The sequence below is a fragment of the Hemiscyllium ocellatum genome, chromosome 42 (genome assembly GCF_020745735.1).
Source record: "Hemiscyllium ocellatum isolate sHemOce1 chromosome 42, sHemOce1.pat.X.cur, whole genome shotgun sequence".
In the NCBI taxonomy this organism is placed as follows: domain Eukaryota; kingdom Metazoa; phylum Chordata; class Chondrichthyes; order Orectolobiformes; family Hemiscylliidae; genus Hemiscyllium; species Hemiscyllium ocellatum.
Genome location: NC_083442.1, coordinates 28,821,172 through 28,942,813, shown reverse-complemented (window position 1 = coordinate 28,942,813; position 121,642 = coordinate 28,821,172). Strand labels below are relative to the sequence as shown.

At 44.4% G+C, this 121,642-nt stretch overlaps 2 protein-coding genes across 6 annotated transcripts; both read right to left on the bottom strand.

Moving 5' to 3' along the window:
* Positions 1-27,289: 27,289 nt before the first annotated feature.
* LOC132834672 (sorbitol dehydrogenase-like) lies at positions 27,290-70,577 on the bottom strand. 5 transcript variants are annotated; one of them, XM_060853619.1, is made up of 12 exons: positions 70,431-70,577; positions 65,979-66,056; positions 64,375-64,428; positions 57,977-58,134; positions 51,977-52,010; positions 49,959-50,123; positions 46,680-46,839; positions 37,998-38,116; positions 35,386-35,451; positions 29,965-30,146; positions 28,773-28,894; positions 27,290-27,933 (listed from the first exon to the last, which is right to left on the bottom strand). In XM_060853619.1, exons 4-12 carry the CDS (start codon positions 58,031-58,033, stop codon positions 27,777-27,779), a joined length of 1,062 nt encoding a protein of 353 aa, XP_060709602.1. In that variant the 5' UTR covers positions 58,034-58,134; positions 64,375-64,428; positions 65,979-66,056; positions 70,431-70,577; the 3' UTR covers positions 27,290-27,776. The 5 variants fall into 5 exon arrangements, with proteins under 5 accessions (XP_060709602.1, XP_060709604.1, XP_060709603.1 ...); XM_060853621.1 differs by having other exon boundaries at positions 70,425-70,500; XM_060853620.1 differs by lacking the exon at positions 70,431-70,577 and adding an exon at positions 70,216-70,304.
* A 13,898-nt stretch (positions 70,578-84,475) lies between these two features.
* Positions 84,476-110,615, bottom strand: LOC132834696 (sorbitol dehydrogenase-like). The gene is made up of 9 exons (XM_060853657.1): positions 110,362-110,615; positions 107,558-107,591; positions 104,474-104,638; positions 103,378-103,537; positions 95,022-95,140; positions 93,228-93,293; positions 89,491-89,669; positions 87,919-88,040; positions 84,476-84,884 (listed from the first exon to the last, which is right to left on the bottom strand). Exons 1-9 carry the CDS (start codon positions 110,410-110,412, stop codon positions 84,593-84,595), a joined length of 1,188 nt encoding a protein of 395 aa, XP_060709640.1. The 5' UTR covers positions 110,413-110,615; the 3' UTR covers positions 84,476-84,592.
* Between the last annotated feature and the right edge of the window lie 11,027 nt (positions 110,616-121,642).

Below are 121,642 nucleotides of genomic sequence, written 5' to 3'. Positions count from 1 at the left end.
TTGCCAGAGCTGGTTGGACTTGACCTTGGGTCTCCTCGTCAAGCAGTAGGGACACTAGGACTGTGCCACAAGAGCTTTAACAAGACGCAAATAGAGCAAGACCTGACTGAGAACATGTCACGCTCAGTAGACTTTGTATTTACAAGCAGGGTTCTTACCGCTGTGTGTGGGTGCCTTGGGGAGGTTGCACACAGCGCCCACCAACACCTTTGAGGCAATTAGAGAGACATGGGCCACCACAGGGGTTGGAGTGCCTCATTTTCCACTCCAATTCCATTTCAATTAGTATCTTCATCTTTCTTCCTTCCTGTGGTGGGTAGTATTAATAATTCATTCATTAAGTCATCATATAGGAGATCTGGTGGTGTGTTTTTAAAAAAGTTGTTAATTTGATTTGTTTATTTAGATAAATGGGTGATTTGCTGGTGACGAGCCAAGTCATTGTGAAGCTACATCATCTGAGTCCAGGAGAAAGTAAGGACTGTCATTGTTGGAGATCAGAGTCAAAAAGTGTGGTGCTGGAAAAGCACAGGCATTCAGACAGCATGGGAGAACCAGGAGAATCGACGTTTCAAGCATAAGCTCTTCATCAGGAATGATCGTTCCTTCATCATTTTCCAGCACCACACTTTTTGACTCTACACCTGAGTCCAGCTGACCTTGGAGAGAGACAGCAAACCCGGTCCACCAGTACCCTTGAAGCTTTCAGGGCAGGTGGACACCACAGGGGCTGGGCTATTATTTTCCACTTGGATGATATTTTGATTTAGCTGTTAATTCTTCCTTTGTTATTTTGCTATGATTACGATGCCAGAGCTGATAGTTTTTCTTTTTGGATTATTTAGAAAGCAATTAGAGTTTTCCATTTGGAGTTTGCCTTTGGACAGGTTCAGTAGTAAAAAGTGGTGTCTATATTACAATATAGATTTACAATAAAACACTGTAAATCTCAAAGACTTTTGCTACCTACTTTGACCTTTATTGGTCAGAGTATTGAGTACAGGAGTTGGGATGTCATGTTGCAGCTGTACAGGACAGTGGTTAGACCACTGTTGCAATATTGCGTGCAATTCTGGTCTCCTTCCTATCGGAAGAATGTTGTGAAACTTGAAAAGGTTCAGAAAAGATTTACAAGGATGTTGCTAGGGTTGGAGGGTTTGAGCTATAGGGAGAGGCTGAACAGGCTGGAGCTGTTTTCGCTAGAGTGTCAGAGGCTGAGAGATGACCTTATAGAGGATAAGTAGACAAAGTCTTTTCCCTGGGGCTGGGGAGTCCAGAACTCGAATCTATAGGTTTAGGGTGAGAGGGGAAAGATATAAAAGTGATCTAAGGGGCAACCTTTTCACGCAAAGGGTGGTACGTGTATGGAATGAACTGCCAGAGGAAGTGGTGGAGGCTGGTACAATTGCAACATTTAAAAGGCATTTGGATGGGTATATGAATAGGAAGGGTTTGGAGGGATATGGGGCGGGTGCTGGCAGGTGGGACTAGATTGGGTTGGGATATCTGGTCGGCATGGACCGAAGGGTCTGTTTCTGTGCTGTACATCTCTATGACATATGACTCTGTGACATCAGTGCATTTGAAACAACCAATATTTCCAATGCATTTCTGTTCCTTCCAATTAGTTTTGTGGTATCAGTATTTTTAAAAATGTATTAATTTTCACGGTGTGTGAACGTTGCCGGCTGGACCAGCATTTATTGCTCGTCCCTAGTTGCCCCTTGAGAAGGCAGTGGTGAGCTGCCTCCTTGAACTGTGGCAGTCCACTTGCTATGGGTTGGCCCTCAATGCCAGTTAGGATGGAATTCTAAGAATTTGACCCGGTGACCATGAAAGAACAGTGGTATGTTTCCAAGTCAGAATGGTGAGTGACTTGGAATTGGAAAAAGCACAGCAGGTCAGGCAGAATCCATGGAGGAGGAGAGTCGATGTTTTGGGCATCAGCACTACCTGAAAAGTCAACTCTCCTCCTGCTCTGATGCTGCCTGCCCTGCTATGCTCTTTCTAATGCCACACTTTATCGAGTCTGGCTCTCTAGCATCAGTGGTCCTCACTACCTCCGAGTGGCTTGGAGTGGAAGCTAAAGGTGGTGGATGTTCCCATATATCTGCTGCTTTTGTCCTTCGAGATGGAAATGGGCATGGGTTTAGAAGGTGCTGCGTGAGGATCTTTGGTAAATTTCTGCAGTGCAAGTATGTGAAAAATTGCAAAGCTTCTCCAATTGTGTGTTCTTAAACACACTATGCCATATATTCTTACATCTTGTCAAAACTTTTCATTTTGTATTCATCAGGACATCTCACAAGAATACAAAATCAAAGAGGAACCCCAACATCTGTACTCCTGCAAAATGTTCTGATGACTACAAGGTGGAAGCTTCAAAAAATGTCCCTTTTTTTCAGCAAGACTCAAATTCTGTACTACCGAAGAACTATCAATAACTTTAATTTTCACCATTAAGAAACATAAGATCTGAGAGAATCAAGATCCAAAGAGTCACAAATTCAAGATGATTGCCAAAGAAGCAGTGACAACGTGAGAAAAATCTTTTTCATGTTGTGATTGGTTAGGATCTGGAATCTGCCGCCAGAGAGTGTAATGGAGGTAGATTTAATCTGGGCTATCTAAAGCAAATGAGATCATGATATGAAAATAAAATAAGAATCACGGAATACATAGAGAAGGTGGTGGGAATGAGCCTAGGTAAATTGTTCTTCTCAGACCACAGGTGCAGACATGATGGAGTGAATGGTCTTCATTTGTTCTGTGAACATTCTATGATGCAAAGTAGTCACTTCTCTTGCATTCTGACCATTTACCCCAGTTTACACCTATTTTACATTCAGGCGTGTTCCATTGAGATTGGCAGACATATTGGCATTGTAGAGGGAATGGGCACACTTTGGGGTGAACTTTGGATTGCACCCATTGAAAAAAAATTATAGGCTGCCCCTTTATCTGATGATTCCAACCAACCTGCTCTTGATCAAAATAACTGATCCTGGAAGGCAAACTTGCAGCAAGACCAAGATGAGAGCATTTTTCTGGAATTATTGATACCAATTGAACTTAGAAGGCACCAGTTTCTGTTACTGGATCCAAGATACTGTAAAAACATCAGTTTCTGTGAATGAATTTACACTGTAGTACAGGAGTTTCAACGTATGTGCATTACAATACAGTGCGATGGCTCAATTTGTCACTGAAATGAAAAGTTGCACTTTTTCAGTGCCTTTTTTGAGTCTCTAAGACATTCCGATGCACTTTATACTTCTAATCAGACTACATTTGGAGTATTGTATGCAGTTTTGGCCTTTGGACAGATTCAGTAGTAAAAGATGGTGTCCATATTACAATAAAACACTGTAAATCTCAAAGACTTTTGCTACCTATTTTGACCTTTATTGGTCAGAGTATTGAGTACAGGAGTTGGGAGGTCATGCTGCGACTGTACAGGACATTGGTTAGGCCACTGTTGCAATATTGCGTGCAATTCTGGTCTCCTTCCTATCGGAAGAATGTTGTGAAACTTGAAAAGGTTCAGAAAAGATTTACGAGGATGTTGCTAGGGTTGGAGGATTTGAGCTATAGGGAGAGGCTGAACAGGCTGGAACTGTTTTCGCTAGAGTGTCAGAGGCTGAGGGGTGACCTTATAGAGGTTTACAAAATTATGAGGGGTATGGACAAGATAAATAGACAAAGTCTTTTCCCTGGAGTTGGGGAGTCCAGACCTCGAGGCCATAGGTTTAGGGTGAGAGGGGAAAGATATAAAAGAGACCTAAGGGGCAACCTTTTCACGCAGAGGGTGGTACATGTATGGAATGACCTGCCAGAGGATGTGGTGGAGGCTGGTACAATTGCAACATTTAAAAGGCATTTGGATGGGTATGTGAATAGGAAGGGTTTGGAGGGATATGGGCCGGGTGCTGGCAGGTGGGACTAGATTGGGTTGGGATATCTGGTCGGCTTGGACGGGTTGGACCGAAGGGTCTGTTTCCATGCTGCACATCTCTATGACTATATGACTCTGTGACATCAGTGCATTTGAAATAACCAATATTTCCAATGCATTTCTGTTCCTACCAATTAATTTTTGTGGTATCAGTATTTTGAAAAATGTATTAATTTTCACGGTGTGTGAACGTTGCCGGCTGGACCAGCATTTATTGCTCGTCCCTAGTTGCCCCTTGAGAAGGCAGTGGTGAGCTGCCTCCTTGAACTGTGGCAGTCCACCTGCTATGGGTTGACCCACAATGCCATTAAGGATGGAATTTTGGGAATTTGACCCGGTGACCATGAAAGAACAGTGATACATTTCCAAGTCAGAATGGTGAGTGGCTTGGAATTGGAAAAAGCACAGCAGGTCAGGCAGAATCCGTGGAGGAGGAGAGTCGATGCTTTGGGCATCAGCACTACCTGAAAAGTCAACTCTCCTCCTGCTCTGATGCTGCCTGCCCTGCTATGCTCTTTCTAATGCCACACTTTATCGAGTCTGGCTCTCCAGCATCTGTGGTCCTCACTACCTCCGAGTGGCTTGGAGTGGAAGCTAAAAGTGGTGGATGGTCCCATATATCTGCTGCCTTTGTTCTTCGAGATGGAAATGGACATGGGTTTAGAAGGTGCTCCGTGAGGATCTTTGGTAAATTTCTGCAGTGCAAGTTTGTGAAAAATTGCAAAGCTTCTCCAATTGTGTGTTCTTAAACACACTATGCCATATATTCTTACATCTTGTCAAAACTTTTCCTTTTAAATTCATCAGGACATCTCACAAGAATACAAAATCAAAGAGGAACCCCAATATCTGTACTCCTGCAAAATGTTCTGATGACTACAAGGTGGAAGCTTCAAAAAAAGTCCCTTTCTTTCAGCAAGACTCAAATTCTGTACTACCGAAGAACTATCAATAACTTTAATTTTCACCATTAAGAAACATAAGATCGAGAGAATCAAGATCCAAAGGGTCACAAATTCAAGATGATTGCCAAAGAAGCAGTGACAACGTGAGAAAAATCTTTTTCATGTTGTGATTGGTTAGGATCTGGAATCTGCTGCCAGAGAGTGTAATGGAGGTAGATTTAACCAGGGCTTTCTAAAGCAAATGAAATTATTATATGAAAATAAAATAAGAATCACGGAATACATAGAGAAGGTGGTGGGAATGAGCCTAGGTAAATTGTTCTTCTCAGACCACAGGTGCAGACATGATGGAGTGAATGGTCTTCATTTGTTCTGTGAACATTCTATGATGCAAAGTAGTCACTTCTCTTGCGTTCTGACCATTTACCCCAGTTTACACCTATTTTACATTCAGGCGTGTTCCATTGAGATTGGCAGACATATTGGCATTGTAGAGGGAATGGGCACACTTTGGGGTGAACTTTGGATTGCACCCATTGAAAAAAAATTATAGGCTGCCCCTTTATCTGATGATTCCAACCAACCTGCTCTTGATCAAAATAACTGATCCTGGAAGGCAAACTTGCAGCAAGACCAAGATGAGAGCATTTTTCTGGAATTATTGATACCAATTGAACTTAGAAGGCACCAGTTTCTGTTACTGGATCCAAGATACTGTAAAAACATCAGTTTCTGTGAATGAATTTACACTGTAGTACAGGAGTTTCAACGTATGTGCATTACAATACAGTGTAATGGCTCAATTTGTCACTGAAATGAAAAGTTGCACTTTTTCAGTGCCTTTTTTGAGTCTCTAAGACATTCCAATGCACTTTATACTTCTAGTCAGACTACATTTGGAGTATTGTGTGCAGTTTTGGGCCCCATATCTCAGGAATATGTACTGGAGCGGGTCTAGAGGATGTTCATGAGAAATGATTCCAGGGATGAAAAGCTTAAAATATGAGGAACGTTTGAGGATTCTGGGTCTATACTGAATGGAATTTAGAAGGATGAGAGGATATCTAATTGAAACATCCGGAATATTGAATGGTCTGGACAGGTAGATGTTGGGAAGATGTGTCCATTGGTAGGAGAGATTAGGACCCGAGGGCACAGCCTTAGAGTAAAGGGAAGACCTTTTAAAATGGAGATAAGGAGACACATCGTCACCCAGAGAGTTGTGAATCTATGGAATTCATTGCTACAAAAGGCTGTGGAGGCCAGGTCATTGAGTATATTAAGACTGAGACAGATAGAGTCTTGAGTATCAAGGGGATCAAGGGTTTCAGGGAGAAAGCAAGAGAGTAGGGTGGAGAAACTTATCAGCCATGACTGAATGGCAGAGCAGACCAGATGGGCTGAATGGCCTAATTTCTGCTCCTATGTCCTATGATCCTCTGCTCTTACAGCTTTATAAAAGTTAGCTGTCAGTCATCATCTGACTGTTGCATTCTCCATGGCAACTTGGCAACAAATCAGAGTCCACTTCCCAACCAATCAGCACGTTCTTCCCATGCAGTCTAAAAATGTTGTTCCATTTGACCTTGTATTTTTATGCAAATTGTTCTGATGAGTGCAAGGCAAGAAGTTTTGACAAAAATGTACCATTTTTCAGTAATATCCAAATTCTGTCCTACCAAAACACTGTTTCAGTTGCTTTGGAACTGTAATGATTACTTTAATATAGAAAACACACTTGCTAAACTGCACACAGCAAGATCCCACAATATGCAACATGGTAATGACCAGAAAAATCTGTTTCAGCGATGTCGGGTGAGCGATAAATGTCGATCAGGCAGGAACAATCGAAAGAACTCCCTTCTTCTGCATTAAAATAGCACTCAAAATCTCATGAGGAATCTTACCTGAATATCACAACTGTGAGATAACACCTCTCTTAGTACTGCACTGAAATCTTGATGTATATTCCTTGCTTAACTCTCTGGAGTGTCACTTAAATCCATAAGCTTCTAACTCAATGGTAACAGCACTACCAACTGAACATCTTTGCAATAATGAAATCCCTACAGTGTAAAGCAGGCCATACAAATTTACATTGACCCTCCCAAGAACATTCCACCCAGACATCCCTGTAGTCAATCCCCAGAACCCTGCATTTCCCATGGCTAATTTTACCTAGCCTACACATCCTTGGACACTTAGCATGGCCTAGCCACCTAACCTGCATATCTTTGGACTGTTGGAGGAAACCAGAGAAAACACGCATAGACACAGGGAGAACATGCCACCTCTACACAGACAGTCACCTGAGTCTGGAATCAAACCTGACTCGCTGGCATTGTGAGGTACCAGTGCTAACCACTTGATCAATGGGAATCTGTGCAGTCCATTTACTTTACACAAACCTAGCAAATTTCAGAGCCATCAACCCAACAAAATACTGCAAATGCTGGAAAGCTGAAACAGTATGCTGGAGATCGGACTCTGGTATGACTCCTTTTCAGACCTGGACTCAAAATGTTAACTGTCTCTCCCTCTCCACAGTTGCTTCCAGAATAACTCCAGCATTCCTGATGTTGGTTTTATGTTCACTGTAGGTCGTTTGTCAGTGGAATATTCTGGTTGGATGTGGGAATCTCTCCTGCTGATTAATGTGCTGCTGCTTAAGACAATCTTTTCGTCATTTCATCAATCTCCCACTTGTCCTTTAAGACATGTTACGAGTTTAATGTCCCTTGATTGGTATTTGTGTTTTCTTTCACATTATTCCCCTTCATTTTATTCTGATAATACTGCCTGTCTGTCGTTTCATTTTCAAGCCCTTTTGACAGGCTGCCTAACCTGTTCTGTGTTTTTCACATTCTCCCTGTGTCAAATTTCCATCATTTGCTGCCCAGTGGTGGTGTCTTATACACTACAAATTGTGATGTTGGTTAAGCATTGTGATGTCAAATGATTTACAAGACCTCTTGTTTATTTTCATTCATGTTTCCTTCAGAAAAGTATGGGGAAATGTGCCTAATGAAGCATAGAGCAGAATGCTGATATTGAAACAATAATGATGGTCAAAGAACCAGGAAAGGAGAGATGAGGAGAACCATAGAGGTATAGAGTCATAGCTCCCGGAAACAGACCCTTCAGCCCAACTCGTCCATGCCAACCAGGTGTCCTGAACTCAAGTGGTCCCATTTGCCTGCATTTGGCCCATATCTTTCGAAACATCTCCTATCTACATGTCCAAATGGCTTTTAAATGTTGTAATTATACTCACCTCCACCACTTCATCTGGCAGCTCGTTTCATGTAACTCCACCCTTTGTGTGAAAAAATTGCCCCTCAGGTACCTTTCAAATCTTTCCCCTTTCACCTTAAGCCTGCACCCTCTATTTTTGGACTCCCCCACCCTGGGGAAACGACCTTGGCCATTCACCTTACCTGTGCCCTTCATGATTTTACAAATCTCTATGAGGTGACCCCTCAACCTTCTACGGTCCAGGGGAAATAATCCAAGCCTATCCAGCCTCTCCTCATAACTTGACCCTTCCAGTCTCAGTAACATCCTTGTAAATCTTTTTTGCCCCCTTTCTAATTTCCTGTAGCAGGGTGAACAGAATTGTCCGCCAGGTTTAATTAGGAGGTCCGAAAGCCAGTGCTTCTAATTAAACCTGTTGGACTATAACCTGGTGCTGTGTGATTTTTAATTTTGTATACCCCAGTCCAACACCGGTATCTCCAAATCAGAATTGTACGCAGTACTCCAAATGTGGCCTCACCAATGTCTTCTAAAGCTGTAACATGACGTCCCAACTCCTGTACTCAATACTGTAACAGATTAAGGCAAGTGAGCTTCTTTACCACCCTGGCTAACTGTGACTTCACTTTCAAGGAACTATGTCCTTGCATTCCTAGGTCTTTCCATTCTGACCTGAAACACCGATTCTCCTCTTCCTCTGATGCTGCTTGATCCGCTGTGCTTTTTCCAGCTCCACTCTTTACCCCCTCTAACACTCCCCAAGGCCCAAACATTAACTGCATAGGTCTTTTTTAAGGTGGTGAATTATTATCTAGATTACCATCCCGAGAGATCTGACGGAAGCATGTTCAATAACTTCCTAACGGGGATTATATACATTTAGTTGAAAAAGAACAAACAGGGCAGAGAGTTGGGTGAAGAATAGGAATTGGAATAATTGGATACCTCTTTCAAAGAGCTAACGCAGATGCAGTCAGCTGAAAGGCCTCTCTCTTTGTGTGCTGTGTCTTCCTACGGAGCCATGGTAAACCATTATGAGTTTCACTTTTCTGATACGATGAATGATTTATGCAAATTTGGCATCCTAATTAATTTTCTGGACAAGTCTTCAAGTGGAATGATACCACTTCCCCGCCACCTACGCCCCCACCCACCATGCCAAGTTATAGGAAGGATATTATTAAGCTGGAGGGGGTTCTGAAGAGATTTACCAGGATGTTGCCGGGTGTGGAAGGTTTGAGTTATAAAGAAAGGTTGGGACTTTTTTCACGGGAATGTAGAAGGTTGAGAGGTGACCTAATAGAAGGTTATAAAATCATGAGGGACATAGATAGGATTAATGGTAGTTGTCTTTTCCATAGGATAGAGGATTTCAAGACCGGAGGCATGTTTTTAAGGTGACAGTAGAGATATTTGAAAAAGACCTGAGAGGCAAATGTTTTTACACAGAGGGTGGTTCGCATGTGGAATGAAATTCCTGAGGAAGTGGTGGATGTAGGCACAGTTATAATGCTGAGAAGACACTTAGATAAGTAAGTGATTAGGAAAGGCTTGAAGAGATAAGGGCCAAGAGCAGGCGGCTGGGACTAGTGTAGTTTGGGATTATAGACCTGTGGGACCGATCGGTCTGTTTCCATGCTGTACGATTCTATGACTCTGTGGATTGTCAGCCTGGATTATACACTCAAATCACTAAGTGGAGAAGATCTATGATGTGTATTTTAAAGCTGACTTACCCAAAAGAAAACTTTCAATTATTATCCAAACACTTAAATGTGAGAAACACATAAAATACAGCAGCAAACGTAGGTCATTGACCCTTCAAGCCTACTCCACCATACAATAAGAACTTAACTCTAACCTTTTACCTGAAATTCAACTTCTTATACCAGTCCCATATCCTTTGACACCCTTCATATGAAAAAAAAATCTGTTGATTTCACTTGTGAATGGGTTCAATAACTGGCCATGCTAAATTGCCCGTAGTGTTAGGTAAGGGGTAAATGTAGGGGTATGGGTAGGATGCGCTTCGGCGGTTCGGTGTGGATTTGTTGGGCCGAAGGGCCTGTTTCCACACTGTAAGTAATCTAATCTAATGAACATCAACAGCTTTCTGGAGTACAGCAATCCAAAACTTCATTATCACTTGAGTGAAGTACTTTCTCCTTATCTCACATCTAAATAGCACACCCCTTATTTTGAGGCTATGCATCATAGAATTATGGAATCATAGAATCCCTACAGTGCAGATCAAGGACATTCAGCCCATCAAGTTCTAGTTCTAGTTCCGTCTCCCCACCCAGCCAAGTCCAATCTCCCATTCAGAACCTCTTAAGAATGTCACATGTCTTGACTAGGTCATTTCTCATAGGACAATCTTCTCATTTTAGGAATCAGTTCAAAGTTTGTGAGAAGATTTGTAGCTTGGGTGCTCGTTGTTGTGGTTCTGTTCGTCGAGCTGGGAATTTGTGTTGCAGACTTTTCGTCCCCTGTCTAGGTGACATCCTCAGTGTTTGGGAGCCTCCTGTGAAGCGCTTCTGTGATCTTTCCTCCGGCATTTGTAGTGGTTTGAAACTGCCGCTTCCGGTTGTCAGTTCCAGCTGTCCACTGCGGTGGCCGGTATATTGGGTCCAGATCGATGTGCTTATTGATTGAATCTGTGGATGAGTGCCATGCCTCTAGGAATTCCCAGGCTGTTCTCTGTTTGACTTGTCCTATAATAGTAGTGTTGTCCCAGTCGAATTCATGTTGCTTGTCATCTGCATGTGTGGCGACTAAGGATAGCTGGTCGTGTCGTTTCATGGCTAGTTGGTGTTCATGGATGCGGATCGTTAGCTGTCTTCCTGTTTGTCCTATGTAGTGTTTTGTGCAATCCTTAAATGGGATTTTGTACACTACATTGGTTTTGCTCATGCTGGGTATCGGGTCCTTCATTCTGGTGAGTTGTTGTCTGAGAGTGGCTGTTGGTTTGTCTGCTGTTATGAGTCCTAGTGGTCGCAGTAGTCTGGCTGTCAGTTCAGAAATGCTCTTGATGTATAGTAATGTGGCTAGTCCTTTGGGTTGTGGCATGTCCTCATTCCATTGACCATTCCTGCTCCCACTGTTCTTATTTCCTATATTTCATGACTAAGGAAACCAAAACTGTGCAACCTATTTCAGGAGTGATCTCCGGACGGCCCTACATCATAGTAAGAACTCCATTAAAAAACAAATAGGTTTGGACCCCATTTACCAACCTCTCAGAAACAGAACTGGAAATGCTATACCTACCACAACAAATGAGACATATATATAGCAAGCGGGACAGAGCACCAACGCCTCACCAGGGCCTCACCAATGATGTTACCTAGTACAGTGACAAAACATCTGAGAACAAACCTACCAGCTCAGTGAGCAAACTTACAACCTGAGCTACAAATATTCTCCCAGTAAGAATTCTATTAATATATTGCAATCCTTTAGTAGCATGTTAGTCAGGCAACACTTCAAGTGAAAGACTGTACCTATAGAAATGTTCCCACACCTATACTGAGGTGGAGACGTGTTTGCAGGATGTGTCAGAGGAACTCCACCTGGAAGTGTTTTGGATCACCTGGGAAACAGCGGGTTGTGACATCTACTGTCTTGGCCAAGGCATGCTGTCCAAATGGGTGACTCTTTAGGACTTAACCTCGAGCTGCATATTAAAACTTATCCTCATATCACATTTGGTTCTTCTGCTGATCTCCCAAAATCACGACCTCTGCTTCTTAACTCTTCCATCAATAGGAATAAACCCTCCCTCTCTATTCTCTCCGGACCCCTCATGACCACAGTGACCTCTTGCCAACCTTTTCTTTCAGAAAGAGTCCAGCTCCAGCCTCTTTAACTGATCCACCACTTAATGGAACTCCCTCAGCCCAAAGCCATTCTTTCCTGCATCCTCTCTAACTGTCTCCCAACTTCCCAAAGTGCCCAAGATCAGTCTCTATATTCCCACTGGTTTGTAAAAGTTCACCACACTGCACAAAGTGGAGGACCAGTATCTCATCTTCAAACTAGGCACCTTACAACCTTCTGGACTTAATACTGAGTTCCACACCTTTGGATTTCCCATTTCTTCCCTTTCTTTTACCTTTACTTTCAGAGTCACAGAGTTGTACAGATGGCATTGGCTTTTGCAACCTCAAGCCTACGTCATGGTACAAGTGCCAGGCAACCTTACCACTCATGCATAGATTTGGTTTCTTTCACCTTCAGGACATCTCTTAGCCTTCTACCCCTTCAGCCTTGGAAGAGACTGTTAGTTCACCATGGTGCTTTCTGAAATAAACTCCTTTTATCTTGCCCCCTCTTGAGGTGACCACACCCCTTTAAACTCCATCTTTGTACCATTTTAGCAGCCCCAAGATTGTTCATGTGCCATTCATTCAGCCGGATCAGAGCCCAGAGTTGCGAAGAATAATTAGTCAATGTTGCTTGACTTGACAAAGTTGAGATAGGATTTGCATATCACAATTCCAGTGAAACCTGCAGATGTTCTTTACCTGGCCTGCCTTACACCAGCACATGGACATTGGACCTGCGGTTGTAATAAGATAATCTAATTGAAAAGAATGTTAAAATTCAAATCAACTTAAGGGTATGATAGATTACTGATATGATTACTACGGATGAGCATCGAGTGGTCAGTTACGGTGCAACTGAAGACATTGCAATGTACACAGGAATTCTTTAGAATTTCACTTTAAAACTAAACAAAATTGTCTTACTATGCACTCTAGTGAAATGTATGACATTGTCACATTTTTTTTATACAAAAGCAAACATAATTTAAAGCAATTCCACCTCAATTACAATCACCATTCAGTGGAGTTAATATAGACTTCAATCTCATCAGATACTACTGAAGGTACAATTAATGGTAAGTGAAAATTATTGTGTATAATTTATGAAAAAAAGTGAGCTATTAAGTGACTGTGATTTAAGCCTGTAATGTAATGTTAATAATTAGAGCTTTAAGCCCACTGGTTCTGATGTCACCTGAACCCTCTGATTAAATTCTTGCCTGGTCACTCCATGCTATCTGTCACTATAATTCTCTAACCACTGTTACCAATTGATTCACAATCAGGACAATCCATCACAGATAAAACTGCAAAGGAATAGCTCATATTGTCAGAGCTTTCCCACAATTGAATGAACTGGAGTTTCCAAAGCGTAGTGGTCATCACACTTTGCCTCACACGTACAAGGTCCCCTTGGGTGGGAACATTATGGACTCTTATGGTGTGGTGGTAGTGTCCCTACCTCTGACCCAGGAGGTCCAGTTTTCAAGTCGCACCTGTTCCTGAGCTGTGTTATAACAGGTTGATTCAATAATATCCAAAGGATCCGAAGACAAATTAACTGCACAAACTGCAAGAAAATTGACTTGACGAAATATATCAAGTGAAAACCAGTACTCTTTACAACTTGGTAAAACTCCCACATTGCAATAAGGTGAGTTTCACTCAGACATGGTAGCATTTAGCTGGAACACTAGTGATTTTAGCAAATCGGTTACGTAATTGTTTGTCACTATGGTGACTTCGATAACAGACCAATTAGCTGTTGCAATTGTCTACTTGAGTAAAATGCAGACGTTTTTATTAAGGTAATTCCTGAAAGTAAAGTTACCACAGTCTTACCAAATCATGGGTATACTCGCTCATTAGACAGAGATTTAACCTGAGGGTCACAACATTCTGAGGGGAGAGGTTGAGAAGGAGAGTCCTTGATGGTAACCTCAGTTAGTGTGGGAATTGAACCTATGCTGTTGGTGTCACTAATAAGCTGTCTGGCCAACATGCTAACAGAAGCCCAAAGTACATAAATAGACTGCAGTTGTACAACCTACTGAGTATCATTTTCCCTGTCAACATATTAACAAACGTACAAGCATGGCATTATCAAAACTAAAGGAAAATGGTGTAGTCGGATACACACACATTATCCACCTAGGGAGATCTCCTTTCCACCAATCATTGTATAATGTCAAGCCTATTCCTATAACTTGTAAATAGATGCAGAGATGCAATAAACTATATCTTGTGTACTCTACAGGCCAAGGGTGGCTGACCATTCATATACTGTAAGCCCTTAAATAAATTACCTAAGGCTTTATGTCAATCCTCTTTGATGCTAACCTGGTAATTTCCACAGACCACCTAAGAAGAATGTTATGTGGTAATGATATATGTTTATTAATTAACGTAAAGTATAATTGTATCCACTCATCCAATTGCTTTTCCTCTCAAGTAGAAGGGGGTACTGCTGATGCTGGAGATTAGAGTCAAGATTAAAGTGGTTAAATTAAATTAAAATTCCTGAATGTCAATTCTCCTGCTCCTCAAATGCTGCACTTTTAGGTTAGATTACTTACAGTGTGGAAACAGGCCCTTCAGCCCAACAAGTCCACACTGACCCACTCCCCTACATTTACCCCTTCGCCTAACACAATGAGCAATTTAGCATGGCCAATTCACCTAACCTACACATTTTTGGACTGTGGGAGGAAACCAGAACAAACCCACACAGACACAGGGAGAATGTGCAAACTCCACACAGTCAGTCACCTGAGGCAGGAATTGAACCCAGGTCTCTGGCCCTGTGAGGCAGCAGTGCTAACCACTGTGCTACTGTGCTGCCCACTTTCAGCACCACTCTAATCTTGACTGCTTTTCCTCTCAGTTGAACTTGCTGTTACAAATGTGTGGTTACAATATTTTCATATTTTGTAAAAGTTCATCTGTATCCCAAAATGGGCACAGAGGAGTCTTACAAAATAGTTTCTGAAGATCATTTGACTTCTTTTGTGGACTCAATTGGAACCAAATGCAGACTGACTATGTTATGATTAGATTTTTTTTTTAGATTAGACTTACGGTGTGGAAACAGGCCCTTCGGCCCAACAAGTCCACACCGAACCGCCGAAGCGCAACCCACCCATACCCCTACATTTACCCCTTACCTAACACTACGGGCAATTTAGCTTGGCCAATTCACCTGACCCGCACATCTTTGGACTGTGGGAGGAAACCGGAGCACCCGGAGGAAACCCACGCAGACACGGGGAGAACGTGCAGACTCCACACAGTCAGTCGCCTGAGTCGGGAATTGAACCCGGGTCTACAGGCGCTGTGAGGCAGCAGTGCTAACCACTGTGCCACCGTGCCGCCCTTAAGAGTCAATCACAAAGGGTCATTAAAGAGTTTAGAGGGATAATGGCCAATGCTGGCAAATGAGACTAGATTAATTTAGAATATCTTGCCAGTGTAGACAAGGGAAACCAAAAAGTCCGTTTCCATGCTCAACAGCTTTATGACCCGAGAACTCTAAATAATGGATTCTAAGACCATTCTTTCAGTCCTCAAAAGGTGTAGAGACATGGGGCTGAACAGGAGTCAGGAAGATGGACATCAGGACGCATACTAGCGTAATCAAATTTCCTCTGTTGAAGAATGAATTAAAATTAGTTAGTTTGTTTCTTTGCGATAAAATCTGTCTATAGACAGCCATGTTTTGGACAAGAACCATCTGAAAACCATGGCAGAGAGATTGTGAAATGGCTTTTCAGCAGCGAGACAAAGGGAGGTGTCTAGGACAAGCCAGCTCTGGAGACTGCAGTACTGAACAAAGTTACGAGAGACAGTGCTGCAAGAGTAAAGCAAAGGCAACTTCATTTATTCCCAGGACATGGTTTGCAGTTACAACATACAAAGGTGCTCAAAACGTGGGCGTCGTCCAAGTACAACAAGTGTAGGGTAAGGTGGAATTTGTTATTTTGTTGCAATGCATGGATATTCCAATTGAAATATACAAGGACATTGCTATGGATTTTATATGCTGTGGAAGAGCAATATCCTGCAATAATGGACTCAAGACAAGATATTCTTGAGTTTATAAAAAAGCTACATCCGTGACACTACCAATGCTTTGTGTTTTGATAAAAGCTACACATCAAACAGTGCTTCATTGTCTTGCTGGTGAGCTACAAGGTTGGAAACTCAAGCCGTACTCCAGAGACTTCAAAACCAGCAATCCTTCCAGCCAAGTGCACTTTTCGACCACATCATACCAACGCCCCTGACTGACCTCCCCAGTGGATGTGTAAAAGATCCAGGGCATTCTTTCAACAAATAGCAGGGAAGCTTTCCTCAAGATCCCGATCAATAATGGGCCCTCAATTAAATTCATGAAAATGAAAGTCAGGTTGCGCTGTCATTACAGTAATGCTGCTAATGGGAGCTAACTATGTACAAATTGTCATGATTGAAATAGTGTCCACACTTCCAAAACATTTAATGACTTGCTAAACATGATGGGACATCCGGAGGCAAATCAAGTGAGCATGTGTTGTCAATTTCAAAAGCAATTTCTATGATACCATGCTGACTGTGCATTGAAGTTTCAGCTATGTTTCCATTTCTTGTCACCTTTCTTCCTCTCTACCATTGGCCATCATGTATGAGAGGCAGTTACATAACAGAATATGGTGGCAAGGCCAGTGTTAGACGGAAAGACTCCCCTTGTGAAGAAACCAGCGAACTGACGAGAGGGACAGATTTGTACGCTAGTTATCAACATGGACACTCTGACCATAGACTGGCTTATACATGAGAAACTGAGAAGGAAATAAAGACTTATGATTTATTCAGCATCTTCCGCCATCCAATTCACACAGCAAGAAACATTTGAATGCAGAAGTTTGTTTCGAATGCTTTTAATTAAGTGAGGAAAAAACAATTACTGCATACGATTGACAATATTTTATATTGTAAACCCCCTCCCACCCCCCCCACCCACTGAATATCAGAAGATTCACTGCAGCTGGACCAATGCCAGAGTTAAAACCCTTCTTCAACAAGTGGCCGAAGAAACAATACTTTGTAGGTTTGACATTTTCTTGGTGCACAAATTAAAATCAAGCATATTTTTTTCAAAATGGCATAATGGGAAAAAGCAATTAGTGTCATGTTACCTACAGAGTAGAACAGGAGCATCCTTGTTTCAATGTCTAATCTGCGTTGAATTAATTGCCCAGAGGCAAGGTGGCAGATCTCCTACCCCGTATCATGACACTTGCACTCAGCTTTCAGCCCTGTGCTGACTGATCTCAACGGGCTCCCAATTCAACAAAAGAATTCTCCTGTTTGCATTCAAATCTCTTCACGGAAATACCTCATTCCAGTCTGGTCACCTTCTGCGTTCTGTTTCCAATTTGCTTGCTTCCACGTCGGTCACTGCGATGAACTCTAAAGTTCAGGGACCAAAGGTTATTCAGGAAGACTTTGTAGGGTCAACAGGGCTGTGTTTGTTGTTGTCGTTTCTGGTGCCTTTGTTAATGGCAGATGGTCCAACTAGTTTCATCCTCTTTGTCGCCTTTCTAATGGTTAGTACAAGTAGCTTGCTGAGCTATTTCAGAGGGCAGATAAGAGTTAAACACATGTGCAATGAACCTAGAGTTATATGTTGGACAGACCAGGTCAGGATGGCAGTTCCCTTCTCTAAAGGCCAAGAGTAAACCTATGGGTGTTTGCAACAATTACAACGGTCATCATTAGACTTTAAGAACAGGTTTTTATTGGTTTCAAATTCCAACACGTGCAATGGTGAGATTTAAATCCAGGTCCTCAGAACATTAGCTTGGGGGCTGTCGGTTACCTTTGTTATTATATTTGGCCTCAACATTCCTGATCGAAGGATCAGGAAAAGCTCCTAATCTCTACCAAGTTGTTTGATATTGCCTCTGTCTATATACCATGTGAAGACATTAGATTTTCTCTGGCTGTAAAGCTTGCAAAATTAAACAATGGGTTGGAGTTAGGGTTAGTGTTGGAGTTAGAGTTATAGTTGGGGTTAGGGTTGTGGTTAGGGTTAGGCTTTGAGTTGGGATCGGGAAGGGTAACCCTATTGCAACAGCTAACATTGTGTTTACTTCCAGTTAATTCTAAACTTAGCTCCAGCATAAATGATAACCTTACCCATTTTGTCAGCGTATTCATTAATTGAATGAATTTCTGGGCCGGCATTTATTGCCTGTCTCTGATTATCCACAAGAAGATGACTGTGAGCTACTGCAATCCATGTCGTGGAGATATACCCACATTGCTTTATGGTTTTCTGAGACGATGGTGACTTTGTCTCATTGAGAGGCCTTGAGGTAAATAGATCGTATTTCCACCTTTAGATTCAAATCTCACTCCAGATCCTGATGTCCGATCATAACACAGTCAAAGAGTTTGATTTGTCAACTTCTAGTGCACACCAATGGCAGGTGATAAGATACCTGCTCAGCCACATGTTTAAAAGAACATTAGAACTGTTACCTTCACTATCCATGATTTGGAGATGCCAGTGTTGGACTGGGATGTACAAAGTTAAAAATCACACAACACCAGGTTATAGTCCAACAGGTTTAATTGGAAGCACACTAGCTTTCGGAGCATCGCTCCTTCCTCAGGTGATAGTGGGCCCACAACCTGGACTATAACCTGTTGTGTGATTTTTAGCTTCACTATCCATATGTGTGTTTGCGACATGAAAGTGAAGGCAAGTGAAATTTTATTGTGCATTTTATAAGCCACTAACACCATAAACATAGAGAGTTCTTTCGCTCAGTTTAGAAGGATTAACATGTTGGAAAGGTTTCCAACTTGCATTGCATTGCCCTCTTGTGGTGCAGTGCTGGTGTCCCTGCTCTTAGAGCAGCAGACTCAGGTTCAGGTCCCAAATTGTTTTAGAGGTGTGTGTGAGACAGCAACTCTGAACAGGGTGATTAGAAATACTTCTTTTGTTGTCAGGAAGCTGAAGAGAAAAGAATGTCAACTAGGAATAGTTAGAGACTGAAGGTGTACACAGCATAACTTACTACAAATCATGGCCCGAACTGCCCCCATTTGTCTTGGCAGCCTTCACGAATCCAATTATACCATAAAAGGGATAAATAGCATGTCAGATAGTAGCAGGATTGTGGCAAAGATACAAGATAGTTTGCACGTCATAGCGAAGATGTTGTGTTTGGTATTCGACCTGAAGGAAAGAGTATGCATTTCTGTAGTGCCTTTCAGACAATGGAAAGCACTGTAAGCCAATGAAGAACACTCAAAACATAGCCACTTGGAAACCTAGCTGTGGGTTTGCACGCATCAATCTCCCAGAGATAATGATAAGGTTAATGATCAGATAATTGTTTTTTACAGTGTTAGCTCAGGGTACATAACAGACAGGGAAAAAAGGAACTTTTCTTTGAAGTGGCGCATTGGAATAATGGCATTGGGATCTACTGAATTCTGTGAAAGGTCTAGTGTAAATACAAAGCATTCTTTACTTAACTAATGAACACCAATACATTTACCAAAACAAAACAGTGGCTCAGTGGTTAGCATTACTGCCTCATAACAACTTTCTGGGTTTGACTCCAGCCTCAAGTGCCTCTGTGTGTGGAGTTTGCGCATTCTCCTTGTGTCTGAGTGGGTTTCCTCCCACAGTCTGAAGTTGAGTAGGCTTGGAAGATTAGCCATAGGATATGCAGAGCTTCAGGGATAGTGTCTGAATGGGATGCTGTTTGGAGGGTCAGCGTGGGGCTTGATGGGCTGAATGGTCTGATTCCGCGGTTCCATGATTCTAAAAGTTTAATTTATGTTCTGCATTTTGCTTCATTCCTTCATTAATAAGATGAACAGTCACCTCACTCCTAGTCTTCATTACCAGGCTGTAGTGAGTTGGGTGGGTTCCATTGGGATCCTCCTTCAATTATAAGTCCCAGCACCATCAATACTTGTTGCAATGGCATGTTTGAGAACAGAAGTGAGCATGTAGACTTTCCAAGATCCTACACTCCTGTGACACCATATACCAAAGACCTGTCAGTCTTTACTGTGATTCAGACAGAATTCATTCCAGAGGTTGTAGATCTGAGGAAGGGTCACCGGACCCGAAATGTTAACGTTAATTTTTCTTCACAGATGATGCCAGACCTGCTGAGCTTTTCCAGCAACTTCTGTTTATGTTCCCAAATTAAACTAGTCCCATGTTGTCCCATATCCCTCCAAACTTTTCCTACTCATGAACGTATACAAATGTCACTCAAACATAAATGTTACTGCATTCACTTCCTCTAGCAGTTCGTTCCAGACATGACGCACTCTCTGTGTAAAGAAAATTGTCCCTCATGTCTTTTTTAAATCTTCCTCCCCTCATCTTAAAAATACAACCCCTAGTTTTGAACCTCCACAATCTACGGAAAAGACTCTTGTCATTCATCTCATCAGTGCTCCTCATGATTTTATAAACCCGTACAGACACAGGGAGAATGCGCAGACTCCATAGTCACCTTAGGTCGGATCAAACCTGGGACCTTGATTTTATAAACCTCAACCTCCTATGCTCCAGTGAAAAATATCCCTGTCTTTCCAGTTTATTTTTACATCTCAAATCTTCCATTCCCAGCAACATCCTGGTAATTTTGTTTGGTTAGTTTACATACAGCGTGGAAACAGGCCCTTCGGCCCAACGAGTCCACACCGACCCTCCGAAGAGTAGCCCACCCAGACCAATTTCCCTCTAACTAATGTACCTAACCTATGGGCAATTTAGCATGGCCAACTCAGCTGACCTGCACATCTTTGGACTGTGGGAGGAAAGCAGAGCACCCGCAGAAAACCCACACAGACACAGGGAGGACGTGGAAACTCCACACAGTCAGCCGAGGCTAAAATCAAACCTGGGACCTTGGTGTTGTGAGGCAGCAATGTTAACCATTGAGCCACTCAGTCTTATGGCCCAAAGCTTTTCTAAACCCTCTCCAGTTTAATAATATCCTCCCTATAACAGGATGACCAGAACTGGGCACAGTATTCCAGAAGAGGCCTCAGTACAGAGGAACCTCGACTATCCGAACGAGATGAGCAGGCTGTATTTTGTTTGGATAATTGATTATTCGGATAATCGATTTGGCATCTTTCCTGATGAAGGGCTCTGGCCCGAAACGTCAAATTTCCTGTTCCTTGGATGCTGCCTAACCTGCTGTGCTTTAACCAGCAACACATTTTCAGCTTAAACAAGGGAAGCCATACTGTGCTCTATCGGAGAGTTTGTTTAAATCTATAATTTTGATAAGTCTGCTATTTAAACAAACTAATCTTTGCATTCTGCAAATCGCAGGTTAAACCCCTACCATCGCATAAATATATGAAATCCCAGCATTAAACAAGGTCCCAAACAGCTTCTGCAATCACAAGAGCATTTGTCAGTTTCCGCTGAACTCAGTGTTGTGATAGAAAGACAGAAGCACCACCTCATGCATGTGTTTAATTTCTCAGACACTTTTGTCATGACAGGCCTGGTAAAGTGATGGGAACAAAGAACCTACTTTTACAAAGGACTGTGTAACAACCCTGACATAAAAAATATCCAGTTGCTATTGTTTGAAGTGCTTGTGTTTCTTTGTCTTTGCCAGGGTTTTCACATGTTTTTCAATGTAGGTGATCTGAATTCACTTAACTGTTTGATGTAACATTTTTATGGGGCCTTGAGATCTTGTTCAGATGATCCGAGCTTCGGATAATTGATATGCGGATAATTGAGGTGCAACAGTACCCTCCTGCTCCATGACCCTTGGATTCTATTTCTGGTCTTATGGCCACCCCAACTTCGCGACCCAGATGGGCAGAGTGTCCTGGAAATCAAGGATCGTCACATGTATGAATTGACGAATTTAATCACTAGGATGCTTAATGCCTGCCTGTGACGAGTATTTAAGATAAAAGAAACTCACACCATGTTTCATTAATGAAGAAGAAAACAAAGGCTATTGCTTATGGGAAATGCATCCTCTAGCAGAATCATGGTCATCTTAATTCCAGATTTATATTGAATTCAAATTCCACCATCTACTGTGACAGGATTTGAATCCAGGTCCCCAGAACATTACGTGGATCTCAGGATTAACAATCCAGCCATAATACCACTAGGAAAACGCTATTCCTTCCACGTTGAGTATTCCCCTGTGTCGTTGGGCGGGTTTGGTAAGATCAAATATTAATGAGGTGACTTGGACCAACAGCACTGAGCTTCCCACAGTGCTAATCACTGTCATGTGGCAATGTTCCACTGCCCAGCGAGAATCTCTCCACGCTGCGTAAACGATGGATTGAGATGACCTCAACATCGAGTCCAGCCTCACTGAACTTTTCATCTGATTCTGCACACCCCTCCAATCCCTCCATAGCCCTCAGCACTCAGACCCTTAGACGATTCTGACCTTTGTCTCTATTCTCCACAGCTGTGAATTTGAACCTTCCACAATTTTCCATTTTATTTCACGCAATGTAAGTGCCCATAAGCAGTGAAAACCTCTGACCTGCGCAAAGAAACTTTAACAATCAGCAATAATTTAGTCGTAATTTTAACTTGAGCTGACTTGTAGCAGGAGTTGACATTGTGGATGCAATATTGGTCCATTGCACCACCATCTGGCGAGAGCCCTGTACTGAAACTGCTGGGTGACAGGTTGTAAAGTTCAGTCCAAACATACTCACCATGTTCTCTGGGAACATCAGGTCAAACAGCAACTCTGTCAACCTGCAGCACAGGCCCTAGCTTCAATCAAATTCCATTAGCTTTGGCTTTGAAAAATGGTAGTGATGGCGCCTCACATTCCCAGAGTTTGAGATCATTGGTGCTATGAATTTTCTGAACTTAGCACAGAGTGGGAGCACTGTAATGTTATCGTTGTGCAGTGTCTGACCCCAAGCATGTGGACGCTTGAATTCTGTGGAAGACTAACACTGAACACTCAGACAAAACCCTTCTAACAAAGGGTCACTCAACCTGAAATGTTGACTGATTTTTCTCCACAGATGCTGCCAGTCCCGCTGAGCCTGTCAGCAATTTCTGTTTTTCTTCCTGATCATTCTGAAATTGATAGTCTTCACAAAATTGATACAACAAGTGGAGAGGCCATTCGGCCCACTGTGTCTGCACCTGGTCTCCGATTCATTTAATGCAACTTGGTTGCCTTCTCCTGCGTATTCTGCCTTCTCAAATAACAATCTTGAATGCCCTTTGTGTTTGTGTCACACTCTTGGGCGCAGCTTACCAACTTGCTGCATGACAAAATATTTCCTCAGGTCCCCATTACTTCCGTTTCCAGTTACTGTATATCTGTGTCATCCTGTTCCCAATTAACTGAGAACAGTTTCTCCCCACCCACTAGACCATTAGAATGTTGATTCCCTCCACCAAATCCCCTCTGAGCCTTCACTATTGCAAGGGAAAATGCCAGTCCCAACTTCTCCAATCTCTGCCAGAGAGTCATATAGACATACAGCACGGAAACAGACCTTTCAGTCCAACTTGTCCAGGCCAACCAGATATCCTGACCTAATCCAGTCCCATTTGCCAGCACTTGGCCCATATCCCTCTAAACCCTTCCTATTCATATACCCATCCAGATGCCATGTACATGTTATAATTCTATAGCCTCCACAACTTTTTTCTGTCAGCTCATTCCATGTACGTACCATCCTCTGCGTGAAAAAGTTGTCCCTTGGGTTCCTTTCAAATTTTTTCCCTCTCACCTTAAACGTATTCCCTCTAGTTCTGGAGCTCCCCTAGCTGGGAAAAAGACCTTGGCTTTTCACCCTATCTATATCTCTCATGATCTTATAAACCTCTATAAGGTCACCCATCAGCCTCCGATGCTCCAGGGAAAGTAGCCCTAATCTATTAGCCTATCCATGTAGCTCAAATCCTCCAACCCTGGCAACATTCTTGTAAATCTTTTCTGCACATTTTAACAAGATCTTTTCTATAGCAAGGAGACCAGAATTGCGAAAGTGGCCTAACCAATGTCATATATTGATTCAACATGATCTCCCACCTCCTGTACTCAATGCAATGGCCAAAAAAGCAATGGTGCCAAACACCTTGTTCACTATCTGGTCTCCACTTTCAAGGAACTATGAACCTTCACTCCAAGGTCTCTTTGTTCAGTAAATCTCCCCAGAACTTTACCTTTAAGTGTGTAAGTTCTGCCCTAATTTGCCTTAACAAAATGCAACATCTTATTTAACTGTTCCTGCTATTGCCATCGCCACAGGAACCCTGTTCCTGCTACTGCTGTCACTATGGTACCCTACTCATGCTATTGCCGTCACCATGGAAACCTTGTTCCTGCTATTGCCGTCATCATGGGGATGCTGTTCCTGCTATTGCCATCGCCACGGGGACCCTATTCCTGCTGTTGCTGTCACCGTGGGAACCCTGATCAGTTATCCGAACAATCAGTTGTCCAAAAAAAAAACACCCCACCAGTATCATTCAGATAATCGAGGTTGTTCTGTATACAGCAACCACATCTCAACTAGAGCAATCCCACAAACAGCAATGTCTGTCTAATCATAAGAGCTTTAAGACCATAAGAAATAAGTCAGCTGTTCAGCCCCTCAAGTCTGCTCAGGCATTCAATAGGATCATTAGCTGATCTGATATTCCTCAATGTTCCTGCCCCTTCCCGGTAACTGATCAAGAATCAATATCCCCTTCAATCTCATCCTTAAATATGCACAAAGACTCTGCCCTCACAGCTGTCTGTGGCAAGGTGTTCCAAAGACTCCGAGAGTAGATATTCCTCCTCATCTCAGTCTTAAATTGGTGTCCCTTTATTCTGAGACTGTGCCCTCTGCTCCTACACTCTCCCGTGAGGGGAAACATCCTCTCAGAATTCACCCTTTCAATTCCCTTCAGAACCCTATATGTTTCAATGAGATCATCTCCCATTCCTCTAAACCTCAGTACAGCCCCCAAGGCGTCTAGCCTTTGCTTATAAGACAACCCCTCCAGACCAGGGATCATCCTAGTGAACCTTCTCAGAATTGCCTCCAATGAAGTGATACATTTCCTTAAATGAGGGGACAAAACTGCTCACAATACTCCAGACTTGGTCTCACCAGTGCCTTCTACAGTTGCAGACAGACTTCTCAACTCTTATATTCCAACCCCCTTGAAATAAGGGCCAACATTCCCACTCACCTGCTGCATCACTGCGCGAACATGGTGAAGTTAAAGGAGGAAGTCCCCAAGAAGAATTGAAACATTTAACTGTTTCTTTCTGCACAGATGCTGCCAAGCCTGAGTTTCTCCAGCACATCCTTTTCTCGTTAAGATCCACAGTACTTTGCGTAGATTTAACCTTTTTAAAATCTCTCTCCTTTCACCTTAAAAATCTGCCCCCGGTCTTGAAATCCTCCATCCTAGGGAAAAGACACCTACAATTAACTCTATCTATACCCCCCCATGATTATATAAACTTCTATAAGGTCACCCCTCCTATGCTCCAGTGTGAAAAATCCCAGCCTATCCAGCCTCTCCTTATAACTCCCGGTAACATCCTTGTCAATCTTTCCTGCACCCTTTCCAATTTAATAATACCTTTCCTCAAGCAAGGCAACTAGAATTGTATGCACTTCTTCAGTTATTTATAATACATCTGTGTTGGAGAGTTTGCTCTGCATAATTGCCTGTCCTGTTACCCATATTACGTAAACATCAAACGTACCATATTGGCTTCAAAGCTCTTTTGGATATTCCAATGTCTTGAAAAGTGTTCAGGAAGCACTGCATTGATATAGCATCCCTCACAGCCACAAGATGTCCCAAATGCTTCACAGCCAATTAAATACTCTTGATGGGCAGTTGCTGAAACAGAACAGCAAACATGCGCACAGCAAAGTCCCATAAGTGGCAAATACAGTAGGGACAAGCTGATTTGCACACTGAGATGTTGATTGAGGGATAAATATTGGCCATGCCATAGCGCATTAAAGAACATGCAATTGGAGAAGCTTTACAATTTTTAATGTGATGTTGGTCTAGCCAGTAGCATTCACGGTTCAATGGTTTGCACTCCTGTCTCACAGTGCCGGGGACCTGGGTTCAACCCCACCTTTGGGTGATTATCTGTGTGGAGTTTGCACATTCTCCCCATGTCTGTGTGGGTTTTCTCCGGTTTCCTCCCACAGTCCAAAGATGTGCAGGTCAGGTGGATTGAACATGCTGAATTGCCCACAGCGTCCAGGGATATGCTGGCTAGGTGAACAAGCCATGGGAAATGTGAGATCACAGGGATACAGTAGGTCTGGGTGGGATGCCCTTTGGAGTGGACTTGATGGGCTGAATGGCTTGCTTCTATACTGTATTGATTCTGTGAATACAAAATAGCATTTGCTTGCTCCAAACTTCTTGACAACCAAGGCTCTACTGTTTTGAGAGTAGGAATGGAGCCCTCACCAATTCATTTTCTGTCTCTGGAGTCTCAGGTCCACAGTTGGCCATTGGAAGAAGTTCTTTCACATCAGCTTGAGCATATTGTCAGACTGAAGCTGGTGGGATAGAAAATCAATGAACTGGAGCCCAATTACTCAGCTAACTTGAAGGGCTGAATAGCCTCTTTTCGTGTGGTAACTTTTCTGTGATCTGGTTTGTGTGGGCGCCTTCTTTTCTTCTCCCCAGGAGAGTTCTCACTCACAGCTGCGTGATCTTCCCAAGGTCAAAACGTCACCAGTGAAAACATCCATGTGGCCAATTCAATAGTGACATGAAAAGCCAATTGAGGACAATGAAGACTATTAAAAGTGAAGAGGAGGTGAGAGAGGGAAGGGACTGAATCAAAATGGAGTTGGAGAGAGAGGCAAAAACCGGTACATCCCGTGCGATGCCCATCTCTCTCTCTCTCTTTAAAGGCATCAAGAACATTGATGGACACTGCGTGCTCCCTCTCCAAGGATATCCGTGCATTAACATAACTGCGGAAGAGGCATAGATTATGACTCCCTCCTCAGCTCACTGTCCTGGACCTGTTTATAGCCAGCCTGGCTCACATGTGCTTTAGTCCTGTGTTACAATAGGATTACAGGATGTTATTGGCCTTTAACCCTTACTGGACCATGACCAAACTAGGGAATGCCAGGTTCTGACATTTCAGCTCTGATGATTACAGTGTCGGTGTGATAGGTCAGACAGCTAGTCTGCACCAGGTGAATTCAGCAAAAATGTTGTCATTGGGGATTAAAGTGATCGGAACACATACACAGATCAATTGCATCATGTTTATTCTGTTATTTGACCCTTCAATTAACTACATTATATTGCTATTCTGTAACCGTAAATCAAATAAATAAGACTCAATATTTACTTCAATCTAACATTCCATAGTACAGTAATTCAAGTATTGCAAATTTCAGGAGATTGAAGAAATGGGTAAGTAATGCAATGATTCTGAAAAAAAAGACTTCAAGGTCATCTCGCGAGCCCTTCGACATTAATAATCATTGTGAAGCCCCCCCACCCCACCCCAACACTGTTCCTCATGTCACCTACATCCTCCATTTCAATGACTGCTCCTTACTTGATCTGGAGCTGTTGGATACTGCAGCTTCTTGGCATACCAGGGCAGCTAAAAATGAACAATAAAAAAAAAATTGACATGATACTGAGCAAAGTGAAGCCCAACGCCGAGGTACCCATCCACGCTAATGATATGTGCACAATTATCCATTGGTCAGTGGACTACCCCTGAATGATTACGACTGGAGGTGCACCCTGCACATCAGAAAAAGAAGCAACTATCTCGGGGCAATCTAGTTGTCTGGGTCACATTTCAACATGACTTTGATTCCCACTCCTTTCTTTGTGGTTTCAAACGCTTTGAGAGCCTCTTCCAGGGGAAAGCGATGAGTGATCAAAGGTTTCACATCAATACGCTTTGAAGCCAACATATCGATTGCCACTGGCCACCTGAAGTGACAGGAAGGAGAAGAGAAAAGAGGATAACTAATCATTCAAGTCATGGTTTTTACTCGTCGATAGTCTTCCACGTCCACCTTTGATATTTTTGACTGCCATTCAGTGTTATAGTGAAATAATCATTTCAAGTTGTCTGGCACCTTCAAAAGTAAAGATACATGTCCGGGAACATCTCATGTATTCACCAGGAAAGGAGAGACACTTGATAGAAACTCTGTGCCTTGCTGTCATCAGGACAAATGCAAGAATATCAAATTTCAAACATTCAGGAATAAAGGGAGCTCATTGGTTAGCAAGCTGACTCTGACTGGCTGGGGCAATGGGCAACCTGCAGAGTTCCCAAGCTCCTGTCTAATTCTTTAGAATCCCTACAGTGTGGATGCAGGCTATTTGGCCCATCGATTCCACACCAACCCCCCCAAAAGCATCTCAACCAGCTCCCAACTCTATCCCTGGAACCCTGCGTTTCCCATGGTTAACCCACCTAGCCTGCGCATCTCTGGACACTGTGGGCAAATGAGCATGGTCAACCCATCCAACCTGCACATCTTTCTGACTGTGGGAGGAAACCAGGGCACCTGGTGGAAACCCACACAGACGCAGAGAGAATGTACAAACTCCATTGAGACAGTTACCCAAAGCTAGGATTGAACCCAGCTCCTTGGCGTTGTGAGGCAGCAGTGCTAACCACTGAGCCACCGTGCAGGGATCTGATTGACTACTACAACTACTACTGTTGAAAAATCAGCCTGAATTCTGAGATTTCCACTGAACCCATAATAATCAGTCAAGTGAATTCAGGAGTTTTACAATTTTTTTTAAGTACTTACGTGTTGCAATATCTGAAAACTCCCCTGATATCCACTTCTCGGACTAACAGATCTAACAAGGGGATGTTTGCTGAAGGTTGACCTAACCCGACAAGAACCAACACACCTCCAGACTTGGTTGCCTAAGGAAACACATAAAATAGTTGGAATAAACAATAGCCATTCATTCACAATTTCAGGCAGTCACAGATACACCTGTCCTAAAATTCTGCAGTTTGTGATAGTAGCCAAGGATTTAATAAAACAAAAGCACTTTCTCAGTCAAGATGTCACCATCAATCCTCTTTGTGATCAAATCAATCACAAATTCTGATTTAGGATACTTACAGTAAAAGTTGCACTACCTTGGAGATCCCTTCTCCGGGGTTATACAAGGTAATCATTTTGGAATATGAAAGGTAAAGTTGCCATAGTCTTCGATGTCCTTAGGGTGGCCCCTTCATTAGAGAGAGACGATTTGGGGAGATGTTGAAAAGCAGAGTCCTTCACAGTCACCTCAGCCTCTCAACATCCACTCTGTCACATAGTCATAGAGACGTACAGCATGGAAACAGACCCTTTGGTCCAACCCGTCCATGCCGACCAAATATCTTTGGGTTGGACCAAAGGGTCTGTTTCCATGCTGTACATCTCCATGACTAATCTAGTCCCACCTGCCAGCACCCGGCCCATATCCCTCCAAACCCTTCCTATTCATATACCCATCAAATGCCTTTTAAATATTGCAATTGTACCAGCCTCCACCATTTCCTCTGGCAGCTCATTCCATACCTGTACCACCCTCTGCGTGAAAAAGTTGCCCCTTAGGTCTCTTTTATATCTTTCCCCTCTCACCCTAAACATATGCCCTCTAGTTCTGGACTCCCCCACCCCAGGAAAAATATTTTGTCTATTTATTCTATCCATGCCCCACATTACTTTGTAAACCTCTATAAGTTCACCCCATAGCCTCCGACGCTCCAGGGACCCGTCCTCAAGATCTTATACGTTTCAATAAGATCACCTCTCATTCTTCTGAACTCTGACGGGTACAGGCACAACCTTTCCTCTTAAGACAACCCCCTTCCCTCGCTTGGAATCAGGCAAGTGAAGTTTCTCTTGAACAGTTTCTCGTGCATTTATAATCTTTGTTTAAGATTATCCAACTATCTAACCTGTCAGTGTCAGCCATACCTGCCAGTTCCATACTTACATAGACACCACCCTGGACACATAGCTCTGCTCCAGTGCATTCAATGGATATATCAGGCATAGCTCCACCTAGGATTTGCTTCACCTTCTGACCCAGTTCCTGGGGTGTCGTGTTCTGCTCGACTGCGAATGTGAAACTGGCTCCCATCTGCTTTGCCTTTTCCAGTCTTTTCAGTGATAAATCTGAAATGTTAGAATTACATGTGTGGCACGATTAATCATAGTGCTCAATGGTTTAATAGATCTATGTTTGATTGTAAAAAGCTGCAAGAACTGCGGATGCTGGAAATCAGAAACAAAAACAGAATTTGCTGGAAAAGCTCAGCAGGTCTGGCAGTATCTATGGAGAGAAAGCAGAATTAACATTTTGGTTCCAGTGACATTTCCTTAGAATAGCATGTTCCTCAAACCCTATATTTGATTGCATTGGTCTAGTCACTGATCTGTGTTGTGATGTTGAGGTGCTGGTGTTGCACTGGGTTGGACAAAGTCAAAAGTTACATGACACCAGGTTATAGTCCAACAGGTTTATTTAAAGTCACAAGTTTTTGGAACACTGCTTCTTCATCAGGTGATTTTAAATATAGAGGAAACTCAATTATCCGAAGAACACAGGTGGAGAGTATTTCGTTCGGTTAATTGAATGCCAGATAATCGATGCCGGATAACGTAGTTAGCCACACATTAGAACTTTGTGATCTTGTTTGGATGATCCAAAGCTCGGTTAATCGAATGCCAGATAATTGAGGTTCCTCTGTAAACCTGTTGGATTATAACCTGGTGACTTCTGACCTGATCTACATTTATTGTACTTGATTTTTTAACCCTCTAGGTGGAGCTAGAGAGCTTAAGTAGCTGACACCACAGTAAAGGCTCTTCCTTTCCCGCCGAACCCTATCACGAAGGCCTCAAAGCCCTCCGCTTCTTCCTTTCCCGCCGAACCAACCAGTAGCGTTCCACTGACACCCTCCTTCGACTGACTGAATTGGTCCTCACTCTGAACAACTTCTCTTTCCAATCCTCCCACTTCCTCCAAACCAAAGGAGTAGCCATGGGCATCTGCATGGGCCTCAGCTATGCCTGCCTCTTTGTAGGATATGTGGAACAGTCCATCATCTGCAGCTACATTGGCACTACCCCCCACCTTTTCCTCCGCTGCATCAATGACTGTATCGGCACTACCTCATGCTCCCACGAGGAAGTTGAACAGTCCATCCACTTTACTAACACCTTCCACCCCGACTTCAAATTTACCTGGACCGTCTCAGACTCCTCCCTCCCCTTCCTAGACCTCTCCATTTCTATCTCGGGCAACCGACTCAACATGGACATTTACTACAAACCGACCGACTCCCACAGCTACCTAGATTACACCTCCTCCCACCCTGCCCCCTGTAAAAACACCATCCCATATTCCCAATTCCTTAACCTCCGCCGCATTTGCTCCCAGGAGGACCAATTCCACTACCGAACAACCCAGATGGCCTCCTTCTTCAAAGACCGCAATTTCCCCTCAGACGTGATCGACGATGCTCTCCACCGCATCTCCTCCACTTCCCGCTCCTCCGCTCTTGAACCCCGCCCCTCCAATCACCACCAGGACAGAACCCCACTGGTCCTCACCTACCACCCCACCAACCTCCAGATACATTGTATCATCCTTTGTCATTTCCGCCACCTGCAACTGCCCGCACCACTAGGGATACATTTCCCTCCCCTCCCCTATCAGCGTTCCGGAAAGACCACTCCCTCGTCAGGTCCACACCCCCCACCAACCCAACCTCCACTTCCGGCACCTTCCCCTGCAACCGCAAGAAATGCAAAACTTGCGCCCACACCTCCCCCCTCACTTCCCTCCAAGGCCCCAAGGGATCCTTCCATATCCATCACAAATTCACCTGCACCTCCACACACATCATTTACTGCATCCACTGCACCCGATGTGGTCTCCTCTATATTGGGGAGACAGGCCGCCTACTTGTAGAACATTTCAGAGAACACCTCTGGGACACCCGCACCAAACAACCCAACTGCCCTGTGGCTGAACACTAACTCACCCTCCCACTCCGCCAAGAACATGCAGGTCCTTGGCCTCCTCCATCACCAGACCATAACAACACGACGCCTGGAGGAAGAGCGCCTCATCTTCCGCCTAGGAACCCTCCAACCACAAGGGATGAATGCAGATTTCTCCAGCTTCCTCATTTCCCCTCCCTCCCACCTTATCTCAGTCCCAACCTTCGGACTCAGCACCGCCTTCTTGACCTGCAATCTTCTTCCCTCCCTCTCCGCCCCCCACCCCCTCTCCGGCCTATCACCCTCACCTTGACCTCCTTCCACCTATCACATCTCCATCGCCCCTCCCCCAAGTCCCTCCTCCCTACCTTTTATCTTAGCCTGCTTGGCACACCCTCCTCATTCCTGAAGGGCTTATGCTGCCTGACCTTCTGTGCTTTTCCAGCAACACATTTTTCAGCTCTAGAGGTTCTTGAACCTGGCTTGAGAGAGTGTGCGTAGAAATTTTATAATTACTAAGACATTTGAAGTCAAGAAAATTGTACATGTATTTGGAAAGGCAAGGACTGATTAGGGACAGTCAACATGGCTTTGTGCGTGGGAAATTATATCTCACAAACTTGACTGAGTTTTTTGACTTAGTAACAAAGAAGACTGATGAGGGCAGATGTGATCTATATGGACTTTGACAAGGTTACCCATGGGAGACTTGTTAGCAAGGTTAGATCTCATGGAATACATGGAGAACTAGCCATTTGGATACAGAACTGGCTCAAAGGTAGAAGATAGAGGGTGGTGGTGGAGGGTTGTTTTTCAGACTGGAGGCCTGTGACCAGTGGAGTGCCATAAAGATCGGTGCTGGGTCCTCTACTTTTGATCATTTATATAAATGACTCCAATGTGAGCTTAGAGGTATAATTAGTAAGTTTGCAGATGACACCAAAATTGGAGGTGTAGTGGACTGCGAAGAAGGTTACCTTGGATTACAATGGGATCTTTATCAGATGGGCCAATGGGCCGAGGAGTGGCAGATAGAGTTTAATTTAGATAAATGTGAGGTGCTGCTTTTTCTGAAAGCAAATCTTAACAGGACATATACACTTAATAGCAAGGTCACTTTTGGAATATTGTTTGCATTTCTGGTTTCCTTCCTATCGGAAGGATATTGTGAAACTTGACAGGGTTCAGAAAAGATTTACAAGGATGTTGCCAGGTTTGGAGGATTTGAGCTATAGGGAGAGGTTGAATAGGCTGGGGCAGTTTTCCCTGGAGTGTTAGAGGCTGAAGGGTGAACTTATAGAGGTTTATAAAATCATGAGGGTCATGGATAGGGTAAATAGACAAGGTCTTTTCCCTGAGATGCGGGAGTCCAGAACTAGAGGGTTTAGGGTGAGAGGGGAAAGATATAAAAGAGACCTAAGGGGCAACTTTTTCACACAGAGGGTGGTACATGTATGGAATGAGCTGCCCGAGGAAGTGGTGGAGGCTGGTACAATTGCAACATTTAAAAGGCATCTGGATGGGTATATGAATAGGAAGGGTTTGGAGGGATATGGGCCTGGTGCTGGCAGATGGGACTAGATTGGGTTGGGATATCTGTTTGGCATGGACAGGTTGGACCGAAGGGTCTGTTTCCATACTGTACACTCTATGACTCTATAAACACACCTAAACAGCGACTAATGAACCTAAAAGATCCATTAGATACTGTCAGCAAAACTAATGTCATTTATAAGATACCATGCAAGAACTGTAAAAACACTATGTCGGACAATCTAGCAGGAAACTTGCCAGTAGGATACATGAACACCAACTGGCCACCAAAAGACACAACCCACTATCACTAGTTTCCATCCAAAAAGGACACCATTTTGACTGGGACATCCTATGACAGGCAAAACAAAAACACGCACGAGAATTCCTCGAGGTATGGCATTCTAACCAGAACTCCATTAATAAACACATCAACTTTGATCCTATCTACCTTTTCTTGAAAAAAGAACAGGAAATCACATCACCAACCTTAAGAAACCAAGACCTATAAATAGAGAGGCGGGACATACTACCAACACTTCACCAGAGACTCTCACTGATGATGTTACCTAGTCATGGTGACGAAACGTCTGAAAACAAATGTTCCAGCTCAGCGAACTAACTTACATACTTATGTATATACATGTCATAGGCAGGATATTATTAAGCTGGAGAGGGTTCAGAAGATGTTTACCAGGATGTTGCCAGGAATGGAGGGTTTGAGATAAGGGATGGGCTGGGACTTTTCACTGGAGTGTAGGAGGTTGAGGGATGACCTTAGACAAGTTCATAAACTTCTATAGCGTTGGGAAAGTGGCTAGCACTGCTGCCTTACAGCGCCAGGGATCCAGGTTCAATTCCAGCCTTAGACAACTGTCTATGTGGAGTTTGCATATTCTCCCCATGTCTGTGTGGGTTTCCTCTGGGTGCTCTGGTTTCTTCCCACAGTCCAAAGATATGCAGGTTTGGTGGATTAACAGTGGGAAACACAGAGTTACAGTGGGGGAGGTGGGTCTGGACAGGATTCTCTTTGGAGGATTGCTGTGGATTTGATGGGCCAAATGGCTTGTTTCCCCTCTGTCGGGATTCTATGACTCTCATAAAATCGTGAGGTATATGAATGAGGGGACCAGCAGGTTGGGGGACTTCAAGACTAGAGGGCATCTTATTAAGGTGAGAAGTGAAAGTTTTAAAAAAGGTACAAGGAGCAATTCTTTTACACAGAGAATGGTTCATGTGTGGAATTAATTTCCTGCAGAAGTGATGGATGTGGATACAGTTGCAATGTTTAAAAGACATTTGGATAAGTAAATGAATAAGAAATGTTTGGAGGGATATGGGCCAAGCTCAGGCAGGCGGATTATGTTTAGCTTAGTTTGAGATTACATCCGGCATGGACTGGTTGGACTGAAGGATCTGTTTCTGTGCTGTATGACTCCAAGACGTGACATACTTTAAAAGAATAAATATGAAGCTGGCATGAGGGAAAAGGGCACATCTGTGATTGCTTTCTCCGACAGCCAGCACAGGTATGGCAGGCCGAAAAGCCTCCTTCCGGCCTACAAAATGTTAAAGCAGAGAAACCCAGAAGCAGTTTCAAAAGACAATTTCTCTGCCTGAAGTGAAAATAGCAAATAAGGAATTAGAAGGAGGCAGTGTAGAGACAAACTAAAATTACATACACTATTGGATTTTAACTTTAATTTTCTCCTGTGTGCAGGCACAGATTTGTGAGCCATTTAATCGATTATATCCGTTTCAGGTTTGATATCGCCAAAGGTAACGTTGGATTGATTAACAATGCGTTGATTCTGGATTGAGAATACATCCTTCAGTACTCAAAGTTAAGCAGCATGCGAAACAAACAACTTACCGCAGATCACAATCTGAGACGCTCCCATGGACTTGGAAACCAGCAGATTCACGAGTCCAATTGGCCCTTTCACAAAAAAAACAAGATGTTTGTGAGAAAAAACCCTGGGCAGGTACAAGGCAAAGGGACAGAGTAAAGTTCTCTTAGTGCTGGCCTGCACTCTGTAGGAGCGAGCTTCTGAGAACTGGGACACAATGCCCTCAACTCTCTGATGAATGGCTTTCTCTGGTACTAAGCTTGACAACCATTCGCAAAGAATTACTCAACAGACATGACTGAAATTCTGCAACTTTTGCAGAAACGAAACCAGAACATTTATGGAATTTAGGCATAATCTGATTTTTCTTTCTGTGAATTATCTTTGCCCCTCACTGACTCCTCAACAAAGTGCAATCAAAGATGTCCCTCCCAGACTACAGGAGGCATGTGAATTTGTCAAAAACTCCGAATGCTTCTTTTGCTGCTTTACTGCAATGCCAAGTTGTGTTGATTTGATATCTGTAATGTATTTAAAACGCTCCCAGATACTTCATGTCATGAGCCCTTCTTTCCTGAAGATGGGTTCATGCCCGAAACATCGGTTCTCCTGCTCCTTGGATGCTGCCTGACCTGCTGCGCTTTTCCAGCAACACATTTTCAGCTCTGATCTCCAGCATCTGCAGTCCTCACTTTCTCTTAGAAGATTTTAACCTACTGCGAATCCTCTTACAAGGATGCCTTCCTTGAAGAAGCTCTCTTCCTCCCAACCTATTGCATTTCCGACGCCCCTCCCCCTAGTCTCTCCTCCCTTTTATCTTAGCCTGCTTGGCACACTCTCCTCATTCCTGAATAAGGGCTCATGCCCGAAACGTCGATTCTCCTGCTCCTTGGATGCTGCCTGACCTGCTGCGCCTTTCCAGCAACATATTTTCAGCTCTGATCTCCAGCATCTGTAGTCCTCACCTACTTCATGTCATAAGAAATGTTGGAGGAATAACACCTCATCTTCCACCTGGACAGCTGACATACTGGAGGACTCAACACTGAGTTCTCCAATTCCAAATAACCTCCCTTCCCAGTTCTTTTCCCTCCCTTCCACTCCTCCTTGCCAACAACCAGATTCATTCCTCCCACTGACCAACCAGGTCATACCCTCTATCTGTCTTCACCTATCCCCATCTCCCCCACCACCCCTTTTATCTGCAGCTTCCCCCATGCCCATCCCGAAGAAGTCCTGAAGAAGGGTTATACTTGAAACATTGACATCTCCACCTTCTGATGCTGCCTGGCTTGCTGTGTTCCTCCAGCCTCTTGCTTGTCCACCTTGGATTCCAGCATCTGCAGATTTTTGGTCTCATTTTGTAAAAGCATTGTAAATTCAAAACACGACACCAAGGCACAGAAGGGAAAGTGTTCAGAAGATTATTCAAAAGCAATTCAGGATAGGCAGTATGCTGACTTTGACAACCCAAGAGAGAAAAATGAAAACAAAATGATTGTGACTCATCTTCTACCTCTCCTCCATATCGGTGATCTAATTATATCAATTATACACAACTCCCTGGGGTACAAAACACCAGAGGTTCACATCTCCGAGGAGAAAGTGAGGACTGCAGATGCTGGAGATCAGAGCTGAAGAAGGGCTTATGCCCGAAACGTCGAATCTCCTGTTCCTTGGATGCTGCCTGACCTGCTGCGCTTTTCCAGCAACACATTTTCAGACCAGAGGTTCACAGCCCTTTGAGCGGAGGAAGATTTCCTCACCTCAATTAGGGAGGTCATTCAGCCCCTCAAGCCAGTTCCACCATTCGATGAAATTGTGGCTGAGCTGTGGTCTAACTCCCTATACCAGCCTTGGCCCATATCCCTTCATACCTTTGCTCAACAAAAATGTATCCATTTCAGTTCTGAAGGTTCCTTATCTGGAGACTGACCCCCATGTCCTAGATTCCCCAGCAGGTGAAAATAACCTCTCCGCTTCTATTCTTCAGAATCCTGTACATTTCAGCGAGTGGCTCAGTGGTTAGCACTACTGCCTCACAGCGCCACGGACCTGGGTTTCATTCCACCCTCGGGTAACTGTCTGTGTGGAGTGAGCATATTCTCCCTGTGTCTGCTTGGGTTTCCTCCATGTGCTCCGGTTTCCTCCCACTGTCCAAAGATGTGCGAGTTAGGTGAATTGGCCATGCTAAACTGTCCACAGTGTGCAGGGATATGCAGGCTAGTTGGGTGAACCATGGGAAATGCAGGGTTACACAGATAGGTGAAATGGTCTTTGGAGAGTTGGTGTGGACTCAATGGGCCGAATGGCCTACTTCTATACTGTAGGGATTCCATGACATCACCTCTCATTTTTCTACACTGGTGACAATATGGACCCAGTTGACTCAGCCACTCATGAAAGGGATCAGTATACGGAGGATTCATTGCAGCACCTCCATTCCAAGTACATCCTTCCTTGAACATTAAGACTGAGACTGCCTGGGGTGGGGAAGAGTTAAAATAAATGGAAGAATGCAAAAATGTTCCATTTAAAATTTTCAGCAGTGCTAATAGTTACTCACACAATCAATGAGTTTACCTGCCCCCAAAATGCAATGGGCTTACCTGCCCCCAAAATGCAATGGGCTTACCTGCCCCCAAAATGAAGACCTTGCTGCCAATTGTAACCCCTCCTCTACGACAGGCGTGAATTGCAACAGACAGGGGTTCAATCAAAGCACCTTCCTCAAAGCTCACGGATTCAGGGAGCCTGAAATAATAATGAAACAGCACACAGACTGAGCTTTCCTGAAACATAAAGTGACTTGCCATTGAAGGTTTATTATCTTGCCCTCATCAGGACAAGATGCAAGAATGTCACATTTCAAAGGTAACAACTATTCACGCTGCATGGGGTTGGCAAGTCAAGTGATTGGTTAAAGCATTACTCCAGAGAACACATCAGGGAGCTATTCTGCCCCATCCTTCTGATTGATTCAAAAGTGCCTGGATTTGTTCCTTGTTATTGCAGAGCATCATAATTGCCAGATGCATTTTCCATTGCAATCACAAAGTTAGCTTGACAACTCAGTATGATTTATTGTTCCCTCTCAAACTTGTCATTTCTGCACATGCCATGGTGGATGTAAAGCGTTCAGTCTGGATAAATGCAAAGTACTTTTTTAGATTAGATTACAGTGTGGAAACAGGCCCTTCGGCCCAACAAGTCCACACCGACCCGCCGAAGCGCAACCCACCCATACCCCTACATTTACCCCTTACCTAACACTACGGGCAATTTAGCATGGCCAATTCACCTGACCCGTACATCTTTGGACTGTGGGAGGAAACTGAAGCACCCGGAGGAAACCCACGCAGAACGTGCAAACTCCACACAGTCAGTCGCCTGAGTCGGGAATTGAACCCCAGTCGCAGGCGCTGTGAGGCAGCAGTGCTAACCATTGTGCCACCATGGTATTGCATTTTGGTAAAACAAACAAGAGTAGAGCTTATACAGTTAATGGTAGGACTTTGAGTAGTGCTGTTGAACAGATGGACCTAGGGATTCAGGTACATAATTCTTTGAAGTTTGCATCACAGGATGGTTAAAAGGGCTTTTAGCACACTTGCCTTTATTGCACAGTCATTTGAGTACAGGAGTTGGGACGTCAGGTTGAGGTTGTACAAAACTTTGGTAGAGGCTGTTCTGGAATACTGAGTTCACTTCTGGTCACCCAGTTACAGGAAGAATATTATTAAGCTGGCAAGGGTTCAGAGGAGATTTACCAGGATGTTCCTGGGTATCGAAGGTTTGAATTATAAAGAAAAGCTGGAGAGACTGGGAGGTTTTTCACTCAGGTAAAGGAAGCTGAGAGGCAACTTTATAGAACTTTACAAAATATTGAGTGGTATACATAGAGTTAATGGTAGTCATCTTTTCCCAAGGATGGAGGGGGGGCAGATATTTAAGATATGAGGGGCATTTCTTTTACACAGTGGGTGGTTTGCGTGTGGAATGAACTTCCTGAGGAAGTGGTGGATGCGGATACACTTACAACACTTAAAGGACATTTGGATGAGTACATGAACAGGAAAGGTTTGGAGGGATATGGGCCAGGAGCAGGCAGGTGGGACTAGTTTCGTTTGGGAATATGTTTGATATGGAATGGTTGGACTGAAGAGTCTGTTTCTATGCTGTGTGGCTCTTTGACTCCACTAAATCCTCTTATTTCAGTAATATTCAACTTCTACACTACCAAGCCACTGTAAGTTAATGTCCATGTGATAGAAAGGGAGTAAAAATCTTTTAAGTAAAAAATAATACTGATTCAATGGCACATCAGTATTCTGGGCCCATTTGGATAAGAACAATATAAATAGGTACAATGTGAATAGATACAATGTGGTAGATACAATGTAGATAGATACCTCATGGATAGATACAATGTCAGTAGATACAATGAGGAAGAAAGAGTATGGATAGATAGTGTGGTAGATACAATGAGGCAGAAGCAATGTGGATAGTTACAGTGTGTGAGATATAACATGGTGGATACAATGTGGTAGATGTGATGTGGCCAACAATGACTTCAGTAGCAAAACCCTCTGAAGTTCTTTCACAACAGGAACACTATTTCAGCAACAATAGCCAGAGTTCTACCAACCAAGCCTTTTCCATTAAAATGACCTTTAAGACATGAGGCGACTGTACTCTCAAACAAAAGGTTTATTTACAGTTTCTAAAAAAGAAAAGGCAGATGATCCAGTCATAAATGGATTTTATTTGTGGGGAGTTTGCTGTGCGCCAGTTGGTTGCACATTGCAACGCTGTATTTTACTAGGTTATAGTCCAACAGGTTTATTCAGAAGCACTAGCTTTCGGAGTGCAGCTCTCTCATCAGGTGGCTGTCAATGCAACACTCTGGATCAGCACGCCAAAAGCTAGTGCTTCCAAATAAACCTGTGGGCTATAACCTGGTGCTGTGTGATTTTTAACTTTGTACGCCCCAGTCCAACACCGGCATCTCCAAATTGTGTACTCTACTGACAGTGAGACACTTTGGGACATGATGAAAGGTGCTTTATAAATGCAAATTTTTCCCTTTGAAAGTCAAAGGCAGCAGCTGAATATAACCTTGAGCCTTTTGCATTTGTAAAGATGTCTATCTGGTCCAACCAGTTTCCCTGAGAAGTAAGAAATTCGCTTCCTCATTAGTGAGCACCGTAGGAGGAAGGGGGAGGCATAAAGGTCATTTCATCTCAAGTCTGGCCTGTTGATATACGGACAGGTTGAATTTCAAGGACAAGATACAGGGAAATACCAGGCAGGCATGTAATTATGATTTATAACATCATGAGCAGCATTTCTGAAAGTTCCAACTTTAGATTCCCTACAGCGTGGAAACAGGACCTTCGGCCCAACAAGTCCACACTGACCCGCCGAAGCGTAACCCACCCAGACCCATTCCCCTACATTTACCCCTTCACCTAACACTACGGACAATTTAGCATGGCCAATTCACCTGACCTGCACATTTTTGGATTGTGGGAGGAAACTGGAGCACCCAGAGGAAACCCAGTGGAATGTGCAAACTCCACACAGAGAGTCGCCTGAGGTGGGAATTGAACCCAGTTCTCTGGCGCTGTGAGGCAGCAGTGCTAACCGCTGAACCACTGTGCCGCCTGATGAGAGTACAGAACGGATTTTCCTTTAAACTGAAGTGCTACATGTGCATCAGTAACTGACAAATACAGACTGACAATCAACCACTGGCAACAGCGTTATCCATGCCTTTTCCCACCCTCTTTCCCCTTTGACGCTTCCCAATCGTCATGGTCCCTAAGTGAGTGAATTGGTAGAGTGGGGATGTTAGGCGAGAAGATCTGGGATTGCAGGGGGATGATGCTTTGTGAGAGTGAGACAGGGTGCAGTGGAACACAGTGACATGGCAGCAGTGAGCTCAGGTCCCCAAAATTTCACAAGGGAAATCCTTACAACTAAAGAGAGTCCCGTCTTCTATTCATTCAAAGACATTGTGTAACTTCTCAGGATTTTAATTAAAAGTTCATATAAATCAATTGCGTTAAATGTCACAAGAGGGTTTTTCAGAGCCACTTCCTTTCAAATTGAGCATCAATGAATGAATAGAGGCATACAGCACGGTAACAGACCCTTCAGTCCAACTCGCCCATGCCAACCAGATATCCTAAACTGGACTCATGCCATTTGCCTGCATTTGGCCCGTATCTCTCTAAACCTTACCTCTTCATGTACCCGTCCAAATGTCTTTTAAATGTTGTAATTGTACTCAGCTCTATCAGTTCTTCTGGCAGCTCATTCCACACACACACCACCCTCTATGTGAAAAAGATGCCTCTTGGGCCTCTTTTAAATGGAAAATTGAATGGAATTTATTGTCACGTATACCAAGGCACAGTGAAAAGCTTTGTCTTGCGAGCAATACAGGCAGATCGCAGAGTTAGGGAGCATTGGTAAGTAAATAATAGAAAAACGGTGCAAAAACAAAGACATAGATACAGGCGAATGTTAAGAGTTTGTGAGCCATTCAGTATTCTATCAACAGTGGGGTAGAAACTGTTATGAAATCGGCTGGTGAGTGTGTTCAGGCTTCTGTACCTTTTTCCCTCTCACCTTAAACCTATGCCCTCTAGTTTTGGGCTCCCCTACACTGGGGGAAAGACCTGGGCTGTTCAGAGTATCCATGCCCATAATGATCTTATCAACCTCTATAGGGTCACACCTTCAACCTCCTACGCTCCAGGGGAAAAGGTCCCAGCCTGTCCAGCCTCTCCTTATAACTCAAACCTTCCAGTCCCAGAAACAAACTTGCAATTTTTTTGTGCCTATTCTGTTTAATAACATCCTTCCTATAGCAGGGTGACCAGAATTGTACACAGTACTCCAAATGTAGTCTTACCAGTGTCTTGCATGGCTGTAACATGATGTCTTAATTCCTGTACTCAATGCTCTGACTGATGAAGGCAAAAATGCCAAGTGGCTTCTTCATTATCCTGTTTACCTGTGACATCACTTTCAAGGAACTATGTATTTGCATCCCTCGATCTCTCTGTTCAACAATAGTCCCCAGGGCCATACCATTGACTGTGCAAGTCCTGCCCTGGTATGTCTTTCCAAAATACGACACCTTGCATTTTTCTAACACAAGTCAACTGCACTTCAGTTTAAATCACATTGTTAATGTAGCTACTCTTAGTAAAATCTATAGAAGGTCATATTATTTCAGGAGGAAGCATTCTGTACTTTGGACTCAGTGAATTCTTTCAATCTTCTTGACATTTGACTAATGAGTATCTCTGAGGAGAAAGTGAGGTCTGCAGATGCTGGAGTTTCAGAGCTGAAAATGTGTTGCTGGAAAAGCACAGCAGGTCAGGCAGCATCCAAGGAGCAGGAGATTCGACGTTTCGGGCATAAGCCTGAAGGGCTTATGCCCGAAACGTCGAATTTCCTGTTCCTTGGATGCTGCCTGACCTGCTGCGCTTTTCCAGCAACACATTTTCAGCTCTAATGAGTATCTCTGTCCCACATAATTCTCTATTTTATGAGAGGTTTTTAAAAGCCCATTGCCTAAGAAACAAGTGTGATTTGTTCAGAATTGTTGTCTAGTTCAGCAAGATATTGTTAGAACAGTTGGGCTTAGAGAACAACGCAAAGAATTGGCCGATGGGCAGGAAACCGCGAGTGGGGTTAAGGGGTTCATTTCTGGGACCAGTGGGGTTCCACGGGGACCTGTGCTGCGATTGCAACTGTTTCCGATTGATATTTGTGACTTGAAAGAAGGAAGTGAATGTACTACAGCCAAATGTGCAGACAACACATAAATAGGAGGAAAAGGTAGGTTGTGAGTGGGATACAGAGGGGAAAGTGAGGACTGCAGATGCTGGAGATCTGAATCAAAAAATGCGGTGCTGGAAAAGCACCTGATGAAGAGCTATGCCCGCAATGTCGACTCTTCTGCTCCTCGGATGCCACCTGACCAGCTGTGCTTTTCCAGCACCGCACTTTTTGACTGTGGGAGGGATACAAGCAATTAACGGAGAGATATTGATAGATTAAGTACATGGGAAAAATTTGGCAAATGCAGTGTAATGCAAAGTTGTTCATTTTGGAATGGAGAACAAAAGAACAGAATATTATTTAAATGGAGAGAAACTGTGCAGAGCTGCAACACAAAGGGACTTGGGGGGACACTTGTGCAAGGTACTCAGAAAGCTTGAACAGAGAGGCAGTAGATATTCAGGAAGGCTAATGGAATATTGGGCAAAAGTGAGGACTACAGAGTCAAGATTTGAATGGTGCTGGAAAAGCACAGCAGGTCAGGCAGCATCCGAGCAGCAGGAGAATTGAAGTTTCGAGCAAAAGCCCTTCATTAGGAACTTCATTCATTCCTGATGAAGAGCTTTTGCCCGAAACGTTGATTTCCCTGCACCTTGGATGCTGCCTGACCTGCTGTGCTTTTCCAGCAACACTCTAATGGAACATTGGCCCTTATTCTGAGGGGGTGGGAATCGAAGAATAGGGAGGTTGAACTGCAACGGTACAAGGGTCTGGAGTGCACTGTCTAGAATGCAGAGTTGAATTGAAGCATTCAAGAGGGCACTGCTGATTATTTATTTAGAACAACTTGCAGGAGGACAGAAAAATGGCACTAAGTCAAAATGCATATTCAGAGGGCCAGTGCAGATTCGATGGGCCAAATGGCTTCCTCCTGCACAGCAACAACTCTGTGATTCTCTCTGCAATTAAATCCATTTTGAAGAGAAATCTTAGGCAGTACAGTGAGAATTTGCCAAATCCAAGTTCCAGCAGAAAACGTATTCAATACATGAGTTCTAAGATAGGGTAACCCTTTTAGATTAAATCATGGCATGCTGCTAGGAGTGTAGACAATTTAGGAACAGAATTGGCAAAATGCTGTTAGTCTAATGAACCCATGTGAGAGTGAAAACTTGCACAGAGATTCTTTGTTCTTAATTTCCTTTCTGAAAGAACTGGTTGGAAAATTTGCAAAGTAACCTAAAAGATTTTATTGCGTAATGTTTTTGATAAGCTGGTTTCAAATACACACTGGAATATTCTGTTACTTCAAGTACCTACTTGCCAAAACTAATGATAGGTCACTGTTCTGGAGCTCTGTAACATGAGCACAATATTTGTCACTTGATCATGTGACAGGGGTGTGCAGTGGAAATCCAATCCAAAAAGTGTAATAAATAGACCCACTGTTTGCTTAAGGCACACCACTGTCTTATAAACAAGAACACTTCAGCTCACAGGAATTGCAACACTTTTACTTCTTTGAGGGCCACAGTAACTTTGAATCCCTACAGTGTGGAAGCAGGCCATTCGGCCCATCGAGTCCACGCTGACCCTATCCCCTACCCTATCCCTGCATTTCCCCTGACTAATACATCCAGCCTGGTATGTGCTTCGGTGGGTCGGTGTGGACTTGTTGGGCCGAAGGGCCTGTTTCCACACTGCAAGTAATCTAATCTAATCTAATCTAATCTTTGGACTGTGGGAGGAAACCAGAGCACCTGGAGGAAACCCACGCAGACACAGGGAGAAGGTGCAAACTCTGCACAGTCGCCTGAGGGTGGAAATTGAACCCAAGTTCCTGGCACGGTAAGGTGGCAGTGCTAACCACTGAACCTCCAACTGAGTTGCTATGCATGTGTGTTTAACTGGGTATTTAGGGCATAGGCCAGATTAATACCCAAGGAAAAAGGACTTTAGCATTCTCCATCCACTCAGATAAAATTTCCATTTTCATAAATTCCCAATGTTATCCCATTACCCCATAATATATTGCTTCAACCCACCATCGGGATCAGAACTGAGGTATAAAGTCGACAACGTATGACTGCACTGGAGTGAGTGCCAAGGAGATTCACCAGCATGTTGCAGCTATGAAGAGAGGCAAAGCAAGTTGGGAGAAGTACTGATAACCATGTGTAACATTACGAGGGGCATGGACAAGGTAAAAATAAAGCATCTGCTCCCCACAGTCGAAGGGTCAATAACAAGGAGGCATAATTTTAAAGTGAGGTTTAGAGGGGACTGGAAGAAAACCTTTTTCACCAAGAGGGTGGCAGGGGTCTGGAAGTCACTACCTGGAAGGGTAGTTGAGGTGGGAAACCGCACAACCTTTTACAAGGATGTGCATGAGCACATGCAATATTATAACATTCAGGTGCAGTGGGACTAATATAGGTAATTATTTATTTTTGGCAGCACAGACTTGATTCGATAGTCCCAGAGGATCACAGTGCTGATGTCTCAATAGAGAGAGCGACATCGGGTAGTAGAGTAACCTGAGGGTGACCATGCCTCAGAAGAAGGGGTGAGGTTGAGAAGGTGGGACCTTCAATGTAACCTCAGTTGATGCAATTAACTCAGTTGGCCAGATAGCTAGAGGGCAGTGCAGAATAAAGCACACAGTGCAACCCCTATACCATAAGAATATTAGACATAGGAGCAGAAATTAAGCCATTCGGCCCATCCATCTGCTCTGCCATTCAATCATGTTGATAAGTTTCTCAAGCCCATTCTTAGCCTTGGAAAACTGTCTGTGTGGAGTTTGCACATTCTCCCCGTGTCTGCGTGGGTTTCCTCCGGGTGCTCCGGTTTCCTCCCACAATCCAAAGATGTGCAGGTCAGGTGAACTGGCCTTGCTAAATTGCCCGTAGTGTTAGGTGCATTAGTCAGAGGGGGATGGGTCTGGGTGGGTTGCTCTTCAGAGTCGGTGTGGACTGGTTGGGCTGAAGGGCCGTTTCCACACTGTAGGGAATCTAATCTAATCTAATCCCTCTTTCACCCCATAGCCTTGACCCTCTTGTCAATCAAGAACTTAACTCTCTTTGTTTTAAATATACTCAATGACCTCCACAGCCTTCTGTGGCAATGACTTCAACTGATTCACCATTCTTTGGCTAAAGAGATTTCTCCTTATCTCGGTTCTAGAGGGTCTGCCCTTTTCTCTAAGTCTGCGCTCTGGGTCCTCGTCTCTCCTGCCAGTGGGAACATCCTCCCAACATCCACTCTGTCCAGGCTCTTCAGTAAACTGTAAGTTTCAACTTGATCCCTCCTCATTCTTCTAAACTCCACCAAGTATAGTTCCAGAAACGTCAAATGTTCAAATTGTCATAGTTTGCAGAAGACCTGCTTCCTCACCATCCCCCCTCCTCTTGTGGAGTGGTTAGCCCCTAAGCTGTATATAACCAATTCTCACTCTTTAACACAGAGCTGCCCAAGGATCTTTATAAATACATTATTACATGAAACAGATGCTCACTTGTAACAGTAGCTGGCATCGTGGGTATTGTACTGGCAAAGGTTCCCATCATCGGGAGGAGTAGCAGAGAAGAAGATTGTTGGCGAGAGGTTGTAACGCCCAGTTCGGCAATGTTCGTCAATTTCTCTGGGGATTCCCGGCTCAATGGCAACCCTATCACCTGCAGTGGAGCAAACACCTCGACACTCAGTACATCAATGCAAGAGTAAACCATTGGTTATTATCTTAGGGCAGGTCACCTTTATACTGGCCCCACGTTGGTGTGAAATATGTGTTTGCCTTCTGCTCATTAACTGGATGAGAGATACAGACCTTCTAGAGAAAGGAGACCCAACCACAGTTTGAAATGTGAATTTGGAAGCGAACAGGAAAGATTGGCCATGCAAGAAAAATAAAAAATGATGAAGTTCTGACCCAAAACACTGGATCTACTTCTCTCTCTGAGTTTCTTCAGCATTTACTGAATGGGTGATATATGATGGAATGTTGTGTAGAAAGAACCGTTGTACTAGGCATATGGTTCTGAGGGTCAGTGTTAATGTTACACTAGCTGCACCCCTTTTACTGTTCTATTCTAGGGGACTTCTACTCAAGTTTAGGGGAGGCAACGGCCTCGTGATATTATTGCTGGACTGTTAATCAAGGGACCCAGGTAATGCTCTGGGGAGCTGGGTTCAAATCCAGCCATGGGAGATGGTGGAATTTGGATTTAATAAACATCTGCAATGATAACAATCAATCGATTGTCAGAAAAATCCCATCTGGTTCACTAACATCCTTTCGGGAAGAAAACTGCCATCCTTACCTGGTCTGGCCTACATGTGACTCCACACCCATAGCAATGCAATTGCCTCTTGACTTAGGGATGAGTAATAAATGCTGGCCTATCCAGCAACACCCTCAACCCATGAATGAATTTTTAAAACTAGCTTTTGGAGTGTGTATATTGATCTGTACCAGCTCCCTATGGTTCTAGTAATTATGTTTAACCAACTGTAGGTGTACTTATTACTATCACGAAATAAATCTTCTTGTTAGCTAAAAATAGTGCCTCTTCGGTAGATGTTCTACTGTGGTGTATCATCGACTGGTTGGTTGTGTCACTGTAGTCTTACCAGGCCATAGGGGCTGCTCTCTTATGAAAGAGAAGCAACTGGTGGGGATTTAACCTGAGGGCCACCAGATCTCAAGCGAGGGAAGATGTTGAGAAGGAGAGTCCTTCACGGTAACCTCAAACCGGTGAGGGGGATTAAACCCACACGGTTGGCATTAAACTGCGCTGTAAACCAACAATCCAGCCAACTGAGCTAAATCGATTCCCATTATCTATTAATAACAACTGGGATGGGCCCTAACATAAAAAAGGTTTTGGATGTAGGTTTGCTCACTGAGCTGCAAGGTTCATTTCCAGATGTTTCATGACCCTACTAGGTAACATCTTCAGTGGGCCTCAAGCAAAGCAATGCTGAGAATTCCTGCTTTCTAGTTATATGTTTGAGTTTCTTTGGGTTGGTGATGTCATTTCCTGTGGTGAAGTCACTTCCTGTTCCTTTTCTCAGGGGGTGGTAGATGGGGTCTAACTCGAAGTGTTTGTTGATAGAGTGCCAGTGCATGTCTCTGTTTGGCTTGTCCTAGGATGGATGTGTTGTCCCAGTTGAAGTGGTGTCCTTCCTCATCCGTATGTGAGGATATTACTGAGAAACATCTGGAAATGAACCTTGCAACTCAGCGAGCAAACCTACATCCAAAACCTCAACCTGAGCTACAAATCTTCTCAAAACTCGATAAAAAAGGTTTGGACGCAGTGAACTATCTCAAACAATACTTACCCAGTCCCTCATTCTGGTAGAGTTGGCAAATATCACTAGGAGTGGTCACCTGGGGAAATGCCGCAGGAATGAACAAAACAATTGGCTGACCATTATTAGTCGCAGACGAAGAGGCTGGGTTGGGAACATTGGTGATGAAGTGGAAAGAAGAGGAAGAGAATTCCTGCGTTGGGTAACTTGAAAATTCTCAGAACTTGCTGGCAAATTAATAGACTGGCAGAACGAGAGAACCATGGAAAGGCTTCCATAAGTCAGGGACCTGGACAGGGTTCACACTATGGTGATGATCATTCATCACAGACCATCAAAAATACATTGTTGAACACAGGTCTCACTTTGCAACACTCTGTTAGATTCAGAAACCCAGCACAATGTTGCAGCTTCAAACCCTGGTTAGGATGGCTGGTCCTCAAAAGGGTAATGGTATGGGAACTAACACTGAGCATGGTACCCCTCAAGCTAAAGAGGGTAGGTCAGTCCATTTTAAATTACCAACTGGAGCAAATGCATTGCCACTGGATATGAAAGGCTGAAACACAGTTGGGAAGCAATGGGTTTTATACTTGACCAATCCACCTGCACTCCCCAATCAACAGCCACTTCAAAATGGCATTCAACGGTGAGTATTAACATCAGGACCACTTTTCAGTAAGGGGGTCAAATTCTAAAGAAAGGAGCATGGTTGGAAAGAAAGGATATTTAAAAAATGTGGATTGATTCCAGGACCTCCAAGTCAATTTTGCAAGAAGCCAGGTCAGCACAGTGGCTCAGTGGTTAGCACAGTGCCTGGGACAGGGGTTCGATTCCACACTGGGGTGGCTGTTTGTGTGGAGTTTGCACACACTCCCTGTGTCTATACTGGTTTCCTCTGGGTGTTCCAGTTTCCACCCACAGTCTAAAGATGTGGTCAGGTGGACTAGCCATGGGAAATTGTCCAGGGGTGTGCAGGCAAGGTGGGTTAGCCATGCGAAAGACAGGGTGATAGGGCAGGAAGGGTTTGGGTCTGGGTGGAATGCATTTTGGGAGGTCAGTGGAACTTGAAGGGCCGAATGGCCAGCTCTCACACTGTAGGGATTCTATGAAAAGGCCCCCAAGGGTAAATTTTGCCTTCAGAACTTCATTTCAGTGAGGTGGTCAAATTCTGAGGAAAGGGGGATGATTGTTTCGAATGGGATTTTTAAAAAATGTTGTTCAGTTCCGGGATCGCTGGGTAATGTTTGAGGAAATGGAACGAACTGCACCTTTTGCATCGTAAGCCAACCTAGTGGGCACTTTGCCTTCTCATAACCCTTAGGCCACTGGGTGAAGGTGAGCTCTGAGCAAATGATACGTACTTTCATTCTGTCCCATCCTCCCATTCAGTGAGTGGAGTTAGTTGTGCCCATGAATCAGAGGCACGTACATTCAACTGTTGAGGAAAAATAAACACTTCTCAGTTTTGTGCACTGACCTGGTTTAAGATGTTGCACGCCAGACCCCACTCTGAATATTGTCCCTGCAGCCTCATGCCCCAGAACCATTGGCTTCTTCACAACAAAATCTCCAATCCTTCCATTTTGCCAGTAATGGACGTCTGAGCCACAGATCCCGACGGAATCTATCTTCAGTAGCACCTCTGAAAGAAATTATAAACTTTAAAGATTTGGAGGAGCCAGTGCTGGACTGGGGTTACACAGTTAAAAATCATTCAAGACCACGTTACAGTCTAATAGGTTTAGTTGGAAGCACTAGCTTTCGGAGTGCTGCCCCTTCATCAGGTGGTTATAATCCACAACCACCTGATGAAGGAACAGCGTTCCGAAAGCTAGTGCTTCCAAATAAACCTGTTGGACTATAACCTGGTGTTGTGTGACTTTTAACCTTTAAAGAAATGCAGTTTAACATTAGTAAAGGCCACATTTTGGCTGTTTCACAGAAAGGATTTGACAAGATACATGGATTTTGAGAACCAAGCACAGTAAATTCATGTCAGTTTCTTAAAAGGCCTCTGATTGAGAGCTCTTTTGCATTTTAGTTACAAGTCATCTCACTCTTCTCCAGGAGTATCTCAGGATGTCTGCTCTTTTCTAATTCCAACCTAATTCCGTCATACCCCCACTGAATCACAGCAATCCTGTTGTGTGGAAGCTGGCTACTTGGTGCACCAAGTCCTCACCAACCCTCTGAACTGACCCTACATTGGTGGATATTCATTTGTGACTCTTAGCTCCAGAATTCAGTCTCTAAACCTTTCCCCCTCCTTTACAAGGTTCACTTGTACCTGCTTCTTTAGCAGACAAAGGGTCTTCTGCCCTGAAGACTCCTCTCAACATCAACATTTTGTTTTACAATGCTGTAATGAAATACCTTGGGTGTTTCAAAAGTTGCTATATAAATTCAAGTTAATGTTTGGTGCTCAATTCTTATTCAATTCATTGCTCAGACCCTGGAATGGTAGGTCTAACATATGAGGAACGGCTGAGGATCCTGGGATTGTATTCATTGGAGTTTAGAAGATTAAGGGGAGACTTAATAGAGACGTACAAGATAATACATGGCTTGGAAAGGGTGGACGCTAGGAAATTGTTTCCATTAGGTGAGGAGACTAGGACGAGTGGACACAGCCTTAGAATTAGAGGGGGGTCAATTCAGAACAGAAATGCAGAGACATTTCTTCAGCCAGAGGGTGGTGGGCCTGTGGAATTCATTGACACAGAGTGCACTGGAGGCCGGGACGCTAAATGTCTTCAAGGCAGAGATTGATAGATTCTTGTTGTCTTGAGGAATTAAGGGCTACGGGGAGAATGTGGGTAAGTGGAGTTGAAATGTCCATCAGCCATGATTGAATGGCGGAGTGGACTCGATGGGCCGAATGGCCTTACTTCCACTCCTATGTCTTATGGTCTTAAAAGTTGCAATAGGCAGCTTTTAAGCAAGCCCAGAATCAGTAACTTAAACACCCATTTCATCTCCAAAGAGGCTTCCTGACCTTGAATCCCCACAGTCTGGGACCAGGCTGTCCAGCCCACCAAGTGTACACTGACCGTTTGAAGAGCATCCCACCAAACTCACCCCTGTAACCCTGCATTTCCCATGGCTAGCCCACCTAGACACTACGGAGCAATTTAGCATGCCCAATCCATCCTAAACTGCACATCTTTGGACTGTGGGAGGCTAGCAGAGCCCCTGGAGGAAACCCCCTGCAGACACAAGGAGAATGTGCAAACTCCACACAGACAGTCACCTGAGGCTGGAATCAAACCCAGATCCCTGGCTCGGTGAGGCAGTAGTGCTAACCACTGAGACACTGTGCCGTTCTGCTGAATGCTTGTATCATTTCAGCTTCAGTTTGCTCTTCTTTTAGAATTTAAATTATTTCCCACAGCAAACCAGGGATCTATATTTCCAATATTTACTTATTTTATATTTCAGGACCCTGCCTGAAAATGAATGTATATTATTGAGGTACGGGTGAATAAAATAAATTACCTTTAGGGCCTGGTTCTGGAATGGGGCGATTCTCCTGTAAGGAATGATTGAGAAAATTACTTGAGGAAGTTTGAATCCTTGTGACAGAAATCATTCTGATATTATAATGGAAACAGAAGCATATTGTAAAAGATACAGAGAATTTTTCTTCAAATGAAAGCTGGAAGAGCTGGAGAAACTCGGCAGAGCTGGCAATATCTGTGGACAAAGAAACAGGATTAATGTTTCAAGTCTGTTATGACTCAGCAGAGTTCAATAAGGGTCACACTGTTTATCTCTGCGTAGATGTTGCATGACTTGCTGAGTTTCTCCAGCATCCTCTGCTTTTATTTCGGATTTCCAGCATCCGCAAAATTTTGCTTTTGTTTGAGGGAGTCAAACTTAAAGTTGTTTGAGAAATAGCTGAATGTTGCTATGGAGATGCTCCAGCTTGTCCTCAAAGCATCTAAGGCAAGATGAATGGAGTGTCCTCTATCATCTTCCTTTAGGGTGGCTCAGTGGGTAGCACTGCTGCCTTTCAGCAACAGGAACCCAGGTTCAAATCGGTAGCTGTTTGCATGGAGTCTGTACATACTCCCTGTGTTCATGTGGGTTTCCTCTGGTGCTCTGGTTTCCTCCCATAGTCCAAAGATGTGCAGGAATTGGTTTGGCCATGCTAAGTTGCCCTGCTAAATTGAATAGTGTTCAGGGACATGTAGCCTTGGTGGATTAGCCATGGGGAATGCAGGGGAAGGGTAAGGCTGGGTCTGGATGGGGGAGGTGGGAGAGTGGAGGAGACAAGAGTCAGTGAAGAGTAAATGGGCCTCTTTCTGCACTGTGACAATTCTATGATTTACTAACCTGGTGGCTTCGGCCTATGAAGCTGGCTGTTTACCTGGATGCATTTAAGATAAAGCTAGCTAAGCATGTGAGAGATCAAAGGCCTAAGTTGAATAAGGAGAGGCTAGAAAAACACGGCTAGTTTTCTCTGAAGTGGCGGAGGCTGAGGGGAGACTTGATAGAAATCTATAAAATTATGACATGTACAGATAGGATTGGTGGTCAGAATCTTTTGTGCAGAGTTGTAATGTCTAAAACTTGGGGGTCATGCATTTAAGAAAAATATGGAATGAGGGGCAGACTTTTTACACAGAGAGGGGGAGGAGTCTGGAACCTGCTGCTAGGGTTAGTGGTGGAGGCAGGTACAATAGGGGCTGTGAGATAACCACATGCATTTGGAAAGAATGGAGGGAAATGGACCAAGGGAATGCAGAAGGGATTGGTCTAATTTGGCGTCATGTTCAGCACAACATTGTTGGCAAAAGGGCCTGTTCCTTTGCTGTACTGTCCGAAGTTCTACGTTCTCAGGTGCAAGCACTGAATCATTGTAGGTCTAAGGTACACCCTTGTCTACAATCCATCCCTGTCACTGTGGTGTTTGTAGCCATCAAATAGTCAAGGGGCAAGCGAAGTGTATCATCCAGAATTAGAGAGGTGGTGTGATGTGGAAGGAGGCCGTTTGGCCCATCATGTCTGCACCGGCTATCCGATGATCCTAATGATTTAGTGTCAACCTCCTGTTTTTTCCCCATACTCCTGTTCCTTGTTTCGGTTTTAAAATATGCCTCAGCTGAACTCACCTCCGCAACACTTCCAGGCTCTTCCTTCTAGGCCCAAATGTGATTAGAACACGAGTTGGTGACTGCTTGCACTTTTGGCAAATGATCATAAAAGTGAACAGGAGCTGTTGGCATACAAGCCTAGCTTGACAGAAACAGGGACAACAACAGTGGAAAATTGGGCGGGGGCATGGTGGCTCAGCTTATAGCACTGCTGCCTCACAGGACCAGGGACCCGGGTTTGACTCCAGCCTTGGGTGACTGTCTGTGTGGAGTTTGCACATTCTCCCTGTGTCTCGGTGGGTTTCCTCCCACAGTCCAAAGATGTGCAGGTTAGGTCAACTGGTGATGCAAAATTGGCCATCGTGTTCAGGGCTGGGTAGGTGAGGTGCATTACTCAGGGGAATGTGTCTCAGTGGGTTACTCATCGGAGGGTCGGTGTGGACTTATTGGGCCGAAGGGCCTGTTCCCACACTGTAGGGATTCTATGATGATTAAAGCTACACACACAACCAACATTAACATTCTGAGAATCACCAATCAGTTGAGAAAAATCTTGTTCTTTTGTACCATGCTTGTCTGCAACCATAAGAATCTTGAGAACAATTTATGAAGTTAATGTGTAACTGTGCAGTGGTAACATGCTCTGCTGCACATCATTGTAATCATTGAACAAGCTTGTCGAACATAACAAACAGTTGTGCTGCCAAAAGTCTTGCGGTCAAAACTCTCAGGTTCCCCCCTGTTTATGCTCAGCACAGACTCCCTCCCAACCAGTTTTCAGTCAGACTTTATCTCCTGTCACAAACATCTCAACCCAAAAGAACACCTATTCCTGATTTTTTAAAACATTTATTCTTTCACTGGGCATGGGAATTGCTGGCTAGGTCAGCAGTTACGGCAGTAGGTGTTGAAGCATCACATTCTTGAGCAGTTGGGATTCATTGTCACATTTTCTGAGAAAATCGAGTGCTTTGCAGTTAAAATTGCAGTTAAAAATCAAACACAAAATGCAATGGGTCTGTAATCACATGTTAGCCGCTGCCATCGAACATAGAGCACAAGAATTGGCCCTTCCGCCCACAACGTTGTGCCGAGCATGACGCCAAATTAAACTAACTTCTTCTGCCTGCCCTTGGTCCATGTCACTCCATTCCTTGCATATTCATGTGGTTATCTCAAAGCCCCTTAAATGCCCCTATCGTACCTGCCTCCACCACCATCCCTAGCAGCGCATTCCAGACTCGTACCACTCCCTGTGCATAAAACCTGCCCCTCACATCTGCTTTGAACTTTCCCCCCTCGCTTTAAATGCATGTCCCCTAGATTCAGACATTTCAACTCTGGGAAAAAGATTCTGACCATCAACCCTTTCTATGCATCTCATAATTTTATAGACTTTTATCAAATTTCCACTCAGCCTCCACCGCTCCAGAGAAATGAAGCTGAGTTTTTCCAACCTCTCCTTATAGGTCATACCCTCTAATCCAGGCAGCATCCTGGGAAATCTCTTCTGCACCCTCTCCAAAGCTTTCTCATCCTTCCTGTAATGTGGTGGCCAGAATTGAACGCATTACTCTAAGTGTCACCGAACCAAAATCTTATAAAACTGCAACATGAACTCTGATTCTTGTACTCAATTCCCGGACCAATAAAGGCAAGCATGCCATATGCTTTCTTAACCACCCGATCTACTTGCAAGGCCACAGCTGTGGAATTCTGTGGAAAAAGGTATATTAAAAGAAACTTTCTGCCTGTACCTTAACAAGAAAAACCCTTACATTAAATTTTAAACATCCTTTCGAGTTAGAACTCACAGCTGACAACCATTGGACAAGTTCTTAATGAACTGATGAAGGGGCAGTGCACTGAAAGCTTGTGATTTCAAATAAGCCTCTTCGTGCAATCTAAGGGAATTCTCTGCCCATGAAGTAGTTGAGGCTTCCTCAGTAAATGTTTTTAAAGCTAAGGTAGAGAATTTTTTTGGACAGTCAAGGAATTAAGGGTTATGGTGAGCGGGTGGGGAAGTGGAGCTGAGGCCATGAAAAGATCAATCATGATCTTATAGAATGGTGGAGCAGGCTCCTGCTACTCGTTCCGATGTCCTTATGGCTTCCGATGATAAAGACAGGATGCAAACACCAATTTGGAGAGAGGCTTGGGAAGAAACAACACAAAAAACAAATTCCTGGAGAAACCCAACAGGTATGACAGCATCCAAGAGACAGAAAAACAGAGTTACCGTTTTGAAACTCTTCTGGAGAATTCGCAAAAGCTAACAGACCTGCCGAACTTTTCCAGCTCTTTGTTTTGTTTTATTTCAGGTTACCAGCATCTGCAGCATTTTTCTTTTAGGAAAAGTTGGGTTACTGGTCCATGGGAGCACAAGGACAAATGTTTTAGGAATCAACTGTTCTGCCGTAAGAGCAATGGCAATTTCCAAACTCCTCAACCAGAGAATTAGTGAAGAACAAGAAACCTTCTCGCTGTCTCCAAAATCCTGCTGAATCCACTCACAGAGGCAAACACCAACTATTTGACTACAGAGCATTGCAATTGTTGCATCATAGAGTCATATACAGCATGGAAACAGACCCTTCAGTTCAACTCATTCATGCCAACCAGATATCCTAAATTAATCTAGTCCTATTTTCCAGCATTTGACCCATATCCCTCTAAACACTTCCATCTAGATGCCTTTTAAACGTTGTATTTGTACCAGCCTCCACCACTTCCTCTAGCAGCTCATTCCATATATGCACCGCCCTTTATGTGAAAACGTTGCCCCTTAAGTCCCTTTTAAAACTTACCCTGCTCACATTAACCTTTGCCCTCTAGCTTTGGTGTCCCCTATCCTGGGGAAAAGACCATGACTATTCACCGTGTTCATGCCCCTCACGATTTTGCAAACCTCTAATAAGGTCACCCTTCGGCCTCAAACACTCCAGGAAAAGTAGCTCCAGCCTACTCAGCGTCTCCCTGTAGCTGACGTAAGTTTCAAAACCTTCCACTTTGGATAGAGTAACCTTAAGAATTAACAAACCTACAACTATCAATCAGTTTGGCATTCCAACTAGAACTCTTATCAACAAACACATCGACTTGGACCCAAAGAGAATAGGAAATAACACCACCAATCTAATTAGACCTAAACAGATAAATAGAAAGTAGGTCATAACACCAGCACTTCACCAGAGGCTCACTGATTATGTTACCTCATATGGTGACGAAATGTCTGAAAATGAATCTTCCAGCTCAGCGAACAAACTTACATCCAGAACCTCAACTTGAGCTACAAATCTTCTCAAAACTCGCTAGTTTGGTCTTACTTTCTTCTTTACAAGTATCTCTTATCCTGCCTACTTTTGATGTCTGTAGTTTTAACTAATAACATTGTCACTTTTAATTGACTGACTTTCATCAAGCATTGCATACACATTATCCTTCAGTCTTGTCTAAAGTAGAAAGCTGTGTCGTTGGTTATTTTTAAACTGAAACACTCAAAAACCAGAACAGGAAACAAACGGGGCTCATCCAAATTTCTAGTTCATGGGCAATTCTGATGACAGCTAGATGGGGACATTTCTATGAGTTGCCTTGCCTGAAGGGAATTAGCAAATCAGATGATGTTGACACTTTCATGGACATCATTACTGCTGTTGGTTTTTGTTTTATTCCAGGGTGATTAATTTGAATTTTAAAAATATCCCAAATGATGCAGCAGAATTTAAACTCATGCCTCTAGATTTCTCTTCTTGCACCATAGCTGCAATACTATTGCACTGCTCTATATAATCACCCCTGTCAATTCCCAAACCTTTAATATTCATCCAGACAAAACAAATTTTCTTTGTAGCCATTTTTGTTTTACATATTAGGATGGAAATCAGAGATAAATTTGTCAGCCTTCTAGGGACTGCAACAGAATAAAAGCAAGGCCAACATTTAAAAGGATTTCACAATTCCTCCAAGATGCACAAGTTAGCTGCTTCATATAAAGAAAATAAAGAACTGTGCATGTTGGAGGTCTGAAACAAACATAAGCAGAAGTTGCTGGAACAACTCAGCAGCGTCAGAGTTAACGTTTTGGGTCAGAGTTAACTTCGTTGCTAGCTGTTTTCAGTTCTCAAGAAGGCTTATTAGACTCAAAATATTAACTCCTGTTTACCCGTCAGAGATGCAGCCAGACTTGCTGAGTTTCTCCAGCAATTTCCACTTTTTCTTTGTTTATTCCCAGTTGCTTGATAGCTGTCTTTAATACAGCTAAATAAAATTAAAATGTTAAAAGAAAATCCTTCACTAAAATATAATTTATTTTGTTTTGAACTCCACAGCTAACCGGATCTTTTTACTTTCTGCACTGTCATTCCAAATGAATCAAGAAGAGATAAAGTTAGTTTACCAGTCTCAGGTCATTTTTTGCATAGAGCACTACTGATAGATTCCCGTGCTGTTCCATCTTCCAATCTCTCAGGTTAAAACTGCGTGGCTTTCACTTATGTTTGGAGTTGATAACCAGCTCTAAATAGGTCCAAAAGTCCTTGATTCACTGACCTTGAACTGAAATGTGAATTGCATGTATTTTTAACTTGCTTAACAAAACGGAACAATTCAAAGTTTTGATAAGATAACAATTCATATACATGTTAATAACATTATTTCATGAAATTCATCTCTAAGTTACAAACTACTGACCAAGGTCCTGAGCTGAAGCCCAAATTGTATACATTTCCAATGTCTAATGATCTCAGTTTCAAATTTGTTTTTTCCTCTCTCTCTTTTCCCCACAAACAAAAAAAAACTGGAACTTAAAACTTGCTTTAATTATTACTCTGTTGTAGACAAAATAATCCACTGGTGGTGGTTTAACCTGAGGATCACCGTGCCTCAGGCGAGGGGAGCGGTTGAAAAGGAGGGTCCTTCAGCTGGTGCAGGAATTGAACCTGTGCTATTGGTATCACTCTGCATTGCAAACTGGCTGTCAAAGGCTAATGGACTCCCTCAGGTGAATGGTGCATCTCAGCGGAGGTTTTACATTCTGAATAAGTGGTTCTGTCTTAGTCATGCATCACACCATCCCGAAGCAGTTCCATTATCTAGAATTCACTGCAGGCAACACTGTGGCTCCTCCTCATCTTGCTGTGCTTTCTTTTTGCTTCTTATCCCACTGACTTACAATATTATTCAATAGCTGTCAATGGGGAAATGCTGGGGTAGGGGCAATGTGATCCAGGAACCCTGAGACTCAGTCTAATCATCTGGGGATCTGGGTTCAAATTCCATCACGGCAGCTGGTGGAATTTAGATTTAATTCACAATAAACAAAACTAATCTTATAGTTTAAAAACCCCATCTGTTACGTGTATACTTGAGAGAAGGAAGTTTGGCCTACACATGACTCCAGACAGCGATGTGGTTGAGTGCCCTCTGAAATGGGCAATGATGCTGCTTAATTCAAGGGCACTGAGGGAATAGTAACATGTGTTAGAGTGGCCACCTGACACTCACCTTCAAATGAAGAATAGAAAGGACTGTTGAACTGTAACGCAAGTCAATATTCTTGTCAATGACATGAGGCCATGCAGGAAAGGAAGATGCTGGATTCTGTCAGATGGTTCCCTGAACAGACCCATAAGTTTGGTAGAATGAACGCTCGCTGCAAATGTGTTGCTGGTCAAAGCACAGCAGGTTAGGCAGCATCTCAGGAATAGAGAATTCGACGTTTCGAGCATAAGCCCTTCATCAGGAGGGCTTATGCTCGAAACGTCGAATTCTCTATTCCTGAGATGCTGCCTAACCTGCTGTGCTTTGACCAGCAACACATTTGCAGCTGTGATCTCCAGCATCTGCAGACCTCATTTTTTACTAGAATGAACGCTCACCAGAATTTCCAAACAAACACAGAGACATTCTTGGTTGAGGAGGCACAGGGCTCCCAGTCTCTCTGCACACTGCCCTCAGGTTGCTATGTGGTAAAGACCAAATCCAACTACACCCCCTCCTCACCTTCTTCTGCAATGTGCTGGAAAGATATACTGTGTGCTTTTGTTGAGGCTCATTTCAAGCTGTTCCATAATCCCGGGCCCTGTGCCTGCCCACCCACATCCCCCACCTACCCACCTCCCCCCCCCCCCCCCCCCCCCCCCCCACACCCCTCCCACCCGCACCCAACACCACTGCACGCACATCCCCCCACTCCCACCCAAATTTAACACAGATAAAGAAGCCCTTTGGGCAGCTCAAGCTCATTGGTCTTCCAGTGTCAAAGGCAATCATATGATATAGGTGCAGAATTAGGCCATTCAGCCCACTGAGTCTGCTCCGCCATGCAATCATGGCTGATATGCTCCTCACCCACATTTTCCTGCCTTCTCCCCATAACCCTTCAACCCATTAACAATTAAAAATCTGTCTAACTCCTCCTCAAATTTCCTTACTGTCCCAGTGCCCACCGTACTTTGCGGTAGTGGATTTCACTCGATGGTCAAGTGTTGCAGACTGACCACATCCAAGGTCCAGAGCTGTGTGCTGAGGAACACCCTAAGCCTTGGAGCAGATGCCACAAATCCTCAGTGGGGCAAAGCTACTCTGTAAAGCTCTACTTCCACAAGAAAAGGTGGAAATTCTGGAAACTACACAAAACCCCTGGGGCTGTATGGCTGACATGAAATAAACACTGAAAATAAAATGGTAAGACTGGGTGTAGTGAGGAATCTGTTGTATTGGAAAGTACCTCACGAGATGACAAATTTAAACTGAAACTTTACAAACTTTATGAATTAAGCATATTTTAGGTAAAATAAACTTTGGCAACTTCAATATTTTCTAAGGCCTCCCACCACTGGACAAGCTGGAATCTGTATAACGTCCCTTGGGAAATCTGAGACCATTTGACATGAAATGCCACAGTGGCTCAGTGGTCAGCACTGCTACCTCATAGCACCAGGAACCCGGGTTCGATTCCAGCCTCATGCAATTGTTTGAGTTTGCACATTCTCCCTGTATCTGTGTGGGTTTTCTCCAGGTGCTCCAGTTTCCTCCCACAGTCCAAAGATGTGCAGGTTAGGTGGATTGGCCATTGGAAATGCAGGGTGACTGGAATAGGATAAGGAGGTGGGTCTGGGTGGGATGCTCTCAGGGGGTCAGTATGGCCATAGGGATTCTACAGAAATACAAATACATATTGCAAACTTGAAATTATAAGAATATTGATGTGATAAAACCTCATCTGTGTTACTTGCGTGTGATATCAAATTTAAACTGTCAATGTACTTTTACAAATAAAGTATATTTTTGAAAAAACACTTTGCCACTTCAGCTAATATTTAAGTTTGAGTTGTACAGAAATAGTTTGGACCTGAGAGATCGAGACATGCTAAATGCAAAGAGAGCTATGATTTTCTCTCAGATATACTCCTTCACGCCCCAGTGTAGCTGCCTGTTAGCTATTTTCTACAAACATGTTGTGGTTCTGTTCGCCGAGCTGGAAGTTTTTGCTGCAAACGTTTCGTTCCCTGGCTAGGGAACATCAGTGCTATTGGAGCCTCCTGTGAAGCGCTGCTTTGATGTTTCTTCCGGTATTTATAGTGGTTTGTTCTTGCCGCTTCCGGGTGTCAGTTTCAGCTGTAGTGGTTGGTATATGGGGTCCAGGTCTATGTGTCTGTTAATGGAGTTTGTGGATGAATGCCATCCTCTAGGAATTCCCTGGCTGTTCTCTGTCTGGCTTGTCCTATGATGGTAGTGTTTTCCCAGTCAAATTCATGTTCCTGGTTGTCTGAGTGTATGGCTACTAGGGATAGCTGGTCGTGTCGTTTTGTGGCTAGCTGATGTTCATGGATGCGGATTGTTAGCTGTCTTCCTGTTTGTCCTATATAGTGTTTTGTGCAGTCCTTGCATGGTATTTTGTAAACTACGTTAGTTTGGCTCGTGCTGGCTATTGGGTCCTTTGTTCTAGTGAGTTGTTGTCTGAGTGTGGAAGTTGGCTTGTGTGCTGTTATGAGTCCTAAGGGTCGCAGTAGTCTGGCTGTCAGTTCTGAGACGCTCCTGACGTATGGTAGTGTGGCTAGTCCTTTTGGTTGTGGCATGTCCTCGTTCCGTGGTCTATCTCTTAGGCATCTGGTGATAAAGTTGCGTGGGTATCCGTTTTTGGCGAATACCTTGTATAGGTGTTCCTCTTCCTCTTTTCGCAGTTCTGGTGTACTGCAGTGTGTTGTGGCTCTCTTGAATAGTGTCCTGATGCAGCTTCGTTTGTGTGTGTCGGGGTGGTTACTTTCATAGTTTAGGACTTGGTCTGTGTGTGTTGGTTTCCTGTGTACCCTTGTGGTGAATTCTCCGTTGGGTGTTCTCTCTACTAACACGTCTAGGAATGGGAGTTGGCTATCCTTTTCCTCTTCTCTCGTGAATCATATTCCTGTGAGTGTGGCGTTGATGATTCGGTGTGTTTTTTCTATTTCTGTGTTTTTGATGATTACAAAGGTGTCATCGACGTATCTGATCCAGAGTTTGGGTTGGATTTGTGGTATGGCTGTATGTTCTAACCTTTGCATAACTGCCTCTGCTATGAGTCCCGAGATTGGTGATCCCATGGGTGTTCCGTTGATTTGTTCGTATATCTGATTGTTGATATATCTGTCAATAATCAGATATACGAACAAATCAACGGAACACCCATGGGATCACCAATCTCGGGACTCATAGCAGAGGCAGTTATGCAAAGGTTAGAACATACAGCCCTACCACAAATCCAACCCAAACTCTGGATCAGATACGTCGATGACACCTTTGTAATCATCAAAAACACAGAAATAGAAAAAACACACCGAATCATCAACGCCACACTCACAGGAATATGATTCACGAGAGAAGAGGAAAAGGATAGCCAACTCCCATTCCTAGACGTGTTAGTAGAGAGAACACCCAACGGAGAATTCACCACAAGGGTACACAGGAAACCAACACACACAGACCAAGTCCTAAACTATGAAAGTAACCACCCCGACACACACAAACGAAGCTGCATCAGGACACTATTCAAAAGAGCCACAACACACTGCAGTACACCAGAACTGCGAAAAGAGGAAGAGGAACACCTATACAAGGTATTCGCCAAAAACGGATACCCACGCAACTTTATCACCAGATGCCTAAGAGATAGACCACGGAACGAGGACATGCCACAACCAAAAGGACTAGCCACACTACCATACGTCAGGAGCGTCTCAGAACTGACAGCCAGACTACTGCGACCCTTAGGACTCATAACAGCACACAAGCCAACTTCCACACTCAGACAACAACTCACTAGAACAAAGGACCCAATAGCCAGCACGAGCCAAACTAACGTAGTTTACAAAATACCATGCAAGGACTGCACAAAACACTATATAGGACAAACAGGAAGACAGCTAACAATCCGCATCCATGAACATCAGCTAGCCACAAAACGACACGACCAGCTATCCCTAGTAGCCATACACTCAGACAACCAGGAACATGAATTTGACTGGGAAAACACTACCATCATTGGACAAGCCAGACAGAGAACAGCCAGGGAATTCCTAGAGGCATGGCATTCATCCACAAACTCCATTAACAGACACATAGACCTAGACCCCATATACAAACCACTACAGCTGAAACTGACACCCGGAAACGGCAAGAAGATCCATCAACAGACACATCAACCTGGACCCCACATACAAACTACTACAGCTGAAACTGACACCCGGAAGCGGCAAGAACAAACCACTATAAATACCGGAAGAAACATCAAAGCAGCGCTTCACAGGAGGCTCCAATAGCACTGATGATGTTCCCTAGCCAGGGAACGAAACGTTTGCAGCAAAAACTTCCAGCTCGGCGAACAGAACCACAGCAACGGACACCCGAGCTACAAATCTTCAACCAGACTTTCTACAAACATGTCTCATCCAGCACTAAGTAATAGTGAGGTCTCCAACAATATGTTGCTCATTGTGCTTACTTTTGGCTGCAGACACAAAGTTAAACATTTCCTTATTAACTGCAACATTCACTGGTATAAGTGAAAACTCTACTTCAGACTGAGTGAACTAACCATGCTAGGGGGTTAGATAGCTCAATGGGCTGGATGGATTGGTTTGTGATGTAGAGTGACACCAACAGTGTGGGTTCAATTCCAGCACCAGCTGAGGCTACCATATATCAGTCATGAGTGAATGGTGGGGTAGACTTGATGGGTTGAAGGGCCTAATTCTACATCTGTTTCTTAAGGTCTAATGTCTGTATCTACTTGTACATAAATTATCATCCCATTCCTGCTGGGACATTTGGACACCGTACCCAAATGTGTGGGACACATCAGCAAAAACGTGAAAATATTCTGATTAATGAGGCACAGGGCAGCAATAATGGTTTCATTAAGAAACACTGGATGCCACTCTGTAGTGGAGGTCGTTTGTGAGGTAAGTGCGGCTTCAAGCGAATAGTTACTCGGGGGTTAGGCTGTGATTTGATAGTTTAACTTTTCCTGAGTAACTATTTCCTCAATTGCATCAGAACCCTCTGAATTCTATGGCTTAAACAGAGATTCCTGAAGGGAATCAGGTGTAGAAGAATTGCTGAGCAGAAAATATAATTTCCCAGGCAATTCCTTCGGTGTCTTCTGTGAACCTTCATCTCCAATGCCATGGCCTGATCTGACCTGACCACATCATCCATAACCGAGACAGAGACCCTCCCAGATGTCTCTCAACGGTTCACCATTTATCTGCTTCCTTACCCTCCCATTACCATAACATCACACCCACTTTATGCACTTACCGTTTGTCAGTAGATGCCTGGGCCTTCGAAGTGTCAGAACGTGGCAACTGGCTGCTGTGAAGGAGGAAAGAAGAGCTAGTACACCTTGGCATTTCTGAGGAACCCTTGGGCAGAATCACCTCTTGAAAATGGGGACACCCTCAAGGAGGGGATCAGGTGGCAAACTGGGTGAGAGTGACACTCCTCAAAAAGTCTTATTTCACCAAAACCTGGTGCAGATGTGTCACTGGCAGAGACATGGACTTAGCCAGCTAGTGCAAGCTGTCATTGCCATCCGGGAGCAAGGCTGCCCTGGTTGGAGGTACAAATGCGACAATAAATCACTGTTCAGAGAGGTTCTGCTCATGTCTGTTTGAACATATATCCCTCGCTCAGCTCACCAAAATCACATTCACTGCACACTTACATCAATGCAACTTGCGTGATCTTCCTATGCACGAACTGACTGTGTCTCCCTTCGGTTCAACTACAAAATTCTTGGCTATATCCCGACAGGCATTATATAAATGCAAACTACTTCCTTTATTTGGGGAGAGCTGTGGGCTGTGATTGTCATTCCCTGTAAGTGTGTGCAGGTGGTTTAGTTAAGTAAGGACCGCCTCTAAATATATTTGCATTGTCTGGTTAGAGGAGCCACGTTGTGCAAGGCATTGATCAAAAGCTGTCACCTGGGAAAAGCCAACATAGAATAAGAAGTGTAAAAAAGGCCAGAACGGTTAACACAATCAGACTGCCCTACCATACATATTCACTCAAAGGTGAGGCCCCTCGCAAAAGTTCAAATAATTGAGCAATCTCTCAGCCCCAGTCCTCTCATGCTGTATCAGGCAGGAGGCTGGAGGAACACAGCAAGCCAGGTAACATGTGGAGATGGAAAAGTTGATGTTTTGGGTGTAAACCTTCTTCAGAACTAGCAGTGAGTGCAGAGGGAGCTGCAGATAAAGGGAGTGGCGGGGCAGGATTAGATTACAGTGTGGAAACAGGCCCTTCGGCCCAACAAGTCCATACCGACCCGCCGAAGCGCAACCCACCCATACCCCTACAGACTACGGCAATTTAGCATGGCCAATTCACCTGACCCGCACATCTTTGGACTGTGGGAGGAAACCGGAGCACCCGGAGGAAACCCACGCAGACATGGGGAGAATGTGCAAACTCCACACAGTCAGTCGCCTGAGGCGGGAATTGAACCCGGGTCTCTAGCGCTGTGAAGCAGCAGTGCTAACCACTGTGCCACCGTGCCGCCCACAATGACAGGTGAAGCCAGGTAGAGGGTATGGCCTGGTTAGTCAATGGGAAGAATGAATCTGGTGGGTGGCAGGGAGGAATGGAAGGGAGGAGGAGGGACTGGGAAGGGAGCTAGGGGAAGGGAAGGGAGGTTATTTGAAATTGGAGAACTCAGTGTTGAGTCCTCCAGGCTGTAGGTCGCCCAGGCGGAAGATGGGGTGTCGTTCCTACAACGTGTGGCTTGGTTCGTTGGAGGAGACCGAGGATGGTCATCTCAGAAAGGGAGTGAGAAGGGGTATTTTCCAGGGTTAAGGTGTCAGGCAGGTAGCTCTCATTCACACGGAGAGAGGAAATTGAGAAACAATATGTGTACTTACAACTCAGAATTATTTACCACAGCCTGAGGGAGCAGCCTCTTCTCTCCACGGCTCTAATTGTCCAAACAGCTGCTGCGGCTGCGGAGAGCAGAATTGGGAGCAGAGGTTAAGGCACAAGCTGAATGTAATGTCATAAAATTTGATTATCCTCTAATTCGAATTTGGCTATTTGGGTTTTTTTTAGCTTATCTTCCTAGGGACTTTGTTGAATGATGTTTCATGTCAGCTGCACCAAGGCTCCCATGTCTTCCATCTCCCTTCTTAACTTTTTCAACAATATGCATGATATTTATATGTCATCCAATTTCTATCTGTGATGTACTTTACACTGGTCTGCATGAAATACTCTTCCTCACTCTTCTGTTCACTCACATACCTCAACAATTCTGCCTTCTCTAATGTATCTCCTTTGACACATAACAAATATTTTCTACAGTCGAGAGTGTGGTGCTGGGAAAGCACAGCAAGTCAGGCAGCACCCAAAGAGCAGGGGAATTGACGTTTCAGGCAGGAGCCCTTCATCAGGAAGGGCAGTCATCATTCCTAATGAAGGGCCAATGCCCAAAACGTCGATTTTCCTGCTCCTCCGATGCTGCCTGACCTGCTGTGCTTTTCCAGCGCCACACTCTCAACTCTGGGATCTGCAGAGTTTATCCTAAATATTTTCTACACCTCATCCAATTTGTTATCCTTTCCATTCCCAAGGGTTTTACTTAACTGTATCACTGCAGATGTGAGCCTCATTAATTCCTTCTCTTTGCGACTTCAGAAATCATAACAGCAGGTTTATTGATGTCCCATGCTTGTTCCACCATTCAATGTATTGTTATCTCAATACCATTCAGCTACCTTCCATCCACATTATCATCACAAAGTTGCCAAACTCAGTTCTGAAATATTCAATCGGGAACAGCATTTGCCACCCTTTGTCCCACAAAATTTCACCTTTTCCACCATCCTTCATGCCTTTCCCAACTGATTGCCTCACGTTTTAGCCCTCTGTCAAAGATTCTGGAATTACAGGCACACTGAGGTTCCCTTGGGTTATCAGTAACTCAAAACAGCCGAAAGCAACATGTACACTGATTTGGATCAAAACCCCGGAATTCCCATCCAATCAACAACACAGGCCAAGGACCACTATGGTTCAAGAGGGTGGCTCACCCCCACCTTCTCCAGGGATTGGTTACAAATGCTGGCCCAGCCAGCGACACCCACATCCCACAAACAAATAAAAGACATACAAAGTCACAATCAGCATTTCACATGCCTTTCATATCTCAGTATATCATCTCTACCAGAACAGTATGTTCTGTGCAAACACAATCTATTTACTTGAACTAAGTAAATTACATAATGACTGGTTACTGAAAAAAAAATAGTTAAATGAATCCTGAGTAAAAGCAGGGAGGCAGACGTAAAACCAGGCAAATGATGCAAAGTAAAATCTGTCATTTCTATACTGGCGTCCCTCTCTACACCGTTGGAGATTTGGGGTGGAGACCAAGAGGCGTACAATTAGCTTTTAAGTGACTTCACTGACTTGACAGGCTGACATTAGAATAGGTTAAACATTTTGGCATATTTGGAGCTGTTCTCACTTGGAAAAGAAAAAAGAATGAGAGGGCATAGATTTAAAATGATATTAAAATGAAGCATAGATTTAAAATGAAGAAAGGATAACACTTTTCACTCAGCGAGTATTTAGGGTCTGGAGTGCACTACCAGGAAGGGTGGCAGGGGCAGGTTCAATCGAGACATTCAAGAGGGCTCTGGATGAATATTTAGGTCAAAATGGGGTGAAGGGATTTCCAGAAAAGGCAGGAAGTTGGCACTAGTTAACGGAACTGGTGCTGGATCAATGGGATAAATGACCTTCTTCTGAGCTGCAACAATTCTGTGGAGTGTGACTCCTGTTCTGGGATTTAAGGGAACCGCTCCTTAAATTTTCTGGTTAAGGTTTAAAGATGACCGTCAGCCACACAATGAGCAGATGGACTGATTGGAAATCTTCTTGACCTTCACAGGTGTAGCCCATGAAGTGGGCATTGTACTCTTTAGACTGGCACATGATGCCAGATTGAAATATTGGCGAAACAGGAATCAGAATGCTATCAACTGGAATTATAAATTTGATATATTTTCCATTACACTACATGTTTGGGCTCTGTCTCCTGACCAGGTTTGGCCCTTTAGATAGCGGTGACAAAATCATTCTTATCGCTGAATATCGAGAATGGTGGCATCGTGGCTATACCAATACTTTTGTAAACCAAAGATTCAGCCTTTGGAAACAAATTTCACCACAGCAAGCTGGAGAAGTCTGAATTTAATTCATTAATATGGAATAAACAGCTCATCTCAGTAATGGTGATCGTGTAAAACCCCCAGATGGTTCACTTTAGGGAAGGAAATGACCTCATCCTTACCTGGTCTGTGCATGACTCCATTCCCACAGCAATATGGCTGACCCATAACCACCCTCTGAGGAGGCCTAGAAAGCCACTCAGTGATGGGCATTGTATAATGGTCTTACCATTGGTGCTCACATCTCAAGCATGAATTAGATTTTTAAAAAATTAGGCAGGCCAGTTCCAACAGCCAAGAAGATAACAGAGTGGAGAAGCTGCTGCAGACTATGTAACATCCAACAAGACCATGCTAAGAATTGGGCTCGTCAGGTGAAATTCACAGTGTACATCGTACCCCAAAACTAAAGTTGAGAAGGTCCGGTAGAAATGCTGAAGTTTTGCCAGCACTGGGCACACTCCCTGACCCACACTGTGCCACAATAACCTGCAGACACAGTGACACGCAAGCAGTCAAGGACCTGATGACCACTCCGGGCACAGCCCAGTAGACACAATGACGGCACTGGTCACATCCGAGTGAGTGACTGACCTGCACCAGCACAGACAATGAGAGTCACTGACCCACACTGGGTGCCATCCGGGGGACTAACTGACCCACAAGGGGTACACCCAGAGTAGGACCCACACTGGGTATCGTAGGGTGGGGGGGGGTGTGTGGGATGGAACTCATTGGCCCCCACTGTTGAGCATATTGTCGGGGTTAACTGACCCACACTGGCAAAGCCATTGCTGAGGGGGGCAGTTCACTGACCCACAGTGGGCACAAACCAGGGTGTTGAGGGGGGCAGGGGTGAGGTTCATTGCCACATACAAAGCACATTCTAAATGAATTTCTGACTCAAAGCGGGCACAATCTGGGGGAGGGTGAAAGGTTCACTGACCTACTGTAGGCCCAATCTGGGGGGGGGGGGGGGGGGTGGGCAAAGTTCACTGATGCACCATAGGCACAATCTGGAAGGGTGGGCTAAGGTTCACTGACCCACCATGGGCACAATCCAGGAGAGTGGGGATCACTGACCCACCGTGGGCACAATCCAGGGTGAAGGGGCAAGGTTAACTGACCTACCCTGAGTACAATCCAGGAGTAGGGTGTGGGGTCACTGACCCACAGTGGGCACAATCCAGGGTGAGGGGGCAAGGTTCACTGACCCATCCTGAGTACAATCCGGAGGAGGGGAGGGGGTCACTGACCCACCGTGGGCACAATCCAGGAGGAGAGAAATCACTGACCCACCGTGGGCACAATCCAGAGGAGTGGGGATCACTGACCCACTGTGGGCACAATCCAGGGTGAGGGGGCAAGGTTCACTGACCCACCCTAAGTACAATCCGGAGGAGGGGAGGGGGTCACTGACCCACTGTGGGCACAATCCAGGGTGAGGGGGCAAGGTTCACTGACCCACCCTGAGTACAATCCAGGGGTAGGGTGTGGGGTCACTGACCCACCCTGAGTACAATCCAGGGGAAGGGGGGGGGTCACTGACCCACCGTGGGCACAATCCAGGGGAGTGGGGATCACTGACCCACCGTGGGCACAATCCAGGAGAGTGGGGATCACTGACCCACCGTGGGCACAATCCAAGGTAGTGGGGATCACTGACCCACCGTGGGCACAATCCAGGAGAGTGGGGATCACTGACCCATACTGGACGTAATCCGAGGCGTGGGGATGAGAGTTCAGTGACCCACACCGAGCACCATCGCGGTGAAAGGGTGACCCAGACACAAGGACGTGGGGGCAGGAGAGTTTCCGCCCTCTGTCCGGCCGCCCCGAACAACGGCAGCGGGCCCCACAAAGCTGGGGCAGGAGGCGCGGGTGAGAGTGGGGCCCGCGGGCAGTAGCTGCGCTACGGCAATTCCTTTACCGGGAGCTGTGTGTGTGTGTTCCCTCTTGTGTCTCAGGGTAAGAGCCGAAACTGCCCGGAGCCCCAGCGGTTGCCGGCCAGCCAGACCCCACCCACACCCTGATTGGTCACAACTCCCCAATCCCGCTTCCCCATAGGACAAGAGCTACAGCACCCCCGCTCCTCATTGGTCGGTTTCCCTGTCAATCATAAGTAATTGTTACAGTAACTGTTACTTGAAGAGGGGCTCAGTCTCAATCGCCTTCCAGCTGTATTATAGGAAACAAATCCTCGCCTTGATTCTCCTTCATCTACTGATCCATTTAGTTCTTTTGATCATGATTTGCAGTTCCATGCTTGCTCAGGTCAATCCGTGCAGTAACAGAAGATGGGGGAGGACATTTGCATTTCCTGGAGGAACCTGTTTGACACGTGTATCGAACTTTGGGGCGGGGATTTTGGTTAGTTCAGTTGGCCGGACGGCTGGTTTGCACTGCTGCGTAATGCCAACAGTGTGAGTCAGCACCCTACACCCACCCCCCTCCCCTGGAATATCACATAAATGCTGTCCCCTCCACACTTCAGCTCTGATGAAGAGCCATCGAAACGTTAGCTTGCTGTCTCCACAGTGATCACCAGCATTTATTGTTTTCAGTACAGATTCCAGCATCTGCAGTAATTTGCTCCTATAGTGTGAATTCAATGATGGTGGTTTAACCTGTGGGGGGGTCACCATGCCTTAGGCAAGGTGAGAAGTTGAGAAGGAAAGTCGTAGAGTGATGCTGCACAGAAGCAGACACTTTGGTCCAATAGTCCATGTTCTCAAACTAGTCACACCCGCCTGCTTTTACTCTCTGACCCACACTGTGCTACAATAACCTGCAGGCACAGTGACATGCAAGCGGGCAGTCAAGGACCTGATGACCACTCTGGGCACAGCCCAGTAGATTCAATGTTGGCACTGGTCACATCTGAGTCACTATCCCAAACCAGCACAGACAATGGGAGTCACTGACCTACATCCGGGGCACACCCAGGGTGGTCTGGTTGGGGGACAAACCATTCCTGTTCACACACCTGTCCAAATGTCTTTTAAATGTCGTAGCTGTACCTACATCCACCACTTCCTCTCACAGTTCATTCCACATCTGAGCCACTCACTGTATTTAAAAAAAGGCCCTCATTCTCCTTTCTCCTCTCACCTTAAAAATATGCCCCCAAGCTTAAAGGGAAAAGACACCTGTTGTTCACCTCATCCATGCCCCTCATGATTTTAAAAGCCTCAATAAGGTCACCCCTCAACCTCCTATCTTCCAGTGAAAATAATCCCAGCCTATCCAGACTATTTTTATAACTTAAATTCTCCATTTCCAGCAACATCCTGGTAAATATTTTATGAACCCTCTCCAGTTTTATAATATCCTTGCTGTAACAGCCTTCGCGGTAACCTCAGCCAATTTGGGAACTGAGCCATGGTTACCCTCAGGCTAAACCACCAGCAGTCACAAAGATCCACAGCGGCAAAGAGGCCATTCAGGACATTGTATCAGTCCCACTTAAAAACAACTACCTAATCTAACCTCAATTTCCTACCTGGATGTAAGTTTGCTTGCTGAGCTGGAAGGTTCACTTTCAGATGTTTCGTCACCATACTAGGTAACATCGTCAGTGAGCCTCCAGTGAAGCACTGGTGTTAGTGACCCACTTTCTCTTTATGTGATTAGGTTTCCTTGGGTTGGTGATGTAATTTCCCATAGTGATGTCATTTCCTGTTGTGATGTCATTTCCTGTTTTTTTTCTCTCAGAGAGTGGTAAATGGCGTTGAAATATCAGTAAACACACCAACTTGGGCCCATTTACCACTCTCTGAGAAAAAGGACATCACCACGGGAAATTACATCACCAACACAAGGAAACCTAAATACATAAATAAACTGGGTCAATAACACCAGTGCTCTACTGGAGGCTCACTAATGATGTTACCTAGTATGGTGATAAAACACCTGAAAACAAACCTTCCAGTTCAGTGAGCAAACTTATACGCAGAACCTCAACCTGAGCTACAAATCTCAAAATAATTTTCCAGTTGTTGGCCCATATTCTTTTGTGAGTTGTCTTTCTCTGAGAAAGCAGCCCAATGATCTCGTAGGAGTGTGGCGACTTTTACCATTACATTTATGGACATGGAAGCAATATTGGAAGCACACTGCGGAAACACGAAAGGGGAATTAAGCTCAGGTTTCTTTTGAAATAGAAGGGTTTAAAAATAACTCAACAGGTCAGACAACATTTGTGGAAAGAAACAGAGTTAAAACTTTGAGGTTGATGAACTTGTATCAGAACAATATTGAACCAATCTGTACTGTTCTTTCTATCAATTTTCCTCAGGCTCCCCAGCAGTTCCTTTATCCCCATTTTCAGAGGACAGCAGTAGGAGAATGGAGAAGTTAAAGTAAAATCAACAATTCAAGATAGTGTAAATTGATACTTTTTATCTAAAATTTAAACCTATGGGAATGCAGAAAATAGGAACAGCATTAGGCCATTAAGCCTTTCCTGATGAAGGGTTCCTGCCCGAAATGTTGATTTTCCGGCTCCTTGGATGCTGCCTGACCTGCTGTGCTTTTCCAGCAACACACTCTCAATATTAAGCCTTTCAAGTCTGTTCCTCCATTCAACGAGATCATGGCTGGTCTTGTATCTCAGTGTGGTTTTCCCACATTATGCAGACACTCCTTCATATCCTGAATAATCCAACCAGCCGTGGAATGGGATGGCAAAAGCAGGAGCTGTGAGAGCAGGGCCCTGTTAAAGCAGGGGTACAGCTGTTTTAATTCCCCCCCCCCCAGTCAAACTTCTACAATGGCCATTGCCCCTCAGAGATCGTGACACTAAAATTTCAGCTGGTAACCTTACTTGAGGTCCTGACCCCCACCCACTCTGGGAAGCCCAGCCTTAGAGAGTTGAGATGGTCAGTAGTATCTTTGAACTCTGGCGAATTAATGTGGGATTGTATGTGTGGGATCCTCAATGTGGGGAATACTGTATATCATTCTAATGTGAAGCAATAAATGGTGCATAGTGCATGTGTTTCAAAGTTTGCATCTGGGGCAGCACGGTGGCACAGTGGTTAGCACTGCTGCCTCACAGTGCCACGGACCCAGGTTTGATTCCAGCCTCAGACGTCTATGTGGAGTTTGCACATTCTCCCTGTGTCTGTGAGGGTTTCCACCCACAATCCAAAGATGTGCAGGTCAGGTAAATTGGCAATGCAGATAGTGTTAGGTGTGTTGTTGTGGTTCTGTTCGCCGAGCTGGGAGTTTTTGTTGCAAACGTTTCGTCCCCTTTCTAGGTCAGTGCATGGGAGCCTCCTGTGAAGCACTTCTGTGCTGATTCCTCCGGCATTTATAGTGGTTTGAATCTGCCGCTTCCAGTTGTCAGTTGCTGTCTGCTGCAGTGTTAGGTGTATTAGTCAGAGGGAAATGGGTCTGGGTGGGTTACTCTCTGGAGGGTCGGTTTGGACTGGTTGGGCTGAAGGACCTGTTTCCACATCTAATCTGGCACAATTGTGGGCTATAGAGACAGGGTACTATTGTCATTGTCTTGTTGTTTTTTTAAAAATTAACTCATGTTGGCCCAGCATTTACTGGCCATTTCTATTTGCCCTTGAAAAGGTGGTGGTGAGTTGCCTTTTTGATTGATAGTAACTAACAGCCCATGATGCTGTTAGGGAGGGAGATGATTCAGTGACACAAAAAAAGGGCGATATATTTCCCAGTCGGGATGGTGAGTGGCTTGGAGGGGAAATTTCAGGTGGCACTGCTGCCCTTGTCCATCTGTATGGTGGTGCTCATGGGTTTGGAAGCTTCTACCTAAGGAGCAAGGGTGCATTTCTGCAGTGCACCTTGTAGATGACACACATTGCAGCTACTGAGCATTGGTGGTGGAGGGAGTGAATGTTCCTGGAAGTGATGTCAATCAACTGGTCTGCTTTGTCCTGGATGGTGTCAAATTTCTTGAGTGTTGTTGGAGCTGCACTCATCCAGGCCAATTGGAAACATTCTGTAACTCTCCTGACTTGTGCCTTATGGATAGTGGATGGACCTTGGGCAGTCAAGAGGAGATGAGTTATTGACAGCAGACTCCTAGCCTCTGGCTTGCTGTTGTAGCTACAGTATTTTTATGATTGGTCCAGTTCAGTTTCTGGTAAATGGTAACCCCAGGATATTGAAAGTAGAGGATTTAGCGATGACAATGCCAATGAATATCATGGGGTGATTGAAAGATATATTGGCCTTAGAGAGAGTACAAGACGGTTTCCAAGAATGACCCTGGATTTCAGAGGTTATTAGATTAGATTAGATTAGATTAGACTTACAGTGTGGAAACAGGCCCTTCGGCCCAACAAGTCCACACCGACCCGCCGAAGCGAAACCCACCCATACCCCTACATTTACCCCTTACCTAACACTACGGGCAATTTAGCATGGCCAATTCCCCTGACCCGCACATCTTTGGACTGTGGGAGGAAACCGGAGCACCCGGAGGAAACCCACGCTGACACGGGGAGAACATGCAAACTCCACACAGTCAGTCGCCTGAGTCGGGAATTGAACCCGGGTCTCAGGCGCTGTGAGGCAGCAGTGCTAACCACTGTGCCACCGTGCCGCCCATGAGGAGAGATTATACAAATTACATCTGTTTTCTCTAGAATTGAGAAGGTTAAAGAGTGATCCAATCACAATCTTCAAGATATTAACAGGAAAAGACAGGGTAGATAAAAAATTTCGACTGGTTGGGGATTATAGAACTCGGGGCATGATCTAAACATTAGGGCCACACCCCGTTCAGGAAAGATGTTAGGAAGCACTTGGAGTCATAGAGTCATACAGTCATACAGCACAGAAACATGAAAATCGACAATTCAGGCAAAAGCCCTTCATCAGGAAACATCGATTTTCCTGCTCCTCGGATGTTATCTGACCTGCTGTGCTTTTCCAGCACCACTCTAATCTAAACTTTGATGTCCAGCATCTGCAGTCCTCACTTTCGCCCAGCACGGAAACATACCCTTTGGTCCAACAGTCCATGCAGACCATAATCTCAAAATAAACTGATCTCATCTGCCTGCTCCTGGTCCATATCCCTCCAAACATTTTCTCTTCATGTACTTATCCAAATGTCTTTCAGACACTATAACTGCATCCGCATCCACCACTTCCTCTGGATGTTCAATCCACACACGTGTGTTAAAAAAAATTGCCCTTAAATCTTTTTAAAATCTTTCTCCTCTCACCTTAACACCCCCCCCACACCACCCCCACCAGTCTTGAAATCCCCCACCTTAGGGAAAAGACACCCATCATTCACCTTATCAATGCTCCTCATGATTTTATAAACCTCTTTAAGGTCACTCCTCAATCTCTATCACTCCAGTGAAAAAGGCATTGGAGATTACGGGTGACCTTATAGAGGTTTATAAAATCTTCTACACATAAAGGGTTATAGATATTTGGAACACCTTTCCATACACCTGTTCCTATATGCTGAAAATGTGTTGCTGGAAAAGTGCAGCAGGTCAGGCAGCATCCAAGGAACAGGAAATTCGATGTTTTGGGCATAAGCCGAATTCCTGATGAAGGGCTTATGCCCGAAATGTCAAATTTCCTGTTCCTTGGATGCTGCCTGACCTGCTGCACTTTTCCAGCAACACATTTTCAGCTCTGATCTCCAGCATCTGCAGTCCTCACTTTCTCCACCTGTTCCTATAAACCGAGTTGGATGTTCGCTGGCTGGAGATGGTCATTGGCTGGCATTTGTGTGGTGCCAGTCTCTTTCTCTTTGTTACCATTCTAGCCGTCCAATGCGACTAACAAGTTGGTTTCGAATATGATCCAGCAGATGTGCAATCATTCATACATCGCTTGCCTCCTGGAACAAGACAGTGGATGAAATGTTTGACTCCCTAAAGTATTGTGCAATGTAAGGAGTAATAGCAGTGTCAAGGGCACGCAGTGGATCCGCGTCAACAGCAAAATCAACAGCTACAGAAACTGGTTAGTCCTGGTCTTGTTTGTGAACAGTCTATCACTCATAGGGTTTGGCATTTCCAACACAGGCTCAAGAATCTATTTGAAATACTCTGAATGTCTGCACTCGAAAGCATGGGAATATACAAAGTGGGATTAAGGAGAATTAAGATTTCAGTGGAATTGAAATGATGGGAAGGATTGGATTTTTTTGGGAGGTGGAAGGACTGCTTGGGTTTGGGCTGGTGTTGGGGTTCTGGATGGGGATGATAGAAACTCTGTACTAAACATATTGTGGAGCATGGAGACTAGAGGAAGAAACATAACACGGTCTATTTAAAGTTACCACTATCTCATGGCCTGTGTATCTATTTTAAGGTACATTCAGTTTATTTTGGTTTATGAGTAAGACAAAATCAATACTATCTTACAATAACTAAACTGATTGTTTGGAGTGCTTGAACCCTACTCTTTATCCATTAACTAAAGAGGTTTTCAAATTGGCTCAATTGTTTGAGTCAAACATTGTGAAAACTGTGTCTTTGACATCAACAGAACCTTCTTGTTACTTAGTCTTAAACACTGAGAAATCATGATATTCTTTCTTAGAATCCCTACAGTGTAGAGGCAGGTCATTCGGCCCACACCAATCCTCCATAGAGCATCCCACTTGTAATCCTGCATTTCCCATGGCTAACTCACCTAGCTTACACACTATGGGGCAATTTAGCATGGCCAATCCATCTAACCTGCACATCTTCGAAATGTGGGAGGAAACCGGATCACGTGGAGGAAGCCCCCACACAGATATGGGAAAGAGTGAGCAAACTCCGCACAGACTTTGGCCCAAGGGTGGGATTTAATCCAGGTCTGTGGGATTGTGAGGCAGCAGTTGCAAACCACAAATCTTCCTTTGGCTGGAGGATGAGTGCACAGTTTCTGTGGAAGGTCCCAGAGCTGGTGCCCCTCCTTTGCTTTGTGGGAAAGTAGTTCAAAACTGGTGCCAAGGAGATAACTACCTGGCTTCAGAAGAATTAATTCAAAATAAACAGTAAAATGCTTCACTGAGCATAACAGGACAACAGGGCAGGTCCCTTTTTATTGATGCAATGAAATGTCTTATGATTGTTCGAAATCTGTCAAAGGGAATCACACTGTACTAATGTAACCTTCTTTATATTCATACTCATTCATGTGGAGACTTGATCAGATTCCAAGTTGGTACACTCATGGAATTTGTGACACTTTTCTAGATGACCATTGCTGGCATCTTGTTGTATTTGCCCCCTCTGCCAGAATGTGTGGGTTCAGTGCCACCAATCCCCATGTCTTTGGTTTATCTTAAGTCAAGGATTAATGGTCAAGGATACATTACTATAGGGTGTCTACAGAAGAGGCAGTTTCAGGGATAGCGAGAATGTTTGTTGCATGATAGCAATAAGCACAACTATATTTGGACAGGTGGAATGGCTAGCACCTTAGGGAGCTGGTACAGATACACATGCTCCCTCAGAAAACTTGTCTCAACTAATGGCTGAATGTGATATCAGCAGAATGGGTGCAGCCCATAATAACATGAACATTAACTCCCTCAAAATAATTGCCTTATTCAATGAAATCGAGTCAAGACTCAGCGTGCCTGTGCTTCCTAATAGGCCTGCAGGTGTATTGGGGAGGTACAGTGAGGGGTTGGCAAACACCAGATTCCAGTCCATGCCTGTCAACAAGCAGTTGGTGCCTGTAGATCATGTAGAGATGTGTTGGGCTTAAGCAACACAGAGCTCTTTTGGAGTAAATAGCAAGCTGAAATTGCCAGGGCCCTCCGCACCGATTTCCATGCAGTGATTTTTGACATCTAGCTTGTTTGGCACATTTGGTAAGATAGTAAGTTGAACATTAATGAGGTCAGCTTTTTTTTTTGAAGAGTGGGTATCATTTTTTTAACACTGTACAGTCCTGTAAAGACGTCTAACTAATACAAGTTATTACACAGGCAGACTTACCGAATGATCTCAGATAGTTTGACATCCTTGAGCCTTTTGTTTCTGACGTGCCTGAGTTTGAAAGCTGAATCTGTCCTTTCTCAATAACTATAAGACATCTGGAGTAAAGGTTACGTCTTCCATGAACTGAGATCATAAACACTGCTGAAAATGTGTTGCTGGTTAAAGCGCAGCAGGCCAGGCAGCATCCAAGGAACAGGAAATTCGACGTTTCGGGCTGACACCCACAGCTACCTAGACTACGCCTCCTCCCACCCTGCCCCCTGTAAAAACGCCATCCCATATTCCCAATTCCTTCGTCTCCGCTGCATCTGCTCCCAGGAGGATCAGTTCCAATACCGTACAGCCCAGATGGCCTCCTTCTTCAAGGACCGCAGATTCCCCCCAGACGTGACCAACGATGCCCTCCACTTCCCGCTCCTCCGCCCCTGAGCTCCACCCCTCCAACCGTCACCAGGACAGAACCCCACTGGTTCTCACCTACCACCCTACCAACCTCCGTATACAGCATATCATCCGCTGTCATTTCCGCCACCTCCAAATGTACCCCACCACCAGGGATATATTTCCCTCCTCTCCCCTATCAGCGTTCTGAAAGGACCACTCCCTCCGTGACTCCCTCATCAGGTCCACACCCCCCACCAACCCAACCTCCACTCCCGGCACCTTCCCCTGCAACCGCAGGAAATGCAAAACTTGCGCCCACACCTCCTCCCTTACCTCTCTCCAAGGCCCCAAGGAATCCTTCCATATCCACCACAAATTCACCTGCACCTCCACACACATCATCTATTGCATCTGCTGCACCCGATGTGGCCTCCTCTATATTAGGGAGACGGGCCGCCTACTTGCGGAACGCTTCAGGGAACTTCTCTGGGACGCCCGGACCAACCAACCCAACCACCCCGTGGCTCAACACTTTAACTCCCCCTCCCACTCCACCGAGGACATGCAGGTCCTTGGACTCCTCCATCGCCAGAACATAACAACATGACGGTTGGAGGAAGAGCGCCTCATCTTCTGCCTGGGAACCCTCCAACCACAAGGGATGAACTCAGATTTCTCCAGTTTCCTCATTTCCCCTCCCCCCACCTTGTCTCAGTCGATTCCCTCGAACTCAGCACCGCCCTCCTAACCTGCAATCCTCTTCCTGACCTCTCCGCCCCCACCCCACTCCGGCCTATCACCCTCACCTTGACCTCCTTCCACCTATCACATCTCCATCGCCCCTCCCCCAAGTCCCTCCTCCCTACCTTTTATCTTAGCCTGCTGGACACACTTTCCTCATTCCTGATGAAGGGCTTATGCCCGAAACGTCGAATTTCCTGTTCCTTGGATGCTGCCTGACCTGCTGCAATTTAACCAGCAACACATTTTCAGCTCTGATCTCCAGCATCTGCAGACCTCACTTTTTACTCATAAACACTGCTCCCAATTTTCACACCAGTGCTGGCAATGTATCTGTTTCCGGCAGTCAGACCTCCACTCAACGTACCTTTTACTACTTTATTTGTCCCACCTCTCTCCCCAATCTATCCCCTCCAGTTGCCTTCCCCCATCATCCATGTTGTCATTTACATCAAAACCCAGCACAGGATTTTTTTAGCTTGGACCCTCCCCACGACCAACAGTTGCTTTGAATCTTTTGCATCTCTTAACCTTTCCCTTCTGACCATTTATGGGAGTCAGTTGGCTGGATGGTAATGCAGAGTAATACAACCAGCATTGGTTCATTCAATTCCTGAACTGGCTGAGGTCCCCGTGAATGGCATATGGAGACCCTCAGGATCAATCTCACCACCAGCTATATCTTTCTATCTCTGATGAGAGAGCAGCCCTTGAGGACAATAGTGACTTTCATATCTAACATTTCATACAATCCCACAGTGTGGAAGCAGGCCATTCAGCCCATTGACTTCATGCTGACCCTCTGAAGTGCATCCCATCCAGAGTCTTATCCTATCCCTACATTTCTCATGGTTAATCCATCCATCCCTGGTCACTATGGGCAATTGAATACAGCCACTCCACCTATCCAGTGCATCTTTGGACTGTAGGAGGAAACCTGCATAGACACGGGGAGGATGGACACACTCCGTCCAAAGCTGGAGTTGAACCCGGGTCCCTGGTGTTGTGAGGCAGCAGTGCTAACCACTGTGCCACCCTTCACTTCCTGCTCACAGTTCAGATTTCCAGTATCTGCTGCTGTCTCTAACATTCTTCCACCAACCAGGAATAGGCAACAGATTAAATCCATTCAGGACGTGGGTTGGCTTCAGATGATGTGATGGATGGAGATGAGTCCATGGGAGATAGCTTTCCTCCCTCTGTGCTCTATCTGAAGAGTGGTTTACAGGGCTTGCTATTTTTCCATGTTGGCATTGCCAAGCTGCTGGTTCAAACAGTGGCGCACATCAGTCCACAGGTGACCTTTCGTCAGTTGTCAGCTATTTTCTGCCCAAGTCTGTGACATGAGTGCGTTTGGTTTTAATGCAAGCATCTCTGAAGTGGAACTTTGAATGTCCACCTGGCCATTTGGCTCCAGCTGTCATTCAGCATTTGCAGTGTTTTATCGTTCGTTTCAAATTCCTGCCTTGTTGATCCTGTCCTTCTTCATTTTAGATTAGATTAGATTATTTACAGTGTGGAAACAGGCTCTTCGGCCCAACAAGACCACACCGACCCGCCGAAGCGCAACCCACCTATACCCCTACCTTTACCCCTTCACCTAACACTACGGGCAATTTAGCATGGCCAATTCACCTAACCTGCACATTTTTGGACTGTGGGAGGAAACCGGAGCACCTGGAGGAAACCCACGCAGACACGGGGAGAATGTGCAAACTCCACACAGTCAGTCGCCTGAGTCGGGAATTGAACCCGGGTCTCTGGCGCTGTGAGGCAGCAGTGCTAACCACTGTGCCACCGTGCTGCCCATTTCATTTAAAATGCTGAAGCACATGGCATAATGGCTCATTTTTCACTTAAATGGGAACTTTTTGTCAATTTTCCTTTTACAATAAAGACAGATAAAAACAAGTGGTGTAGCATCTGAGCGATTATCAAAGCCCATCCTGCACCTGCAAATGGACTGTCAGAGAGTCATTGAGAAGTACAGCACAGAAGCAGACCCTTCAGTCCAAATTGTCCACGCCATCCAAATGTCCTAAATTAATCTAGTCCCAGTTGCCAGCACTTGGCCCATATCCCTCTCAACCCTTCCCATTTATATACCCATCCAGATGCCTTTTAAATGTTGTCATTGAACCAGTCACCACCACTTCCTCTGGCAGCTCATTCCATACACGTACCACCCTCTGCCAGAGAAAGTTGCCCCTTAGGTCCCTTTTAAAACTTTCCCCTCTTACCTTAAACCTGTGTCCTCTAGTTTTGCAATCCTCCAACCTGGGTAAAAAGACCTTGGCTATTCTCCCCATCCATGCCCTCATGATTTTATAAACCTCTCACCCCTCCACCTCAATACTCCAGCAGAAATAGCCCCAGCCTATTCAATCTCACCCTATAACTCAAACTGTCCAACCCTGGTAACATCCTTGTAAATCTTTTTTGAACCCTTTTAAGTTTCACAACACCCTTCCTATAGCAGGAAGACCAGAATTGCATGCAGTATTCTAAAAGTGGCCTGACCAATGACCTGTATAGCCACAACTGCTTTACTTAATAGGAGTTTCCTCAGAAGGAAGCTTACTTAAGGTTGAGGAGGCAAGGATCAGATAGGGCTTTACAGGGTTAGGAGGTAGCCAGGAAGGAACTGAAGAATGTACTTGGGAGAACTAGAAGGGGGCATGAAAAAGCTTTAGCAGATAGGATTAAGGAAAACCCTAAGACATTCTACACTTACGTGAGGAACAAGAGGATAACCAGAGTGAGGGTAGGCCAGATAAGAGATAGTGGAGCGAAACTTGTGCCAGAAGTTGGAGGAGGTAGGGGAGGTCCTTAAGGAATACTTGTACTTCAGTATTCACTACAGAGAGGGATCTTGACATCTCTGAGGACAGCGTGAAACAGACTGATATACTCGAAAGGTTGATATTAGGAAGGGGAATGTGCTGAAAACTTTGAAGAACATAAGGATAGATAAATTCCTGGGCCAGACGGGTTGTACCCTAGGTTCCTGAAGAAGGGCTCATGCCCGAAACATCGATTCTCCTGCTCCTTGGATGCTGCCTGACCTGCTGTGCTTTTCCAGCAACACATTTTCAGCTCTGATCTCCAGCATCTGCAGTCCTCACTTTCTCCTGTACCCTAGATTACTACAGGAAGCCTTTGGCAATGGTCTTTGCATTTTCACTGTCCACAGGAGTAGTGCCAGCTGATTGGAGGGTGGCATTTGTTATTGGAGGAGAAAGTGAGGTCTGCAGATGCTGGAGATCAGAGCTGAAAATGTGTTGCTGGAAAAGCACAGCAGGTCAGGCAGCATCCAAGGAACATTCCTGAAGAAGGGCTTATGCCCGAAACGTTGAATCTCCTGTTCCTTGGATGCTGTCTGACCTGCTGCGCTTTTCCAGCAACACATTTTCAGCTGGCATTTGTTATTCCCTAGTTCAAGAAAGGGAATAGGAATTTTCCTGGGAATTACAGACTGGTCAGTCTTATGTCAGTGGTGGGCAAATTATTTGTGGGGATTCTGAGAGACAGGATTTATGATTACTTGGAAAACCATAGTTTGATTAGAGATAGTCAGCGTGGCTTTGTGAAGGGCAGGTCATGCCTCACGAACCTTATTGAATTTTTTGAGGATGTGGCAAAACATGTTGAAGGTTGACCAGTGGATGTGGTGTACATGGATTTTAGCAAGGTGTTTGATAAGGTTCCCCATGGTAGGCTCATTCAGAAAGTAAGGAGGCATGGGATACAGGGAAATCTGGCTGTCTGGATACAGAATTGGCTGGCCCATAGAAGACAAAGGGTAGTAGAATGTGGAAAATATTCAGTCTGGAGCATGGTGACCAGTGGTGTTCTGCAGGTATCGATTCGAGGAGCTCTATTCTTTTTGATTTTTATAAATGACTTGGATAAGGAAGTGGAATGGTGGGTTAGTAGGTTTGCTGATGACACAAAGGTTGATGGAGTTTTGGATAATGTGGAGGGCTGTTGTAGTTTGCAATGGGACATTGACAGGATGCAGAGCTGGGCTGAGAAATGGCAGATGGGAGTTCAACCTAGAAAAGTGTGGAGTGATTCACTTTGGAAGGTCGAATTTGAATGCAGAATAAAGGGGTAAAGACAGGATTCTTAGCAGTGCAGAGGAACAGAGGGATCTTGGGGTTCACATCCATAGGTCCCTCAAAGTTGCCACCCAAGTTGATAGGATTGTTAAGAAGGCATATGGTGTATTGGCTTTCATTAGCAGGGGGATTAAGTTTAAGAGCTGCAAGGTTATGATGCAGCTCTATGGAGCCCTGGTTAGACCACACTTGGAGTATTGTGTTCAGTTCTGATCACCTCAATACAGGAAGGATGTGGAGGCTGTAGAGATGGTGCAGAGGAGATTTATCAGGATGCTACCTGGACTGGAGGGCAGGTTGAGGGAGCTAGAGCTTTTCTCATTGGAGTGAAGAAGGATGAGAAGTGGCCTGATAGAGGTGTACAAGATGTAGAGAGGCATAGATAGAGTGGACAGCCAGAGATTATTTCCCAGGGTGGAAATGTCTATCATGAGGCAGCATAATTTTAAAATGATTGGAGGAGATGTCAGAAGTAGGTTCTTTACTCAGAGAGTGTGTGGAATGCACTGCCAGCAGTGGTATTGGAGTCAGATACATTAGGGACAATTAAGCAATTCCTGGATAGGCACATGGAAGATAGTACAATGACGGGTGTGTAGTTTAGTCTGATCTTAGAGTAGGATAAAAGGCTGGCACACATCAGTACAGCCTGTACTGTGCTGTACTGTTCTATGTTCTATGTCATGCAGTGACCAATAAAGGCAAGTGCACTAAACACCTTATTCACTATCCTGTGACTCCATTTTCAAGGAACTATGAACCTGCAATACAAGATCTCAGTTCGGCAATACTCCCCAGGACTTTATCATTAAGTGTATAAGTTCAGCCTGATTTGCCTTTCTAAAATACCTCAGATTTATCGAAATTAAACTCTACCTGCCACTCCTTGGCCCATCTGATCAAGGTCCCGTTGTATTCTTGAGATCACCTTCTTCACTGTCCACTGGACTAGGGAACTGGAGAAAATGATGCAACAATGAAGCTTTACTAAACACACATCTTAGAAATGCAATCAGAGTGTTTATTACAGACTTGGAAACAGCTATTTGTTGAAAACATAGCCCTCAGGTCTGCACTGTGCATGTGTCACACCTTGTGGGCGGGATAAGCAAGGTCATTAGTGACCAGCAGTGCGCCCACAATGCTCTTTCTGTTCTTTCTGCATCTGCTGACACTGCTGCTGACACTGCTGCAGAAGCTGCTGACACTGTTTCTGACATTCTTCCAGTGATTTCGACTGTTTGTGTTCCTTCTTTTCTGGCTCCTCACAATTAATCATCACCTTGAGTCCGCCACCTTTCTTCACCAACTCAAATGCCTCGATGGCCTGGTCCAAGGGGAAACGATGTGTGATCATTGGGTTCACATCCACCTTCTTTGAAGCTAACATGTTTATGGCCGTGGGCCACCTAAATAAAAAGCGACAATAAACACGAGATGATCAACTGGAACATATTTCCGGCTGTTGTCCTACAGTCGGTGCAAACTGGAACCATTTAAACCTTGTACACCAAGGTCCATTTTATTGATTCTGATTGAAACAGGGCTTCCCAAAGTGGGGGTTAGGGTCCCAAGTGGGGGCCACTTGCACAAACCTTGGAGTTCCAAACTGCAACGTTGGTATGAGCTCCATGGAGCTCTGACAGATTTGTACCAGCTGTGCTCCCAGTTTACCAGACCAGGCCCCCTCACTTTCACAGACACCCCAGCTCCTCTGTACCCCTTTCCCCAACCAATCTTGCCGGTTTCACAGAGAGGCTGTCACATTTTCCAAGTCCTGATATGGGGCCACAGTTCGTGGAGCACAGTATGACCATGATATCTACAAGATGCACTGCGGAAATTCACCAAGAGACCGCATCTTCCAAACCCACGACCACCTCCAAATGGAAGGACAAGGCAGCAGATACTTGGGAAGATACTACCCCCTTCAAGTTCCCCTCCAAGCCACTCACCATCCTGACTTTGACATATATCACTGTTCTTTCACTGTGGCTGGGTCAAAATCCCGGAATTCCCTCCCTAATGGCACGGTGGATCAACCCACAGCACATGGACTGCAGCGGTTCAAGAAGGCAGCTCACCACCACCTTCTCAAGGGGCAACTAGGGACGGGCAATAAATGTTGGGCCCAGCCAATGGTGCCTACGTTCCACAAATGAGTAAAAAAAATACTCCCTTCATTTAGAGCCCCACGCTCAGCTACTAGAGTCCAGAATTCACCACAACCTTGTGCTTGTGTAATATTCCCCTGATAGCTGCTCTTTCAAAGCCAGCATTGATCAGTTTCAACTAACTTGCACTTAAAAAAAAGCAAAGAAGATAGATTCACCCAAACAGTTTTCAGCTTCTGTAAAGAATCCGCCTCAGGCTAATACTTTCTCAGCCTGCACATCTGACATTGCAATCGAATAAAGAACTAAAGCATGAATTCCTCAAATCAGTGTTGCTCCCCTTCTTGTACAGGTGCCTGGGGTCGGGATGGAATGAGTACTTGGAAAGGATTCTGATCTAGACTATCGGGATCTTGGGTTCATGTCACACTACAGGTGACCACCATTGCACTATACACACACAGACACTCTTACCTCACTCCCCCCCCACCCCCCCACAGACACACACACATACACACACACGCACACACACCTATAGACACACACAGACACTCACATACACTCCTACAGGCACTCACACTCCCACACATGTATTGTCTCACAGACTTAGACCATTTTACACTCACACACACACATATACACTCTCTCACAGACACTCACAACACCCTCACCCCAGACACACACACACACTCCTACAGACACGCACACTCCCACACTCACACATGCATCCTCTCACAGACTTAAGGCACTTTATACACTCGCATACACACATATAGACTCTCTTTCACACTCACAACCCCCCATACCAGACACACACGCGTGCGCATACACGCACATATATACATATATTTTGTGGGGTGAATTTGTACTTGCAGAGTTATATTGTACTTTGCTCAAAATCTGCCTGAATCCATGTAAGACTCTGTTAACTCACTTTTTAGATTAGAATCAATCTAAACATCATGGCATGGACAGGAAACACAGGGGGTTAAACACCTTCAACATAGTACCTGACTGACACTAATTGTTACAGTTAACCTGAGAATGTAACTTTTACATATGAAAGAAGTGAAACTATCATGGTCATTCTAACAGATGAGAGACTCAAACAATCAAGGTATTTTTCAATGGATAATTTCAGTTACATCTCTCTGTAAACATTTGCTATAAATTCTGTGTCTTACAATTGTGTCCTCCACAACGAACTGAGGAAGGAGCGGCGCCCCAAAAGCTAGTGCTTCTAATTAAAGCTGTCGGACTATAACCTGGTCATAGAGTCATAGAGATGTACAGCATGGAAACAGACCCTTCGGTCCAACCCGTCCATGCCGACCAGATATCCCAACCCAATCTAGTCCCACCTGCCAGCACCCGGCCCATATCTCTCCAAACCCTTCCTATTCATATACCCATCCGAATGCCTCTTAAATGTTGCAATTGTACCAGCCTCCACCACTTCCTCTGGCAGCGCATTCCATAGATGTACCATCTTCTGTGTGAAAAACTCGCCCCTTCGGTCTTTTGCCCCTGCACATCTTTGGATATCTGTACCAGGGCCTCAAATATCAAACACTAATTAATCCAAGAAAGTATCCAGGTGAGGAAGCCCAGACCATCTCACTCAAAGACAAAGCGAAGCCTTTAAATGGACATTCATTGACAGGCAGGGCCCTATTGAACAGCAAAGAAAAACCCTAGGCACACTTGTCTGTGGGCTCTGCTGTCAGCCACTCAAAGCTAGATGAGGAGCTCAGCATCAAAAAGGGAGTGGACCACTTGGAACCGCACTCCCTGTCCTTTTATCCCAATGCCCCCAGCCAGTGTATCACTCCTGCCCTTTGACTTCAGCTCAGGATCAGTAAGAGGACCTGTGGTAGGGGCATTACCATCAGGATACCCACAGGTGGTGCTGCTTGCTATAGAAAGCTGCCAACCTCAGGGTGGCCTGCTACTCTCATGGGGATGGGTATCTTTGAAAACCTTGATCCCGCGGAAGGCTGGCTCTGGCCATTTAAGTGTCTGATTGGCACCGAGGACAGAGCATGTTACCCAGAGGCAGCAATGCAGATGAGATCCAGTCACCCGGATGAAATTCTACCCTTTGTAATGAACGCCGCAGCATATGGGTTTTTAATGACACAGTGGTAAGATCCCTACCTCTGAGCCAGGAGGCTTAGTTTCAGTTCCCAACTATTCCAGAAGTGGATCAAACTACATCTGAACACGTTAAATGGAAGAATGTAAATAAAACCACAGTCAAACAGGCAAAACTTGTGGGCCCGTAACTTTTTATTAATTGAAAACTAACTATGCTCTCTTTGCCACTTACGTGTTACAGTATCTGAAAATTCCTCGGATATCCAACTCACGTGTTGTCGCAGTTAATAAGGGGGCAGACGTGTTCGTGTTACCCAAACCAATCAGAACCACAACTCCTCCTGGGTTGGTAGCCTTAAAAAAAAGATAAATTTCGAGTCTAAGAAATTCTTAAACATAAACAAGATATCCCTATAGCTTTCATTGTGCCACTGTTGGATATTCTAAATGTAAATCTAGGGAAAGTCCAGAAAAGGTGCATGTATATTTTCCAGTCATTGTCAGCAATGTATAAGGTGATACTGATACGTTGGCTAACGTAAAATGGTGGCTCAGTGGTCAGCACTGCTGTGTCAAGCGCCAGGGACCTGAGTTCAATTCCACCCTCAGATCTGCACATTCTCTCTGTGTCCAGGTGCTCTGGTTTCCTCCCACAGTCCAAAAGGTGTGAAGGTTGGGGTGGATTGGCCATGGGAAATTGCCCATAGTGTCCAGGGATCTGCAGGCTGGCTTGAGTTAGCCACGGGAAATACAGGGGTAAGGGGGTGGGTCTGGGTGCTCTTTGGAGGATTGATGTGGACCGAATGGCCTGCTTCCACACTGTAGGGATTCTATGAAATGGATTTTGCTGAAGGCAAATTTGAAATCATCCACTATGAACACAGGACAGGATACTTTCTAATTGATGGAAAGCTAAATGCAGTGGTGGTGCAAAGAGACATGGGGATTTATCAGCACTGCTGCCTCACAGCACCAGGGACCCAGGTTTGATTCCAGCCACAGGTGAGGAACTCCAAGCACATTCTCCCCATGTCTCTGTGCATTTCCTCAGGGTGGTCCGGTTTCCTCCCACAGTCCAAAGATGTGCAGGTTGGGTGAATTGGCCATGCTAAATTGTCCATAGCGTTCAGGGATGTGTAGGCTAGGTGCATTAGTCAGGGGAAATCTAGAGTAATAGGGTAGGGGAATGGGCTTGCATGTAACACTCTTCAGAGGGTTGGTGTGGACTTGTTGGGTCTAAGGGCCTGTTTCCACACTGTAGGGATTTGATGATTCAAAGGAACTTATGCTCAGGGGATGTGAGCCTTTATATATGATGAGCTAAAATACTAGGAGGTAGAAGTCTGGATTCAACTATATGAAGTTATATGTGGAGTAATTGTGGACGGTCTATTAAGAGGGATATACTGGTCTTAGACAGAGTGAAGCACAGGCTTAGCAGGATGACACAAAAAATGTAGGCGTTAAATTATGATATGTGATTCGACAAATTTGGTAAAAATTGGGGATGTCACCAGAAAATTAACCAGGAAAATAAGCAATTTGTACGAAAAACCCAACCAGTTCACAAATTCCAGAGCCTCTTGCCCAGTCAGGTCTAAACATACATGTGAATCTACACCATGTGATTGACTCTTAGTTGCACGTGGGGCAAGATGTTTAGTTTCCTTAAGGAATTAATGGATAAGCAATAGATGCAGCTTTAGAAAGAAAATACACAGAGATCCATCACGAGCTATCTTGCAAACATAACTGGTTGAAAAATCATTTGACTCAAAGTCAATGCTGCAGCTTCAGTACTTACATGGATAGCTGTCTGTACACATTGATCTGCCCCAGTGCATTCAATAGATACGTTTGGCATACCACAAAGAGCAGTTTTGACTTTGGATGCCATTTCTCGAGGACATGTGTTCTTTTCCATCTTGCAAACACAAGAGGCACCCATACATTTTGCCATGTCCAATCGCTCTTGTACCAGGTCTGAAATAATACCACAGGGCAATAAAATCTCAAGTAGCTAGAGATAAACCTGCAAAAGAAGGCTTTATGATTTAAATAAATTAAGGATTATTTGCCTCTATGAGGGAAATGTATAATGACAAGTGAAATTCTTCCACGCACAACACATTTGCTCACAAGAGGCTGGCACTGTCAATGAAAGTAAATGTATTTTTGTTTAACCAATACTACATTGTTTTATAGGGACATAGGGACAAGAGGAGTAAGCAGTTCAACTGCTTGAGCTGCTTTGAATTACTGTTGACATTTAATCTCAACACTGTTATGACTGAACTGGAATGAGGACAGGTAGCCCGTAGGTTTCATACCTGAATCTGACTGCAAGTCAACTCATGCGTAAGTCAGGACACAAGACAGGACAATATAAAGTAGCCAACCATAAGTAATTGAAATGGTTATTTGTTAGATATTTAAAATTACAACCATTTGGGACTGCCTTTGTAAGTCAGATCTTTGTAAATTGGAGATGCCTGTATGCTGAAATTTGTACCCCATTGTTCCACAAGTGCAAAGTACCACAGTGCTCCACGTCCCTCTGCAGGGAGGACTGTGCTCCACGTCCCTCTGGAGGGAGGACTGTGCCCCGTGTCCCTCTGCAGGGAGGACTGTGCCCCATGTCCCTCTGCAGGGAGGACTGTACTCCACGTCCCTCTGCAGGGAGGACTGTACTCCACGTCCCTCTGCAGGGAGGACTGTGCTCCACGTCCCTCTGGAGGGAGGACTGTGCCCCATGTCCCTCTGCAGGGAGGACTGTGTTCCACGTCCCTCTGCAGGGAGGACTGTGCTCCATGTCCCTCTGCAGGGAGGACTGTGTTCCATGTCCCTCTGCAGGGAGGACTGTGCTCCACGTCCCTCTGCAGGGAGGACTGTGCACCATGTCCCTCTGGAGGGAGGACTGTGCCCCATGTCCCTCTGCAGGGAGGATTGTGCTCCATGTCCCTCTGCAGGGAGGACTGTGCTCCATGTCCCTCTGCAGGGAGGACTGCGCTCCACGTCCCTCTGCAGGGAGGACTGCGCTCCACGTCCCTCTGCAGGGAGGACTGCGCTCCACGTCCCTCTGCAGGGAGGACTGCGCTCCACGTCCCTCTGCAGGGAGGACTGCGTTCCACGTCCCTCTGCAGGGAGGACTGCGCTCCACGTCCCTCTGCAGGGAGGACTGCGCTCCACGTCCCTCTGCAGGGAGGACTGCGCTCCACGTCCCTCTGCAGGGAGGACTGCGCTCCACGTCCCTCTGCAGGGAGGACTGCGCTCCATGTCCCTCTGCAGGGAGGACTGTGCTCCATGTCCCTCTGCAGGGAGGACTGTGCTCCATGTCCCTCTGCAGGGAGGACTATACTCCATGTTCCTCTGCAGGGAGGACTGTGCTCCACGTCCCTCTGCAGGGAGGACTTGTTTTAGTTTGCCATTGGCAATTGTTACAATCCATCTGATCCAACAGTTCTTTTTGATCTCTTCCAGTGTGACCTCTTTGGAGATGTTTCGTCTCGTCTGCTCTGCACGGTTTACTTTAAGGTTTCCAGAAAAATCCAACTCACATCAACACTACCGCACTTAGCTGCATCCATCTCTACTTTGGAAGTTAGAATCATAGAATCCTAACAGTGTGGACACAGGCTATTCATACCTTTGAGTCCACACTAACCCTCTGAAGAGCAACGTCCCCAGAACCCACGCCACATTTCCCATGGCCAATCCACCTAGCCTGCACAAGGTGTTTAGTATCCTGAAGGAATTGGGCAGCACGGTGGCACAGTAGTTCGCACTGCTGCCTTACAGTGCCAGAGACCTGGGTTCAATTCCCGACTCAGGCGGCTGACTGTGTGGGGTTTGCACATTCTCCCCGTGTCTGCGTGGGTTTCCTCCCACAGTCCAAAGATGTGCAGGTCAGGTGAATTGCAAATTGCCTGTAGTGTTAGGTAAACGGGTAAATGTAGGGGAATGGGTGGGTTGTGCTTTGGCGGGTCGGACTTGTTGTGCCGAAGGGCCTGTTTCCACACTGTAAGTAATCTAATCAAATTAGTGGAGGAACAATAGATACTGGATACTATGTACAACTTAGCATGGCCAATCCACCTAACCTGCACATTTTTGGACTGTGGGAGGAATCCCTCACAGACACAGGGAGAACGTGCAAACTCCTCACAGACAGTTGCCCGAGAGTGGAATCGAACCTGGGTCCCTTCTGCCATGGGGCAGCAGAGCTAACCACTGAGCTACCATCATCTTTTTCTAGATTTCAGAAGTTGATGGATACCACCCACAACAAGCGATCCAAGTCCAGTCAGGAACATGCACAGGATGCTTGTTTCTTCATCCAGTCAATATTTTCACTCAGTTCTCGTTACAGTCTGATTGAATGCGGCATCACAGTAAATATTGCCAGTGGCATCCCTGTAGCAGCTGACAGCAAGGGTGTTACAACAAAGGCACAAAAAAAGGAAGAGGGACAGATGCACCAACAAGCACAGGGCCAGCAGCAACTTCACCCTGGAGAATACAGAGACTGTCTCCTCAATCTCTTCACCATCCCAGGAATCAGATTGGTTAAACTGTGCTGCACCCTTTATTCCTGATGAAGGGCTTTCACCCGAAACGTCGATTTTACTGCTCCTCGGATGCTGCCTGAACTGCTGTGCTCTTCCAGCACCACTAATCCTGCACCCTTTATTACTCCAGGTGTGGTTTCACCAGTGCTTTCTGCACAGTTGAAGCAAGACATTCTTCTCCCTGTGTCAGTCCTTTCGCTACAAGTTCCAACATACTGTTTGCCTTCCAAATTACTTGCTCCATGTTAGCTTTCATAGAGTCATATAGCACAGAAACAAAAACTCTTTGGTCCAACTCATCCATACTGACACAGTTTCCCAAACTAAATTAATTCCACTTGCCTGTGCATGGCCCATTTTCCCTCTAAACTTTTCCTCTTCAAACCTGTCCAAATGTCTTTCAGATGTATCCTCAGCCTGGATCACTACTGGTACTTGTTTCGGATTCTACTTTGTCTGGTTCCTCCCCTCCAACCTGCCCATCATGGCTGACTATGTCTGGATTTGAGACTTCCTCACAGCATTGCTCTTGGGATCAATGAACTCTGAAGCTTCTCCAAGGTGTCAATCCACGGAAAGGATTGTGAAGAATATCCTGTAGGGCTCCTACAGGCCCCAACCCTTGGATATCTTGAGCTGCAGTAGATATTCAGTGACTTATAAATAAGGACACTTATGTTCCTTCAGCCTTCTACACTTTTCAAACCTCATCACATTTATATTCCATCTGCCGTGTTCTTGTCCATTCACTCAGTCTGTGTCAATCGATTTGAAGCCTTTTTGCATCCTCCTCCAAACTCTTATTCCCACTCAACTGTGTCACCCAAAAATGTTAAATGTTCTAATTGAAGTAGTTTTGAACGGCCATTATCCATGTACTAACCCTATGGTTCCCCCAGTAATCACCAAAAGCATAACATTCAGGCATTTTATTTAAAGAAATGACATTAAATTCACAGAAACGTAACCTTACCTACAACTACAATTGGATCCGCTCCCATAGATTTAGCGACTAGCAGGTTCATAAGACCAATTGTCCCTAAATGAAAAGTTGACAGATAACATGCAAAGTACTGGAGCAAAGATGCGTTATTTTATGCAAATTGAGATTTCTAACTCATCAGCTTATTTTGCCTTTTAACCAACACAATTTCTTTCTTCTTTGTCTTCTCTTACAGCCCCACAGTGTGCAGCATCCCAAAAGCCAGGTATGTGAGGAAATACGTTTTCACTTAGAGGGTGGTGAGAATTGGGAACTCACTGCCTGTAACTGTGGTAGAGGCAGGAATCCTCATCATGATGAAGGTGCAGTTTGATGTGCATTTGCGATATCAAGGCATATAATTGGACAGGAGAAACTGAGAACCGCAGATGATAGACATTAGATTTGAGAGTGTGGTGCTGGAAAAGCACAGCAGGTCAGGCAGTATTGGAGGAGCAGGAGAATGGACATTTCGGGCATAAGCCCTTCATCAGAATTATACACAAAACGTCAACTCTCCTGCTTCTTGGATACTGTCTGACCTGCTGTGCTTTTCCAGCACCACACTCTCAAATCTAATGTCTATCATCTGCGGTTCTCAGTTTCTCCTGTCCAAATATATGAACCAAATGCGAGAAAATGGGATGAGAATAGTTTCTTGTGTTTGACTAGCACACTCTTGATGGGCCAAAAGGCCCTCTTCTGTGCTGTAGACCTCAATGAGTCTATGACTCCATTCTTTATGGAGGTACATGGCTAACATGAGAAGAGATTTCCTTCACTGGGAACAATGTCTTTCTACAAAACTGAAAGAAGAATAACTGCGTGAAAAATGTGAGTTCTTTGCTTTGATTGTGGACAATTTTCATATCTACTGATATTGCCTAAAAATATCTGATGGTGGTTCACGTTGACACTTGGATTTTATTTTGGATTCCATCTGCTTACCGCCCTGGTCAATGGAGCAGGTTCCCTTTCAGGATTGCAATATAAACACACTCAATAGTGCATTCACCGCAAGCTGAACATGTCCTGTTTTCCTTTGAGTCTCAGTGCTGTAACCAGAAGATCACAGTGATCTGTAAATTCACACAATTAGTACCAATTTCAGAACTTGGGAGACAGCAAGGCCGATAATGTGACTAACTTCAGATAAGTTGCCAGACTTTGGGCTGGTAAAATGAATACTTATGGAATTCACTTCAACAAAAGACTGTGGAGGTTAGATCATTGAGTATATGTAAAATGGAGATAGATTGGTTCTTGATTGTTAAGGGGATCAAGGGTTATGAGGAGAAAACAGGAAAATGGGATTGAGAAACTTATCAACCATGATTGAATGGTGGAGTAGACTCAATAGGCTGAATGGCCTAATTCCTGTTCCTCTGTCTTATGGTCTTATGAACTTAACATCTACATTGAACTAACTGAACAAGCGATATTGTGACCTATCGGAAATAACAGCATTTCTCTCCAAATAATAAAGGAGCAACAAATCCATTTAAGAACACAAGACATATTTAGTCTCTATAGTGAATCATTGTTTTAGACTTCCCCTTGACTATACCTCTCACCATACGTATGCAGTTTCTGAAAGTGGTTTATATGATTGTTAATGGCTCAATCCAAGTTATTTTTCAATTGACTTGAGAGATCCCTACAATGCAACAGTGTGTTCCAGCTTGAGCTCAGTTTAAAACAGCATGGAAACTGGCATCAATTTCTCACCAATCCATTTTGTTACTGACGTCAGTAGCAAGTAATCTACATGGGCCACTGCCCTACCTGCCCCAAGGATGAGGACTCTTTGTCCCATGCGCACTCCACCTCTACGACAGGCATGAATCCCAACAGAAAGTGGCTCAATCATCGCACCTTCCTCAAAGCTCACACATTCAGGAAGCCTGAAACAAGAGATGCTGCAAACGTTAGACCCTTTTGTCACCTTGAAAGCTTTTCACATCATTTCTTATCTTTGGCCGGGCAGTACCAGATGGCAATCCACTGAAACAGAACGTACACAACCTGAAAAGGTACATTGAGGGTGTCTATCATTTCTTGCTGTCTCCACTTATCCACAATCAATGCATAACCCTATCCGTTACTAATGTATACAAATCATGACCTAATTTATGGGATGGACTATTGTACCACACAATAAAAAACAGAACCAACTTTACAATGTTGACACAAAATCATTATTTAATATGGACAAAGCACACCAAATAAATATGGTTTTGAAAGTCCATTCACATATCAATTTGAGGACATAAAACAGATCCCAATGCAGTTTGCATTTGAATGCTAGCCATTTTGAAATGGGAATAGAAAGGTTAGTTTTAGAGATCTAACCAGTCCTACAGCTCATCGCAGTTGAAAATACTGACTGACAGAGTAGGGGGTGAAGTGCAGTGACAGGAAGCTAACTCAGCACTGTATCTATAATTGTACAGTTCAGACAGAATGTATCTGCAAGAATAAGACTTTTTCATGAATTCACAGAAGGAAGTGAATTCAGTTTAATTTTATTGCATTTATTGTGTACTTCAGATTGATATTGATAAGCCGATACACCTTTGTTGTCTCAGTGTCTAAGTACAGCTCTTTGCGAATACATGTGCAATAATATATTGGGAACTGGGCCTTGATACTTTTATATTTTGTCATTTTATCTATATTTGACAATCTGGTAGAGAAATGATTAATGAAAAGGAAATGTTTTCAGGACTTTAGGGAAAAATCACGGATGGGGTCTAGTGTCAGCCCACTGGACTACAGCTAAACAATCACCATGAGTCTTAAAATATTTTTTCAAAAGCCATTATAGTTTGCCAGTGATTCCCAGCTTTTCTGGCATTTTGAGGTAAAACTGGAAGTGATCTTATCATTTTCGATTTCCCCAAGCTGCTGCCCATGCCTGCAACCAGAACGGTGACATGTTTGTAGATTGAAAGCAGAAGGGCTGATTTGCTGCAAACCAAAGCATACTGAGAAAGTGCAGTTTGTATTCTAATACTGGATAGTTTTAGAGTGGGAATAGAAAGGACAGGTTTAGAATCGTAACCAGTCCTGCAACTCATCTCAGTTTAAAATACTGACATGCGAGTAGAGGATGGAGAGGAGTGGCAAGAAGCTAACTCAGCACTGCATCGATAGTTTTACAATTCAAATAGAATGTATTTGCCAAGAACAAGACTACATACAAATTCACTGCAGGAAGTGAATTCTGTTTACATTTACAGCAAATATTGCAAGATGACCCAGTGGTCATCATAATAGCAACAACCAAATTCCCAGAGGGACACTTTCTCACTAGAGAGTGCCAACTCGTGGTGAGGTTTTACCTGAGGGGCATCATGCCTCGGGGGAGGTCAACACAGCACTGTTAGAACTGAACTCAAACCATTGGTACTCTCTACATGGCAAAGCAGCCAATGCAACCAATATACATTGCTATTCTTTGATGCAATCACTTTCAACAGTCTCAATCAGCCTTTGCTATTAGCTGCTTTACATAATGTTATTTTTAATAATTCCACTATCTTAATTAAGAATCATTCAACCCCAACAATGGGGAAGCAGGCCATTCAACCCATCAAATCCACACCAACCTTCCGAATAGCATCCTACCTAGACTAACCCCATCCCTGTAACCCTGCATTCCCTCTGGCCAATCTACTTAACCTACAGATCATTGGACTGTGGGAGAAAACTGGAGCACCTGGAGAAAACCTGCACAGACACAGGGAGAATGTGCAAATTTCACACAGACAGTCAGCCAATGCAGGACTCAGACCTGGGTTCCTGGCACTGCAAGGCAGCAATGCTAACCACAAGGCCACCATGCAAGTGCGTTAACTTACAGTTTAAAAAGACATGTAGTAGTATGGATGAAATTGTATAATAATCTCAAGAACACAACTCTATTCATAACAGCCTAATTAACGTCTTGATCTCACAGATTTAAAAATCACAGGGGGGGATCCAAGATGGCGGCGACCCAGCAAGACTGAGTCCACAGTGCTCTACCCAAAACTTGGGAAAAGTGGGCTATCCACCCCCACCACACTCACTAAACCATTTATAATAGTTGTTAACCTTAAATAGTTACCTATTAGTACATTTAAATAGTCTAATACTAGCTGGAAAATGGGTAAAGGGAAGGGAACAGGCGGCTCTAAGAAAGCAGGGACCCCTCCCCCACCCTCTCCCTCTTCAGCTGCAACAAAGGTGTCTTCAGCTACTTCAGGAGATTTACCAATGAAGATGAGCTTTGAGGAGATGTTTGCCAGGTGGGAGGCGAAGATTGATGCTTTTATCGATGAGTCTCGGCAGAGCAGAGAAGCACTATCAGCCGAGCTGCAGAAGCAGGGCAGAGACATTCAGGAATTGGAGTGCCGAGTCAGAGAGGTGGAGTCGAAGGCCGCAGCCTCAGAGACTGGGATAAAATCAACAGCCGACCACATCCGTTTTCTCGAGAATCGAGTCCAGAACCTAGAAAACCACATTGATGACCTCGAAAATCGATGTCGTAGAAAAAATATTCGGTTGTTGGGCCTGCCCGAGCAGGAAGAGGGAGGTCAGCTGACAGCATTCTTAGAGCATTGGCTGCCACAACTTTTAAATCTGCAGGCTGGATCAGGCCAGGTAAGGGTAGAATGGGCCTACCGGGTCACAGTACGTGGGCCCGGCTCAACCCAGCGCCCACGCCCGGTCCTGTTCCAGCTGCAGAGCTATAGGGAGAGGCAGATGCTCCTGGAAGCCTCAAGAAATCTGGGAAAAGATCCCCAAGTTATGACCCACAAAGGATCCAGGATCATGCTGTTCCAGGACTTCTCCCCAGCTTTGGTCCGAAAGAGGAAGGCATTCGATGAGGCGAAGAAGCGTTTAAGGGACTTAAATATCCAGTACTCCTTACGATATCCAGCGACGCTACGCCTTAGCCACGAAGGATCCATATATAACTTCGGATCACCGGAGAAGGCTAAGGAATTCTTGGACTCTCTTAAATAAACTGTAAGAGATTGTGGACGCTGGTCTGCCTTTCCCATTATTTTGGTTTACATCCCTTCATCTTTTCTTATCTTTCCCCCTATGTGTGTATGTATTTATATATATGTTGGGGCGTTTGGTTAATGTTGATGGGGAGAGGTGGTTACCTTATTCTATTTTACTTCTGTTTTTAGGAGCGGGGTTGTTTTTCTTTCCCCTGTTATTTTGTGGTATTATATTTAAGTATTACATGTTGAGATTGTAATCTTATAGTTATATATGGTATTAATATTCCCAAATATATTTAGATGTGGGTGTGGGTGGGGGTGGGGTGTTCACTGTTAACTCTAGCTTTATATTATATTTGAATTCTCCTCATTTTATTGAGGAACACCTGGGTCAAGGGTGGGGCACTGGTTGGAAGAGGGTAAGATGGACTGTAGGAGAGGAAGTGACGCTCCCTGGGAACAAGGGAGAAAATCTCCAATTCGGAATGTTTTATATTTTTTATACTTAGAAAGAGTTTTTTGTTATATTGTTTTGAGTGTATCAGAGAATCTTTACTTTTGTAAATCTTGTATGCTCCATGCTCGGGATGTTCTAGATAGGGTTTCCCCTCCCGAGGGGTCTCGGATCTGTCCAGATGATTATGGCTGAACAGTCGGTTAAGTGGTGCACCTGGAATGTCAGGGGGAGTAATTCGCCAGTTAAAAGGAAGGAAATATTATCAAATCTTAAGAAGGAGAGAGTTGATATAGCTCTCCTACAGGAGACACACCTGTCGGATAAAGAACACTTAAAATTACGACAGGGCGGATTTGATCAGGCCTTTTTTTCCTCTTTTAATTCAAAAAGCAGGGGAGTCGTTATCCTTGTCCGGAAGAACTTCCCTTTGAAAATTCTAAATCAGATAAAAGACGAATCTGGACGATATATTTTGATTAAAGCCCTCATAAATGGAGAGGAATATGGGATCTTAAATGTATACTGCCCCCCGGCACACCCCTTTAAATTCATAACGGAAGCTTTTTCAAAACTGATGGCCTTTGGTGCCCGTCATACAATTATAGGGGGAGACTTTAATTGTATTATGGATCCGGAAATAGACAGGATTCCCAAGAGTGCCGCTGGAGTATCTCCCAGATCTAGACAACTGGCGGACCTGAATAAAGAATTAGGATTGGTAGATGTATGGAGATGTCTCCATCCACAGGGTAGAGATTTTTCTTTCTACTCTAATCCACATAAATGTCACACAAGAATTGATATGTTTTTTGCCCCATCGATTTTTCTAAATTCTATAGCAACCTGTAAAATAGGTACTATAGCAATCTCTGACCATGCCGCTGTATACATGGAAACTAAGGTAAAGAACAATGGGACATCTGCTCGACATTGGCGTATGGACCCCTTCCTGATAAAAGATAGCAAATTTTTAAAGTACTTCTCCCAAGAACTTAAAACTTTTTTAGAAATTAATACTGGTACGGCTAGCAATCCGTCAATGATGTGGGAGACCATCAAAGCTTATGCACGAGGTTTGATCATCTCCTATTCAGCGACCCAGAGGAAAATGAAGGGAGAGCAACAGCGTCTGCTCGAAGCTCGCCTAAAAGCAGCCGAAACAGCATACGCTGATAGACCTTCTATCACAAAATTGCAGAGGATTACAGCTCTTAGGACAGCTTTAAACACCGCGCTTACTCAAACGGCTAAAAGGGAAATATTATTTGCGAAACAAAGATTATATGAATATGGCGACAAACCGGGTAGATACTTAGCATTTCTTGCAAAGAAAAAGAAAGCCCCTCAAACTATTCCGACCATCAAGGAAAGTACAGGTACCCTGACTCATGATCATAAAAAGATCAATGCGACCTTTAAAGAATTTTATTCTGAACTATATAGATCGCAGGATTGTGAAGATAGGATTAGGAGGATGCAGTCATTTTTTAAAAATTTGACCTTTCCGGGCCTGACTCCGGAACAGGTGTCGGCCCTAAATACCCCTTTAACAGTCCAAGAAATACTTGAGGCAATTAGGCAACTTCAGAGCGGAAAAGCACCGGGCCCGGATGGTTTTCAAGCTGAATTCTATAAAGAATTTACAGGAATATTGGTTGACCCACTTATGGATATGTATAATTTTGCGCATAGTCAGGTCTGTCTCCCGCCCACGCTGAAAGAAGCAAATATTTCTCTTATCCTCAAAAAAGGAAAAGACCCAGAAGATTGTGCATCTTACAGACCAATATCCTTACTAAATGTAGACTTTAAAATTCTCTCAAAAATGTTAGCACTAAGACTAGAAAGGGTACTGCCATATATTATAAAGGAGGACCAGACGGGATTTATTAAGGGCCGCAGATCATCCAATAATATCAGAAGGGTCTTGAATATGATCCAAGCCTGTCATCAGGGAAAGATACCAGGAGTAGTAATTTCATTGGATGCGGAAAAGGCATTTGATAGGGTTGAATGGTCATATTTATTTTACACATTGGAAAGGTTTGGCGTTGGACAGGTGTTTACCAAATGGGTTTCAACATTGTATAATGACCCCAAAGCAGCTGTTATTACTAATGGGTTAAGATCGGATGGCTTCAGTGTGGGTAGGGGCTGCCGTCAAGGATGTCCTCTCTCACCATTGTTGTTTACACTGATAATCGAACCATTAGCAGAAGCCATCCGGACTGATCCTAATATAACGGCCCCGAGGATTGGTACAGGTAAACACAAAATTACCCTCTATGCAGATGACGTTCTCTTATTCCTCAGTAATCCTTTAATGTCAGTGCCTCGTCTAATTCAAGTTATTAATACATTTAGTGCATTCTCAGGCTATAAAATTAATTTTTCAAAATCGGAAGCCATGCCAATGGGTGGTCTGGCTATGATACCCCACTTAATGGACGGATCCCCTTTTCCCTTCCGTTGGTCCCTGGAGGGCTTCTTATATTTAGGTATTTTTATCACGCCAGTATTTGATCAGCTGTATAGGGCTAATTTTGTACAATTAATGGAAAGGATAAGGCAGGACCTCCAGCGATGGAGAGACCTTCCGATTTCCTGGCTAGGGAGAATAGCATTAATTAAAATGAATGTTCTGCCCCGTCTCTTATATCCTATGAGAATGCTCCCGCTGATGCTGCCAAGGCTAGCCCTACGTAAATTATATGGCTGGTTGGGCTCCTTTATTTGGAACCATAGACGGCCCCTTATTAAGCTGAAGAAGCTACAGCTTCCACAGGCAAGGGGAGGACTGGACTTCCCAGACTTTAGGAAATATCAGTTAAGCTCCCTACTAAGTTACATAGCTGATTGGGTTTCATCTGATCCACAATCAATTTGGTTGGATATCGAAGCCTCCCAAGTAAAATACCCACTTATTAACCTTTTATTTTCAGATAAGAGGAAAATCATTACAGACCACTGTAAAAATCCCATAATATTAAATACAATTAAGGCCTGGAATATAATGCGGCAAAATGAGGGTAACTCACATAAAACATCCCCCCATGCACCAATAGTAGGCGCATGGGGATTCCAACCGGGGATTACAGATGCCACCTTTAAACTCTGGAGATCCAGGGGCATCTCATGCTTAGGGGACCTATTTAAAGATGGGATCCTGATGTCCTTTGAGCAGCTGCGTCTGAAATTCGGAATACCTAATGGGGATCTCTTTCGATACTTCCAAGTTCGAGATTATGTACAGAGGAAGACTACATTAATAGATAGTCTTTATAAATCAGACAGAGAAAGTAATGTCTTACGACCAGCGGGGGCATCCTCCGTTAGTACTATATACCATTTGCTACATGATGGAGTCTCAGGAGACATGGATGACCTGCTTAAAACATGGGAGCAGGACTTGGGGCTAGAAATCTCTGAGGATATGTGGAATGACATTTGGGAAAATGCTAGAAGAATTGCTATCTGTAACAGAACTCAGGCTATCCAACTAAAGATACTTCATAGGGCCCATATAGCTCCGGCTCGACTGGCAAAATTTAAGGCAGGAGCATCTCCAATGTGTCCTAAATGCAAAATAGAGGTGGGTACTCTTGTACATTGTCTGTGGACTTGTCAGAAAATCCGCATTTACTGGATTAAAGTGGCAAATACCCTGACAGAAATTTTAGGAACGGAAATTAGAGTGGACCCTGTATCTCTCCTTTTGGGCTTTTCGAATCTCTCATTTCTGGATATGCATGGGAAGAGACTATTTTCTATTCTCTCTTTCTGTGCAAGGAAAATTATTTTGGTGAACTGGGTGGCTGAGGGCCCCCCTGGACTTTCAAATTGGCACAGATTAATTATGGAATATATCCCCCTTGACTTCCTCACAAATATGGTGCACCGAAAGACTGAATTATTTTATAAAATATGGCAGCCCTTTTTGAATTATATAAATGCAGATATTTCGGCTATCCTAACAAGGGCTTTTATTTAGTGAAGATTTCAGACCGGGCTGCTCCGGGGCCCCTTGGGAGAGGAATCCTGCGCGAATACGGGTTTTATTATATTTGATGTTTATACATTCCGAGCATGTAAGAGACTTAGGTATATACTCTGGTTAGTTATAGGTTAGATTAGTAGAAAGTTGAGTTTTTTTTTCTTTCTTTTTTCGTTTCTTTTTTTTTCTTTTTTGTTTTCTTTCTTTCTCTTTTCTTTGTTAAATTATGACTATTGTATATATGATTTAATTGTACATCAGTGTTTGTATTTGAGAGTTTTGTTTATTTTTGTAAATTTGCAAAAATGTTAAATTTCAATAAAAATATCTACAAAAAAAAATCACACAACACCAGGTTATAGTCCAACAGGTTTAATTGGAAGCACTAGCTTTCGGAACGCTGCTCCTTCATCAGGTGGTTGCGGTGTACAATCAGCACTACCACCTGATGAAGGAGCGTCGCTCCGAAAGCTAGTGTGCTTCCAGTTAAACCTGTTGGACTCTAACCTGGTGTTGTGCGATTTTTAACTTTGTATACCCAAGTCCAACACTGGCACCCCCACATCACGATCTCACAAATGTTATCTAATACCCGTGCATACAGCAGTCCATGGCCAATGTTCCCATTCCCAAAACTCAGGGATGCAGATGTCAAAGCTAGTAGCATCTGACCAAGCATGAGGAACTCACTTGAAACAGTAGTTGGCATTGTGGACATAATATCGACAAAGAGTCCCATCATCAGGAGGTGTAGCACTGAAGAAAATCGTTGGAGAGAGATTGTAGCGTCCAATTTTGCAAAATTCACAGTTTTCTCTTGGGACACCAGGCTCAATAGATACTCTGTCACCTACAGCAGAGGAAACATTTGTGATAAAATTGAAGGGCTACAGGGCAAGATCGAAATGGTGGGATCGGGATAATTGCACAGCTCTTTCAACAGCAGGCACAAGAAATAATGGATCAAAGGATACCATTAGTGTTTTGCGATGGTCCAAGGTTTTATGATCTCACATGTGGCCTCAGTTTAAACTTTACCCAATGCAAAAAGTAAGATCATTTTGTCAATTTATTTCTCTTGTCAGGCAAGATGCTCAAAAAACTACAACTGTAAGTGGGAATCAAGCAGGTCATGAGCCTTTTATATTAATCTGGATTTTACTTCTGGAATTAATTAAATTGAACTCTAATCCTTAGGACTTAAGAACTAGCAACAATATTTAATTAAATTTGGGAAAACTAAATAAATGGTGCATATTCAAATATAGATTATTAAAATAGTATATGATTAATTTCTGCCCTTGAAGTTCAGTGAGAAAATTGGACTCCGAAAGATGTCTTAAAGGCAGGTATGTTTCTTCTTGCAAGTGTAAGTTTTGTGGTTCACTTTGTAGCAGTCTCATCATAGAGTCAGAAGATTGTGGGTTCAGGTCCTTGCGCACATAATCCAGGCTGACACACTGAGTGACTGCTCCACTGTCTTGTCCCTCTCAGGTAAAGAGTTCAATGGCATTACTAATCAGCAGGAGAAGAACGTTCTCCAGTGTCTGGTTAATGTTTATCTCTCAATCAACATCATTAAACAGATGATCTTGTTACCTCATTGATCTTTAAGGGAACTCGTTGTGTACAACTGGCAACCGCATTTCCTGCCTTGTCACAGTGATCACGTTTCAGAAGCATTTAAGTCGGTTGCAAATGTGTTTTGCGCCATCCTGAAATTTCAATATCTAGCAATTTCCTTCTTTCTCTTTTAGTTTTGTGAATGTGTACTTTGTGCACTGACCTACTTTCAGGTGTTGTACTCCAGGCCCCAGCTTGTGCACAGTCCCTGAGGCTTCGTGCCCCAAAACCATTGGCTTTTTGACAACAAAATCGCCGATCTTTCCGTGCTGCCAGTAGTGCACATCGGAGCCACAGATCCCGACTGAATGTACCTTCAACAGCACCTCTGAAAGCACAGCACAGCAAGAAATGTATAATGTTGATTTCAAACCATTAAACAGCCCTGAGCAGAAAGATATCATGGCTTTTTTGAGCTAAATCTATGTTTTAGAATAAAAGTAAATTTAAGATGTCACTGAAATAGCCCAATTAAATTACTATCCTAAATTATTAAGATTTGATTTATTTGAAGAGAATTGGTGTAATGCATTATTTTTACTCAGGGTTATGTTTGATAGCATGTGCACTGACAAAAACATATCCAGAGAGAGTTCATAGATCAACTGGGCTCATTCCAATATTAACAATTAAAACATCTAAGTTCACAAATAAGCTAAGTTCACTAAGTTCACCCTCCTAATTGAAAGTGCAAACTGGCCGATTGTTAATCACAAGGATTTTTCCCTGGGGTGAGGGAGTCCAGAACAAGAGGGCATTGGTCTCAGGTGAGCTGGGAAAGATTTAAAAGGGACCTAAGGGCAACTCTTACATGCAAAGGGTGGTGCATGTGTGGAATGAGCTGCCGGTGGAAATAGTGGAGGGTAGTATAAATATAGCATTTAAAAGGCATCAGGATTGGAACTTGAATTGGGAGGATTTAGAGGGATATGGGCCAAATGCTGGCAAATGGGACTAGACTGGTTTCAGATATCTGGTCAGCATGGGCGCATTGGACCGAAGGGTCTGTTTCCGTTCTGTACATCTCTATGACCCTTCTCAGGCAATGTGTTCCATATTTACACCACTCACCTGGGGGGAGAATATCTTTCCTTGGATTCCCTATAAACAACTGACTCCTCATCTTAAGCTTATGTCCTTTGGTCTTAGCCATGTCTGCCATGGGGAAATGATTCTCACAATCAACCCTATCTATTCCTCTTATAATATCATGTAGATTCCCCTATCCTGACCTCACCAAAACCAGAACTGCCATTTGGACTGTTGGTATTGGGGTGCAAGGATGTATTCTTCTGTTTCAAGCTTATAGATGACATTTGTTTATTTGTTTGTAGGATGTGGATGGTCCTAGCTATCCCTTGTTTCCCTAGAGAATCATAGAATTATACTGTTCAGAAGAACAGGATAGCACAGGGTACAGGGTGGCACAGTGGCTCAGTGGTTAGCACTGCTGTCTCATAGTGCCAAGGACTCAGGTTTAATGCCAACCTCTGGATGACTATTTGTGTGCAGTTTACATGTACTCCACATGTCTGCGTGAGTTTCCTCTGGGTGCTCCAGTTTCATCCCAATGTCCAAAGATGTGCAGGTTACATAAATCATGTGCAGGCTAGGTGGGTGAGCCATGAGATAAGTAAAGTAGGGAGCTGGGTCTTGGATGGGAAGCTGTTCAGAGGGTTGGTGTGGACCAAATGGCCTGCTCCCACACTGGAGAGATTCAATGTGAAGAGGCTCCTTCAGCCATTGAGTCTGCACTGTCAACGCCACTCAAAGTCCACACTTACCACCACATGGCCCATAGCTTTGAATGTGTTTCAAATCAGATGGTAGTGAGCTCCTTTCTCGAACCACTGTGGGGTATGTGGTATGGAGGTACTGGGAGAGCACTTGGAATTTTAATTTAGCGACAGTGAAGGAACGGTGATACAATTCCAAGTCATGACAGTGTGTGGCATTGAAGGAAAAACTAAACTAAATGAATATAAAAAATTGCTGTGAAGTAATGGGCACAATGTAAAGATTAATTGTCGAGATGCTTCATATTAAGAGGACACTGCCCTGGCCCACAGTGGTAGTGTCTTTATCATTGACTTAGAAGGGTCTGGGATCAAATCCTACCAGCTTGGATGTGTGTCACAGCACATACTTTTATTGAGATGTACAGCACAGACACAGACCCTTTTGTCCAACTCGTCAATGCTGACCAGATATCCTAAATTAATCTAGTCCCATTTTCCAGCATTTGGCCCATATCCCACGAAACACTTCCTATTCATGTACCTATCCAGATGCCTTTTAAATGCTGTAAATATACCAGCTTCCACCACTTCCTCTGGCAGCTCATTCCATACACGTACCACCCTTTGTGTGAAAAAGTTGCTCCTTAGGTCCCTTTTAAATCTTTCCCCTCTCACCCTAAACCTATTACCATTAGTTTTGGACTCTCCCACCCTGGGAAAAAGACCTTGACTAACCATGCTCCTCACGATGTTATAAACCTCTATAAGACCTCCCCTCAGCTTCCAATGTTCCAAGGAAAACAGCCCAAGCCTATTCAGCCTCTCCCTGTAGCTCAAACCGCCTCCAACCTTGGCAACATCCTTGCAAATCTTTTCTGAGCCTTTTCAAGTTTAGCAATGTCCTTCCAATAGCATCCGAACAGGTGGATTAAAATAACTATAATAAATTATGCACTGTTCGCTATTTTCCTCATTAAGAGAATGATGAGATTCTTTCAATGGTGTTGCCAATGAATCTCACTGACATTGAAACAACTAAGGACCGGATTTAGGGAGATTGCTTCTTTAAGGTTCATTTCTCAAAGTCATCCCCCTGCATAAAGCTTGCATGAAGCCCTATTCTAATATTGAGAGCGAGCAATTGGGTATGTCAAATTCCTTACTGCTGTACATGCATGTAGATGTTATTTTTAAACTGGAAACAAAAGAGCTAAAATTCAGTATGCCATTCTTTAAGAACTATTAGCAAGCCTTATCACAAAGTCTTAGTAAAGCACTTATACACTCCAACTGTTAATGGCCTTTTGTCAAAGCTATCTTTTTTGATATTGGAGAAGAAGTGAACTGACAATAAAGGATATAAAAAGCCTGCAAACTGTGATATGATTGTGTTAAAGCTGGAACCTGCCTTACTGGTTAGGGCGGGGTGCTTGTAAAATGGGTCACCAAGAGAGAAAGTAGGCCACTTAAAAACTGCACTCAGGAAACCTTATGGAGAACATACTTACCATCAGGTCCTGGTTCTGGAATCGGGCGCTTCTCCTGCAAAGAGAAGAAATACACTTTGTGATAGAAATGGACATTGAGGATTTTATGACCAAAAACGTAGCAGATTGTATGGTTCCCAGATAGCCTGAATGGTGAACGGTGAGGGCGGAGGGGGGGGAAAGACCTCTTGCCTCTCAGTCATCACTGCAGCATAACGTTCTGGGCAAAGTACAATAGAATCACAATGACAGGAGTCACCACCATACGATCACAAAACTAGACCCTTCAGCCCATCAAGTCTGCATTGACAAAAAAAACTACTCTAAATCTACTCTGGTCCTACTTTCAGAATTTGACCCATAACCATGAATGTCATGCCATTTCAAAGGCCATACATAATAGGAACCAGAGTAGACCATTCAGCCCAAGTCTACTTCAGTAGGATTATGCAAAAGTGAGGACTGCAGATGCTGGAAAGCAGACTCGAGATTAGAGTGTTGCTGAAAAAGCACAGCAGGGCAGGCAGCATCTGAGTGAGGAGCAGGAAAATCGATTTTTCACTCCTGATGAAGGGCTTTTGTCTGAAACATTGATTTTCCTGCTCCTCGGATGCTGTCTGACCTGCTGTCCTTTTCCAGCACCACTCTAATCTATACTTCAATAGGATTACGGCTGATCCATCATCCCTCATATTCATTTTGCTATGTTTTCCCAATAACCCTTGATTCCAGTGCTGATCAAGAGTCAACCATCTCAATTGCTTATTAAATACTTTTTAATGGTTGTGAGGTTTCCCACCTCAACTACGCTCCCTGTCAGTGCGTTCCCCGATTTCCTCAACAAAATATTCCTTCGAATCCACTGTAAACCTTCTAGCTTTCACTTTAAAATTACATCTCCTTGCTATTGGGCCTTCAACAAAAGGGAACAATTACTTTTACCTTCTCCATGCCCCTCATAATCTTATCACCACAACCTGGTCCCCTTTCAGCCTTCTTTGTCTCAAAGAAAATAACCCAAGCTTATCCTGCCTCCTGATGAAGGACTTTTGCCTGAAACATCGATTTTCCTGCTCCTCGGATGCTGCCTGACCTGCTGTGCTTTTCCAGCACAATTCTAATCTTGCCTCTTTAAAATTCTCCATCCAAGACAACATCCGGAAGATTCTTCTCTGTACCCCTTCCTGTAAAATCTCATCCTTCCTAGAGTTGGGTGACCTGAACTGCAGTACTCCAGCTGTGGCCCTACCAGAGTCCTGTATAGTTTTAACATATTCTCCCTGTTCTTGTAATCTACGCTTCGACTGATAAAAGCAAGTGTCCCCTGTGCCTTCTCAACTACCCTGTTAACCTGTCCTGCCTCCTTCAGGGATCTGTGGATAAGCACCCTGAGATTCTTCAGTTCCTCTGAGTTTCTGAGTGGTCTTGCCATTCACCGAGTGCTCCCTTGTCATGTTATTTCTTCCAAAGACTCCCTTTCCTTTCAAAAACATGCAATTAAGTAAACCACCCCTTGGAAACCGTGGATGAAATCATTATGGAAGTTTCAGCAATAAAATAGTCATCCAGAATCATTATATTCCAAGTTGGTCATTAAATGTTACTTGTCCATGGTGGATGGGGACATTACTGGGTAAAAGCCAGCATTTGTTGCCAGCCCTGTATTATCCTTCAGTTACATGGTTTACTCAGAGACAAAAATACGGCAGATGCTGGAATCCAAGATAGACAAAGCAGAAAGGTTACACCCGAAATGTTGACATCTCCACCTCCTGATGCTGCCTGGCTTGCTGTGTTCTTCCAGCCTCCTACCTGTCTAACATGGTTTACTCAGTCAGTGTCAGAGTCAATCACGTCACTGTGGGTCCAGAGTTGCACTTATGTCAGATCAGGGCAAGATGATAGACTTCCTTCATTAAAACTGGGTGGCACAGCAGGTAGCACCACTACCTCGCAGCACCAGGGACTTGGGTTTGATTCCAGCCTTGCGTGACTGTCTGTGTGGAGTTTGCACATTATCCCTGTGTCTGTGCTGGTTTCCTCCCACAGTCCAAAGATGTGCAGGTCGGGTGAATTAGCCATGCTAAATTGCCCACAGTGTTAGGTGCATTAGTCAGAGGGAAATGGGTCTGGGTGGGTTACTGTTAGGAGGATTGGTGTGGACTTGTTGGGCCAAATAGCCTGTTTCCATACTATAGTGAATCTAATCTAAAGGACATTAGTGAACCATATAGGTATTGACAAAATTGTCATGGTTACCATTATTGAGACTAGTTATTAAGCACCAGATTTATTCCTTAAATTTAAATTAAGGTAAGTGTTGAACCTATGTCCCAAACCCTTTAGCCTGGAGCCACTAGATTAGCAGTCCCAGTGACTTTATCACCATCTCCTGAATCATTCCATTCATGTTAAATTATTTTCCTTCCACTCTCACTATATATTCTCTTTCTGTAAAATATTTGCCTAAAACATCCACATGATACTCAATCCTCCTGTAGATCACAGCATTTTAAGGGGGGGGGGATTGCATTTTTAAACAAAATACATTCTTTTATCCAGTTGTGATCATTTCAAACACTTCTGTCAAACATTCTTTTAGATTTTTCTTAATTCATTCAGAGGATGAGGATATCACTGGCTAGGTGAGCATTTATTGCCTGTCCCTAATTGTAGTCGACCACTTGTTCTGCTAAAACAGAATAAATTCCAGCTTTCTTCACATGCACTTGACCCCTAGACCCAATGTCAGGAAACCGTCTGGGACACAGTAAGATCTCAATGCAAGTGCAAGACAGACAAGACTGTTCAGACAGACGGGTTACCAGTTTGATATCGCCTGGTCCGTGGACCACCAGAGATAGATTCTCCGACATCCTCAGTCTGTTCTCCCTGGTGCCTGGTGAGTTAAAGGCTGGAAGGTAATTGGGAGGGGGCTGAACGTTCAGCGAAGGGCGCTCTGTCTTATTGAGATGAAGCTATCATTGGTCTATTCGGCCTTTTCTGTTGGTGTATCTCGGCTGGTCTCTTCCGCCCGAGTTGGTTGGACACAGACGTACACACTCTCACTACAGTGTTTCCCCGGCACGGCTCCTGGGCGTTTTTAACACATCCTGCGTCACAAAACGATCAAGGTAACCTTTCAGGCGTGGGATGTAGCTGCCTGTGACATCCAGCCCCGTCATTATTTACCCCAAGAGAGGGGGTGGATACTGAAAACTGCCCCCAACCCCCCTTTCAGTCATGCAAAGCTGTGCTTAAAGTTACAGAGGCAGGTCCAAGCGCCTGCAAATCACACCTTTATTATTCTCATATGTTTTATTTCCTAAGACTTTGGTCTTAAGCATCTGTACCCAGAATCCACAGAGGATAGAATTTCTACATTGTGGAAGCAGGCCATTCAGCCCATCAAGTCCCCACCGACCCTCAGAAGAGCATTGCATCCAGGCCTAACCCTGTATCTCTTATGGTTAACCCACCTGGCCTGCACATCCCCGGACACTGTGGGCAATTTAGCATGGTCAATTTACCTAACCCGTATATGTCTTTGGACTGTGGGAGGAAACCGGAGCACCTGGAGGAAACCCAGACAGACGTGGGGAGGATGTGCAAACTCTGTAGAGTCACCAGAGGTTGGGATTGAACCCGTGTCCCTGACGCTGTGAGGCAGCAGTGCTAACCACTGAGCCACCGTGCCGCACCACAAGGTACCTCTTCCATCTAAGATGGCGCTGTAATGCAGGGATTGTAAATTTTCCGCTGTACACATATGAGTACGTGTGACACTAAAGCTCATTTATTCATTCTCCCATCCATCAGTTTATTGCACACATTTGCAACTTAGATTAGATTAGATTACTTACAGTGTGGAAACAGGCCCTTCAGCCCAACAAGTCCACACCAACCCGCCAAAGCGCAACCCACCCATACCCCTACATTTACCCCTAACCTAACACTACGGGCAATTTAGCATGGCCAATTCACCTGACCCGCACATCTTTGGACTGTGGGAGGAAACCGGAGCACCCGGAGGAAACCCACGCAGACACGGGGAGAACGTGCAAACTCCACACAGTCAGTTGCCTGAGTCGGGAATTGAACCCGGGTCTCAGGCACTGTGAGACAGCAGTGCTAACCACTGTGCCACCGTGCTGCCCACTCTGCCACCGTGCCGCGCACAAAGTTTGAGCCCTTTCCTTGTCAGGGTTTGCAAGGGAGCATGGTCGTGAATGTGCCAAATGTTTCAAAGGCCATGGCAGATTCAGAACATAACATTTCCAACGTCATCATGAAATTCTCACAGATTCCAGCTGTATTGTTTTCCAAGTCTCATCTGTCAGTCCAGTGATCATCAGCAGATCACCATCAGCTTTGTGTGAGGAACATGTTGTTACCTACAGATACTGAAGAAGCAGGCCAGTCAGGAACAGGAAGCCATTCAAATCATCCACAGTGCATCACCATTCAGTAAGGTCATGGCTGATTTGTCTGCGACCTCAGCTCTATTACCACAGAAACCAAAAACAGGAGTAGGCCATTGGAGGAGAAAGTGAGGTCTGCAGATGCTGGAGATCTGAGCTGAAAATGTGTTGCTGGAAAAGCGCAGCAGGTCAGGCAGCATCCAAGGAGCAGGAGAATCAATGTTTCGGGCATGAGCCCTTCTTCAGGAATGAGAGTGTGCCAAGCAGGCCAAGATAAAAGGTAGGGAGGAGGGACTTGGGGGAGGGGCGTTCGAAGTGCGATAGGTGGAAGGAGGTTAAGGTGAGGGTGATAGGCCGGAGTGGGGGTGGGGATGGGGGCAGAGAGGTCAGGAAGAAGAGAGCCTGCTCCATCACTCAATAAAACCACGGCTGATCCTCCATCAATGCCATAGAGTCTTACAGCATAGCTATATTCCCACTTTCTCTCCCTATCCCTTGACACCTTTAAATTCCCAAAAGGTTTGTATTTTTCTTTCTTGAATATATTCAGTTTCTTGGCCTCCACAAAGTTCTATGATCAGAATTCTACAGGTTCACTACCAAGTGAGCGAGGAAAAGTTGCCTCATCTCTGTCTTAAATGATGTACCCAGTCTCCTAAAACTACATTGCCTGGTTCTAGACTCTCCAACCAGTAAAAAAAAATCCTACCTGCTTTGGGTCTGTCCAGCCCATTTTGAATCTTATCCATTTCTACCAGATCCTCTCTTATTCTTCTAAAACCTAGTGATTACAGGCTCAGTCAAACCAATTTCTCCTCATAGGACAGTCTTGCCATCTCAAGTATCAGCATTGCAACCTTCGCTGCACTCCTACTAAGGTAAATATGTCTTTTATCCTGCACATTCCCCTGTAGTTCAAGAATCTGACTAACTGAGCTGTAAGAATACTTATAGCCCCTGTCTCCACCTCTCTCTGAGGCAGAGAATTCCATAAACTCATGATCCTCAGAGAAAAAAAAATCTCATCACTGTCTAAAATAGGAGATCCCTTATTTTCAAACTACGGGATGCCAAGACACTGAATAGATCTGGGTCAATATTCATTCAAGCTTATTGGATTGAGAGGTGATCTTATTGTAAGAAATTGAAGGGGCTTAATAGAGAGATGAAGAATAACTCCCTGTCTCAATCATTTACCTTTAGAATTCTCTTGGTCAGTGAGCAATCTAGGCTCCAGGATTTTGTTGAATGGAGCATCAGGCCCAAGTGGGCCAAATGGCCTACTTGTGCTGCTGCTATTTCTTCTCGAGTCATAGAGATGTACAGCACGGAAACAGACCCTTCGGTCCAACTCGTCCATGCCGACCAGATATCCCAACTCAATCTAGCTCCACCTGCCAGCACCTGCTCCATATTCCTCCAAACCCTTCCTATTCGTATACCCATCCAGATGCCTTTTAAATGATGCAATTGTACCAGCCTCCACCACATCCTCTGGCAGCTCATTCCATACGCGCACCACCCTCTGTGTGAAAAAGTTGTCCCTTAGGTTCCTTTTATGTCTTACCCCCCTCACCTTAAACCTATCCATCTAAACCCTTAGCCGTATAGCAGTCCCAGTGTATGTTCGGAAAGTTAAAATCCCCTCCCATAACCACCCTATTATTATTACAGATAACTGAGATCTCCTCACAAATTTGTTTCTCAATTTCCCTCTGACTATTAGGGAATCTATAATACAATCCCAATAAGGTGATCATCTCTTCCTTATTTCTCAGTTCCACCCAAATAACCTCCCTGGATGTATTTCCGGGAATGTCCTCCCTCAACACAGCTATAATGCTATCCTTTATCAAAAATGCCACTCCCCCTCCTCTCTTGCCTCCCTTTCTGTCCTTCCTGTAACATTTGTATCCTGGAACATTAAGCTGCCAGTCCTGTCCATCCCTGAGCCATGTTTCTGTAATTGCTATGATATCCCAGTCCCATGTTCCCAACAATGCCCTGATTTGATCTGCCTTCCCTGTTAGGCCTCTTGCATTGAAATAACTGAAGTTTAATTTATTAGTCCTACCTTGTTCTCTGCCATGTCCCTGCCTGCCTGAATGTTTGACTCACTTCTTTTATCAACTGTACAGTTTCAAATTGATCTCTTTCCTCATTATCACTCTTGGTCCCACCTCGCGCGCCCCCCCCCCCCACCTTACTAGTTTAAATCCTCTCAAGCAGTTCTAGCAAATCTCCCTGCGAGAATATTAGTCCCCCTCCAATTCAGGTGCAATCCGTCCTTCTTGTACAGGTCACTTCTGCCCCAGAAGAGTTTCCAATGATCCAAAAATGTGAATCCTTCTCCCATACACCAGCTCCTCAGCCATGCATTCATCTGCTCTATCCTCCTATTCCTGCCCTCACTAGCTCGCAGCACCAGGGATAATCCAGATATTACTACTCTCGAGGACCTCCTTTTTAAATTCCTACCTAACTCTCTATATTCTCCCTTCAGAATCTCATCCTTTTCCCTTCCTATGTCCTTGGTTCCAATGTGTACAATGACCTCCTGCTGGTTCCTCTCCCTTTTGAGAACATTCTGCGCCCTCTCTGAGACATCCTTGATCCTGGCACCAGGGAGGCAACACACCATTCTGATATTTCGCTGCTGGCCACAAAAACATCTGTCTGTGCCTCAGAATAGAGAATCCCCTAACACAATTGATCTCGTGGAACCCAAATGAACCCCTCACTGCATTAGAGCCAGTCTCAATACCAGAAACATGGCTGTTTGTGCTACATTCCCCTGAGAATCCATCATCCGTACATTTTCCAAAACAGGGTACTTGTTTGAGATGAGGATAGCCACAGAAGCCTCCTGCACTAACTGCCTACCTCTTACCTTTCCTGAGGTTAAGCCATCTATGGGACAGTATCTGCAACTTTTCTCCCTTCCTATAACTGCCATCCATCACCCCCCCCCCCCCCCCCCACCCATTGTAAATTCCTCATTGCCTCTAACTGTCTCTCCAAACGATCCATTCAATCTGATAGGATTCACAACCAACAGTATTTACGGCAGATATAATCCTCAGTAACACGTAAACTCTCCCTAAACTCCCACATCTGACAAGAAGAGCACATTATTCTACTAAAGGCCATTTTTGCTTCTTTCAATGTACAGACCCAGAAAATAGCACTGTCTTATAGAACATAGAAAGATACAGCGCAGTACAGGCCCTTCGGCCCTCGATGTTGCGCCGACCGAATCCTACCTAACCTACACTAGCCCAATAACTTCCAAATGCCTATCCAATACCCGCTTAAATGACCATAAAGAAGGAGAGTTCACCACTGCTACTGGCAGGGCATTCCATGAACTCACAACTTATTCCTCTACAAAACACTGCTCCAGGCTAACTTAATACTTATGGCTTATATTTTAAAGTTTAATCAAGAGACATATCTCAATAAAACATATAATCAAGAAAGGACCCACTCTATTCACTATTGCAAACTTATTGTAAGGCCACACTTAAAATATCCACTTATCTGTTTCTCTGCTGTGACCTCTCCCAAACAGGTTTCTCCAAGATTAGTTGTGAATTTCACTGTTTGCTAATTTTCCCAGATGCACTCCAATGTCCAGTGATACATGAATTCAAACAGCAAAGGCAGTAACTGCACAGGTTCACTGCTCTGTCAGTTAGCAGTGTGGGTTTCTCTCTCCCTCCTGCACAGATCATGTGCTGCCTTTGTTTCTTCCCCTCCCTTTTAAAAGTGCCATTGTTTTGATTTTTTTTATCTCCAAAGTTCCAAAGCAATGCAACAGCATATAAAACAATAATTGCTGCTCCTGGAATTTGAGGAAATTTCCCCCAACACCTAAAATACTACAAAAAAGGAGTGACATGTTACAGCCAGATATTTTTCCCATCCTCCATCTTGGATAACCCAGAAGTTTTCACTGGTGGTCTGCATCCCTGTTTTGCAACAATTGAAAAAATATATATCTTTGGACAGGATAAAACCAACACAGCATTGGAAAAATGCAACTAGTGCTTAGATGTTTGATAGATATATTTCATTACATGTCTTTTTGGAATAAAGTTATTTGTGAAATGCATTGGAACATCATGCAAGCAACTTGCGGTTTCCAAAATATCAGACATGAATTATTCCTTATTCTTTGGAAATCCCAACCCCAAAAGCTGTAGAGGCTCAGTCATTGAGTTTGTTCAAGACAGAGCTTGATAGATTTCTAGGTATAAAAGACATTAAGGGATATGGGGATACTGTGATTAAATGTTGTTCAAGTAGAAGACCAGTCATGGGCAGACTCAAGGGACTCAAAACCATGCGGGAGCTGGTGAACATTAGACTGCTGTCAGTCATGGACTCATAGAGTTCCTACAGTGTGGAAGCAGGCCATTTGGCCCATCCAGTCTACACCAAACCTCTGAAGTGCACTCCACCCAGACCCACCTCATCCCTGTAACCCTGCATCCCCCATGACTAACCCACCCAGCCTGCACATCCCTGGGCAATTTAGCATGGCAATCCACCAACCCTTTGCACTGAGGGAGGAAACCGGAGCACCCGGAGGAAACCCACACAGACACGGGGAGAATGTGCAAACCCCACACAGACAGCCACCCGAGGGTGGAATTGAACCTGGGTCCCTGGTGCTGTGAGGCAGCAGTGCTGATCACTGAGCCATGTGCCACCCAAACTAACAAAATGTAGCCAACAAAATAGTTTAATATTTCTCAATTTCTGTATTGTGTCAGCATCGAACTCTCTCAAAGTTGCTGACCACCATCAGGCCCCCACCATTTCCCTATTTTTTAATATCTACCCCACACACCTTCATTACTTTCACTGAAACGTTGCTTACAGCACCACCTTGTGAAAGGGGAAAGGATTACATTCCATCTGCAAAACATTTTCTCTCACATGGCCATGTGCTATTTCTTCCATGACAGTTTATGCTAAAGGGAGAAGCTTGCATTTATATAGCACCTTTGAAAATCTCTGGATGTCCTGAAATGCATGACCGCCAGTATGGGTCGGTACATTCTATTCCATTCGATTTTAGCCAAGGTTAATGTGTGCTGTGTGAATTCCAGTCTAGCCTTTGCACATCCATTTGGTAACTAAAATGCAATTAATATGTTCAACTCCCCACTTCTAGTTTTAGCAAGTTGTATTTCAGAGCCATATTTCAGAAATGACAGTATTTCTCACGATCAATCCCATTCTGCTCTTTTAGATTTAAGGTGTAAAAGCTTTATAGATTAGACAGCCTAACCAGTCTTCAAGGATAGATTTTATAAACAAACCATATTGCTGATTTTGAAATGTGCATTAGTGATAGTCCAGGTAAGGGTCATGAGGATCTGTAACCTCTGAGGCAGTTATGTGCCACAAAGCACTGATTCCTAATAAGTGTGGAACACTCATTAGTCATGGGAGGCATGGGTTTAAGGGTGTTATAGCAGTTTGGATTAGAAACTGGCTTTCTGTAAGAAGGCAGCGAGTGGTGGTTGATGGAAAATATTCAGCCTGGAGTCCGGTTACTAGTGGTGTGCCACAAGGATCTGTTTGAGATCACTACTGTTTGTCATTTTTATAAATGACTTAAATGCAGGCATAGGTGGATTGGTTAGTAAGTTTGCAGATGATACTAAAGTCGGTGGACTGGTGGACAGTGTGGAGGAATGTTGCAGCTTGCAGGGGGACTTGGATAAATTGCAGAATTGGGCTGAGAGGTGGCAAATAGAGTTCAATGCAGATAAATGTGAGGTGATTCACTTTGGGAAGAATAACAGGAAGGCAGAGTACTGGGTCAATGGAAAGATTCTTGCTAGTGTAGATGTGCAGAGGGATCTTGGTGTCCTCGTACGTAGATCCCTGAAAGTTGCCACCCAGTTGTTAAGAAGGCATATGTTGAGTTAAGTGTTATTGGTAGAGGGATTGAGTTCCGGAGCCGCAATATCATGCTGCAACAAAACGCTACTGCGTCCACACTTGGAATATTGTGTACAGTTCTGGTCGCCCCATTGCAGGAGGGATATGGAAGCATTGGAAAAGGTGCAGAGGAGGTTTACCAGGATGTTGCCTGGTCTGGAGCAAAGGTCTTATGAGGAAAGGCTGAGGGACTTGAGTCTGTTCTCATTGGAGAGAAGAAGGCTAAGTGGGGATTTAATAGAGACATACAAGATGTTCAGAGGTTTAGATAGGGTGGACAGTGAGAGTCTTTTTCCTTGGATGATGATGTTGTCTTGTACGAAGGGGCATAGCTGCAAATTGAGGGGTGATAGATTTAAGACAGATGTCAGAGGCAGGTTCTTTACTCAGAGAGTGGTAAGGGCATGGAATACGCTACCAGCCAAAGTAGTTAACTCAGGCACATTAGGGGCATTTAAACAGTCCTTGATTAAGCATTTGGATGATGATGGGAAAGCGTAGGGGGATTGGGCTTACATTGGTTCACAGATCTGTGCAACATCAAGGGCTGAAGGGCCTGTTCTGCGCTGAATTGTCCTACATGTTCTATGTTATGTATAGCAAGTTTAATAGAGATGTTGTCAAAGCATTAAGCTAGCCACTGAATTTAAAATGTCTCAGGTTTTCTTGGTAGTTAGACCTAACTAACTCCATCACCTGATTATTACCCGTCCACCTGACTTAAGTAATCCCCGACTATCCCCCTGATATCAGACCTAATGCAATTGCCTTTCCCTACCCAACCACACTCATTCAGTGATTCCTTCCCCTGACCCGGTTTGATGAACTCCTGTCATCCAGTACACTCAAATCAACTCCACTCTCCACCCTCTCCACTGCCCGGGACTGACTCACTCAGCCTGGCAACCCCTCCTGACTTGACCCACTGAATTCTCACCTGCCACCCTCACCACCTGCAATCTCACCCACCTGCTACTCTAACCATCTGCTACTCTAACCATCTGAAACCTCACCCACCTCCACCTTAAACATCTGCCACCTTAACCACCAGCAACCTCACCCACCTGCCACCCTCACCATCTGCAATCTCACCCACCTGCCACCCTAACCACCTGCAATCTCACCCACCTGCCACCCTAACCACCTGCAATCTCACCCACCTGCCACTCTAACCATCTGCTACTCTAACCATCTGAAACCTCACCCACCTCCACCTTAAACATCTGCCACCTTAACCACCAGCAACCTCACCCACCTGCCACCCTCACCATCTGCAATCTCACCCACCTGCCACCCTAACCACCTGCAATCTCACCCACCTGCCACCCTAACCACCTGCAATCTCACCCACCTGCCATTCTAACCATCTGCCACCTAACCACCAGCAACCCCACCCACCTGCCATCCTAACCATCTGCCACCTAACCACCTGCAATCTCACCCACCTGTCACCCTAACCACCCTTACCGTTTGTTCATTCAGCCACTCACCCATTCACTCATGTGCAACCTGGACACGAGCTGTAAATAGCTCTTAGTGTTCTGTGATGCTGTTGCTACACGAAAGCTCTCCAGTTGAAGGAATGCTCTGCATTTCTGAGGAAGCCAGGATTGGAAGACCCAGCCAGAAGTAAAGGGGCAATGACATGGTGCAGGGAAGTAGGAGCCGAGTGCCAGTTGCCAGTGATTTGCAACTACAAAGAAGATCTAGCCCCATACGTCACCCATTTGAATCAGTCTTTTCCAATTGCATAACGAGGGTAATTATTAGGTACAAACTCAAGTTGCAATGCTAATTATTGCGTGCTTACTTCCGAGAAACCACATTGAAGAGAATTGCAGGAGATTATTTTTGGTGGAGTGATTTGCCTGTGTACGGGGACAGCAATGCTCAGATCTGCTTCATGTACAGTCACTGATGCCCAGCCCCAGCTTTTGTATTCAACTCAGATGTTAATGGTCTGACAATGTTCTCTTACACAGTGAACTGTCCCTTTCTTAACAGAGGCGTTTTTTCTCAATCCTGTTTTGTGGCATATGTCAGAGGTTGCAATAAATAACTGCAACTTTTCACAGCTTGTGACGTGGTATCGGAGCTGCCAGGTTCCATCATTTACACCTACAAATAACCATAGGTTTCAGACAGTAATTAACATTTTTCTAAATGACTATGCACGAGTTCAGCTGAAGGCCATCTCTGCGAAGGGAGACTTAAATGAATGGGTCTGAGAAAACAAAATAAATACAGAAATAGCGAGGCACTTCTGATTGGATTTTGGGAATAGGCATCATACAGATCATCACCTGGGTGACTTCTTATTTTTAAACAGTAATCCTCATTGTAGATTCTCCCACATGAGGAAACATCCTTTCCACATCCTCCTGGTCAAGTCCTCTCAGGGTCTTGTACATTTCAATGAAATGATCTCTGATTCTGCTAAACTCCAGAAGATACAGGCCAAGAATCTTCTGGAGTTTAGTTTGGGGTGGCTCAGTAGCCAGCACTGCTGCCTCACAGCACCAGGGACCCAGGTTCAATTCCTGCCTTGGGTGACTGACTGTCTCTGTGGAGTTTGCACATTCTCCCCGTGTCTGCGTGAGTTTCCTCCGAGTGCTCCGGTTTCCTCCCACAATCCAAAGGTGTGCAGGTCAGGTGAATTGGTCATGCTAAATTGCTCATAGTCAGGGGTGAGTATGGGAATGGGTCTGGGTGGGTTACTCTTCGGAGGGTTGGTATGGACTTGTTGGGCCGAAGGACCTGTTTCCATACTGTAGGGAATCTAATCTAATCTAAGTCTATCTAGCCTTTCCCCATGAGGCAATCCATTCATTCCAGATATTAGCCGGATAAACTCATAGAATCCCGACAGTGGAAGTAGGTTGAACAGCCACAGAGATGGCCCCACAGATCCTCTGAGCAGCATCCCGTCCAGACACATCCACAACCCTATCCCTAAACCCTGCATTTCCCATGGCTAATCCATTTAGCCTGCACACTCCTGGACATTATGGGCAATTTAGCACAGCCAATCCACTCTAACTTGCATGTCTTTGGACTGTGGGAGGAAACTGGAGCATCCAAAGGAAACCCACGCAGACACAGGGAGAATATGCAAACTCTACATGCAGAGTAACCTGAGGCTGCCGTGCGGCAGCTGTGCTAACCATTGAGCCACCAAGCTGTGCCCCATGTCTCTGAATTGTCTTCAATGCATTAACATCCTTCCATAAATACAGTGACCAGTACTGTACACAGTCCTCCAGATGCAATGTCCTGTATAACTGCAGCAATCATCCTGCTTAAAGCTTAAAACTAAACAGTCTAGTGCATAGCCACACAAGTAATCCAGTCGCATGTCAACTATTCCCTTTTTGATCTTCAACGTGTTTGTTTATTGTTAGTTACCTTTATAGATCAACTTAAATAATGCTGCAGTTCATTTGCTACAGTTTTTATAAGTTACTATAATACACCCTTGGCCAGGATTGTAATGCTCCAGTGAGGTATATCCTTGTTTACTTGGCTTTCAATCACAGGGCATGGCCCTCCTCCAGCCTGTGCTGATCCAATATTGTCATCTTACACATCACCGTTTCTAAACACTTCATGGCATCAGTGCCTGGGCTCCAAGCTCTGGAAATCCACCATAAACCTCTCTGCTCTCTGTAGAACTCCTCTCCATCCTTAAGCTGCTCCATTGTCTCTTTGACAATGGTTTTGATCACCT

What these genes read in the sequence shown, in the direction of transcription:
- LOC132834696 (XM_060853657.1), bottom strand. Translation starts at nt 110,412, where the DNA reads ATGTCGGAGAATCTATCTCTGGTGGTCCACGGACCAGGCGATATCAAA. An exon ending in GACCAGGCGATATCAAACTG is followed by an intron (nt 107,592 to 110,361) that starts GTAACCCGTCTG and finishes TTCTCTTTGCAG; the next exon opens with GAGAAGCGCCCGATTCCAGA. An exon ending in GGATCCAATTGTAGTTGTAG is followed by an intron (nt 89,670 to 93,227) that starts GTAAGGTTACGT and finishes GTATTATTTCAG; the next exon opens with ACCTGGTACAAGAGCGATTG.
- LOC132834672 (XM_060853619.1), bottom strand. Translation starts at nt 58,033, where the DNA reads ATGGAACAGCACGGGAATCTATCAGTAGTGCTCTATGCAAAAAATGAC. An exon ending in TCCAGAACCAGGCCCTAAAG is followed by an intron (nt 50,124 to 51,976) that starts GTAATTTATTTT and finishes AATTTCTTTCAG; the next exon opens with AGGTGCTACTGAAGATAGAT. An exon ending in GTGTCCAGGGTGGTGTCTAT is followed by an intron (nt 28,895 to 29,964) that starts GTAAGTATGGAA and finishes GTGTTTCCTTAG; the next exon opens with GCAACCAAGTCTGGAGGTGT.